The sequence below is a fragment of the Haliotis cracherodii genome, unplaced genomic scaffold (assembly GCF_022045235.1).
Source record: "Haliotis cracherodii isolate W230 unplaced genomic scaffold, xgHalCrac1.p SCAF_11, whole genome shotgun sequence".
Classification (NCBI taxonomy): domain Eukaryota; kingdom Metazoa; phylum Mollusca; class Gastropoda; order Lepetellida; family Haliotidae; genus Haliotis; species Haliotis cracherodii.
In genome coordinates this window covers 40,510,415-40,654,593 of record NW_027266266.1, presented here as the reverse complement: position 1 = coordinate 40,654,593, position 144,179 = coordinate 40,510,415, and the positions used below count along the sequence as shown (strand labels likewise).

Sequence of the window (144,179 nt, the reverse complement as noted above, 5' to 3'; positions counted from 1 at the left end):
AAGACCACGTAGCAGTATATCTTTTGCACTTTTATTTTTCAATATAATCTCCATTCATCTCAATGCACTGATTCCATTTGTCCTTCAAGCTTTTAATACCACTTTTATAGAAATCCGCGGATTGGCCCTCTAACCACACCTCTGTGGCAGCCTTTATGTCCTCGTCATCCTGGAAGCGTCTTCAACGTAGGGCAGATGTCATTTGCCGGAACAGGAAATAGTCACTGGGGACTACATCAGGGCTGTAGGGTGGGTGATTTACTGTACAGCCCAGACTTAGCCCCCATACATATCATGAACTCTTTCTGTTGACACAATGAAATGTTTTTCCAAAGTGGGAGTAAACTATTCCGTAAGCCTTTGATATACACGTTTTTTATTAAACTTGGCAAAACAAACATATATATATATATATACGAAACGAATTTAGGAACAGTTGAACGCTATAGTATCCCAGACAAAGAACAGCTCAGGCAATAACTCTCCCAATGTCAGAAGACAGATCGGGATGTACCAAACCTGAGGCACCAAGAACAATAGTGAGTCGGACAACTTTGTATTTGGGATGCAAGCGTGACATTTCGAAAGCGAGGTCCGCAAATTTGCCATGTTTTTCCTGAATCCTGTCGATCACATTGGTGTCCAAAGGGGACAGAAAATCCAATGATATGAATGATTTCATTGGATTTATCAAAAAGGACAAGATCAGGTTTGTTGTCCTAGTTTGAGCAGTATACGGGTCTATTCCATAGAATTTTGTATTTATCATTTTCCATGACGCCCTTACATATTCTGGATCGTAACATGGATGGACCTGTGTGTCAAAACCACAAGCAGGGCGCAGACGTTAATAAAAGGATCGAGCCACTCCATCATGTCGCTTTAGATACTGTGTTTGTGCTGGGCATCCACTGACGATGTGTTGGACAGTCTCATTAAATTCTTTGCATAATCTACATTATATACGTTTTGATGCAAAATCACACATTGGCGGTTTCAAGTGGAAAGTGACTGGTCCTGAGCAGAAAACAAAATACCTTCTGTTTCACTTTTCAGAATTGCCGACCTCATATAAGCGAAGGACTGCATAACTTCTCAACACACTGCACATAAACTCGATGCAGTGGGCCGATTTGAGGTGGCACTTCGCTTGGCTGACACTCATCGCTGTACCGTCCAGCAGTACAGAACCATCAACAAAATCAACATTGACATTGAGATTATGTCCTACATAACTGGCTCGTTTACGAAAACTGTGGTATGCCTTGTTTTCATTATGAGTCTTGACATGATTCACAAGAGGATCATAAGACAAATAAATGTGTACAAAAGAGAACAACACAATTCCATCTTGAAGAGCCCCAACGTTAATCAAACCACGTCTTCCCACATTACTGGTAAAAATAAAAATGGGTGGTGGGATCTATTGTCTGACATGATTCTTCGTGTGAGTGTGTCATTACCCTGAATTTCTTGTTTCATCCAATCAACAACACTAAAAGAATACGAAAGGACGGATACAGGATAAGTATTTGTGGCTTTGACTTTATTGCGAGCGTTCAGCTCGGAACTCTAGATTTTCTTAAGTCTACATTTGTATTCTACCTTTTTGTTTCCTTGATATGGTTTTTCCTTGATTCGGGAGTTCGTTCCGAACCTACATCCCCAATACGTACAGGCCCGGGCTTCTACGAGATGGTCAATAACTCCTCCCCCAAGTAAACTGACTCATTCTCCCTCTTCTTCCTTGCCACGTTTCGGATGAAAAAGGTTGCATTCGTCGAGTCCAAAGGACAAGCCAATATCATTTCTATTTACAGATTGAAATAAAAATTCAGCAAAGAGGATTTGAGTGATCCTGGCACAGTCTGGTTAGGCTCATCATCAGCTCAGGGCCCTTGCCTCCTCTCCAAGGAAGCGCAGCCTAGTCAAACCCACTTTTCGGAGAATGTGAAGACTCCCTAACACTGCAGCCTTCTGCATTACATAGATTGTCAGAAGGGCTGTATTCCTGGCAACAAACTCCGGTACTCTCCCAGTTTCAGTCAACAGATTTGGAGGTACCAACCCTGAGGCACCGACAACAATGGGGACAACTTGGTACTTGGGATGCAAGCGTGACATTTCGAAAGCGAGGTACGCATATTATGATTATGATATTATATAAAAATCACACACAGTAATATCGGCGCTCTTATTGACCAACAGAGAAATCATTTCTTCCCATTCATTAGATAAATAGGGATAATTACATTTCTGTGTAGTTCTGTGACACTAACTTCGTAAGAGCACCTCGTAATTATCAAGGCCTATAAAATGTATGGCCTCTGGCGTTCAAGATTATTCACTCATATAGCGACGTGCATGTGTATGTGGCTGATTGTACTAAGCCGTACTTTATAGTACAAGCCCACTGAGATACCATATCGCAGTTTGACATGAATACCCCGAAGTGCCGTCCTTGTTCTATCCCCTAAATGCGCCAGGCAGGAAGACAAGTACCATCTTCTAACAGTCAGGCAGTGTAACAGCAAAAATCATCTTTTAACGTCTTTTGGTACGACAAGGCCGGGGAATCGAACCAGCGAGCTTCCGCTCTCCGGGCAGACATTCTATCCACTAGGCCACGAAGGCAGTGCCTATTTACTTGCTATAGAAAAGCAACATTGTCTTGTATAAAGCGACCTGTGCAGAGACCTTTACCGAGAGGACCCATGTCCTGAAACACTGAAGTTACGTGTATACCTCCATAGGCGAAAGAGTGAGTGAGTGAGTTGGGTTTAACGCCGCTTTTAACAGTATTCCAGTTGTACCGCGGCGTGTCAGCTTAATGTGGGAGGAAATCCCGAAATCCCGAAATCCCGAAATCCCGAGGTGATGCAAGTCCCAGACGTTTACCACTTCGGTGACACCCACGAGCACGTTTGTGGTGCTGACAAACCTAGAAATATAATCGGGGCGAACCGGGATTCGAACGCACAAGCATAGGTTTCCGGCCCAAGAGACGCAACTCTGCACAGCGAATCGCGACGACCGGGCAGCCCGTGCCCCCCAAAGACGAAAGAAAATATATTGACGTCAAGTCTAACATGGACTGTCGTAACTTAAAACAAACGGACTAATAAAGAAACTAATGAGGTCATGTCCTCCTTTCACTGCACTCCATCCTACTGGCAGCTGAAGCTGTAAATTGTAATAACATCTGACTTAAATTGTAATTGTAATGAAGTTGAGTGTTATAACTGCTGACGTTTGAATTCCAGTGTTTGCTGTGTGATCCTGTCAAAGTACCATGGTGTGTGTGTGTTTGTGTGTGTGTGTGTGTGTGGTGGTGTATATGTTAATGATATCATGAAAATGCACCATGGGGGAGGTGGTGTATATGTTAATGATATCATGATAATGTACCATGGGGAGGTGGTGTATATGTTAATGATGTCATAACAACTTACCATGGGGGAGGTGGTGTATATGTTAATGATATCATGATAATGTACCATGGGGATGTGGTGTATATGTTAATGATATCATGACAATGCACCATGGGGATGTAGTGTATATGTCCATGATATCATGACAATGTACCATGGGGAAGGTGGTGTATATGTTCGTGATATCATGACAATGCACCATGGGGGAGGTGGTGTATATGTTAATGATATCATGACAATGCACCGTGGGGAAGGTGGTGTATATGTTAATGATATCATGACAATGCACCATGGGAGAGGTGGTGTATATGTTAATGATATCATGATAATGTACCATGGGGAGGTGGTGTATATGTTAATGATATCATGACAATGCACCATGGGGATGTAGTGTATATGTCCATGATATCATGACAATGTACCATGGGGAAGGTGGTGTATATGTTCGTGATATCATGACAATGCACCATGGGGGAGGTGGTGTATATGTTAATGATATCATGACAATGCACCATGGGGAAGGTGGTGGATATGTTAATGATATCATGACAATGCACCATGGGAGAGGTGGTGTATATGTTAATGATATCATGATAATGTACCATGGGGAGGTGGTGTATATGTTAATGATATCATGATAATGTACCGTGGGGAGGTGGTGTATATGTTAATGATGTCATAACAACGTACCATGGGGGAGGTGGTGTATATGTTAATGATATCATGAAAATGTACCATTGGGGAGGTGGTGTATATGTTAATGATATCATGATAATGTACCGTGGGGAGGTGGTGTATATGTTAATGATATCATGACAATGAAGCATGGGGGAGGTGGTGTATATGTTAATGATATCATGACAATGTACCATTGGAGAGGTGGTGTATATGTTAATGATATCATGAAAATGTACCATGGGGGAGAAGGTGTATATGTTAATGATATCATGATAATGTACCATGGGGAGGTGGTGTATATGTTAATGATGTCATAACAACTTACCATGGGGGAGGTGGTGTATATGTTAATGATATCATGGCAATGTACCATTGGGGAGGTGGTGTATATGTTCGTGATATCATGACAATGTACCATGGGAGAAGTTCTGTATATGTTAAAGGTATCATGACAATGTTCCATGGGGGAGGTGGTGTATATGTTCATTATATTATGACAATGTACCATTGGTGTATATGTTCGTGATATCATGACAATGCACACTAAGGGAGGTGGTGTATATGCTAATGATATCCTGACAATGTACCATGTGGGATGTGGTGTATATATGCTTGATATTATGTCAACGTAACAAGGTGTGTGTTGTGTACATGCTCGTGATATGATATCACTATACCGTGGGAAGTTAGTGTACAAGGTCCTGATATCTTGTCAATCTACCACTGTATGTGTTGTGTACAAGCTCGTGATATGATATCACTATACCGTGGGAAGTTAGTGTACAAGGTCCTGATATCTTGTCAATCTACCACTGTATGTGTTGTGTACAAGCTCGTGATATGATATCACTATACCGTGGGAAGTTAGTGTACAAGGTCCTGATATCTTGTCAATCTACCACTGTATGTGTTGTGTACAAGCTCGTGATATGATATCACTATACCGTGGGAAGTTAGTGTTCAAGGTCCTGATATCTTGTCAATCTACCACTGTATGTGTTGTGTACAAGCTCGTGATATGATATCACTATACCGTGGGAAGTTAGTGTACAAGGTCCTGATATCTTGTCAATCTACCACTGTATGTGTTGTGTACAAGCTCGTGATATGATATCACTATACCGTGGGAAGTTAGTGTACAAGGTCCTGATATCTTGTCAATCTACCACTGTATGTGTTGTGTACAAGCTCGTGATGTGATATCACTGTACCGTGGGAAGTTAGTGTACAAGGTCCTGATATCTTGTCAATCTACCACTGTATGTGTTGTGTACAAGCTCGTGATATGATATCACTGTACCGTGGGAAGTTAGTGTACAAGGTCCTGATATCTTGTCAATCTACCACTGTATGTGTTGTGTACAAGCTCGTGATATGATATCACTATACCGTGGGAAGTTAGTGTACAAGGTCCTGATATCTTGTCAATCTACCACTGTATGTGTTGTGTACAAGCTCGTGGTATCATGTCAATGTACAATGAGGAGGTGGTGTAAATGCTCACGATATCCTGTCCATGCAGCATGCGGTACATGTTTGTGTGATCAGTTAAGTACAGATAGGGGCATCGCTCTTGAAAGTCGAGACCAAACTTCCAGAGACCAGTCGAGACCAAACATCTAAAGATTCAACGACCGTTGTAGTATAGATGATTCGGTTATCCACTGTACAACCACAATTACTTTAGCAAATATAATAACAAAAAATCAACGCCAGAGAGTAACCAGTCTCGTTTATCCACCGAAGTAGATTCTAGAGGGCGTGACAGGCAAAATAACGGTGAACATGATATAGATGGATCACTGAAAAGCAGGGTAAGAGACCTTTGACGTTCCATGGCCGATTTTCTGTTAACTTACCATCATAATTTTATAGATATAGAAAATAATCTATACAAATCCGTGGTCTAAATATGCATAACTATTGTCAAGATGGCACATAAAAAAGGGTTAGGTTGTTTGGACATAACTTTCTAGGAATCACCGGACCATGTGTGACCATGTCTGACCATGTGTGCATTGAACGGGGAACAAAACACCGTCTCAAAAGCGGTGCCAGATTGAACAGCGATAGTGAGGCGTTTGGATGTGACAACCAGTTAATGTAGGTGTAAAGAGGGAATGGACATTTTTGTTGTTGTATTTGGTGTTAACTGTGACTATATGCTACCCGTTTGTGTTGAACAATAACCAGTCGTCTAAGGCGCTGCGATTCGCTGTGCAGAGTTGCGTCCCTTGGGCACGCCAGAAACCTATGAATGTGGGTTCGAATCCCGGTTCGCCCCAATTATGTTTCAAGGTTTGTCAGCACCATACCCGTGCTCGTGGGTTTCACCGAAGTGGTAAACGTCTTAGACCTGCATCGTCTTTCCTCCCACATTAAGCTGACACGCCGTGATATAACTGTAATAATGTTAAAAGCGGCGTTAAACCCAACTCACTCACTCACTAGAACAATAAGTGCAACTGTCCTGGAATAAGACGCAAAACAGGTGTCCAAATATGTCATATCTACCAATTTGAGATAGTCTTTGAAAGTGGATTTGGTCTTCTCACTACACCTGTGTTATGTTCACACGTTGTTTCGGTGATATATGCTTCTATCAACGTGTTACGTCCATCTAAATATGACACATGTGGATTTCATCTCATTGACATTTTTTGGATAATACAGTTTCATATTCCATACATTGAGGAAAAGGAATAATTTATCCTAAAAAATACAAGCGACAAAACAATTTCCATTGTCATAAGAAGTCTCTGAAGAAGCAGAATCCATTGTACTATTCCGATGAATCACTACCAAACAGTAGCCATTCCAGGTGTCCGCGAATAGGTAAGACACGATATAATGTATGTGAACTTTCATATATATTTGATATAATTCCTCTTCTTTAATACTATTTCAACGTATATTAATACCTTAGCTAGGTTAGTTATGAAACGAGATTATTTGAAGCGTAGCATACTTGAGTCATCTTCCAGTTCCGAATTAGAATTCTTTTTCTGTCTTCCAACCGGTAGATCATATTATTTGTGAATGCAATAGTTATATATGAGCCAGTCTGTTAATAGCCTCTTCTATATGGTGTGACGTCTACGACCTCCGGGAAGGGAATCATTGAAGTCAGTACTTATGTTACCTTTTTAAATGAAGAAGACTGATGTTGTCGCGAATGTTATTTGTGTCGCATTAAATATCGATTCTCCTACTTGTGGAATGGCGGTAGAGTAGTTCTAATGCATAACGTTTAGGCAATTGGTATCGAATGAAAGGACTGATGTACAGTTTCTTTCATGAATGCTTGTGAATGAATATGAATGAAATAGTCACTGGGGGCTAAGTCTGGGCTGTACAGTTAAATCACCAACCCTACAGCCCAGACTTCGCCCCGGGTGACTATTTCCTGTTGCGGCAAATGAAATCTGCCCTACGTGTAAGACGCTTCCAGGATGACGAGGACATAAAGGCTGCCACAGAGGCGTGTTTAGAGGGCCAATCTGCGGATTCTATAAAAGTGGTATTAAAAGCTTGAAGGACAAATGGAATAAGTGTATTGAGGTGAATGGAGATTATATTGAAAAATAATGGTACAAAAGATATTCTGCGACTTGGTCTTACATTGAAGTTGCAAAACTTATTGAATGCCCCTCGTATATTTCGCGTCCCATTTAGTAGCAACTTTGCTTAATCAGAGTCACTGCAAATACACATTTCTGAAACCGGGAAACCGGTGAAGCAATCACTCAGATCAGCCATTGCAACCACCTGATCAGTTTAAGCTGAGGTCAGTCGAGATGAGGAGAGGTGAAGTTGGTTTAAGGTCGCGTTAAAGATTATTGAACCTATATAGCAACACGTGTGTTTGTCTGTGTGTATGTCTCTGTGTGTGTATGTGTGTGTGCGTGTGTGTATGTGCGTGTGTGTATGTGTGTATGTCTGTATGTGTATGTGTCCGTGTGTGTATATGTGCGTGTGTGTATGCGAATGTATGTGTCCGTGTGTGTATATGTGCGTGTATGTATGTGTGTGTGTGTGTGTGTGTCCGTGTGTGTATATGTGCGTGTATGTATGTGTGTGTGTGTGTGTGTGTGTGTGTGAGTGCGAGTGCGTGTGCGTGTGCGTGTGCGTGTGCGTCTGTGTGTGGATGCTTCTACTTAGCTCAGTTTCAGACTTAACTGCTATTCATATACTTGGCGGTCGGGTAGCCTATTGGTTAAAGCGTTCGCTCGCCACGCCGAAGACCCGGGTTCGATTCCAGACATGGGTACAATCTGTGAAGCCCATTTCTGGTGTCCCCCGCCGTGATATTGCTGGTATATTGCTAAAAGCGGCGTAAAACCATACTCACTCACTATTCATATACTTGTAGCTAGTAAACCAAGATTTAAACAACGCAAGCGAAACTTCGGTTTCATTGTACAATTACACACGTAATCGTTTCCTTTATTCATATATATTTTTGTTCATGAATAAAACACTCCAAGGATACGGATAACATAATAATCTAAACCTGAAGGTGTTCTTATTAACATGTGTGTAATGGTACTACGTACACATCTTCTTTGTCAACTGTTTCCCCGTGAAGGACTAGGTTAGAGTTGGTCCTCAGGAACCCATTCGTGTCGTCAGAGTTGGGTGGTCAGGCTCGCTGGCTTGGCTGGAATGTGACTGAGAGAGACGCTAACCAACCAACCAACAAACAAACAAACAAAAAATAAAACAAAACTGTCAATTTGAAACCTAGCGACATTGCTAAATTGTACAAGGAAAAAACTTCCCCAAAACTTTTCGTCCCCCAAATTGTACGTAACAGACCCACGCGCATAAAGAGGCGTTTCGGCTTTTGTAGGTAGATATGTTAGTTTGTTTTATATGACTATTGCAATGGGACCTGGAGAGGTAAGGGCTTGATATGTTTTATATTATTTATATGCAGTTCTCTCATTGCCGTGGTATATGACACAATGACAAGATGAAGTTTGATGGCGTAAGGCAACAAACAAATACGGATTTTGCAACGAAACTGTTTAGTGGCGGATGCGACTGCTTGAGCAGGACATGCTTACACTTTGCGCGAACACCTGGTGTCGACACTCATCTATTCATATACAGTAAACTACGGTTATAACGAACTCAAAGGGACTACTAATTTTAGCTCGTTATTACCGTAGTTCGTTATAAGCATATATACAGCATAACTACAGCAAAAGGTCGGGACCAAAAAGTAAGTTCGTTATATCCGTCAGTTCGTTATAAGCGTGTTCGTTTTAACCGTAGTCTACTGTAATTATCAACACTATTTCACCTTTTACGCCCAATAGAATCTGTGGTCGATGAGCGAGGCTGATTATACCCTGGCGTTAAGGTTTTATATTGTGCGAGCAGAGTACATGGCCTGATCATGACTAATATATTGTATCTTTAATATGATATATCACCCAGCAGCTAGAGCTGACCGATTCTTTTACTGTGCTACTTAGCTCTAACGCGTCATGTTGTCCACTGGTTGTCCATGCGATTTCGACCATCCTGCCCGGAGAATGGAAGGTCAGGGTATCTCAAATATCCCCACCATATCCTCATACGGCTAGCCTAACCATCTGACCTCTACCACAAGTTTGTGTGGCTAGAGCCATTGCGAAGGAAATGCGATCTAAATCGAGTATGTTCGAAGGTAAGTTGACGTTACAGACTCACGGCGCCCGTTTGGTTCCAAATTCAATTTAGCGCTATTACATCCATTAATAACCTCGCTCCACATAAAAAGACTATATATTTTTATCCTCTAATGATCAAGCCTCGTGTAAAGGTTTTTAGTAAGAGTTGTTGTTACAGTGAGTTGTTGCTGTTAAAAGCCGTATCAGCAACTGTGCAGCTAATTCAAGCAACCTCACAATCTTATATTTCGGTTGCCAAGAGGCCACAGGCACATATTTTATAATATAGTTACTAATATATTTACTAAAGCGTAAATTGTGTCCCATGTATCATTGCATAATAAATATACATGGACAGATTCTGAGTATATCATGATTTATACTGTTTTCCAAAGATGAAAATGTACTTGCACACTTTGAAAACGCAAGTGAGGTAAATATGCAATCATTCTCAGAAGACTTGTAATGTTGCCATTCAGGCTTAGTACAGATGGTCTCAAATGGGTGCACCCCTGACAACACAGTCAGTATATTCTGTAGGCTCCATCAGCCCCAGCACAAGCATGGATGCGTTGGGGCATAGAGTCACAGAGACGAGGGATGAACGCCATAGGAATGTTCTTCCACTCTTGTTGAAAGGCCAAGGTCAGATCTGCAACGTTGCCTGGCGATGGTTGCCGTGTGTAAATTCTCTCCAGTTGAACACATGCATGTTCAATGGGGTTCAAATCTGGTGAATAGGCCGACCATTTCATTACATTGATTCCAGCTTGTTTGAAAGCCGTGGTCGTGCACTATCATGCTGGAAGATCAACTGACGTTGGTGTCGTTGGTGACGTTACAGCAATGGAACGACTTCAGGTGTTAGATTTTCATCCACACAGCGTTGTGAAGGTAACTCCTGAAACGTGTGTTTATTGCTCCCCAAACCACGACATTGCCACCGCCAAATCGATCTCGCTGTCTGACACATGCATTGGCGTAACGTTCACGACGTCATCGATACACACGTTCTCTACCATCCGCAAATGAAATGCATCATTGCCATTGGTTGCATTTAATTGACTGTAAAACAGATTTCCTTTAGATTTGAACAGCTTATTTTGTTGAAATGAAATTAGTTTTTCTTATCCCACTTTCTCTTTCTTTCAGTCCAAACCCTTAACTTTACCTTCAGAGAATCAAGAATTTGATTGAGAATTTTCTCTCTTGATGCCTTTAATTAGTTTTTAATTTTTTTTCCAAATTATCTTTTGTCTTTTTGTCCTGCCCTGGGAAACGTAATGTCAAGCAAAGTTCTATCCAGGATATTGCTTTCCTTGTTTCATTTCGTTTTATTTGGAACCGTTTTTTCTTTGGATGATTTTGTTTTTTACCCTTTTGTGGTTAATTGTCTTTGGAAACTGTATGGAGTTCCTCCAGTGTTCGAGCAGCATCATATACGCAACAGTTAATGTCATGTGAAGAACTGTCAGCATTAGAGTGACAGAAATGATGTCATTTTATTTATCGAGTTGATTATGTTGAAATGATTTGTTAAATTGTTTAATTGACCTCCGTTTCTCAATCGGTAAATCACACATTTGATTATAAAATAACATAAACACAATATGCAAGGGATCATCAGAAAGATCATTGACAGTTTCGGGGTCGGAATCGGAAGAAAACCCAAAATCTTCGAGACCACCATCAGGAATTTTATTTTGTGAGCCCATGAGTGGGTCATCAGTGAAAACTGCATCCCGTAATTTAGGGAGATTAATGCAAACGTTCATCTGCAATTTGGGGTCTGCTACTAATGGAACTGAGGGTTTATGCAAAGTCACCTGACGAGTGTTAGCAGGTAGCTCACCAGGTTCAACGCGCATATATAATTTTAGTCGCTGGAGCTGGTCACGGATGTTTGGTTCTGTCAGGCATGCATACATTGGCATGGTTTTGTCCCAGTGCTGCTTCAACAATTTGCCATTTACTCGTGGTATTTCTGGCCATCCTGTTGCTTTCGCACACTCAAGAAGTGAAGACACTTTAGTTTTGGCGTCCAAGATATTCTTGGACGGGCTCTGTGCCTCCCCCTGGGGCAAGTCCCATCTTCAAATTGGTTGGCGGACAGCATAAGTATTTGTGGCTTTAACTTCTTTAGGGAGGGGGGGGGGGTGGGGGGTGGGGTGGGGGTTAATTGGTATGAAGCAGCTGAGAACCAGACATCCACAGTAGCATGCCACGTTTATCTGCAGAACAGAGAGGAAGGGGGGTCATTGTCATGAAGCAGCTTGGACCCAGACATGCCAACAATCGCCAGGATCCTGTGATAACAGACCCAAGACAAGCAGACCACGCACACTAATAAAGATACTTATTTGAGTATTTCTCAATGAACGACTACTTGACTGTGACGTTGTCAGCCCTAGCCACACTAGACTGCGCCAACACGGTTGTTGACGTTTCAAGTGAGTGAGTGAGTGAGTTAGGTTTAACGCCGCATCTAACAGTATTTCAGTTATATCACCGCCTGTCAGCTTAAAGTGGGAGGAACGCCCGAAGTGATGCGGGTCTAAGATGTTTACTACTTCGTTGAAACCCACGAGCACGGGTATGGTGCTGACAAACCTAGAAACATAATCGGGGCGAACCGGATCGGGATTCAAACCCCCAATCATAGGTTTCTGGCGTGACCAAGGGACGCATTCGACGTTTTACGACTCTGGAAGCCTGTACTACAGCGATGGTTGGGCATGAACTATTACTAGAATAGTATGACAGCAGGATAGTCGGCTCTACTCAGAAAAGAATACTTTGATCAGATCAGATATACAGATTGTCTTTTTCTCCTAAAAAGTTGCAAATACAGATATAATATGCAAATATCAATAATACAAGCGTTATTTGTGAATAAATTCAATGTTACTGACTCTGAGTGTATCAATAATTTATTGTAAATAGAAACTTTTTTCCCCACTGAAACAGAGCTCCTTAATGTATTTTAACGAGGGCAACATGATCAGATGTCAAATTCGGCCATTGTAGACGATGTTGCAAAATATATGTTTTCCCTTGGATTTGGACGTTAGGCTCCTGGATAAAATGTATAGATTTAGTTTGAATCAAAATGACAGAAAAGAAGCAGACTCTTTTGTTCAGGAAAACTTATACCATGAAATCTTTCCGTCAGTCAGTTAGTCAGACAGGTAGTCAGACAGTCAGAGCAGTATTTCGTCAATACCACGGCCTGTTAACTTGATGTGGGTGGAAAACCCGAAGTAGCGCAGGTCGTTTACCACCTGCACGTAGCACGCCTATGGGACACAACGCTGATCAGCCAATTGTGGCGCCTGAGACGACTGGGCCACCCTTACACTAAAAGCGCTCAAAGTCTAAAAAACTCATTGGCAAATATCTTTTGTAGGCATTGTTGAAAAAATGAGATTTAGTACTACATTTAGGACACTAAATGGATCAAGTGCTCATAATCGGCTACTTGCATTGAGCTGATCATATCCCGACTATGCTCATAATATCAATCATTGGTTTCCCTGATTCGAACATATTTATGTTCAGGCCACCACGTTATAGCTGGGGAAGACGTTAGACAAGAAACACCTGTATATCCGATACAAATATGTTTCCTTTTTTAACTGGATGTATGACCCTGAGAGTGGGTGAAGTTATTTTTTTTCCACTAAATCTTCGCCTTTCACACTGTTTTGGAATTTACTTTGGGATTTTAATTACGAAGCTCTAATGATCATTAAGGCATCAAAGTTTCCCTGCTGAATTGCCTTCAGTCCAGGAACGTTCATGTGTAATATTAATAAACGTCACCAGAATGAAGAGTTGACATATGAATTTAGTCTTATGAGGTTTCTGATATTTCAATCTCGGATTCCAACCTGACTATCAATGGCAGTCAAATTGTGGAAAAAGTAATTTTGTTCAAATTTTGGATATTTGTAATGTTCTTAATTTCCGGGATTTTAGTATTGTAACATAATATGGCATTCGGTGCAATAATACTAAATTAAAACTTTGCCTTTGATCGTGAGCAGGTCTTAATATAATCCTGTAATACTTCTAGATTGTATTTCTGAAAACGTATACGTCAAGAAGACCCAAGCGAAGAAATCGATTTTTGTGCAACCCAACCCAACCTATTCAATAAATATTGCTGCGTGTGGTGTTACACAATGAACACATGAAATACATTGTCTCTAATATCCTTTATTTATCAATGGGAGGAAAGTTCAAATATGAAACACGTTTTGCGGACACGGTATATTCCGACACGAATACCATAGATAACTAGGAGTGAACAATTTTAGTTTTCGGGGTAACAAAATGCAGTCACGAACACAAGTAGTTTCTACAGGTAGGAATTCGTTTACCTTAGGGATGGGCAGGTTTCTTATTGAAACCTTTTCACTGAAACATTTCGCTTTGAACGCATCCACATAGAGAGAGAAAAGACTTAAGAAAAGTATTGTCATAAACACTGTGCACATGTGGATGCACATTCGTCAGCACTCGTCCCTTTCAGTAACCTGCAAGAAGACTCGTCCCCCTATCGATGAATGGTATGTGCGAAAATACGACAAAACAATCAGAATGCGCGTATGATTTCAAATCCTTCGTCAAAGAATCCCTCAGAAATAATTTTGATTTTACATATGCCTTCATCTAAAAATATACCCAAGACACTGTTAAACGCGTTCAATCATACTATATAATTTCTCATGTTCCGATGTGCTTTAAATTGCATCTGAATTATATATAATACATGGGGAAATGTGAACCATTAAACAACGAGTTGACAATTGCTTTAGGTATGCCCGTTCGCGCTAAGACGGAACCCGGTCGCAAATCGTTATTCGGCTTGTCCCGGAATAACACGAGTTGGTCACGAATGGTGGGCGCAATAAATGCTCGAGTTTCTTTCGCGAGCTACTGAAAGGCTGTGAAAGTTGTGACTTTCTGGAACAGTAGCATTATGCAACAAGGGGATTATTTAATCAAAACTGGTCTTGAAGAACGTTACGAAACATTGAGGCTTTCTGGTGCCAGTGACGGACATTATCAAAATGTATCGATCCTGACTCAGGATCAGACTTTGTGTACGGTTGAGATAATTCCTTTCGATGGGGGTTGTTCAAGCGATAGTTGTCTTATACATGCTGATCATCCGCAATCAAGATATAAGGCGCAGTAATGACTGCATTACCGATCAGAAGGAGGAACACAGGCGATATTCCATTACGATTTGGGTAAAATCATCATGATTAATACGATTAAATGAAATATAACATGCATTTTATCAAAAGGCATCGCAAGTAATTTACACTATTCAGTTTTCTATAACCATTGTCACAAATACGACAATCAAAAAGTTGTTTAAGCTTGTAATTGGACTGTTTAAATTTTTTGAGGATGATATGATATGGTTTAGATGACAAAACGTGACGCAAAAGATTTATGTCAACCAAATCCATACACAAAATCGTACTTTTGAATTACCTCTTTTAGATTCCATTTCTCCAAAAAATATTGCATCAATTTGTGATTGGTAATACTGCTAAAGAATATCATTACACTTACGATCATCAAAACATTGCATGACTAAGAGTCCCAACGCAGAAGAGCAGGTAAGGAAGGTCAGAAAATGCCAACATTCCCCTACCTCTAAGGGGTTGGTTCCTTATGAAGACTAAGATTTAGAATGTTACTACAAGTGCTACATATGCATCAGTGTGAGGCAGGAATAAAGCCAGTCAGAAGTCAAACTGCCGAACGCGGTCACACATCAAACTACTCTCCGAAACTGACCTTGTGCCACCACAAGCGCATTTACCATGGAAGTACTCGACAGAGACGTCAATGCCGAAGAAACAGGCAGACTCGCACCTCAGAAAGCGTCGACATGATTGAAACAAACAGATGCTCTCATACATTACATGTTTGAAGACGCATCTTGTTTGAAGACGTTACATGTTTGAAGGCGTTACTTGTTTGAAGGCGTTACTTGTTTGAAGGCGTTACATGTTTTAAGATGTTACTTGTCTGAGGGCGTTACTTGTTTGAAGACGTTACGTGTTTGAAGGCGTTACTTGTTTGAAGATGTTACTTGTTTGAAGGCGTTACTTGTTTGAAGACGTTACGTGTTTGAAGACGTTACTTGTTTGAAGGCGTTACTTGTTTGAAGGCGTTACTTGTTTGAAGGCCTTACTTGTTTGAAGATGTTACTTGTTTGAAGACGTTACTTGTTTGAATATGTTACTTGTTTGAAGGCGTTACTTGTTTGAAGATGTTACTTGTTTGAAGGCGTTACTTGTTTGAAGACGTTACGTGTTTGAAGACGTTACTTGTTTGAAGGCGTTACTTGTTTGAAGGCGTTACTTGTCTGAGGGCGTTACTTGTTTGAAGACGTTACGTGTTTGAAGACGTTACTTGTTTCAAGACGTCACAGGTTTGAAGACGTTACTTGTTTGAGGACGTCACAGGTTTGAAGATGTTACTTGTTTGAAGACGTTACTTGTTTGAAGGCGTTACTTGTTTGAAGGCGTTACTTGTCTGAGGGCGTTACTTGTTTGAAGGCGTTACGTGTTTGAAGGCGTTACTTGTTTGAAGGCGTTACTTGTTTGAAGGCGTTACTTGTTTGAAGGCGTTACTTGTCTGAGGGCGTTACTTGTTTGAAGACGTTACGTGTTTGAAGACGTTACTTGTTTCAAGACGTCACAGGTTTGAAGACGTTACTTCTTTGAGGACGTCACAGGTTTGAAGATGTTACGTGTTTGAAGACGTCACATGTTTGAAGGCGTTACTTGTTTGAAGACGTTACATGTTTGAAGACGTCACATGTTTGAAGGCGTTACTTGTTTGAAGGCGTTACATGTTTTAAGATGTTACTTGTCTGAGGGCGTTACTTGTTTGAAGGCGTTACATGTTTTAAGATGTTACTTGTTTGAAGACGTCACAGGTTTGAAGACGTTACTTGTTTTAGGACGTCACAGGTTTGAAGATGTTACTTGTTTGAAGACGTCACAGGTTTGAAGATGTTACTTATTTGAAGACGTCACAGGTTTGAAGACGTTACGTGTTTGAAGACGTCACAGGTTTGAAGGCGTTACATTTTTGAAGACGTCACAGGTTTGAAGGCGTTACTTGTTTGAAGATGTTACTTGTTTGAAGACGTTACATGTTTGAAGACGTTACTTGTTTGAAGACGTCACAGGTTTGAAGGCGTTACATGTTTGAAGACGTCACAGGTTTGAAGATGTCACTTGTTTGAAGACGTCACATGTTTGAAGATGTTACTTGTTTGAAGACGTCACATGTTTGAAGACGTTACTTGTTTGAAGACGTCACAGGTTTGAAGACGTTACTTGTATGAAGACGTCACATGTTTGAAGACGTTACTTGTTTGAAGACGTCACAGGTTTGAATATGTTACTTGTTTGAAGACGTCACAGGTTTGAAGATGTTACTTGTTTGAAGACGTCACATGTTTGAAGACGTTACGTGTTTGAAGACGTCACAGGTTTGAAGATGTCACTTGTTTGAAGACGTCACATGTTTGAAGACGTTACATGTTTGAAGACGTTACCTGTTTGAAAACGTTACTTGTTTGAAGACGTACAGGTTTGAAGACGTTACTTGTTTGAAGTCGTCACATGTTTGAAGACGTTACTTGTTTGAAGACGTCACATGTTTGAATATGTTACTTGTTTGAAGACGTCACAGGTTTGAAGATGTTACTTGTTTGAAGACGTCACATGTTTGAAGACGTTACTTGTTTGAAGACGTCACATGTTTGAAGATGTTACTTGTTTGAAGACGTCACAGGTTTGAAGATGTTACTTGTTTGAAGACGTCACAAGTTTGAAGATGTTACTTGTTTGAAGACGTCACATGTTTGAAGACGTTACGTGTTTGAAGACGTTACATGTTTGAAGACGTTACCTGTTTGAAGACGTTACTTGTTTGAAGACGTACAGGTTTGAAGACGTTACTTGTTTGAAGTCGTCACATGTTTGAAGACGTTACTTGTTTGAAGACGTCACATGTTTGAATATGTTACTTGTTTGAAGACGTCACATGTTTGAAGACGTTACTTGTTTGAAGACGTCACATGTTTGAAGATGTTACTTGTTTGAAGACGTCACATGTTTGAAGATGTTACTTGTTTGAAGACGTTACGTGTAAACTTTGACTGTATGTTACAGAGACACCATCATTGTTGGCATTTAAAAAATGTCTTGGAAATGGGACGCACGTTCATCTATACCCATAAGTAAAGTAACCCGTTACCTATGCTGGTGGTAAGAGGCGACTGAAACGGTTCCCAAGGTCAGATTTGGGTCATGGGTGTTATTGTTTCTCGAAGGCATGGGACATTGCACACACTATTATTGCTGACAGCGGTCACATACTCAAGGGCAAAAGGGTCACAAAGGCCTTATTAAGATATAAGAATTTGTAAAATTCAAATTTTTCCTGGCATTAGTGTGCGTTATTCACACAAGTAAACATAAGATGTCCGGTTACACTCATTCTAATTTTTCATGTACATTTGTAGGGATTTGAGCTTTCTTAGGTCCAGATCCAGAATCCAGATTGGTAGGTAGTCCATGCACACACACACACACACGCGCGCACACACACACACACACACACACACACACACACACACGCACACGCACACGCACACGCGTACACACAACTGACACACAAATATAGGCACACACAAACGAACATGCGCGCGCACACACACACACGCACGCACACATACACCACTCACACACGCACGCACACACACACACACATAAACACGCACACACACAAACACCACTCATTCAAACACGCACGCACACACCGCTCACACATCTCACTCACACGCACGCACACACACACGCACACAATCACCATACACACGCACGGACACACACACCACTAACGCACAACGCTTACACACACGACACTCATTCACATTACCACACGTGCGAGCACACCACTCACACACAATCACACACACGTGAAGTCACCTACAACAGACCTCGATGTGTTTACGCCGCATTGAGCACTATTTCTGAAATATCACAGGGAACAGAATTACGTTGAGTTTTGCCAGGATCCTATCCAATAAGCGTTAGTTCGGTTTCATGCCCATGCAAAATAGACAAAGAGAGGACAGATTCATTTCAGCAAATAAACCGAGTGAGCAGATATAGGTTTCCAGCGTTTTCAGCGATATTACAGCAATATCACATTGGGGATATACTGAAACTAATCTTCACAAATTGTACCTAGTTGGAAATTGAACCAATTCGCCGTAAGCGAACCGAACCATCTATGTAAAGGAAGTGATTTTGAGTATTTTTATTAATTTGCAATGCGTGTGGCTGTATTTAACATCTTCCCGAGGCAAGAGTGTCTTCTAGTCTATTTCCACCCTAGTTTCCACCCTTGCCATTTCAAGCCTAACTTTTATGTGTAGATTTAAGTGGATTACACAATCGAGCCAAGAAAGTATTCTTGAAATGGCAAAGGTAAAGACTTGGCGTTGATGTAGGCTGATGGACATTCTTGCCTCCGTGAGATATTTAATCGCTCATTCAAATTTGCAATAGCATCAACTGTTACACAAATACAACGAGCAATCATGAATGTGTACATGTGTATCCAGTTTCACAGACAGGTTTCTTATAATTGTGTAATTTATAGATAAGTAACAAAACAAGTAATGTACTGACGGCCATAGGAAAAACTTGACCACTTTAAAAGTGAAATTGCAAAAGTTTATAAACACATGTCAAAAACACAATGCAGAAAGTCATACACCTCCACGTCACGTGCCGCTTGGGGAGCCGATAATACAAGTGCAAGAAGGGTATATAAATGATACGGACGGCGTGTCAGACACTCACACTTGATAAAGAAACGCCAAAGATATGCCACGACACCTAGGAATGATACAGATGGAGCCACCCATGCCCACAGTGCTAGACATTTTGGTTGCCTCCGTGTTGCTGTTACTAACTGTAGAGTGATTACAAACTTTGGTAAAGCTTCGTTAGGCTGTCAGTTTATATAACATATCGTCGTGTCTCAACACGTCCGGGGGGCACGGGGGGCCCAGTCGTCTAAGGCGCTTCGATTCGCTGTGCAGAGTTGCGTCCCTTGTGCACGCCAGAAACCTATGGTTGTGGGTTCGAATCCCGGTTCGCCCCGATTATGTTTCTAGGTTTGTCCGCACCATACCCGTGCTCGTGGGTTTCACCGAAGTGGTAAACGTCTTAGACCTGCATCACTTCGGGTTTTCCTCCCACAATAAGCTGACACGCCGTGGTATGACTGGAATACTGTTAAAAGCGGCGTTAAACCCAACTCACTCACTCACTCAACACGTCCGAAAAGACTTGTCGGAAAGTAGTTGAACGTAAGGCCAGGATGAACTTCCTGATCCATATTTTAATTTATACAAATTTCCCTGTATGGTCAGTTCGACATATGCATCAATTGTCGTCAGAGTGAAATAGAATTCGACCTTGTCAAGAAATGATTATTAAATGACATCGAAATAGAATCATTGAAACTGGGCTGTCATCTCCTCAACCATCGCTAAATCTTTTTTAAATGATGCTTCAAGTTGTATTTCATTCCGGCCACAAACCATTAGTGCAAAAACACATCCGGGTATTACAGCATTCGATGCTTCCCACTAATATTCATGATATTATTCAGCTTGCGTTTCGTGAAATGAATCATGCCGATTCTATCATAATATTTTATTTTCGTAATATTTGCTGATAAATTAATTTTATTTGCTTTGAAAACTATTTTCCCCTAAACACAAGAAAAGATTCATTAAAGGGGTCATAATGTTAAAGTCAACTATGAAATGAGTTGAAGCATTTATTTTTATTGTGTCCGTTCTTACCAGGAAAGATACATGCGTATCAAACAACATGCAACAAGGAAAGATCGTTTAAAGCTTCTTTACTTTGATAACAACAAAAAACTATTCAGATGTAATGTAATCTGTGGGTTGAGAGCAACGTTGTCTTACACAATATCTGAGATGTATCATGTTTTTTCAGGTTTTTTTCCATAATCATGTCTACCATTAAAGGTTTGAACGTTTAACTGATCAAACAACTTTGGAGCGAGTGAGTTGGGTTAAACGCCACTTTTAACAGTATTCCAGTTATATCGCGGCGTGTCAGCTTAATGTGGGAGGAAAGCCCGAAGTGATGCAGGTCTCAGACGTTTACCACTTCGGTGAAACCCACGAGCACGGGTATCGTGCTGACAAACCTAGTAACATAATCGGGGCGAACCGGGATTCAAACCCACAATCATAGGTTTCTGGCGTGCCTAAGGGACGCAACTCTGCACTTTTGAGCAAGAGCCGCATGACACTCTTTGAATGAACATGCCACATCGTAACTGAAAAGTTGTGAAATCTAGACAACTATTAGACAAAATTATGTATTACATAGCCGTTTATGGAATATTTGATCTAAAAATATACCGTTTTGCTTTATGGTGCAGAATATATTGTTTTGGATAACATTTATGCATGTAAAAGATTTCTTGAGGAAAAACATGTACACCATACTCATTATACAAGGGTACTAAAATACTGATGGAAATGCCATGTGATAGAGTACCAAGGAAATGTTATGAGTGATCTTATAAGAACCAGGTGAGGTGACGTGAAATTGGGTTTAACGTCGCGTCCAAGATTATTGCACTTATATAGCGACGTGCATGCACGTGTGTGTGTGGCTGCTTGTACTAGTCCGGACTGATACCGATTTATAGTGCTAGCCCACTGAGATACCCTGTCGCAGTTTAACATGATATACCCCACTCAGACACAGTATACTTATTCCGAGCCGACCAGTTCCTGTTTTAGCCCTTTAATGCCGAGCGCCAGACAGGGTAACAACAAGTACCATCTTTCAACGTCTTTTGGTTTGACGCGGTCGGGTATCGAACCCAGGACCTTCCGCTCTCCGGGCAGACGCTCTATCACTGGACCACGGAGGCGGTCTCTTATAAGAACCACAAGGAAAATGCAAATCGGCACATCGTATAAAACTCTAATTCTAAACTTGACTCCCGTTTGGAATGATTAGTGCGTATCAAATCAAATTTTGTTTTGTTTGTGTGTTAGTTTAACGCCGCACTCAGCAGTATTCAAGCAAAATGACGGCGGTTTGTAAATAATCGAGTCTGGACCAGACAATCCAGTGATTGATATCATGAGCATCGATCCACACAACTGAGCATCAACCAAGTCAGCGATCCCGTTAGTCGCCTCTCACATCAAGCATAGTCGCCTTTTACGGCAAGCATGGCTTGCTGAAGACCTGTTCTACCCCGGATCTTCAAATGTCTCAATTTTTGTATGTATCAGCAAGAGTGGAAACATTAACAGACGCGGACAGCAGCATCTTGGATGCTTTCAAGGAAATGCCGCTCTTACTACGAGTATATCAACTGAACACAACCTTACAGAAAGAGGTTTGCATGAATTTCGCGTCGCATAAGTCCCGTTTAGATGTAGTTTCCATTAACTACTTTACTAGGTAGCTACAGTAAATAGGTGATGAAGTCATGTGATTCACGGTGGGAGTAACATGCAGTTATATACTAGGGAGCAGAAGTAACCGCATATTGGTGATGAAGTCATGTGATACACGTTGGGAGTAGCACGCAGTTATATACTAGGGAGCAGTAGTAACCGCATATAGGTGAGGAAGTCATGTGGTACACGGTGGGAGTAGCACGCAGTTATATACTAGGGAGCAGTAGTAACCGCATATAGGTGAGGAAGTCATGTGATACACGTTGGGAGTAGCACGCAGTTATATACTAGGGAGCAGTAGTAACCGCATATTGGTGATGAAGTCATGTGATACACGTTGGGAGTAGCACGCAGTTATATACTAGGGAGCAGTAGTAACCGCATATAGGTGATGAAGTCATGTGATACACCGTGGGAGTAACACGCAGTTATATACTAGGGAGCAGTAGTAACCGCATATAGGTGATGAAGTCATGTGGTACACGGTGGGAGTAGCACGCAGTTATATACTAGGGAGCAGTAGTAACCGCATATAGGTGAGGAAGTCATGTGATACACGTTGGGAGTAGCACGCAGTTATATACTAGGGAGCAGTAGTAACCGCATATAGGTGAGGAAGTCATGTGATACACGGTGGGAGTAACACGCAGTTATATACTAGGGAGCAGTAGTAACCGCATATAGGTGAGGAAGTCATGTGATACACGTTGGGAGTAGCACGCAGTTATATACTAGGGAGCAGTAGTAACCGCATATAGGTGAGGAAGTCATGTGATACACGGTGGGAGTAACACGCAGTTATATACTAGGGAGCAGTAGTAACCGCATATAGGTGAGGAAGTCATGTGATACACGTTGGGAGTAGCACGCAGTTATATACTAGGGAGCAGTAGTAACCGCATATAGGTGAGGAAGTCATGTGATACACGTTGGGAGTAGCACGCAGTTATATACTAGGGAGCAGTAGTAACCGCATATACTTGGAAGGAAGGTGAGGAAGTCACATGACAGCAGATGAGGAACATTGTTTTGTTCTCTCATGACAGATGTATCGGAGACCGAGCTGGCACGGTGACACAGATATCTGCTGTCATGCGTTGACCTCGTTTACACAACACGCACATAGGGACCGACAATTTGGTGCGCCTAGGAAACAGTTAAGTAATGTCTTTATTTGCAGCGCCCCTTTCCCTTGAAATATCAAAATGGTCGGTCTCTTTAACACACAGAGAGCCAATTGCGATCGTGATGAAACGTGATGGTATAGAACTAAATGAGATTATGTTATTATGAAACACTTCTTTGTGGTCAGAATTTTAACATTAACATATTATGTGTAAACTGACCAGTGCTGACACCTAAACCGTTTGTGCAAATTTTGGTATAGGTTGTTGTATTGTTTAATGTTGCCGTTTGGATTCACATCAGCTCCAAGCGGCCTCGAGTTATTCTTTTCTTTAGGAGACGTGTTCTATGATGTATTAAGCGTGATGCGCCAAGGAAACCAAGAGTTTTGTAGGTAATTGAGTGCATTAAATGGTGTAACTACACAAACGTAGAACCCGTGAAGATCCGAGTCAGAATTGGTGTTCAGCAACCCATGCTTTCCATAAGAGGCGAATATGCTTGTTGTAAGAGGCAACTAACGGGATCGGGTGGCCAGACTCGTTAACTTGTTTGTTGCATGTCATCGTATCCCAACTGCGTAGGTTGATGCTCATGTTGTCAATCAGTGGATTGTCGGGTCCAGATTATTTACAGACCGCCGTCATATAGCTTGAATATTGCTGAGTGCGGCATTAAACAACAAACAACAACAAAACAAACGTACAAGAACGGTTTACACCGATTCACCTTTCCCAATAATCTCCATGATTAGTTTTACATCAATGGGGCCATTGCCTCCCGTGTGCGACCATAAAATTTGCCAGGTCGTCGTTGGAGGCTCAAAGGAGGCAGAATGGTTGCCTAGGTCGTTCCAAGGTGGTACACAGGAGGTTCAGACACCGCCATGGACGCCGTGAATTTTGAACATGTTCAAGACAGTCGCACAAAGTCGCCGAGTAGGTTAGTTGCTCAAAAGTGGCTCAAAGGAGGCAGAAGGGAGGCAGAAGCATTGCGGTGTTGCAGAATGAAGGCACACTGGTCGCCAGGTAATAGATGCGTTCTGCTGAAATAATTTCCCGTCAATCTAGGCGATGCTTGTGCCTCCCTTGTGCCCCACGGCGTGCATTGAACGATGACTGTGGCGACCGCCGTGCCTACATTCGGCGACCACGGCAACCCTTGAGACACAATGGCAATGCTTCTGCCTCCTTTATCTACCTGTAGTGCCTCCTCAGCCTGCCTATAAATATAGGGCTTGTACCTGCAGTGTTTCATTGTGGTTGTAGAAGCTGAGCAACTCGAGCAGTTACTGCTGAACAACTGCTGGAGCAGTTACATAGAAACATGATGTTCTGGGTTTAGGCGACCATTGAACGTCCTGGCCATTTTTTCATCGCCCAAGGGTGGCCCAAAGGTCGCCGCCCTGTGTAAAGGGGTCTTAAAGAAGATAGAGGTGTCCGAAGAACCAGGGTCCCACTGTATGTGCTGCAATAACAACAAAACACTGTTGGCAGGAACATACTTTTTTATTCATAAACTTCCTGATAAAAGAGACTGATCTTGTTTAATACAGTTCATATACATATTGATAACATACAAATTGTTTCTAGTTACCACGTACTCAAGCAAACTGAGAAAAAGCTTTGCCTATACTACGGTGATTCGGCATGGGAATTTCGCACAGTTACGCTTATCAACAACAGTACGGTACAAGAAAGTTTATGTATTGTATTTAACTTGTTTCGGTTAAATGTGTCGAACATACTTGGAAGAAGCGCCTATTATGACAAATATTTAGACCCATTCGTCACCAAAACTTCGCTTCGGAAGTGACGTCACAACCCCATCTCTCTTATCACCTAGCACAGGTGTTTTCTCGCAAATGAGAGTAATCTAATTGGACGGCTTAAATTTGCGACGTGTCTTTCGACAATGGTTCCAAACGAAGCTAAGGATTGCAAACGGATCTTCACGGGGTACCAGACTATCCAGGGATTGACATCATGAGCATCGATCCTTGCAATTGGGATACGATGACTTGCATCAACCAAGACCTGATGACTCGATCCCGTTAGTCGCATCTCACGACAAGCATTTGTTGCTGAGGTCCAATTCTAACCCGGATCATCAAGGGTTACCAGACGACTGACAAGATACGATTACCAATATTAAATTTCAGGATTCCTTAGGATAACACCGTAGAGTGCATCAGATGTCTTTCCAGATCAAGCACAGCACCACGAGAAGCAGTTATACACACAATACATATCTACCTGGAGAAACAAGGACCACATGTCACATACTCAAAAGAAGTTAAACAAGAGTTTGCCACTGACGTGGCTATATCCCCCGCCCCTGTTGCAGAATTTATGACATAATTAAATCTAAACAAACCCTAACCTTTTTAACCGAGGTGGAACTTGTCATGGAAATTGTAAAAAAAGAAGAGTTTGGAACCTAAGTCCATCTTGTTGCAATGGAAACGTAAAAAAATAAAATTTTCTAAAATTTCTTAATAGCAAAAGGCACCAGTTAAGCATGTACCTGACAGACCTGCAACGTTTGATGAAAAACTACGGTTTCTGAGTTATGCTCCGGAAACAAAACGTGACGGACGGACGGACGGACGGACGGACGGACGGAGCCCGTTTCTTTATCCCCTGCCAACTTTGTTCGGCGGGGGATAATAACACCCGAATCTTTCATATTACCATAGTTAATCTGTCATACCATCTATAACTTCTTTTGAGCAGTAATCCACTGACTGCAAAACCAATGTGCATTCAGTGTCGCACAACAATATTTTCACATATATTCGGAGGCCAATCTTCATCAGTTTTGGTGCACAGACGTTATTTATTTTTATACACTGAATGACAGAGGGTGGTAGCAGAATGGTGGCATACTCGTGATCCAAGCATCGTCGGTGGCATGATCTTCCACTACAAAAGAATACTGTATTTAGGAGAAGGTTACTTGGTTGAAGACAAACTTCACACAATTACATAAACCAGCCAGTTCACACAAACTAAACAACGTATTTGCTTATCAATTGAATAAACAAATAACAGGTTGGAATAAAATGGATTCTTGAGGTCCTACAGAAGTTAATCCTTGGTCAATGATGTTAAATAGGGTTTCGACTGTAGCTCAGGAAAAACGGATGTAAATCTAGTCTATCTATAACATAAAAAAGTGTAACGATTTGAACGTATTTGTCCCAAAGTTCATTCTTGGATGATATGCGAAAGAGATTATCATGACTCTGTTTCAATTGTTGAAATACTGTTGAGCGGATAGGCGTTTGGATTCTGCTCCTGTATAACATTCTTTAACAGCCCATGTAGGGAATCGAACCGGGTCTTCGGCGTGACAAGCAAACGCCTTACCCACTAGGCTACCCAATGACGCCCATAGTGGAAGGTTCTCAACATACAATTTACATATATATATATACACGTCATGCCTACATCATGTACTCCTCACTGGGTAGGTAAAGGATCTTATACAAATAAGATATGCATCATATAATTCATGATAGGGTTTATAATATCGTTTGTTTATTATACATGTATTTGTCAGGGTTAGTATAGGAGTGAGAATGTTAGGATTTACGCAGCTTTTAGCAATATGCCAGCAAGATCACGGCGGGGGACACAGAAGTGGGTTTTACACATTGCACCATTGTGGGAATCGAACCCGGCCTTCGGCGTGACGAGCGAACGCTTAAACCATTAGGCTCTCCACAACCCCGATTAGTATCCGAAATCGTTACTCAATCAATTATACAAATCGACCATTCGTGACCACTCGTGACATTCCATACGATACCAAGGATGGTGGAGAGCTAGAACCGCCTCCTTCCACAAAGGGATCCAACTTCCACGAGCGATGTATTTTAGGTACTTATAACAGTAGTTCGTATTGTGGAAAGAGATCCACTTTAATGTTAATCAAATTCAATCAAGAAACGAGTTTCCCAGTTTGTTCCGCATTGTGAACATCAAGAAATAGTTCCAATGACTAATTAGGTTTATGTGCACAGATAACATACAGCACTTCAACGAATTATCCTTCCACAGCTAAGATTCCTCAAAAAGAGCTTTTGATGATTCTTTAATTTCATTGAATTGTCTCTGCGTGTGTTTCTGGATTGTCTCGATGGAGCCGGGAAGCTTTCGGAGCTTGTTGATGTTGGCCACGCACATCTTCATGGCTTCTGGTTCATCAGTGCTGCTGATTTTGGACTTGGAGATCTCTCTCCTCAAGCTCTGTTCATCGTCCAGCACTACCTGGATGGTGTTCTTTACCTTGGGCGCCTTTTCCAGAATACTTCTGGTGAGTTTGTTTGCTTTGTTGAAGAGGTCTAGAGCTTCCAGTGTGTCCTCGGCCGGTCCTTTACACATCCGGGACACCTCCTGGCGATCATACTCTATCGTGATGCTAAACCGGGTGCGAGACGCGGACAGGGCAGCGCTACCTGGAGGTAGATATATATCTATGTATTATTGTTTCTTTTCGTTGTTTAACGCCCCACTCAGCAATATACCAGCTGTATGACGGCGGTCTGTAAATAATCGAGTCTGGAGCAGACAATCCAGGGATTGACGTCATGAACATCGATCCAAGCAATTGGGATACGATGACATGCGTCCACCAAGTCGCCTCTTACGACAAGCACATTCGTCTTTTACGGCAAGCATGGGTTGCTGAACACCTATTCTACCCCGGATCTTTACGGGTCATCCATGTATTAACACTTCAGCACAACTGAACAAAAAGCCATATATTTCTTCCAAAATATACGTCTATTGTCACATGTAACAAAGAAACGTCCCTGCATACCACGCCCATATGCACATGCCTGCAATGTATTGGGTGTAAAATACAATGGCGTATCAACCATTATTGATATTGACAGCAAGATAGCAAACATCCATGTGAAGTTCCCCATTTGTCGGGGCAGAATCTGAAGTAAATATTTTCTCCCGAAGAACAGTTATAAGGTCTAAAACTGTACACAGTATCTCCTGTTTGCACCGTTCTTTTTCAATTTAAATGTTAACTTCCTGTGTGTGTGTGTGTGTGTGTGGTGCTTTTTGAGTGTGTGTGTGCTCTTGTGTGTGCTCTTGTGTGTGCTCTTGTGTGTGCTCTTGTGTGTGTGTGTGTGTGTGTGTGTGTGTGTGTGTGTGTGTGTGTGTGTGTATGTGCTCGTGTGTGTATGTGCTCGTGTGTGTGTGTGTGTGTGCGTGCGTGCGTGCGCGGTTGGTAACAAGAAGTATTTCTGTATGACGCTCGTGGGGAACCATAGAACTTCCGCTCTCCGGACAGTGTACAATACATGGACTATAGCTATTATCATCATCATCATCATCATCATCATCATCATCATCATCATCACCACTACTACTACTACTACTACTACAACAACTATTATTATTATTATTATCCACATGAACTAAACTTCCAGGTTATCATAATATCTTTCCTGACCAGACATCCGTCAACAACTTACCGCAGCGTTTCCTCAGCAGCTTCATACATTCAGCCAAGACAGGGATGCCTCTTGTCTCATACTCAAATACAGCTTTGAAGTCGTGCATAGTGTCCTTGAGTGAGTTAAAGCTCTCGAGCAGGTCGTTGTACAGCTTGCTGTGGTCCTGGAATGTCAGAGAAGAGTAGTGACTGACGTCGTCGTGTGCATGATGCCACAAAAGAAATTTAAGTAGTGTACTTGAGAACAGTTTCTAATACACCTGTGGGCTAGAAACCTATTTGAGATACTGGTATCAAGCATATGTGTGAGATCAAATTCCAGGTCAGTGATTGGCTACTCAAAGGTGATGACCTGAGGTCAGATTATGACGGACTAATCTGATTTCACTTCATTGATAAGTTGCACGTGCACATGCTTCAGTCGAATTCACCTACGTCTGTGTCGAAATTTATGTCTTTCGAGTGTTAAGAAACGTTCTTGATCTTATATGGTTTGCATTATCATAATCGTCTGGATAATCCATAGCAATTATTGAAATCTATTTGTGGAGGGTCCTACTAGATATGAGTAGTAAGCCGGATGAAGGTTTTAATGACCGTTGTGTTATGTATTAATGCGCCACTGTGATCCTGATTGTTTGTTTGTTGTTTAACGCCGCACTCAGCAGTATTGCAGCTATATGGTCTGTAAATAATCGAATCTGGACCAGACAATCCAGTGATTGACATCATGAACATCCACGCAATTGGGATCGATGACATGCATCAACCAAGTTAGCGAGCCTGACCACCCGATCCCGTTAGTCGCCTCTTACGACAAGCATAGTCGCCTTTTACAGCAAGCATGGGTTGCTGAAGACCTAGTCTACCCCGGATCTTCACCGCCCGATCCTGAGAATAGACCAAATATACATAGATCCGGTTTGGGTTGACGTAAGAAACAGATTACGTCACTCGCGTGAGTCAAATACTATTTGTCTTACGACTCAATTTCGTTCTTTAGATACGTTTTGACACAGTAGTATCTGACAAGACATTCGTTTAGTGATCTCGATACAGGATATATATATATACAGGATATATATTCGCAACGATCCACGCCATCAATCTTGTCACCGAGTGAACAAATGGTAAGATGGTCAGACAACACACTTCGTGGTGATATGTTAAACCCATTCCTATTCCCAATCCAAACTTTGAGACATGTTATTGTAAGCGAATTATTGTAAACATGATTGTCAAGAAACAGACATTCTAAGTTTGCAATCCTTATCAAGTCATGCGAATAAAATATGTTTAAACAAAACAGACACATATCTTTCCTCGATAAAATGTAAATATTTTGTCATGTTATAAAAAACGGAAATACGTTAAAATATGGTACCTGTTGTTTCCCTGCTTGGCGCTCGGTATTTGGGGGCTAAAACAAGGACTGGTCGGCTCGGAGTCTAAATATTGTGTCTTGAGTGGGATATTCATGTTAAACTGCGGTATGGTATCGCAGTGGGCTAGCAGTATAAAATTGACTTGTACAAGCGATACGGACTAGTACAAGCACACGGCCCTTCAAACCCCCCCCCCCCCCCCCACCCCCCCCCCCCACACACACAAACACACACACAAACACACACACACACACACACACACGTATAAGTGCAACAATCTTGAACGCGACGTTAAAACCCATTTCACCTGACCTCGTACTGGCCTTGGCATAGGTCCAAGGTTTTTGCTAATACTGTATTGCTTCAGATGAATTCATTCTGGCATCCTTGACTTCTAGTTATCAAACGTGTCAAGTTTATATCCCATTTAAACTAGAAAAGTGTCTGGAAAGTTTTAAAATAATATCTATATTTTGTTCTTGCAAGGAGTGTGTCCTTGTAAAAAAAATGGATTTATTTTCCCGGATTAAAACGTCAGTTCTTACGGAGTCATTGCTTCAGTCCAGGAAGTCCCGTTATCCTTCTGTCAGCATTTTTGTGACGTCACTCTATGGAAGTTGACATGCACTTAGGGGCATTTCAAAAGTTTCGCTCTGGAAAAAACTTATTTTCAAAGATTTGTGACATTCGCTCCAAAACGTAATTATGGAAATGCTGACATCTTCAAGGTTTCAAGTGGAAAAACAAGCAACCCTCGTACCAAGGCAGGGATTTTATAGAAATTAGTTGCTGAACAGCACGGAACGCCCAAAAAACATAGTAGTTTTTGAACCGACGCAATCATTGTGGTATTTCAAACTGCATTTTTCTTCCATTTGTGTTGAGATGAGGTGAAACAGGGTTCCACGTCGCGTTCAAGATTGTCACGCTTAAGACTGTCGCGCTTATATAGCTTGCATGCACGTGTGTGTGTGGTTGCCTGTACTTATACCGGTCTTATTGTGCCAGGATACCGTGCGCAGTTCAACATGGATACCCAATTCAGACACAGTTCACAGACTCAGAAGTAATCAGTCATTTTACCCCTTCAATGTCGAACGCCAGGCAGGGTAACAACAAGTACCATATTTTAACGTCTTTTGGTATGAATCGACCGGGAATCGAACCACCGACCTTCCGCTCTTCAGGCAGATGCTCTATCCACTAGACCTCGGAGACGGTCCCATTTGTGTTTAAGGTATTTAGAAAAGGAAAGGCCATAAATAATAAATGTTTGCAGAGTAAATCGTCATTACCGTCATTCTTGTGGATGCAAACAGATATAACAGATGTTTATGACTGCGAAAACGTATACCTACCACCTCTCACAATCTGTTTTATTAATTCTACTTAACATACGCTGTATTGTACTTTATAGTGTAAAATTAGTAATGTCGCTCCATATAGTTGTATCAATGTATTATTTTGTTGGTTCGGTAATTGTAACTGCATTTGTGCTGCATATTTTGTGAAAAGGGAAGTGTCGTGTATTGTTTGTTTGTTTGTTGTTTAACGCCGCGCTGTAAGCCGAAGGTCGGTAAATAATCGAGTCATGACCAGACAATCCAGTGATTCTCATCATGAACATCGAACCACACAACTGGGATACGATGACATGCATCAACCAAGTCAGCGAGTCTGACCACCCGAGTCGCCTCTTGCTTGGGTTGGTGAGAAACTATTCAACCCCGGAACTTCACGGGTCGGAAGAGTCGAGTAAAGAGGCTAAAAAAATAACACAGGGGGCGGTTGTGGTTTGATGGTAGTAGGGATTTTGTTTGAGACAAATCTCAGTGCCTCAAGACATACACAAGTCCTTTGAAAGGGAGCGACGAACAATCTTCTTGGACTCAAGAATCCCAAATGGTCGGGCCTCAGTGAGTTCATTTTTACCCAAATGGGAACACCATTTTTAATAGTCTCCTCATCCAGCCCCATGAGTCACCATGTGGTATTCTTAATTAGTGGTTCCCATGAAGTGCCACAGCCGTCAGATATACACAATGTCGGTCTGTTGTGGTAGTCTCTTTGCTGTCAGTTTAAAAGACGGTCGAGTGAACAACACTGAAGTTCAATGTCATGTCATGCGTCACTAACGACAAATCATTGTTATTTGTGAAGTGGTGTTTCCAAATTATGCTTTTTTGCTCCCAGGTCTCTTCTATGTATTCTGTGATTTTCAACATATAGGTTAGATACACGTAATGCGTTGTTTTCTCAAAAGGCATGAAATACGTTTGTGATTATTATTTTTATCTCTTTGACCCAACAAGTAACATGTTTAAATGTATATTTATTGAAACTGGTGGCCAGAGACCTATATTTTCATAGGGTAAAAGAACATTTTCCTTTCATGTTGGTTTGCTTGTATAAAGCTGCACTGATGTTCAAGATTGTCGCACATATATGTGCATTCACGTATGTGTGTGTGTGTGTGTGTGTGTGTGTGTGTGTGTGTGTGTGTGAGAGAGAGAGAGAGAGAGAGAGAGAGAGAGAGAGAGAGAGAGAGAGAGAGAGAGAGAGAGAGAGAGAGAGAGAGAGAGAGAGAGAGAGAGAGAGAGAGAGAGAGAGAGAGAGAGAGAGACTGCTTGTACTAGTCCAGACTGATGCCGTTTTATAGTGCTAGCCCACTGAGATACCATGCCGCAGCTAAACATGATTACCCCACACAGACACAGTAAACTGACTCCGAGCCGGTCAGTCCTTCTCTCAGACCGTTAATGCCGAGCGCCCAGCAGGGTAACAACAAGAACCATCTTTAAATGTCTTTTAGTAAGACGCGTCCGGGGATCGAACCCCGAACCTTCCACAGACGCTCTACCACTAAACCATGGAGGCGGTCTTGTTAAACAGCATGGTAAAGGTACATACCAATGTTTTCGTGTATTTTATCGTTTCTTGTAGACATTAGTATACAAGCAGGTGCCAGGGTGGGTAGTATGTTAATTTCCAGGGAATGTCATTATTTATCAGTTAATATAATTGTTACTTTTGCATTAAGCATTGATTTAATCTATTTCGCTCTTTAGAGTATTAACTGTACAAATATTTCGTCTTGATACATTTACTTTCATAAACCGTAAACAAATATTATCGGCAGTGGTTATGGGCAACGGACATATATATACCTGTTCCTTACATTCACTTGGATTCCCCAACATGGGTACAATGCGTGGACGCTTTGGGGTAGTCTTGTGGCTAAAGCTTTCGCTCGTCACGCCTAAGTCCGGGTTCGATTCCCCCACATGGATACAATGTGTGAAGCCCCTTTCTGGTGTCCCCCGCAGTGATATTGCTGGAATATTGCTAATGGCGGCGTAAAACCCTATTCACTCATTTACAATGTGTGAAGCCCATGTTTGGTGTCCCCAGCCGAGATATTTCACTCATTACGTTTACTGGAGGTAATGTTCGCATGATTATAAGAAGTGATCAAATAGAACGTATTTGTATGTACAGGATGGCTTACTGGAAACAATCCATTGCCCTCTGGTGCCCTGAGGCCTTACATCTTCTCGAGGCAAGAGAGTTAACTGACTGTAAAAGTCCGTTCGTTGCGCTATTTTGATTGGACTATGCATAGACGCGTTAGAACAGCCAAAATGTATCTCCACAATTGAAGCCTAGTTCGGCAAGGGTGGAAAATGGACTTTTACAGTCAGTTAACTCCCTTGCCACGGGAAGACACCCATACAGAGTAGACTTCTTGTGTTTCATCTCTCTGTTCCATCCAGACGAAAACCTGGGCCTGAACTGAGTGAGTGAGTGAGTTGGGTTTAACGCCGCTTTTAACAGTATTCCAATTATATCGCGGCGTGTCAGCTAAATGTGGGAGGAAACCCCGAAGTGATGCAGGTCTCAGACGTTTACCACTTCGGTGAAACCCACGCGCACGTGTATGGTGCTGACAAATCTAGAAACACAATCGGGGCGAACCGGGATTCGAAGCCACAATCATAGGTTTCTGGCGTGCCCAAGGGACGCAACTCTGCACAGCGAATCGCGGCGTCTTAGACGACTGGGCCACCCGTGCCCCCTACCTGGGCCTGAACTGAACAGTGTAATGATAGGGTACATTGACGGTTTGCTATGGTGATCATGCGAGAGTTATATTGAATTTCTCTTTATCAGATAATGTCATTCTTAAAATAATCGAATTTTCTGGCACTGAAATAACGTCTGCGTATGAATACAGATAGAGAGTTAGTCGGTGGTGAGGTGAAATGAGGCTCAACGTCGCGTTCAAGATTCGACAGTCGGGTGAATGCAATCTTTGTCAATGGCGTTTTAAATACTACATCTGCATGTACGTTCCTTTCAGTCAGCGCTGGTTATGTTCGTACTCTGCACATGCTGCTAATTATGGTCGCTCGCAGACACATCACTGCCGATCCTCAGTCGGACTGTAACCACGTGATCAGAACTCAACGATGATGTTTATCACAATACACTATAGTCACCAATACACTATAGTCAGTATACACTATAGTCACCAATACACTAGAGTCACCAATACACTATAGTCACCAATACACTATAGTCACCAATACTTTATAGTCACCAATACACTATAGTCACAAATACACTATAGTCACCAAAACACTATTGTCACCAATACACTATTGTCACCAAAACACTATTGTCACCAATACACTATAGTCACCAATACACTATAGTCACCAATACACTATAGTCACCAATACACTATTGTCACAATACACTATAGTCACCAATACACTACAGTCACCAATACACTAGTCACCAATACACTATAGTCACCAATACACTATTGTCACCAATACACTATAGTCACCAATACACTATAGTCACCAATACACTATAGTCACCAAAACACAATTCTCACAATACACTACAGTCACCAATACACTATTGTCACCAGTACACTATAGTCACCAAAACACTATTGTCACCAATACACTATAGTCACCAATACACTATGGTCATCAATACACCATTGTCCCAATACACTATTGTAACCCATACACTATTGTCACCAATACACTATAGTCACCAATACACTATAGTCACCAATACACTATTGTCACCCATACACTATTGTCACCAATACACTATTGTCACCAATACACTCTAGTCACCAATACACTACAGTCACCAATACACTAGTCACCAATACACTATAGTCACCAAAACACTATTGTCACCAATACACTATAGTCACCAATACACTAGAGTCACCAATACACTATTGTCACAATACACTACAGTCACCAATACACTATTGTCACCAGTACACTATAGTCACCAAAACACTATTGTCACCAATACACTATAGTCACCAATACACTATAGTCACCAATACACAATTCTCACAATACACTACAGTCACCAATACACTATTGTCACAATACACTACAGTCACCAATACACTATTGTCACCAATACACTATTGTCACCAATACACTAGAGTCACCAATACACTATTGTCACAATACACTACAGTCACCAATACACTATTATCCCCAATACACTATTGTCACCAATACACTATAGTCACCAATACACTATAGTCACCAATACACAATTCTCACAATACACTACAGTCACCAATACACTATGTCACCAGTACTCTATAGTCACCAATACACTATTGTCACCAGTACACTATAGTCACCAAAACACTATTGTCACCAATACACTATAGTCACCAATACACTATAGTCACAATACACCATTGTCCCAATACACTATTGTAACCCATACACTATTGTCACCAATACACTATAGTCACCAATACACTATAGTCACCAATACACTATTGTCACCCATACACTATTGTCACCAATACACTATGTCACCAATACACTATAGTCACCAATACACTACAGTCACCAATACATTAGTCACCAATACACTATAGTCACCAAAACACTATAGTCACCAATACACTAGAGTCACCAATACACTATTGTCACAATACACTACAGTCACCAATACACTATTGTCACCAGTACACTATAGTCACCAAAACACTATTGTCACCAATACACTATAGTCACCAATACACTATAGTCACCAATACACAATTCTCACAATACACTACCGTCACCAATACACTATTGTCACAATACACTACAGTCACCAATACACTATTGTCACCAATACACTATTGTCACCAATACACTATTGTCACCAATACACTAGAGTCACCAATACACTATTGTCACAATACACTACAGTCACCAATACACTATTGTCCCCAATACACTATTGTCACCAATACACTATAGTCACCAATACACTATAGTCACCAATACATAAATCTCACAATACACTATAGTCAACGATACAGTATAGTTACCAACACACGATAGTCAAAATACACTATTGTCACCCAAACACTATAGTCACCAATACACTATAGTCACCAATACACCATGTCTCCAATTCATTAGGACCATCGTCTCGAGGCAAGAGCATTAACTGACTTTAAAAGTCCAGTTTCCACCCTTGCAGATCTAGGCTGGAACAAAGGAGTTTTATTTTGGCTGGACAAACGAGTCCATGCATAATCCAGTGAAAAACGCGTAAGGAACTGGACATCCTTTTTGCAAACTGCCGTGCAGATTTCGGTCGATTGCAGGATTTGCAAAGCATGTGTACCGCCAGTTCGGCGTCAACAGTAGTTTCCCAAATCTTTTCATGTTCTTAATCAAGGAACACAAATGATTTGATGCACGGCGCTAGGTAAGACCCATTATATTATATTTGTTTGCAGCAAATGCAAGTGATATGAGAGGTGGAATCTGATTGGTAAAAAGGCGGGACATAAAAGTGGCATAACTCGTAATAGCCAGTGATGGCGCTACAATCGAGCCTAGAAATTCCAGCCCAGTTCGACAAGGGTGGAAACTGGACTTTTAAAGTCAGTTAACTCCCTTGCCTGGGGAAGATGTCCGCGACCAGCCTTGCCCAACTGCATGACCACTCCAAGCCACACACGTTGTCTCAGGCAATTAAATAAAGCTATAAGTTACCAAGTATCGTTTACGCTCTTTAACGAAAATAGGTTTTGTTTATCTGCCCAGAGTCGATATAAACGACAATCAGTGTTGAAAGTTCAAAATGCAAGCGACAAATACGTCAAGTTTAAGAGATATTTGATCTGTCGATTCCATTTAATTGTGATTAATGAAAGGCAAAAGATGTGGAACATAGAAACATAGAGTTGAAGGCTAGGCACGGTCAATTCGCGAGAACACAATTACTCAGTTTTGCGAGGTGTCAACTTAAATAGGTATCTGATACACACGAAAACCTTTGCCCTACTATAGACACTGAGAGAACCACATCGATTATCAAGGGTATGACATCTCCATTGCCGTGTGATATATAACTTAACCCACTCGCCACCACAGCTTCCCGACTCGTATTGCACGGCACTTAAAATAACCGTCCAATCAAATTACTGTCCGGAGCGAGAGAAATTCTTTTGGGGTGGGGTGGGGGTGGGGGTGGGGGAATGATGGGGTGGGGGGATGATGGGGTGGGGTGGGGCAGTGGGGGGGTGGTGGTGAAGACGACCCTTCCACCAAGCTGTGGTGGCGGATGGTTAATGTATATATTACAATAAAATAGAGACACCATACACTTATATGATGTTAACTTCAGTTCAAGTAATTGCTTGACCAAGAATCATATGTGCCCAACATATGGTACAGAAATTTTCGTTACATCAGCAGTGTGTGAGTGAGTGAGTTTTTAGCAATATTCCAGCAATATCACTGCTGGGGTCGCCAGAAATGGGCTTGACACATCGTACCCATGTCGGGAATCAAACCCGGATCTCCAGCGTCACGAGAACACTTTAACCACTAGGCTACCCGACCGCCCCGTTACATCAGTAGAGTTGGCCAGAATTATCTAAATATTAACAAACGAAAATGTTCAATGTTCAACGCCACACTCAGCAATATCCCAGCTAAATGTCTGCGTTCTGTAAATAATCGAGTCTGGACCAGTAAATCCAGTTGTTGACATCATGAATATCGATCTACGCAATTGGTATCAATTGCAATTACGCAATTTCATCAACCAAGTCGGCGAGACAAACAAACAACAAATCTTACCATAATCACACACGCTGGGTAGTACTCTTCAACGGAGTCCCAAAGGGTGATTTTTTTGTTTTGTTTAGGCAATATGTTTTGATCTTACCTGAAACGTCTTGTCTAATGCAGGTAAGGGCAGCTTGGAACAATGAACGTTAGCGAGCTCTTCAACTGACGTCACTGGGTAAGAAAAGAAGTGTGATCACATAACATTGTTTACGTAATAGTGTTGTTGTTGGTTTGTTGTTTAACGCCGCACTCAGCAATATTCCAGCTATATGACGGAGGTCTGTAAATAATCGAGTCTGGACCAGACAATCCAGTGATTGATATCATGAGCATCGATCCACGCGATTGGGATTGATGACATGCATCAACCAAGTCAGCGAGCCTGACCACCAATCCCGTTAGTCGCCTCTTACGACAAGCATAGTTGCCTTTTACGGCAAGCATGGGTTGCTGGAGACCTATTCTACCCCGGATCTTCACGGGTCGTAATAGTGAGTGAAGTGAATGTTGTTTTACGCAGCAGTCAGCAGTTATACATGATGGCATTAAAATGAAGTGAAGGAAAACCAGTGGTTGATAGCGAGAGAGACGACTCATACCGCCGTGTAAGATGACACACAATCAGCCAGACCACACATTGTACCATGCGATCCACATTAGTCGAATCAGTCGATCATATTTACATTGTCTTGAGTGGTCTGAACAGGTTGTATTTGTTTGTTGTATACGCCACGCTCTAAAATATTCCAGCTATTATGACGGTGGTCAGTAAATAATAGGGTCTGGACCAGACAATCCAGTAATGTCCATACATCCACGCAACTGAGATACAATGACATGCATCAACCAAGTCAGCGAGCCTGACCACCCGATCCCATTAGTCGCTGCTTGGTTGATGCATATCATCGATCATCTTCCCGAGGCAAGAGAGTTAACTGACTGTATATAGTCAGTTAACTCAGTTGCCTCGGGAAGATGGTTATTGATCCCAATTGCGTAGATCGATGCTCATGATATCAATCACTGCATTATCTGGTCCAGACTCGATTATTTACAGACCGCCGTCATATAGCAGGAATATTGCTGAGTGCGGCGTTAAACAACAAACCAACCCACCACCGATCTGCAATTCTGGTCGGAAGCATCTTTCAATGAATTACGGGGCGATATAACCTTCTGATTACTCGACCGGAAATGAAACGGAATATCAGTTATAAGCACTGACAGTTTGAAATTAAACAAACATAAAAAAAATACACTTTCTGAAAGATTCAAATGAAGCTTAGAAGAGGATATTTAAACGAACTCAAAGCCATTGGAAAGGAGCGCAATTGTACGAAGGTGTCTGTGACCGGTTGAATGTCATCCAATCGGAAATATAAATTCGGCTCCGTCCCTACACTACTCAAATATTTGAAACCTATTTCCGGATCTCCTGAGACTGACACATACTTGCTCGTTAACTGCTAATGGGGACTTGAAATTGTCAAAGGCATCTCTTTTCGCTAAAAGTTTGACACACAGATTATTTCAGGCCATCGATATCATGGATCTCTCCTGTTAATAATCCACAATCCTCCGTCACTTGACTAAATACTGATCTGAACAACCGGTACTCACAGAATTCTTTTCTCCGTGGCCGGTTCTGTCTGGCCGACAGGCCGTTGTTGCTGCTGTCGTTGTTGGGTGGCGACGTTGTACCCGACAACAATGGCGTCTTTGATGATGCATCAGGATTCTGTGTCAAAAAGTGAGATATGAAGGTTGGTTGGTTGGTTCGTATTTTGTTTAACGCCGCACCCAGCAATATTCTAGCTATATGACGGCGGTCTGTAAATAATCGAGTCGGGACCAGACAATCCAGTGATTGATATCATGAGCACCGATCCACGCACTTGGGATACGATGACATGCATCAACCAAGTCAGCAAGCCTGACCACCCGATCCCGTTGGTCGCCTTTTATGACAAGCATTGGTTGCTGAAGACATCCGAGGGGTGTACCTCCGTGTAATCTGGATTGTAGTCACTATCGACACTATCTAACGATCCATTCGAAATGAACCAGGGCAAGATAACGATATCTCTTTCGCTTAATGATCAGTTTGACATTTTACATAATACAAAGGGACTTTAATATCATATGAATAGCGTTGGTTCGTCATACCAAAGACCAACCCCTACCGCACAATGGCCATGAATAATAGATGCGCATTTAACATAAAGAAATATCGTACTCTGGCCTTGTTTTCACGACGGTCGGCAAAAGCAGGCCAAACTGGGACTTCGTCATATTTTACGCCCGCTTCATTGGCTTGCTCTGTGCCAAGTCGTCGGTGAGCAGTCATTCTCCCGAACAACATCGCCGGTTTCCGTAACAAAATGCAACCAATAAACTCACTCACATTTTCGACTTTCATTCAAGAAACATCTATGTTTACAAATAAAATTTCAACACTACAATGAATCGATAATATTACTTTTAGGTAATTTTAGGTGTTCATTCGTAGCATGTGATGGTTATTTATTATTTCATATTTTAACGCGAGCCGACCTATCATTATAACGAAAACACGTGTGTGGGCGTGGTATGCTTTCGTCTCAAACCATCTACCACTAAAATACTGAAGTGCGTACGGATTACGATTTTCAAGTTAGACAATAAATATCATGATGAACCGTCTAGAGTTTGAATTAATGATCTACTGCATAGATGGTAAATTGGGGTTTACTTATAAGAATAATAACATGCGATTATTTTATAGTATGAGTAATTGCTTTTCTGATACAAAGGTGGTTTCGCCTCTAAATCTTGATATTGAGTGAGTGAGTTGGGTTTAACGCTGCTTTTAACAGTATTCCAGTCATATCACGGCGTGTCAGATTATTGTAGGAGGAAAGTCTGAAGTGATGCAGGTCTCAGACGGTTACCATTGCGGCGAAACCCATGAGCACGGGTATGTAAACATTATCCCCCCCCCCCCCACCCCCCCCACCCATTGACTTTTGATATTGACTATATCAAATGAAGTAAACTTGAACATATAACAAGATAACTTTAATCCAAATGATCAACAGGGCGAGAAGAAATTGTGTAGCATACCAACCTACTGATGCAATTACCAATACTGTCAGAAGGTGAATCAAATTGTAATTCGCACGCGGTATCTTCAGAATCAGGAATGAGAACCTGGCACATTTGAGTTTAAATACATATGTAATATAAAAATCGAAAAGAAACATATCATGAAAACAAAATAATGTGTTTTCAAAACAATGACGTCCTGAATAATTAGTTTTGTTTTCAAGGAACAAGCGGTATTCAGTTGGGTCAGTCATAGAGGTGTACACAATAAAAGTTTGAAATTTTAACTGAAGGGAATGGCATAAAAACTCGTTTGTTGGCGCAACACATGTCAGCAACATATGTTGCATTGTCCAGAACTGAACGAACAATTATGGCAGTGACATAATGGCTGGGCAGAATGGCATAACAATTGTTTTATATGTCTGTAGTGAAACATTTATTGATATTTTTTCATAATTAATATTTTCAAATTAATAGTTGGATTGTTGTAATAATATTTTGCAACGGAAAAAAAGACACGCATATATTGTTAAAAGTGAAACCCTTAGAAAAAAAATAAAAAATTCGTATAGAAATAATATGACACCCTTCAAAACATATAGACTATATGTATAGAGGGATGCGATCTTTTTTCTATACAAATATATTATGCAATACCCGCTGTCATCGAGTTCCTGTGTGCTTAGCGTACAGTATGTGTACTCCTGTATCATGACACCTCAATTATTCACGCTGTACAAAAGTGCTCATACCTCCCTCGCACTGAAAGGCTCATTCGGCCGTATTGCTCTGATTTTAGAAAGCGCGTTTGTTTACAAAATTAATAAGATAAAAGTCCGATCAGTGATATACGAGAAAGAAGTTCGGTCACGTGATATGCATGTTTGCTGTAATGGTGTAATGCTTAGTCACTGCGCCGGTCGCGTCGGCCCTAACAACCACGAGTACTTGAAATCCATTCTAGACAGGTGAGGTGAGGTGAGGTGAGCCGAGGTGAGGTGAGGTGAGGTGAGGTGAGGTGAAATTGGGTATAACGTCGCGTCCAGGATTATTGCACTTATATAGCTATTGCGACGAGCACACGTGTGTGTATGGCTGCTTGTCCTGGTCCGGACTAATGCCGATTTATTAGTGCCAACTCACTGAGATACCATGCCGCAGTTTAACATGAATACCCAACTCAGAGACAGTTTACTGACTCCGAGCCGACCAGTCCTTGTTTTAGTCCCTTTATGCCGAGCGCCAGACATGGTAACAACAAGTACCATCTTTTAACGTATTTTGGTATGACGCGGTCGGGGATCGAACCCCGGACCTTCCGCTCTCCGGGCGGACGCTCTACCACTAGACCACGGAGGCGGTCTCATTCTAGACAGGATTCCCTGCGATTACAATGTTGTCGATAAATATTTGTCCTGTTTTAATTGAAGTTTTGCTATTGTAGACAACATTAATCTACCTTAAAAGAAACAATTTACCAAAGCAATACCAGATGCGTATAACAGTAACGCCCTGTCATATCTGCTTCTATATCTATTCATATTCTTATATTATCATGAACATTGTTTATCAAGTGGTTTAAACGTGAAATTATTCAGCTATAAGTGAGTGAGTGAGTGAGTGAGTGAGTTGGGTTTAACGCCGCTTTCAACATTATTCCAGTTATATCACAGCGTGTCATCTTGGGAGGAAAGTGATGCGTGTCTCAGACGTTTACCACTTCGGTGAAACCAGCGAGCACGTGTATGGTGCTGACAAACCTAGAAACATAAAATGGGCGAACCGGGATTCAGACCCACAATCATAGGTTTCTGGCCTGCCCAAGGGACGCAACTCTGCACAGCGAATCGTGGCGCCTTAGACGACTGGGCCCCCCATTCAGCTATAAAGTATAAAGAATACGATTTGAAATATTACGTGAATATTATTACATTTCATGATCCCCGTGTGTAAGAGATTGTCAACTACATCAAGGATGGGTTAAAAACTGGACAGTTCCACTGAAAGAATTTCATACGGCCAGACCACTCTGATTTCAGAATATGCGGGTTTGTTTACAAACAACATAACAGTCCGATCGCGTGATATGCAAATCAGCTTGTGGCAGTGGCGTAATGCCGAGTCATCACTGCAGCGGAGTGTCATGTCGGCCCTTGCAGCCACAGCACTTGACATCCATTATACATAAACTGAATTCTTGTTGTCGATAAACATGCGTCTTGTTCTAATTTAATTGTGTGGTATTCCAAACAATATTAATTTAGCCGCGAACGTGAAAATCAAGGGTAAATTATTGGAAGACAGAGTAAGGTAGGATTTGGGTAAGACACAATCTCAGTTAGTGAGTGAGTTGGGTTTAACGCCGCTTTTAACATTATTCCATCTATATCGCGGCGTGTCAGCTTAATGTGGGAGGAAAGCCCGAAGTGATGCAGGTCTCCACATCGGTGAAACCCACGAGCACGGGTATGGTGCTGACAAACCTAGAAACATAATCGGGGCGCACCGGGATTCAAACCCACAATCATAGGTTTTTGGCGTGCCCAAGGGACGCAACTCTGCACAGCAAATCGCGGCGCCTTAGACGACTGGGCCACGCACTTAATGTCGAGCGCCAGACAGGATAACAACAAGTACCATGTTTTAACGTTTTTTGGCACGACGCGGCCGGGGATCGAGCCCCAAAACTTTCGCTCTCCGGGCAGACGCTTTTTCCACCAGACCACGGAGGCGGTCGGGAGTAAAAGAGTAAATACTGGAGAAAAGCATGACAAATACCGTATTCGACGTTAATTAGAAATAGGGGGCTCTTATTAGAATATATTTTTTGTGAGTTGAAAGATAACTTTCGTGGTTTACGCTGACAGCCTGAAATATTTATATACGACAAATATATTTTTTCAGAATTTAATTGCCCATAATTCAGTGTGCATATAACACACGAGTGCGTATTATACACAAATAAATAAGTCTTGTGTACATTTATCAATCGGAAGGGGTACTAATTGGGATTGTTCACTAGCCAATATATTAGCAAATATCGCTATCCCACCTACTCCACTGTCTTACAATGGGTGTCTCACTAATGGGATGTCTTACTAATGGGTTTCTCACTAATGGGATGTCTTACTAATGGGTGTCTCACTAATGGGATGTCTTACTAATGGGTGTCTCACTAATGGGATGTCTTACTAATGGGTGTCTCACTAATGGGATGTCTTATAATGGGTGTCTCACTAATGGGATGTCTTACTAATGGGTGTCTCACTAATGGGATGTCTTACTCATGGGTGTCTTACTAATGGGTGTCTCACTAATGGGATGTCTTACTAATGGGATGTAACTGCCGTGGGCGCTTCATAGAGCGGGGCGCTTATTACGTCGAATACGGTTGTAGTAATTTAACTTTGTAGACACAGGTAAACTGCACGTTAACTGATTATTAAAACTGACCTTTTACAGTTAATATAAATCCTCAACTTTGTGCACACAGACGCATATATAGTACTCAACAGAAGTTAGAGAGAAAATGTAATTGAGACGGATTTTATGTTACTTTTAATATTACTCCCGGCATTATTCGGGGATACAAATAATTATTGTTCATTTGTTGCTAAACGCCACACTCAGCAATAGTCCAGCTATATGACGGTGGACTGTAAATAAGCGATTCCCGATCAGACAATCCTGTGATTGATATTATGACCAACGATCCATTCCGTACGGGTACGATGACCAGAAATCTCTCTGGGACAACAAAAGAACGGATTATCTTCTTGGCTACAGAGTTACAGATAAGCTGCGTATTTGCGTCAAATAGCTCTCCCCCCCCCCCCCCCCCCCCCCCTTCCCGACTATACCAGTGTCCATGTGCTTACGGTGAGGACCCGTGAACGTCCGGGTAAGAACAGGTCTTTAGCAACCCATGCGTGTCGCAAAGAGGCGACTAACGGGATCGGGTGGTCAGGCTCTCTGACTTGGTTCATGCAGTCATCGTTTCCTAAATTCATAGATCGATGCTCATGATGTCAATCACTGAATTGTCTGGTCCAGACCCGATTAATTACAGACCGACGCCATATAGCTGGAATATTGCTTAGTGCGGCGTTAAACAAACAAACAAACTAACAAACAAACAAACAAACTAACAAACAAAACAAACGTTTTTGGTCAAGGGATGTACCGGACGCAAAATCATGCGTCTTGTATTCGCATACAACTTGAAAATGGACGCAAAACAAATACATGGGACGCATGCATGTTTAGGATTGAATGCTGTATTTTCATAATTTGTGCTAGTTAAAAATTAATTTCCGTACGTAATAATTCAAAATGTCAAAACTCAGTTGAGGGTTTCGCGATCCTCCAGTGCCAGCACTTATTTCTGTTGATGAATTTCATAGTTTAGTAACGCTCTGAGAGCATGGGCAATGTTATATCACTTGTGGTTGAGTCCCGTCTCTCTAATGATTGTGGTGTAGAGTGTGCTTCAAAGCATGGCAAAAGAACAAAGTTCGTGTGTACGTCTTCAAGTGCAACCAAACATGAGTAAGTATTATAATATTATATGATACTACATATTAAATAGGATAAAAACAAGCAAAGAATTAAACTACTATATTTGAATTTACTTTATGTTCAGTATTTGCCATTTCTCTGAAACCCCCATTTGTTATTATCCTGTTATTATCCTGCTGCCTGCGGCGTCAAACAAGACTCGCTCATTCGATCGAGATCCGGGTTGCTTGTTCGAACAATCAATACCATACCAAGTGGTGGGTACAGGGAATGATAGGGCAACGCGGAGGCAGTAGGCATCTAGACAGGTCATGGCGGCGTCATATATGTGTTTTAAACGAACAAGTATCGGATATTATTGTCCGGGTGTCGGAGTGAGTGAGTATGGTTTTACGCCGCTATTAGGAAAATTCCAGCAATATCACGACGGAGGACACCAGAAATGGGCTTCTCACATATTACCCATGTCGAGAATCGAGCCACGGTCTTCGGCGTGACGAGCGAATGCTTAAACCACTAGGCTACCCGACCGCTCCCTGGTTGTAGGAAGTGTTATACTTTCAACACAGTAACCTGAACATTACGGACAGGCCAATCGATAGCATGGATAGACTATTTAATTCAATTAAACTTCAAAAGTTACACGTATTTTCAGGACTTTAGATTGAGAGAAATATCTTTTAAATTTTAAATATGAAGGCACAAGCAATAAGCAAGCACTCGGTTGAACATGTTATAGATGATCCGGCCTTGACCCCGATGTGGCTTCCTTTATAGGTTTACAATTATATAACAGCATTGAATCGGAGCAACCACTGACCAGTGTATAGACAGAGACGTACCTTCTAAAACACATTGATAAATTATTAAAGCTGATTTCAACTTTGTATTAAAACATACTTAACAAAATGCTACCCCTTGAACAAAAATCGATTTGTTCAATACTTACCTGTAAATACAAAACACAAAACAGGTGTAAACAATAACGAGAGTTAGCTCCCTTGGTCAGTCAATCTCGCTTACCTGTTTGATGTAATCGTGATTGTTTACACTATTCCGAGCTTAGCAAGCAACATAAATAGTACGAAACACGGCTATGTTCTTTGCATGTCCTATAACGGTAGTGGGCGTGTAAAACAAACAGTACTTACTGAAACCGGCAGTAAACAAGAGCACAAACACCCCATCGTGTCGCTGTGAAGTCTCTCGTCACATGCTCCTCGTGACCCCGGCTTGGTGACCCCGGCTTGGTGACCTGTGCTTATGACCCGGACCCCCCCGAAACGCAATACAGCATCCGATAAGGCCGGTGTTGTTATTGGTAGTTGTCACCCTGCTGGGAAATGTCACTGCATGTGACACTGTCCTGTTTCAGTGGATTCGTCGTATACGTAGGACCAGGAACTAAATACCGTCCTGTTTACGTTTGAGCAGCATAGACTGCACGTGACAGTCAGCATTACTTGTAGTTCAGACTACCGTATGTAGATAACAGTCGTGTCGACACCTGGCGCGTGTCGGACACTGTATATTAGTTGGGTTTTTTCACTGGAGCATTTGTAAAAAGCTTTATTAATTTTTCATGCACTGTAATGGCATAACTTATATAGGCTGTAATAACTCGTTCGCTTTCTATGAAACGCTTAGTCAGCAATTTTTCAGTTATATATGATATTCACAGCGACCTGTTATGGAGTCGGGCAGAACTAGAGTAATGTTATGTCTCTCTGAATGAAAATATGTTTAAAGATTGTGTTGGTTAATTTCTTTTTGATATATAATGTAAAGGAGCACAGATATTTTTTAAAAGAGATCTAGACAAAGTATTGTAGACTTACTTGTGAGTTTGAATGCGAGACTGGGCGAGAACGGACTGGGTGAACACACCTTTTTCTCCAAATTCGGAGAGTCTATGTGTCTATTATAGACAGAACAAAACCAGTCAGGGATCATGAATAGTTTTGAGGGATATTTTTTGTGGTGAGTGAGTGAGTTTCCAGTTTTTTCGCGTAGTGTCAGCTTATTGTGGGAGGAAAGCCAGAAGTGATGCTAAACTGCGGCATGTTAAACTGCGGCATGGTATCTCAGTGGACTAGCACTCTAAACTCGGCATTAGTCTGGACTAGTTCAAGCAGCCACACACACACACACCCACACACACACACACAGACAGAGACGCTCTATACACAAGATCCTGGAGGCGGTCTGTTGTCATTTTGTGTGTGTGTGTGTGTGTGTGTGTGTGTGTGTGTGTGTGTGTGTGTGTGTGTGTGTGTGTGTGCTTGAACTAGTACGGACTAATGCCGGGTTTAGAGTGCTAGTCCACTGAGATACCATGCTGCAGTTTAACATGAATACCCAAACTCAAGACACAGTATACTGACTCCGAGCCGACGAGTCCTTGTGTGTGTGTGTGTGTGTGTGTGTGTGTGTGTGTGATGTGTGTGTGTTATAATGATTGAATAAACAGTCTTTGAAGTTATTACCGTTGAATTATGTATTTAGAATCTTCATTATATTTTGCCGCATATGTAGATATTTACGCATTTTGAAAACCGGTTTTATATTTATACGCCAATAACGGCGAATACTATTGAAGTCAGTTCTTAAATACGATTTTCGTGCCATGTTGTTGCCTGGCAACAAGGTTGTTTGGTACGCATAAAGTCAGAGCGGAAAAGAATATACAGGTCTGCCTTTGCACACGTAAGAAGACCCATTTAGACGCCGAGGAAATATGTCAAGGACAATACCATGTGCTGCAAACTAAACTCGGTCAATCCCATTCACACAAAGGAACCAAAATTCCTTCCTTGGCATTACTACATCCTCATGTCTGTGCACAGAATTAACAAGCTCTCAACTGTTCACCGTTTCACAAAGTGATCGTAGCGCAACGACAGTCGGTACAGTTTTTGAGTGACGATCACCTCAGCGCTACGATCGCTTTGTGGAACCAGAGACCATATAATCTATTATATGGTCTCTGGTGGAACGGACCCCTGAACTGTGTGTGGGGGTATGGTTTTACGCCGCTTTTAGCTATAATCCAGCAATATCACGGCGGGGAACACCGGAAATGGGCTTCACACATTGTACACATGTCGGGAATCGAACCCGGGTCTTCGTCGTGACGAGCGAACGCTTTAACAGCAAGGCTACCCGACCGCCCCGAACTGGACGGGTAGTAAAACTCGACGTGACTATTTGTTTCTTTGTTGTTTTACACGACACTCAGCAATATTCCAGCTGTATGACGGCGGTCTGTGAATAATCTAGTCCACGCAATTGGGATACGATAACACGCATCAACCAAGTCATCGAGCCTGACCACCCGATCCCGTTAGTCGCCTCTTACGGCAAGCATGGGTTGCTGAAGACTATGCATGGGCGGATACAGCTTTTTTGAAAGGAGGGGGGGGGGGGGGGGGGGAAAGGTTGTGCACAATTAAGATCTATTTATTGTCTTTGGTGGTAATTTATTAAAGATTTTTTTCGAAATAAAAAGGGGGTGGGGATTCGTGAATTCGTGGCTTTATGACGAATCGGCTTCGAATCTGTCACGAATAGACGCCGTAGCTATCTTGAGGGAAAACCCCCAAAATTGTCAAGAATAGTCACGAATTCATTTTTATTCGTACATGATTCGTACTTGCATTCGGCGTATTCTTAACTGATTCGTAACTGATTCCTAACTTTCGTGCAATATTTGTAATAGCTTCTTGTAAATCGTAGTGAATTCTTGACAATATTCATGCGAATCCAGCCGAATCCCACGAATATTCGTAACTCTATCGTACCTGTATCATAACTAGATCGTAGAGCGTCACGAATTGAACCAGAATATTTGCTAAATTCCACGAATCCTCACGAATCCTAAAATTTACAAATCGTGGCGATTCGTGGGATTCGTGGTCTGTGTGGAATAGTAGTATAACATTCGGAAAAATCAGCCGATTTTGTCTAGTCGGATTAAAATCGTGACTATGTCGTGACATATTCTGGAGAATCGGGACGCTGTCGGGACAGATTCGGTTGTTTTTTACCATACGGAAGATACAAATCGAATCAGATTCGGATTGAGAACGGGGAGAATCGGGACGACTTCTGTTGGAAACGACTGAATCGGGAAGCTTCCTGAACAATATCTGATTGTTGTCGTGATCAAATGAAAGTTTTTACATATTTGTGAATTTCCCGCCACAAATCGCATGATCTTGATAAGACTTTTGACAAGTTTTAATCGGGCATGGTCCTATCAAGGACGGCAGTAAAAATCCTGAATGTGTGACTGAGCCCTTACAAGTTTTTGAGTTTCGATCACCTAAGCGCTACGATCGTTTTGTGGAACGGACCCCTGAACTGGATTGGTTGTAAAACTCGACGTGACTGTTTGTCTGTTCTTTACACGGCACTCAGCAATATTCCAGCTGTATGACGGTGGTCTGTGAATAATCGAGTCTGGATCAGACAATCCAATGATTGATGTCATGAGCATCGATCCACGCAATTGGGATACGATGACATGCATCAACCAAGCCAGCGAGTCTGACCACCCGATCCCGTTAGTCGCCTTTTACGACAAGCATTACCGCCTTTTACGGCAAGCATGGGTTGCTGAAGACCTATTCTGACCCTGATCTTCACGGGCCAACATGACTGTAACTTTGCTTCGGGGCAGTATTTGTGAAAGATAGATCTCAAATATTCATGTTGTCGTAAGAGCCGAATAAAGAGGATTTGGTGGTAACAATGTTTGACTTTGACGATAGCATGTCACCACATGTGCATTTATCTTTGCTCATGGTGTCAACCATATGTTAGCCTGGTCGGGGGCGTGTCAAATCGGCCTCCGTGATAGAGCTGGTATATCGCTGCCGGACTTGAGACTTCAATTGCCTAGACCAACATCTTGTCTCTGTAATGAACATTTTACAGAGAATTTTTTTAATATCTTAATTAAATTTAATAAAAAGGAGCCCATCTGTTTAATAAATCTCTTTATTAAACTGCAGCAATGTGAACTTGCCCACTATTATAGACGTGCATAACTGGATACATTTGTTTCAGGGTCTGTACTTCGCTCGCCACGCCGAAGGCCCGGGTTCGACTCCCGACATGGGTACAATGTGTGAAGCCCATTTCTGGTGTCCCCCACCGTGATATTGCTAGAATATTGCTAAAAGCAGCGTAAAACCATATTCACTCACTCACTAAGGGTCTGTATGACATAAACTATCAATTGTCCTGCCCTGATCAGTGGGTGTATTTCTGTTGTATTTCATTCCTAACAGTAGTTCAGGAGAACGTCTGACTGAATTTGTTCAATTCGCTGTGCAGGGTTGCATTCCTTGGATGTGCCAGGATTTGCAGATCAAATATTCAAATAAAAAATTAGCCCTGATTATGATCCTTGGGTTGTCCCAAACATATACTCATGTGGGTTCTGTGACATGAGGGGAATGAGGTGAAATGTGTTTTAACTTCACATTCAAAATTATGGCAGTTGCACAGGAACTGCATACAATTGCCTACTGTGTATGCTTGAACAAGTCCAGACTAATGCCAGTTTAATAGTCCTATATGCAACTGAGATGCCATATCACAGTTTAACATGGATACCACACTCAGAGTTAGTATACTGACTCCGAGGTGACCGGTCTTTGTTTTATCCACTTAATGCCAAGCGCTAGACTGGGTAACAACAAGTACCATCCTTTAATGTCTTTTGGTATGACGTGGATGGGATTGAACCATCAACCTTCCACTCTCAGGGTAACATGCTCTACTTTCGGTTAATATGCTCTACTCTCTGGGTAACATGCTCTACATTCTGGGTAACATGCTCTACTCTCTGGGTAACATGCTCTATTCACATAGGCTATGTTGGTGATCATCTCCCATGTTGAGGTTACACAATGAAATGAATGAAATATCAAACCCAACCTTCTGAAGGGGGGCTTCAGAACATCAATTTTATTTCAGGTCATCACTCCAAACAGATGCTGAAAGATGCAAACAGGTGAGGTGAGGTGAAATTCGGTTTAACGTCGCATCCAAGATGATTGCACTTATCGGTATATGGCGATGTTCATGGACGTGTGTGAGTGTGTGTGTGTGTGTGTGTGTGTGTGTGTGTGTGTGTGTGTGTGTGTGTGTGTGTGGATGCTTGAACTAGTCCGGACCGATGCCGATTTAATAATACTAGCTCACTGAGATACCACGCCACAGTTTAACATGAACACCCCAATCAGACACAGTATATTGACTGCCAGCCTACCAGTCCTTGTTTCAGCTCCTTAATGCCAAGTGCCAGACAGGGTAACAACAAGTACCACCTTTTAACATCTTTTGGTATGGCGCGGACGGGGATTGAACTCTGGACCTTCCGCTCTTCAGGCAGACGTTCATGGCCATGGAGGCAGTTGACAGATAACAACACATCCAGTGTCATAAATAAGATGATTGGTTTATTGGGTAAGTCATGCTGGGAACAAGGAACACACGTCCCCATGGACAGTGTTGGAGTATGTACAAATCAACAAATATTTTGGCAGGCATAAGAATAAAAGCAGTAAATACCATGTCATAATCACACAATGATGTTTCCTTAAGAAAAACTGCAGTGAATACCATGTCATAATCACATGAATTTTGTTTCTTTAAGAAAAACTGCAGTGAATACTATGTCATAATCACATGAATTTTGTTTCTTTAAGAAAAACTGCAGTAAATACCACGTCATAATCATAATCAGATGAATTTTGTTTCTTTAAAAACAAATGCAGTAAATACCACATCATAATCACATGAAAAACATTACAGTATCTGGTATGAGATACATCCCCCTCATTATGAAACATACACCCTAATTTGCATGAATTGAGTTGAAATATACTACTTAAAAAAAGATAAGGACCAACAGATTCTTTCCTATTACTACAGTTAATGCCATGACTAGACTGTAGTAACATGAAAGAATCTTGTGGTCCTCCACTTATTTTAAGGAGTATATGTTTATGATAGAAGGAATATATCCAGACCTGCTCCAAGGCCGATAGTTGGCTCAAAGTCTGCAGAAAATGTCAATAATCATTCCAAAGTTGGAATTAATATTTTCATTATTCATGTTAATCATGTAGATATAGTTATAACTCATATTATGGTTTTATATAGGTGACTTATATCTCATTGATAACAGGACTAATAAAATGGGAAAGGCATTATTGCATCGGATGCAATGTCATAATACCTCCGAATTTAAGAAAATATGGAATTTCCTTTTGGGCACAAAGTCCTTTTTTCCCAATTTTCTGAACTTAGTCTGAATCTTAGATACATGTCCTGATAGGTATACAACTAGTTTGCCACACAGACCCTGAAACAAATATATCTAATTACAGCCCATGCAAGTCTATAATATTTGGCACGTCTAGATTACAGCAATATCATGAAGAAAGTATCTGGGCTCCTTTTTATTATATTTCACTACTAATTTAGCAACTGTTTTTTCTGTAAATGGTTCATGTAAGACACTAGATGTGAGCCTAGCATCCATCCTTCAAGGCAGGTTTGACAGCATGGGCTCAGGTTGTTACCACAGATGGTGTGTTTTCAATGGGCAGATAATAACCATTTAAAGGTGCAAGATCAGATTTCAAAATCTCATAACTCAGTGGGCCCCCACTGATATTGGCTCAAATTGAAAATTAATTCTGCATTTTACAAAGATACTGTGTTCAGCAAAATACTCCCATTAAACTTGCAGAAACTATGTGAAAATTAAGCTTTGCAATAGGTGTGGAAGCTTGTGTTGTCTGCCGACACCTTACTAACCTGCTGACAGTTTTATTACAAAACAAGATCCTTCATGACAAGGACATTTTCTGCAAATTGCACTGGAGTAAAAAAGGGAAACCCAACATGCTGTGATCCAAAAATAGATTTATGGATTGGATGATTTCATTTCATTGCAAATCAAAAGGTTCAACTACAGCCAGAAAACCAGGGGATTTGTTTCATTATGTGACTCATCTGTCCTCTGTCTGATCAAGTCTGATCTTGCACCTTTTGCACCCTGCTGCTCCTGTTGTCCCAAAAGCATTTCCTTGTAGGCTTAAATCTAGTTGTATGGTCCTTCTAGTGAGTGAGTGAGTTGGGTTTAACGCCGCTTTTAACAGTATTCCAGTTATATCACGGAGAGTCAGCGAAATGTGGGAGGAAAGCCCGAAGTGATGCAGGTCTCAGACGTTTACCACTTCGGTGAAACCCACCAGCACGGGTATGGTGCTGACAAACCTAAAAACATAATCCGGGATTCGAAGCCACAATCATAGGTTTCTGGCGTGCCCAAGGGACAGAACTCTGCACAGCGAATCGTGGCGCCTTAGACAACTGGGCCACCCGTGCCCCCTGTATGGTCCTACTAATGTGTTACTTTGTCCTCTTTCATTATAATTCCCCAGTTCTCGCATAATACATTCAAGTGCTACTATATAATCATCATAATTCTCGTTAACAGATGACGATGGAGATAAAAAAGTCTTTGATTAATCATAAGGTTGCTAAATAACCCAATGTTTAAGAACAAGTTTTAATAAGTCTGTATAGCTTCCTTAAGAGTACAAACACTTTAACATAAATGACATTTGTGATAATTAACAAGTACTTATGAACAAAAATACTGTCTGTAAAAATAAGATATTTAAAAATAAAGAAAATTGATAAAACTTGTGGAGGAATAAGGACAAATCATGTGCCCTAGCAAACCTAACAGAAGTCTGCAATCTGTTTACACTGACATACAATGTGTCCTTGTGAACTTGCAAATCAATACAACATCAATCTCATTCAAATCAGATCTTAGTTCCTGCTGCCGCTAAACAAAGACCTGAGGACATCCCATAATGGGTCATGTCAAACTGACCTTTCGCTAACTCTGACCAACCAATGGAATTACTGACAAGAAGTTGACATTAGCCAATCAGAAGGCAGCTTTCTCATGCTTTAAGGCACTATATTTTAAATTGGCGATTACGCTTGGAAACATATTTTGACAAATTCTCGCTAAAAAGATTGAAACCTGATCAAAGGAACATTCTTGAATGGCTAATAAATGTCTAGATTGTATAGATTCAGTCGTTAAGCCCGTAACTATCATTCGGAATACCCCGTTTTAAAGTTTTCGAGGTTGCATGATTAGAAATCACATTCCGACCATCACTTTCATGATCTTTGTTTAGCAGTAGCGAGAACTAAGATTTGATTTTAATGAGATTGATACAACATACATGCTACACTGAAATTACAGTTCATGTGTACTCCTTTGGTATTCTATTTGATGAAACTATGATACAAATGTATAGAATATGTGGACAAAAGTCATAACATGTATCACATAGCGCTCTATTATGCTGACAATAAAACACTGAACTCCCCTCCAGTACAGCACTGGGTCATGATGCAGCTCTAGTACACATGATACGGGCTGGTCACTGGGTCGTGATGCAGTTCTAGTACACATGATATGGGCTGGTCACTGGGTCGTGATGCAGTTCTAGTACACATGATATGGGCTGGTCACTGGGTCGTGATGCAGCTCTAGTACACATGATATGGGCTGGTCACTGGGTCGTGATGCAGCTCTAGTACACATGATATGGGCTGGTCACTGGGTCGTGATGCAGTTCTAGTACACGATATGGGCTGGTCACTGGGTCGTGATGCAGCTCTAGTACACATGATACGGGCTGGTCACAGGGTCGTGATGCAGTTCTAGTACACATGATATGGGCTTGTCACTGGGTCGTGATGCAGTTCTAGTACACATGATATGGGCTGGTCACTGGGTCGTGATGCAGTTCTAGTACACATGATATGGGCTGGTCACTGGGTCGTGATGCGGTTCTAGTACACATGATACGGGCTGGTCACTGGGTCGTGATGCGGTTCTAGTACATATGATACGGGCTGGTCACTGGGTCATGATGCGGTTCTAGTACATATGATACGGGCTGGTCACTGGGTCGTGATGCAGCTCTAGTACACATGATACGGGCTGGTCACTGGGTCGTGATGCAGCTGTAGTACACACGATATGGGCTTGTCACTGGGTCATGATGCAGTTCTAGTACACGATATGGGCTGGTCACTGGGTCGTGATGCAGCTCTAGTACACATGATATGGGCTTGTCACTGGGTCATGATGCAGTTCTAGTACACGATATGGGCTGGTCACTGGGTCATGATGCAGCTCTAGTACATATGATACGGGCTGGTCACTGGGTCGTGATGCAGTTCTAGTACACGATATGGGCTGGTCACTGGGTCGTGATGCAGTTCTAGTACACATGATATGGGCTGGTCACTGGGTCGTGATGCAGCTCTAGTACATATGATACGGGCTGGTCACTGGGTCGTGATGCAGCTCTAGTACACATGATACGGGCTGGTCACTGGGTCGTGATGCAGTTCTAGTACACGATATGGGCTGGTCACTGGGTCGTGATGCAGCTCTAGTACATATGATACGGGCTGGTCACTGGGTCGTGATGCAGTTCTAGTACACGATATGGGCTGGTCACTGGGTCGTGATGCAGCTCTAGTACACATGATACAGGCTGGTCACTGGGTCGTGATGCAGTTCTAGTACACATGATACGGGCTGGTCACTGGGTCGTGATGCAGTTCTAGTACACATGATACGGTCTGGTCACTGGGTCGTGATGCAGTTCTAGTACACATGATACGGGCTGGTCACTGGGTCGTGATGCAGTTCTAGTACACATGATACGGGCTGGTCACTGGGTCGTGATGCAGTTCTAGTACACATGATACGGGCTGGTCACTGGGTCGTGATGCAGCTCTAGTACATATGATACGGGCTGGTCACTGGGTCGTGATGCAGTTCTAGTACACATGATACGGGCTGGTCACTGGGTCGTGATGCAGTTCTAGTACATATGATACGGGCTGGTCACTGGGAAGGGGCTGACAATTTTATATACTGGGGGGACGACTGGATTTATTTAAAATGTTACAACAGTTCGTGAAAACCTTGGCATAACATACTTTGTCTTCAGATTGGTCACTGAACATGCTGAATGTTCTTAAAAACATTGTCTGATGGTTCTCTTCAGTGTAAAATTGTGTATCTCTTACAAAACTGCCAGTCCCTTCCCTCCACCAATGGTTGGCCCCAAAGAATTCAGGACATGATACTATAGTCTTGAAGGTAGGAATCAGAAATATTACTAATTGCTGTGAAGATCTTCCAACCGACGTATATAAAGGTGCCAAACCTTAACTTTATTTCTAAAATTGAATCCAAACATTAAATGTTTGATTTTAATGATAACATCATCTTCTGTCATGTTGTATCGATTCAATTTCACAACCAAACATATAATTACTTTACATGTTCTGTAGAGTATGACACAAAATCGGCTTGAATAAGGAACAGGTAACTTGTAAACTCTTTTTCTTAAGACTGCCAACAAATTTATAGCATTTTTCACAAAATAAAAAAAAGTAATACCTTTTCTTCACAAAACTGGACACAAACGATACCTTATCTTGCTTCATAAAACAGCATCCAAGAGCATCTGTAACCTTCATCTCACAAGGTACTTGTAATGATAATAATAATGTCATTTATATTGCTCTAACTTTCCACAGCACACAGGGACATGCTTAAAGCACTACAATCTGCTACAATCTGCTACAATCTGCACCTGAGTCTGAAAGCCCGAAGTGATGCAGGTCTCAGACGTTTACCACTTCGGTGAAACCACAAGCACTGGTATGGTGCTGACAAATCTAGCAACATAATCAGGGTGAACCGGGATTCGAAGCCACAATCTTAGGTTTCTGGCGTGCCCAAGGGACGCAATCTTCACACAGAATCGTGGCGCCTAAGACGACTGGGCCACCCTACTCCCTAGTAAGTAAGAGTCTATTTCATAGACCAAACACTATCAGGGCGTGGTCTGATGAGGGGTACGGACATTAACGTCACCTATGCATTTGGTTGCCCACAATGTCCTAATGTCACGGGGACCACAAATGTCATGCAATACAATCTGACATTACTATTAGATAGTTCCAATTTGATAGACAGCTAAATCATCCATCTGATTCCAGATCATTTCATAATCTCCTCAAAAAACATGTAAAAGACTTCATCAGTTGAAAGTATTGATAAAATGGAATTCTCAATCCTAAAACACTCCCTCATGCTAACAGTTTCAACAACATAGCATATTGTTATTTTCAGCATGAATTCAAAACTTATCTGAGAATAAAAATGAAAAAGTGGTCATGTTGAAATCATTTTGTCATTGGCTTCTATAGGGTGAATTATGTTCACGTTCAAGGTGATTTTACATTATACTCGAAGTCACATAAGGACTTAAACAATCACTAAATATTTCTAGTATCGTTAAATCAATCAGTGCTTAATCTATGATTAAAATAGATACATTGTACTTGTATCATAAAAAGAGCAATGGAATTCATATCTGAACAATAGATAATATTCACAGATCTATTTCCAAAGTCTAAATAAAAAAGAGAGATTTATAATGAATTAAACTTGATAAACGTTAAAAATGTTAAAAGTTAAAAATATTCCATAATAAGGAATGTTTTAATGAATTTGATAATTCACAATGAATATGATGTGCAACTCACTTGATTATCAGGTCACACGTGTTAGAAATTAAAAATCAATAACATCTAAACTGCCATTATTTTATCATACACAATTGGACATGTTGATTGCATCAAATCCCCTGAAATAAACATGATATGGACAAGTCAATGATGACACACAATCACACCACACTGGATATAGGAAGCTGTATACAGACTAACTAGACAAACAGGTGATCTAGACAAGTCAATGACGACACACAATCACTCCACACTCAAAGTATATAGTAAACTGTGTACAGATTCTAACTCGACATAATGTGATATGGACAAGTCAAAAACAAACACCCCACACTGAGCTGTATAGCAAAGCCATATATACAACATAGCTAGATGTGGACATACAGGTGATATGGACAAGTCAATGACGACACCCCCCATGCAGCTGTATACTAAAGCCATATATACAACATAGCTAGATGTGGACATACAGGTGATATGGACAAGTCAATGACGACACCCCCTACGTAGCTGTATACTAAAGCCATATATACAAGCCATACAAGCATGTTACGAATCACTGGGTGATAAACACAAAGATCCATTCCAAACAATGCGACAAATTGCACATTTCAACGGACATACCACTTTAGGTTACCGATTAATGAACAGAAAACTGGAGTGAGTGAGTGAGTTGGGTTTAACACCGCTTTTAACAGAATTCCAGTTATATCGTGGCGTGTCAGCTAAATGTGGGAGGAAAGCCCGAAGAGATGCAGGTCTCAGACGTTTACCACTTCGGTGAAACCCACGAGCATGGGTATGCTGACAAACCTAGAAACATAATCGGGGCGAACCGGGATTCGAACCCACAATCATAGGTTTCTGGCTTGCCCAAGGGATGCAACTCTGCACAGCGAATCGCGGCGCCTTAAACAACTGGGCCACCTGTGCTCCTTAATCCCCATGAGGGAACCTAATTTCTAATTTGAGGCATGTCCGGGTAACTTTCTCAATGAAATGGACTGCAGCTTTGACACCTAAACAATTACCCTTCTAATCATTGTGAATCTAACATCATGATTCAAACTTAGTCACAGACCGAGTTTCCATGACAACTGAAGAAAACAAAGCAGGAACACAATGACACAGACATTATGTATAGACAAACTATGCATGTTAAATAGGTGATCATGGAATATATACATAGGTGTTAATATCAATCAGCGTCATCTTTGTAACAGATGAATCATAATATCAGTTATTGAGGTTTGTCAGTTTCATTACATAATCAATGTCATTGGTCATATGCACAGTATTATATTTAACACAAGAGATATTTGTCAAACAGATGTTTCCAATCTCTACATGCTCTAGATTCTATGACACTTTTTTTATGGATATCAACTTCTTCTATTCTTTGTCACGATGTTTCAGATCTAATTCTTGTCCCTTCATCAGGTGAATACTAAATTAGTGAATGAAGTTTATCTAGAAATAAATGATGAGCGGGAGTTGTTTATTGTACAATTAAACACTGTAAATACAATAAACAGTGTTTAATTGTACGATAAACAACGACCACGAGTCATATATTTCTTGAGATATCAACATAACGTAAGCCTCTTTAAGGATAATGATAAAACATACCAGTTTTAAAAATATCTACCCGTGTTTTAATAATGATGATTCCCTGAATAGAATCCGACCTTGGTAGCGTCGGACAAGTCCATTTCATGAACAGGTGGGTCAAGTTTGTAATTTCCCGCATATTCTCAAAATCCTCACATCGAATATCTGTATCTTTGCTCCAGATATCTATTGTCAGATCTCTCCCACTTCTAGATGCAATCATTCGGTCACTGCGGTTATCTGCATTGCCCAGCTAAATCTATGGGGAGCAACTCACCAGAAACATCCCTCTAAAACATAACGTCATCCAATAAAGGACGTCATTAAGATGCGAGCGCATGTTCTAATCTTCAGAATGTACAATTGGCTTTGTCAGTATATTGTTATCTTTGATCATTAATCCCACCTTTTGTAAACATCATGTATATATATGCAGTCGATCCTCGTTTTGAACTCGTAGGGACCAAGAAAAAAGTTCAAGTTATCAGGGCTTCGAGACATCAGGGGAATTTTATGCTTAATTTGGACACTTGGGTCTCTCAAATGAGTTCAAGATAACTGGGAATTCGACACGTCCAAGCTCGACATGATGTATGACTGTATATATATTTACTTAATGAGCTGAAGCAGTATTTACCTGAAGTAGGTGCAAGAAGTAGGTCTTAAACATCATGACAAAGAATAAAAGAAGTTGTTATCCATAAAAAGTGTCTTGTATTCATGTCCTTCCAACTTCTAAATAACTATCAAAGACTTCTCTACATTCTAATTGCTACAGATGAGATTACATGCTGCATCTACACACTTCACACATTCTATGGCTATCAGAAACTGTGGTCACATCATGGCTGAGCACCCAATACAGGAAACTGACTTCAAATATTTGACTATAAAAGTAGTTGAATTAACTGATCGGTTGTTTAATCCGACAAAATCTGTGAGCCCTGATAATTGTTCTTACTAAATTGTTGGTTGCACTGCTTATAAGGCCTCATATTTTTAAAGTTGGTTTACAAGATCCACCAACCAAAGAAACCTGAAATTTGAAGAAAAATTACTTTTGACAATTTTGTCTTTGTCCGACTGTTGTACAATTAGGTGAAATGAAAAGAAACCCATGAGTTTTTATCACTGCTGTTCATGGAAATGGTAAATAATATGTATTAAAAAAATTACTAACAATTCTTTTTCCGACCACCTACATTGAATTTTAAGTGAACTTTTTTTAAAACAAACTAATAAAAAACAAAAGTCATAATATGTGTTAACTGTCTATTAGGGCTGGGACGGGTAACTCGAGTACTCGGGTAGGTACTGAGTAGGATCCAAGGACCAACAGGACTACCCGGACCCGTGGTTAGTCACATGATATATTGTTTAATGACAAAAATTATCTAAAACTCTATGGTTACACAACAAGTCATGGTTACACTGCACCCATTCCTTCTGACTTTGAAATGTTTGAATAAAGATAAAACTTCATGAGGTAAACTTCATTGTATGCATGACCAAATTGTTTTACATGTGTATCTGAATACATTTTGCCAGGGCTACGATCAAACTTTTCCCAATCGGACAGTTTGTACCTATCTCTTAATTTCTACAGCGGGTAGGGTCAGGTAATAGTGAGTGAGCGAGTATGGTTTTACGCCGCTTTTAGCAATATTCCAGCAATATCACGACAGGGGACACCAGAAATGCGCTTCACACATTGTACCAATGTCGTGAATCGAACCCAGGTCTTCTGCGTGACGAGCGAACGCTTTAACCACTAGGCTACCCGACCCAGCCCTACTGTCTATGTCACAAACTTTGATTGATTTTCGACCAATGGTGCATAGAACAGCAGTTTCGTTGGATCATGGTGTATCAGCTTTATGTGGGAGAAAAGACCGAAGTGATGCAGGTGTTAGATGTTCACCACTTTGGTGAAACCCACAAGCATGGGTATGGTGTTGACAAACCTGGAAACATAATCATGGAGAACAGTGATTTGAAAATAATCTCTGTTGGTCATGTAAGATTCCCACTGAAGAAGCCTAGGTCAGATCAACCAGCCGTCAGGAATGTGAGCAATAATCCAAACTTGTTACATGATCTGTCATTATCAACTGTGAACTTTTTGAGCATAAATCTGGCATTATAGGTTTTTGTGGGATTTTAGCCAATGATAACAGGTTTAAAGTGATGTAACTCCGCTAAGCAAATTGTGGCAGCTGAGACGACTTGTGTCCCTGAGAGGAAAGACATGTTTGTAATAGACTATGAAAAAATAATTCTGAAAAAATCAACTCGTGGGAAATATGTGGTTTGGAACAATTGCCATAATTTAACACAGAGACTGGAGATTATATCTGAATACAGGTAAGATGATTTACTTTCAATTAGCAAAACCTTTTAAGCTATCAACAAAGCATTGTAAGAGATGTCTTTTGACATTTTTTCTCAAAATATAACTTCTGGCTTGAATATAAGAGCATTAACCAGTTTGAAAAATAACTGGATGAGACAGGTGAAGAAATTCATCATGTGATTGTATTGTCTGTGTTACTGAGGACTAACTGTTGTCTTTGAGATCAGAAGTAAACAAGGACGCAATCTCATTAAAATCAGACCTCAGTTCTCTCTACCACTAAACAAAGATCTAAGGACATTCCATTATGGGTCACGTCAGACCGACCTTGCGCGAACTTTGACCGACCAATGGAATGACCAATCAGAAGGCAGCTTTCTCGTGCTTTACAGCACTAATTTCAAATTGGCGACTATGCTTTGAAACACATGTTGACAAATTCTCGAATAAAAATTTGAAACCTGAACAAAAGAACATTCTGGAATGGCTAATAGATGGTCTAGTTTGTATGGATTCAGTCGTTAAACCCATAACTATCGTTCGGAGTTAAAGTTTTCGAGGTTGCATCACATTCCGACTGTCACTTTCATAATCTGGTAAGCGATGCTCTGATTGGTCGGATGAAAGGTCGTTCTGACGTGACCCCTCATGGGATGTCCTCAGATCTTTGCTTAGCAGTGGTGAGAACTAAGATCTGATTTTAATGAGATTGACAAGGACGTCACAAACGAAGGTCAGAATGGAACCCAGATCGCATCAATGGCAAGTCACCACACTATCCCCTGCCCTACTGAACCCACACATGATATACTGGTTATTACCCTTGTAATGTACCCATTTAACCACGTAATTAAATAACTCCATAATTAATATCGTGTTGATTTCTAATCTTCTTGTCTGAAGATTTTCAGTCATTCACAAATGTCAACTTATCATCTTGCGACTGTTCATTTTCATCGAAAAGCTTAAAAACAAAAACTTGTACTCGTCACATTCAGAGACTAGGAACTGACTAAACATAATTATTTTACATGTAATTGAGTGAGTGAGTGTGTATGGTTTTACGCCGCTTTTAGCAGTATTCCAGCAATATTATGGCGGGGACACCAGAAATGAGCTTCACAAATTGTACACTTTAGGGGAATCGAACTCAGGTCTTTGGCATGATGAGCGAACGCCTTAACCACTAGGCTACCGCACCGTCCCTACATGTGAATGATGAGTCAACTGACAACACAATGTCTCACATTTCAATCCGAGCAGGATATGTACAATGCTGCCTAGGTATTTCAATTATCCTTGGGTATTTTACCTCCATGAACAAACAAACTACACATGCCTGAGCTCATCCAATGAAGAATCAACAAAACATAACACCTGACAACCCACCATTACAAACAACGCTCCATTCTGACAAAAAAGATGTTGAACTGTGCCATTCAATGCAGTTGGTTACATCACGGAGCCAAGTGCTGACTTACTGGTCTGACCATTCCAAGAATATAATTTGGGCAAGTCTGGAATTCAAACACATAAGGATCCTTGCAAATCTAATGGAGGCAACTCTGCACAGCAAATTGTGTCCCCATTGCCATAGATGACCGAGTGAGTGAGTGAGTTGGGTTTAACGCCGCTTTTAACAGTATTCCAGTTATATCACGGCGTGTCAGCTTAATGTGGGAGGAAAGCCTGAAGTGATGCAGGTCTCAGACGTTTACCACTTCGGTGAAACCCACGAGCACGGGTATGGTGCAGACAAACCTAGAAACATAATCACGGTGAACCGGGATTCAAACCCACAATCATAGGTTTCTGGCATGCCCAAGGGACGCAACTCTGCACAGCGAATCGCGGCGCCTTAGACGACTGGGCCCCCCGTGCCCCCCATAGATGACCGAGGTACCCATGCCCCCAAACATATCAGAAGACAGGTAGGTACCTAATATCTCTGCCTGCAATGCACGTTTTTGGTACCAAGGATGAAGGGGTATGAAATAATCTACAGGGGGTGTCGCACTAGGCTGAAAAAAAATAATAGTCTTGGTTCTCAGGCACTGCCTGCATCATCATGAAGTCTGGTGCACGTTTTGTTTTATTTCAATTTTTAAAAATTTAAAAAAAAATTATAATCAAATTTCTAATTCTCAAAAACAAGGTGATCCAATGGGGAATGCAGTTACTTCCCTTTACATGCGCACTGCTTTACTGCGCATCTTGTGTGATGGTCATGGCAGCAATAGGAGTTTGTATGCTTGTTTATGTTGGGAGGCCCTTTCCCAGGTTGATGGTACAATTGTTTATTTGGTTACATGCTAGTTTGAACAAGCCAAAAAACACTGCCCATCCGCACTATATTTTCAAAAGTCATAGCCTGTGAACCAATTCTTTTATTTTCTTAAGCCTTGTAGGCAGGGGTAGTATTACCATCGATGCTATACGGTATCAAAGATTTCTCCTCATAACAAGACACTCAAGCTGTGTCAGTTCAAACGTGTTCCTTCTTTTATACAATGACATAACATCCAAGCTTGTTATATTTGAGGTAAAAAACGTTACAATTACGGACAATACGAGGAATAAAAGAAACATTATCATTAGTCATTAATTGAAATTAAACTGAAGGAAAGAGATAAAGTTACATATATCAGTTTGGCAGAGTTTACTGTTGTAAATAAACACAGCACAATATCAACATGACACACAATGGAATGTGTGTATCAGGGCCAACTTGCACAAAGCGATCTTAGCACTAAGATGATTGTAACTCCCATACTTTAACATAGGCTTACGATAGTCTTAGCGCTAAGATCGCTTTGTGCAAGTCGGCCCTGGTGTGTCACAGAGCTGCCAAAAATTCTTTGGTCATCTTTGGTCTAACACGGAAATCATGTCCAACAAATGGTTCCCTTTCTTGTTTCCATCAGTATATATAATTGTTCAACGTGTCAGTGCTCTTACGTTATGATACCTGTCTGCGGAAAGATCTGTTTACACCAAGCATCAGTTGAACCCTTAACTTGGACCGTCCAACCAAATGAAGGATGCGTGGGTTCTTGAGTCAGATGTCAGCTTTACAAAACAATTTGTCTACCACCTCAATTTGGAAATGTCAGCTGTTACAAATGAAAAGAGACCACATATATTCCTTTGATTGTTCTGCCTTTTGGATGTGGATGCCATGGTGCCAGTGTATAACATTTGTTTCTTTCTTGGCAACCGGAAGCCCTTGATATGTGAGTGAGTGAGAGAGTGAGTATGATTTTATGCCGCATTTAGCAATATTCCGCCAATATCATGGCTGGTAACACCCAAAATGGGCTTCACACACTGTACCCATGTAGAGAATCGAACCTGGGACTTCAGGTGATGAGGGAACCCTTTAATTACTAGGCGACCCCAGAATATGTGTAAGTTTAGAAACCGGTAGTGAAAATTGATACGCTTGTCTAAATGCTTCACTCACTTGTACCAAGAATTTATAAGCCTTGATGCTGATGGGTTGATAAGAAAGTTCACCTTCAATGGGGGCGTCATCAGATCTTCATGCAGAGAGGTATCATATCAGAACAAAGGATCTCAATTTTATGTGATTATTTACGATAGTCATTAACAAGTCTTTTAAACCAATCAGCTTCAACCATTATACATGTCATGAACACACTAACTAACCAAGAAGCAGATAATGCCAGATGCTGTAGATAACAACCGTAACAGTAAGTCATTGAGGCAGATTAATCTGGTGATACAAGGTCAACTTTATATACATTTTGGTTGAATGGTAATGCCAGGTGACTCTGGAAGAGGATAAAAATATACATGTAGATTTGTATTTGAATGACAATGGAATCATAATACAGAGAATTCCCTCAACATGCACGAGTTGGTATGACTCCGACTCCGACTCCGACTCCGACCCATGTGGGCTCCCTGTTGAAGTCACCGTCTTACTCGATGAAGATTACGGATGAGATTTATCGATCAGTGTTAAAGCTTCCTGGTCAGACTGAGTGTCTTCTGCAGTGTTCCGTAGTTGGTCGGGTTCACTGTTGTCTGTCCTCCCAGAAATCACATCCAGATCACATATTAGCAGTACACAGGAGGACCATGTGCCAGGTGAAGTTCAGAATGTCGGCAGCAGAGTGACCACCTTGACCACTGATCTCCAGCAAGGTCAGTTTCTCTTGGTGTTTCGTCCACGCTGCCCCAAGATCACATCCAGGTGGGAGACGTCACAAATGAGCAGTATACAGAGGCACCATGTGCCAGGTGAAGTTCAGAATGTGGGTGACCACCTTGACTAGTGATCTACAGCATGGTCAGTTTCTCTGGGTGTCCAGGCAGAAATAGAATTGCTGACATACACATGATGAGTCTCCATCCTTGCCATGGAATCTCCAGCAGAAATGAAACAACTGCATTCACATGAAAACTGTAACATGCAGCAAACATGATATGACTTGACAATGCTGTCTTTCTGTAAATACAGTAATTTACATCTGTGTGCTTCCTTCCCAGGTGAATTGTTTTCACACACAGATAACAGATGAATAATACTTAGAAGTCCCGGGTTGAATTTAACACAGCCACACACTCACTCACTCACACACATCTGGACTAAACTGACTGTCTCACACAAACACCGGCGTCGCTCCTTCTGGGAGATTCCATTGGACATTCTGGCCATCAAACTGGAAGAGAAAATTATTTCAACATAGTTGACATGACAGTCAAGCTGTTCAGACACTCCACATATACAAGGTAACTCCACCCAAATACACAACCCACTCCACCCACATATACTAGCTAGCCCCTTCCACATATCTATCCCACTCCTCCCACATATCCAAGCTAACTCCTCTCACATAGCCAACAAACTCCTCTCACATACCCAACAAACTCTTCCCACATACCCCAGCTTGCTCCACCCACATGCCCTTCTAGCTCCACCCACATATCCCAGCTAACTCCTCTAACTACCTCTAAGGTAGCTCCTACATATCCTCAGATACTTCATCCAACATGTCCCAGAAAGCTACTCCCACATATTCCAACCAGCTCCTACACATCTAAGGTAGCTCCTCCTACATATCCATGCCCACACCACCCACACATTTCATCCAGCTTAACCAGCATATACCAGCTAGCTCCTCCCACATATCCAAGCTCGCTCCTCCCACATATCCTAAGCCACTTTGCCCACCTTGATCCTCCCACAAACCAACTCCTCCCACATACCCCAGCTTGCTCCACCCACATGCCCTTCCAACTCCTCCCACATACCCCAGCTTGCTCAACCCACATGTCCAACCAACTCCTCCCACATACCCCAGCTTGCTCAACCCACATGTCCAACCAACTCCTCCCACATATCCCAGCTTGCTCCACCCACATGCCCAACCAACTTCTCCCACATACCCCAGCTTGCTCCACCCACATGCCCTTCCAACTCCTCCCACATATCCCAGCTTGCTCCACCCTCATGCCCAACCAACTCCTCCCACATACCCCAGCTTGCTCCACCCACATGCCCTTCCAACTCCTCCCACATATCCCAGCTTGCTCCACCCAATTCCTCCTACATACACAGCCAACTCCTCCCACATATCCTAGCTTGCTCCGCCCAACTCCTCCCACATAGACAGCCAACTCCTCCCACATATCCTAGCTTGCTCCACCCAACTCCTCCCACATACACAGCCAACTCCTCCCACATATCCCAGCTTGCTTCACCCACATGCCCAACCAACTCCTCCCACATACCCCAGCTTGCTCCACCCACATGCCCTTCCAACTCCTCCCACATATCCCAGCTTGCTCCATCCAACTCCTCCCACATACACAGCCAAGTCCTCCCACATATCCCAGCTTGCTCCACCCAACTCCTCCCATATATCCCAGCTTGCTCAAACCAAACTCCTCCCACATACACAGCCAACTCCTCCCACACATCCCAGCTTGCTCCACCAAACTCCTCCCACATATCCCAGCATGCTCCACCCAACTCCTCCCACATACACAGCCAACTCCTCCCACATATCCCAGCTTGCTCCACCCAACTCCTCCCACATACACAGCCAGCTCCTCCCACATATCCCAGCTTGTTTCTCCCACATATCCCAGCTAACTCTTTCAACATATCCAACAAACTCCTCCCCAACTTACCCCTGTAAATTCCTCCTCCATCTCCTTCTCAGCTAAGTGGGGTGCCCAGCTCATCCCTGTCATAGGGAAAAACTCTGGCGGGACTACATCCATAGGGGAGAGCTGCAACAGGCAATGCTTGTACCAAACCAATGTAACATAGAAACACACATTGTACTAAGTGCCCTACTCCAATGAGCGCCTCCTGACCAACTGCTAGACTATTCTGTAACAGCGCCAAATATAGAACCGAAAATTGATGTTTCAGTCAATATATTGCAGATTATCTTTTACAGAAGGAGTATATAATTGCCATTATACCATTGTTCGATCTCTGAAAACAGATTTAACTCATGTTGGGCCCCAGTTTGTCAATTTTTTATCATACCATTTGCATACAGGGCACTTATCATGGCAAATACGGTATCCTATTTCTGTTAAGGGAGGTAGTCTGTAATGTATCAGAATGAAAACTTTAATACCATAAAACAATACGAAAGACTTGCGACATATATGAAATATTCACATATCATAGATTTGGTTGTGGCGTGGAGATATTTCCCTCTTTCTTAGACTACTGATGCATATCATAACACATGGCCAACATTACAAAGCCAGCAGATTTATCCACCACTTGGACAGGGTGGTTTGGGAAAGTTTCTTGCAGATGTGTGACATGGAATGTGACTCAAACGCAATAGGGTTGGTGTGCCAAAACAAATAGTCACAAAGATCAATCGTTTGTGGGTAGACCCCTGCTGATCATTATTCCAGTCACATTGTTGCCATCTTCCTGAGGAAAGGGAGTTAACTGACTGTAAAAGTCCAGTTTCCACCCTTGCCAAACTAGGCTGGAATTTCGTGCCTGAATCGTAGCACCACCAGTGGTTATTTCAAGTCCATTCTGTGTTCCTTCTATGTTTCTCTTATTGACCAATCAGATTCCACCTCTTCTATCACTTGCAATTGTTTCAAACAAAATGGCAGCACCTAGTCAAGACAATCTGATCGATAATCAAGGTTTTTTTGTAATAAAATCTGGTCTTACCTCGCGAGGACATCAAATCACTTGAGCATGTATTAAAAAACATGAAAATATTTGGAAAACTTCTGTTTACGCCCAGTTAAAGGAACACATGCTCTGCAAATCTTGCAATCGACCGAAATTTTCACGAATGTACTGAATGTCGATTTCGTTGCGACATTTTCGTTAGTCCAGCCAAAATATAACTCCATATTTCCAGCCAGGGTGGAAACTGGACTTTTACAGTTAACTCCCTTGCCTCGGGAAGATGCATTGTGGCTGGGTAGACCCAAAATGGGCTTGACACATTGCATCCAGGAATCGAACCTAGGTCTTTGACATGACAAGCAAACACTTTAACCACAAGGCTACCCCTCCCCATTGTCACATGTCAACCTTTAACTAATTAACAAAGTGTTAATCAATAAACCATGCCTACTTCTGAAACCCATGAAATAACATTTCCATCACAAGCACTGTCACAATCCAACACATTCACTTACTTTCTTCTCAATAAGATCTGTAAAGTTGATATTTTTAAAGAAGTCCATCTCCTGTAAAGTTGACAGATCTACTATTCTCCGCTGCGGTGCCTTTGTCAACAGCTGCAACAATCACCATTATTATATCATGCAAAGATTTCTACCATGTCCATTGGCCGACAAGCGGTCACATGTCATTCGACAGAAACCAATATTGACTCTCTGAGTATGGTTCTACGCCGCTTTTAGCAATATTCCAGCAATATCACGGCGGGGGACACCAGAAATGGGCTAATATTGACTCAGGTCTGATAAGTTACAGTATTGACATGAGTTACTAAAAAATAGAATGGGAAAACCCGGAAGTGGTTCCTCCAAACCTAATCAGATGTCTCCTTTTGTTGCATGGTTTGTTGGTTGTTGTTTAACGCCGCACTCAGCAATATTCCAGCTATATGACGGCGGTCTGTTCAATAATCGAGTCTGGACCAGACAATCCAGTGATTAATATCATGGGCATCGATCCACACAATTGGGATCGATGACATGCATCAACCTCCCAACATTATTGTAGCTAACATAGATTGACATGTTCAGTTTGCCTTGTCTCTATATTATTACATAAAACCATTATAGATTATGATGCCAACACCTGTTTTAATGGATCAGAGCCACATATTCCACAATGGCCTCTTGAAACCAACAACACACCAGGGTATGGGTACCAAACCAAGAAACAATGAACCAGGATTCAAACCCAAGATCATTGGTTACTGGTATGTCTAAGGGGCGCAACTCTGCACAGCAAATAGCAGAGCCTTTTAAGACTGGGCCACCTGCATCCCTGCTACAAGGTAAACCTACTCTATGTACGATGTCCTGAGCATCATTCCCGATACTCTCCGGCATGAGGAAGTCACACTCGTAGACCTTCTCCGCCATCCTCCTGTGGTCCCTGGCCGCCTCCACTGGATACTGGCAACAGTGCAGTCATTCATGAAGATGGACAACAATGGTGAGGCTACGTTGTTTGTTTTGTTTATTTGTTGTTTAACACCACACTCAGCAATATTCCAGCTATATGATGGCGGCCTGTAAAAAAGCGAATCTTGACCAGACAATCCAGTGATTGACATCATGAGCATCGATCCACGCAATTGGGATACGATGACATGCAACAACCAAGTCAGCGAGCCTGACCTCCCGATCCCGTTAGTTGCCTTTTACGGCAAGCATGGGTAGCTGAAGACCTGTTCTACCCCGGATCATCACGGGTCGGTGAGGTTAGGTGAAATGGGGTTTGAGTCAAGATGATTGCACTTATATTGCGACGTGCATGCACATGTGCATATGTCTGCTTGTACTAGTCCAGACTTTTGTAGGCTTTATAGTGCTAGCCCAGTGAGATTCTAGCAACAGTTATACATGGATACCCCACTCAGATCCATTATATTGCTGTTGACCAACCCTTGTTTTAGCCCCTTAATGCCGAATGCAAGTAACAACAAGTACCTTCTTTGGGTCTTTTGATATGACAAGGCCAGGGGATAGAGCCACTTACCTAAACAACAGGATATCCATCATGTCAGTGTGAACACTGGGGTGAATCTGCCCAAGCCATCTCCAGCTACTTTTGTGTTTCACTCTAAATATCTACATCCAATGAGAGAGCCAAGAGCTACAGAGTTACCTACCTTGCCTGTCATCATGACGTACATGAGGATCCCCAGGCAACCTTCTAGCTGAGAAACCTCTCATAAAATAACAACCATGTCATCCAATGTGTTGTTGGGAAAGTAGCATCGAGTCAGGAGCTACAGAGTTACCTGCCTTGCCTGTCATCATGACGCACATGAGGATCCCCAGGCAACCTTCTCGCTGAGAAACCTCTCATAAAATAACAATGGACGCCATGTTATCCAATGTGTTGTTGGGCAAGTAGCATCAAGTCAAGAGCTACAGAGTTACCTACCTTGCCTGTCATCATGACGTACATGAGGATCCCCATGGACCACCAGTCAGCCTGGTGCCCGTATGGGTAGGCACTCAACACTTCAGGTGCTGGGGAAACAATAAGAACAGAAAGTCAGTATGTATCTTATACATTTATATTTAATTATTAATGTGTTCCATAGTGTTATGAGACTTCAACACTGGACACTGTAAACCAGCATTAAAAAATTGGCACTAGTCCTATAGTACTTGCCAAACTACCCAATAGTTACGGCACCATAAGGACTAGTAGGAGTCTGACATTTTTAAGGGTTATCATTACAAGGACTAGTGGACTAAAACTGTTTCTATCGCTGCAAACATGTTTAGGTCATTTGACTTCAACACTGTAAACATGTTTAGTGTCATGAGACTTCAACACTGTAAACATGTTTAGTGTCATTTGACTTCAACACTGTAAACATGTTTAGTGTCATGAGACTTCAACACTGTAAACATGTTTAGTGTCATGAGACTTCAACACTGTAAACACGTTTAGTGTCATGAGACTTCAACACTGTAAACATGTTTAGTGTCAAGAGACTTTAACACTGTAAACATGTTTAGTGTCATGAGACTTCAACACTGTAAACATGTTGAGACTTCAACACTGTAAACATGTTTAGGTCATTTAACTTCAACACTGTAAACATGTTTAGTGTCATGAGACTTCAACACTGTAAACATGTTTAGTGTCATGAGACTTCAACACTATAAACATGTTTAGTGTCATGAGACTTCAACACTGTAAACATGTTTAGGTCATTTGACTTCAACACTGTAAACATGTTTAGTGTCATGAGACTTCAACACTGTAAACATGGCACCTAAGATGACTGGACCAACTGAGCCCCCGTTTGGACCCTGGAAGACAATGATGTTCTGCACAGACTTAGACTGTACAAGAGTGACTCCTATTCAGCTATACAGAATACAGATTCTCACCCATATATTGCAGAGTCCCACATATCGTTCTCGTTCTGTCACCTTTCTGAAGCCATTTGGATAGCCCAAAGTCTATGAGCTGTATGTGGCCTGAAACAGAGCATACAGATTGCACTGACAATGTTTCTGAAGTTAAAGGTATACAGGGGCTAGTACCAGTAGAATTCAAACCATTCAAGTAATGTCATTCTGTGTAATAACAATTCAGGAGAGTAAAATGATTTTATTTAAACAGAATCCCTCAACAGATGAGTTATTTGTCCACTGCCACTGCTCGCTCCTGGGTTTGTAATACGTGTGGTAGCATAGAGGAAGGCTAATTTTGCAGATTGTTAAGATACAGAAATGGAAACTAGAACTCGATCAGGAAATCGTTTCTTATTTCTTAATTTCTTTTTTACCATGAAAATGATAAAGATAAGGACCCAAATAGTGACAAAACACACAGGTCACTCAAGTTTGCATCTCTTCGTGGCCAACTATGTCCTATGACATGCAAGAGACATGGTCAGGGCCCCGTTCCACATAGCGACCTTAGTGCTACGACTATCGTAAGTCCATATAGAAGTATGGGAGTTAGGATCGTCTTAGCTCTACAATTGCTTTGTGGAACAGGGCCCCGTTCCACATAGCGACCTTAGTGCTACGACTATTGTAAGTCCATATAGAAGTACAGTCAAGTCTCGTTAATCCGACACTCGTTAATCCGACACTCGGCTTTATCCGACACAAATGATGGGAACCAATTGATTCAGTGCTATTTAGTCCCGTTAATCCGACATTCTCGCACTCCGACTCTGACACACCTAATTTGCAACGAATTGCCGACATCACTCATTAATCAATCTCGTTAATCCGACACAGTGATCAGCGTACTCCGTGGTCATATGACCGCAAGTACACAACCCCGTGTTTTGACACGCACTGGCTGCAGAGATTAACTTAACAATTAACAGGAAAAGCTATTCAAACCTGTATGTACAAAGCTATACAAATGTAGTTTACAAATTGAAGCCAGATAAATGTGCATGAAGCCAGTTTAAAATACGAACAGGTATATAAAACATGGTCGACTCACCATGGTCGACTGGTATGTAAACAAGAAAGCATGGATGACTTCATTAATATTCAAAGCCTTGCTACTGATCTTGGATCGGCAAATGCGATTGGAGCAACGCCACGTGGTATTGCTGTTGGACAACGCCCCATCCCATGCTACTGTCGACATAACTAATGTGAAATGTCATTTTTTGCCACCAAACACCACATCGCACATTCAGCCACTAGATGCCGGGATCATAAAGAATTTAAAGCTTTATTATAAAAAACAGCAAATGAAATTACACCTGTGCCTTCAAAATGTTAGAAACAGAAAACACTGACAGACTATTTTAAGTAGATGAAGCAAGTTGTTAAGACAGTAGCACTTGCATTTACACGAGGAAACATGTGTCGTTGATCATGTGATAAATTCAGTGAGTAATGTCTCTATTGTTATGTACTGTTATTATCTATCGTGAAGACGTCCGATTTTCGATCACAAATCACTTAATTTCGTTAATCCGACATACTCGTTAATCCCACACAATCATGTGCAACCAACGATGTCGGATTAACGAGACTTGACTGTATGGGAGTTAGGATCGTCTTAGCTTTACAATTGCTTTGTGGAACAGGGCCCTGAACCAGATGCAATAAATCTTCAATGACTAATTCCTACCTTTGGGATCAAAAAGGATATTTTCCATCTGTAAATAACACAAATACAAATTGTAAATGGTATTGGATATAAAAAAATGCACTGAAGAGATACCATCAACACATGGTCATAAACATAGATAAGATAACTTGTTGGATGAATAATGGTTATTTCACAAAAATCTTTTGTAAATATTTTTACAGTATTTCTTAGGCAAAATGTCTGACCATAAAATCATTAACATAAATATTTTCAAGAACTATTTACATACTGTAATAAAACAGATAGGATCTCACCTTTAAATCCCTAAAAATAACACCTGAATTATGAAGGTAGTCTGAAAAAAGAAGATTGTTTAGTGTTATGAAGAGGATGGTCAAGTGGTCATATTGTTTTAGGTGGTAATATCACATTGAACAGTGTTTTAGTCATATCAGGACAATAAGTTTTCATACAATCTCATAAAAATCTATTTCTCCGGTCTGGCTAGGGGCATGGATGGATCAGTCGTCTAATGCGCTGCAATTTGCTGTGTGGAGTTGCCAGAAACCTATGATTGTGGGTTCGAATCCAGGTTTGCCCCAATTATGTTTTGAGGTTTGTCAGCACCATACCCGTGCTGATGGGTTTCAAAGTGGTAAACGTCTAAGACCTGCATCATTTCAGGCTTTCCTCCCACATCAAGTGACATGCCGTGATATAACTGGAATATTGTTCAAAGTGGCGTTAACCCAACTCTGTCACTCATTCATCAGGGGATCAGGGGATAAAAAATGGAGGTCCCTGGCTACACCATTTGGGTCAATGAAATGTAAAGAAAAATTGTACACAGTATTCTAACACAAGTGATGTAAGGTTGCACATGCTCATAGAACATGTTAGAATGACAGGCTTGAGGACAGAACAGACAAGAACATGTTGGAAAGACAAGCTTGAGAACAGCACAGACAAGAACAATTTAGAACGACAAGCTTGAGAACAGCACAGACAAGAACATGTTAGAATGACAGGCTTGAGAACAATGCCAATAAGACCAACTGTTTTTACTTTCAACATATCTATCTCTTATAAAATCAACAAGCCATATTTTCAGAAAGGATTCCAAAGCTGTACTCACCCAGTACCATGGACATCTCGGCAATGTACACTCGGACCAGCCTCTCTGGAAACATGGTGTGGAACGTCCACAGGGAGAACAGGTCACCATGGGGGACATAATCTAGCACTGGAAGGGAAACAATATATTAGTCTTGCATTGGTAACAGACATTACATGACAAAATTGGTGAAAAAGTCCTGCTGTTGACATGGTTGAAACAGAGCTTGTTGGTCAATGGGTTTGGTTATCTTATAAATGGTGAGATAATGTACTGGACTAATTTCTCTTTCTGCAGTTTACAAGAACACTTGGTCAAAATGATTTGAGAATAAGACCCCTTCTGCTTCAATATTGTGTGTTTGTTGTTTAATGCCACACGCATCAATATGACGGCAACCTGTAAATAATCAAGTCTGGACCTGACAATCCAGTGATCGATATTGTGAGCATCTATCCATGCCATCAAGGTACAAGCTAAAGCTTGTTATAAGAAGTGACAAACGGGATCGGGTGGTCAGGGTCTCTGACTTGGTTGATGAATGTCATCGTATCCCAATTGCATAGACTGACACTTATGATTACTTTCAGACTACTGTCCTACAGCTGGAATATTGTGTGTGGCGTTAAACAACATACAAACAAAAGTTGAGTGAGTGAGTTGTTGAAGTCTAATCAGCAATATTCCAGCTATATAACGACAGTCTGTGGCTTGTCATTGGCTTGTAAAATATTGAGACAATACAAAAAAAACAACAAATTGCTTGGGTCGGCAAGGGTGGAAACTGGACTTTTTTAGTCAGTTAACACCTTTGCCTAGGGAAGACCTACCCAGAGTGCTCAATCTCATTAAAATCAGATCTAAGTTCTCGCTGCCGCTAAACAAAGATCTGAGGACATCCCATTACGGGTCACGTCAGAACGACCATTCGCGAACTTTGACCGACCACTGAAATGTGAGTGAGTGAGTGAGTGAGTATGGTTTTACGCCACTTTTAGCAATATTCCAGCCAAATCACGGAGGGGGACACCAGAAATGGGCTTCATACATTGTACCCGAATCAGTCATACGGGCCGTAACTGTCGTTCCCACTAGCCAGTTTTAACGTTATCGAGGTTACATGATTAACAAACACATGCCTACTGTCACTTTCATGATCTGGTAAGCGACTCTTTGATTGGTTGGATGAAAGGTCGTTCTGACGTGACCCGTAATGGGATGTCCTCAGATCTTTGTTTAGCGATAGCGCGAACTAAGATCTGATTTTAATGAGATTGAGCCATCTGGGTAGGTCTTCCCTAGGCAAGGGTGTTAACTGACTAAAAAAGACGACCTTGGCTGGAATTTTGAAGTAATGCAGGATGAACGAGTCTGTGCATAGTCCAATCAAAGTCACATAACGAAATCGACATCTGGTACATAAAAAACATGGATTTCAAAGTGCAGATTTCGGTCGACCGAAGGATTTAAAAAAGGATGTCTACCGTCAACTCGGTGTCGATAGATGTTTTACAAATCTTTTCATGTTTTAATCAAGGTGCTCAAGTGACTTGAAACACTTCACACTTTATTACAATACAGATCTTGATCATCGATCAGATTGTCTTGACTGGGTGCCGCCAATTAGTTTGAAACACATGAAGTGATATGAGAGGTGGAATCTGATTGGCCAATAGGAGGGGTACAGGAGGGACATATATCGTAATAGTCACTGACTGCGCTACAAACGGGCCCAGAAATTCAAGCCTATTTCAGCAAGGTCGAAAACTGGACTTTAGAGTCAGTTAACTCCCTTGCCTAGGGAAGATGTCTGGTTACAAACCATGTAAGTCACAGACCACCTGTAAGATCACCTACACCCTAGGTGAGTTGGCTCTCAGTGTAATCACAGGTTACTTAGGCCCGATTCTGAAAATCCCGAATCCACAATGGCATTAAGTATTCTGAAAACAGAAGTAGGCAGGGCCCCTCTTCCTAGTATGGAACAGCTCAGCGTCTAGAATCTTGTTCTTGGCCATAAAAACATGCATCTTAAAGAATCTTCAATGTTCATGCAATATTCAAAATTCATGCTAGTCTCAGTGTTCCCATTTACCGGTAATTACCAGTTTTTTACCGGTAAAATTAAGCTTGGACCGGTAATTCATGTTACTGCCAGTCCCTGTGGACCGGCAAAGTAGCATCTTATAAATCTTTGTTGTTGAACAAAACACTGACGATACTCAAATAAGTATACATTTCGAACAAAGTCAAGTTGTCAGTTGACTTCTTGGTTCCCCTTGTCTGTTTTAAGTGCTATTAAATAGCATTTCGCTTTGCTTCAAGGTTAAACATATATTTGCAGTGATTTAGTCTTGAAATATTATACAAAAAGAGAGTGGAAAGAATTAAAACCAAGTGATTTTCATGCGTTTTTTCATTTGTTGAAAGTTGGAACTGACAAAAATTAGGGGGGACTGGTAATTTTTAGAGTTGCCAGTCCTGGTGGACTGGCAGTTTCAAACGCCAGCGGAAACACTGAGTCTGCTGGCTTCCGACAACTAAACTGTGCAGAGGACAAAAAACCCATCCAATGACGGTAGTCCTCATAGATTTGTAGCAATTGAGGGCTATAATTCTGAACTTGTTCTCAATGCTTCACTTTATCAACAACTCGGAACTACCTAAAACTGACAGAAAATATAAATGTATCAAATGTTTTGTCTTGTTCGTGCAGGACTAGCTACAAACACTTAGGGTTATTAAAATGAGATTTCCTCTGGACTAGTGTTTAAAAAATGAAATTCGAAGGCTGAATGTTGTCTTACCTATATACAAGTATTTCTTGGATTGCCAGTATTCATTAAGTTTAACGATGAATGGATGATCACCGAGCATGGACTGAAACAAGAATGTCACACATGGTTATCTCAAGAATAACAGCACTTGTCCCTTCTACTGCTATTTATACTACTCAAAACAAGTCAAAGAACACCCACATTTGGAATGCAGCAATACCCATCAACAGAGTCATTATAGTCATGTGAAAAATAGGATTATCTTTAATTCCTAAGTGCATATCTGGCAACATCCAAACAGTGTTGCAGCAGATATCTACTTTCAAAGGACCCTGGTCACAGAAAAGAAAGGTTGGTTGGTTGGTTTGTTGTTTTACGCCACACTCAGCAATATTCCAGCTATATGATGGCGGTCTGTAAATATTCGAGTCTGGACCAGACAATCCAGTGATTAATGAGCACCGATCCACACAATATTTTGGCTTTAAGTTACTTATGATTCTTACTCACCATAAGGTTTTTTTGGTTTTATTTTTCTTGTCAACAGCAGTCTGTAAATAACCAAGTCTGGACCAGACGACCCCGTGATTGACATCTTGAGCATCGATCTACACAATTGGGATATGATGCCATGCATCAATCAAGTCAGCGAGTCTGACCACCCGATCCCATAAGTCGCCTCTTACGACAATCATAGTCACCTTTTACGGCAAGCATGGGTTGCTGAAGACCTATTCTATACTGGATCTTCACAGGTCACAAACACATTGACCACGGCAGAAACTGATAACATTTCTGTAACTATACAAACTTAAATGTCAGTATCATATCAAAAACTTTAATGGATTTCTTTTTTACAAAAACATAGCAATCTCTTTTTAATTGGGTACAAACAATATTTTTTTAAACCCTGGCTGCCACCAACGGCTGTAAATCGCCCACCTGTATTGCTGCCTCGTCTTTACACTGCTGTATTGCACTCTCCCCGATGATCTGCTTCTTCTCTAGCACCTGGAGCACCAAGTTCCATCATGAGCTACACATCACATCATGAGCTACACATCACTACATCATGAGCTACACATAACTACATCATGAGCTACATATCACTACATCATTAGCTACACGTCACATCATGATCTACACGTCACTGCATCATGAGCTACACATCGCATCATGAGCTACATGTCACTGCATTATGAGCTATACGTCACGACATCATTAGCTACACGTCACTACATCATGAGCGACATGTTACTGCATCATGAGCTACATGTTACTGCATTAAGAGCTACACATCACATCATGAGCTACACATCACTGCATCATGAGCTACATGTTACTGCATTATGAGCTACACGTCACTACATCATGAGCTACACATCACATCAAGAGCTACACATCACATCAAGAGCTACACATCATGAGCTACACAGCACCATCAACTGGAGTCAGTTGGCCATCTGAAGCTGCTTACTTGCTTACATTTCATCCTATTAAAGAGGCCTGCATGGCCATCACATTAGTCTTGTGTACCTGAACATGCCAACATTTATAAAATATACACAAAAAGCACAAAGCAAGAAGAATTATTAAGCATCAGTTGTTTCATATATTTTGAGAAAGATTTAATCAGACACATGCCATCTTTGTCAACCTTAGGTCTACGTACCTTGACTGCATAAAATTTCTTCTCATCTTCTCGCTGTGCCTTGAGGACATTGCCATAGGCTCCCCTCGCAATGATGTCTATCACCTAGACACAAGCACAAGCTTTAAAAATAGTAACAAGGCACTGTAGCTTACCTGGACATGAAGTCAACAGTTTCAAATGTCAACAAACACATTAATATTCAAATATTTTCTGCAACAATACATTAAATAATACCAAGGAGTGAGTGAGTTGGGTTTAACGCCGCTTTTAACAGTATTCCAGTTATATCACAGCGTGTCGGCTTAATGTGGGAGGAAAGCCCGAAGTGATGCAGGTCTTAGATGTTACCACTTCGGTGAAACTACGAGCATGGGTATGGTGCAGACAAACCTAAAAACATAATCGGGGCGAACCAGGATTCGAAACAACAATCATAGGTTTCTGGCGTGCCCAAGGAACGCAACTCTGCACAGCAAATCGCGGCGCCTTAGACGACTGGGCCACCCGTGCCCCCAAATAACACTAAATTCTCTACATCTGAACGAAACATGTCACAAAAAGGAGAAATATACATATATATGCCAAAGTTCAGTTTCCTCAATCTTGCAGCTTCAGGGGAGGCTTGAAAATAGGTAAGATAGCGCAAAAAGGAAATGTGTTAATCCCAAAACTAATGAAAGAAAAAACAAATTTCACACCATTTTGAAAACATTTTGCCATGTACTGCTCATAAATATTATTTTCAACATGGTTGCCGATTGCATAGATGATGTCAATCACTGGATTGTCTGGTCCACACTTGATTATTTACAGGCCGTCATCACATAGCTGGAATATTACCGATTGGGTCATTAAACACCAAACTAACAACAGTCACTCAGAACAAGGAATTAATGGTTTCTCTTTTAATAATTTTACCTCAAATTCTTGTTCTTCCAGGTCTCTTCTGATTGGGAAGTCTGGCAAGAAAAGGGCTTCAGTCAGGGGCACCCCCCACAGGTGAGGGGGCTCTTCTCGGCGTGGTGCATGAACCCGCCGTATGTCTCGAGATGAACCAATGCGAAACAGGCGGTTGGAACTACGGGACTTCTCTCTCACAAATGATGCATTGGCTGATAGGCTCTGTAGAATAAAAGAAAATGAGGACCAAAGTGGACAACAAAATCTTATGGATACTGTTGACTTACCCTCTAATACAAGGAGTATATGTCTATATCTTACGACAGATGTCAGCATATCTCTTCACCCCACATTCTATAGACTATGGATCAGGGAAGGTCTTGAAAAAAATCTTTGACCTAACTTGTCCTGTAAGTACATTTTATTTGTGCAGATATCATTTTGTACTCATCCCGCATTACTTTCACTTGCCCTTTTAAATTTTAGAAAGTTTTATGTTCCCAGCTATTATTGCCATTTTCTGTAAATAAATTTTGTGAAATAATTTTTTTTACAAATATATCATTTTCTGACTTATATATTGAATAACTTTGACATTAGAGCAACAGTAATGAGTTGCTTACATTTCTCACAACAAAAATAATAAACATTATTCCCTTCCTTTAAAACTCTTGTTTCGAGATGTGCTGCACAAGCACACTTTCTGTTATTTTACAGACAGTTGCAACGTATGCTTTATAATCATGATGATGTGAGTGACTTGTATATTGTTTGTAGCACCTTTAGAATACAGTACCACAACTTCTCGTGAGGATGATCTCTGCCGTAGGTCACATGTCTCAAGACAAGCAACCAGTTTTAGTGAGAATCCGTCAGACGCGAACCCGCGACCTTCGGATTGTTAGCCTGACAGCTAACTGACTGAGCTACGTCCACACTGTTAAACTTAGTGCAAATTTACCTAGTCATGCCTATGACGTTACGGAACTGAACGAAAAGGGTCGAATAGGTGACGGACACTTACGAAGGTTACGGGTAGGCATGGTGTATTGTGACTTTAGTCTACGGACACTTTGGAATGATCCCGATGGCATTTAGCACACTCGTCCCATTCCGTAATCTACAAGATACCGGGTGGTGAGGAATGAGCCGATATGCCGCGAACTGAAAACGGCTCAAGGCGTCAGACGTGAGACGTCGAACTCGCGAGTGCGCATGAATGATATGGTATTTAATAATTCGTCGGGTGATTTTTGTGACAGAAAAGTGTGGTAGGGAACACTGTAAGGATGATGTGGATAATAATAAGGAACGATGGAGGAATAAGCATGACTAGTGACGACACAACGGTGAGTTCGCTTTTGAATCAGTAATGAAAAATGTAGCCGGTGAAAGTGGCTTGTGTGAATGTTCCAGGACAGTTTCCAGTAGCCAAAATATTTGACACAAAACCATTTCATCCTTTTTACTCAACGTTTTTGAGGGAAGAATATAAGGAGCCGCTATATAATCTACAATAGCCACTAAACGAGTACCTAGCTCCTAACCCTAATGATCGTAAAGGGGTGATTGATCGTAAAGGGGATCCAAGGGTTAAGCATAGACTTAGGGTAATCTAATAACCACTAAACGGGTTCCTAACCCTAATGATCGTAAAGGGGTGATTTATCGTAAAGGGGATCCAAGGGTTAAGGATAGAGTTCGGGGTAACCTACCCTAACACTGGCGACATTTGGATGTGTTCAGCACCACTAAATATCCCTCACAAACTACATTCTTGTGCATAATAATGAAAATTAATGCACCGAAAAAATAATATATGTATATTAGTTCCCATTTATAACCCTTTTAACCACTTGAATTACGAGAAAAACGAAATAAAAAATATATATAAAATAACAGTGGTTTCGTAAACTAGCGCTTGCTATAAAATGCGCCACCGCAGGCTATATTCAGTAAACAAATATTCAAAACTCTCCACAGCGCTTGACGTATTCAATGACATTTCGTGTAGAGATGATAGATAACTGAGAGGAGCTTATGCACACTCGATGACCCCTGACGTCACAGGGCATTGTTTTGCCGGTGTGACTGGCAACAAAATACTACAAATTACGTCATAGGGTATGATCACGTGTTTGAAAAGTTTGTGGTACTGTATTCTAAAGGTAGGCCGAAAAATCGTATATATAAGGTTTGCAATTATCCTGCATAACTTATTCAATATGATTAGAGATGGATTTATACAACTAAAATATTTATTCGCACAAGACGAGCATTTGCTAATTTCTTTCTCGATTGGCATGCTGGCACTCATCAATACGAAGGGACAAGTGAAATTTTCAAGCCCTGTATGGATTGTTGAAGACAAATTCTAACCTGAATCTCACATTGTCTAAGATACAACAGTACAATGGGGTTTAACATAGTGTTCAAGACTGTTGCACTTATACACCAAAGTTCAGGGATGTGTAAGTGTCTGGCCACTTGTGCTTGTAATTATGGCGATTTTATAGTGCTAGCCCACTGAGATACCATGCCGCAGTTTAACATGAATACCCCACTGAGACACAGTATACTGACTCCGAACCGACCTGTCCATTGCATGGCCAACAGCAGTTTTTGCTAAATTTTCATCTTGATGCCAGAACAAAGATTTCATGCAGGATTCACCAGTTTATTTTCATATACTGGTATACAGTATGATACATGTATGTAGGAAAACCTAACTCTACAAAGTGTATATTCCAATGTAAAGCTCGAAGGTGTGGTTGAGACCACGGGTGGTAGGTGTAGACCCGTGGTTGAGACAAGTGAATTTATACAAACTATTTCTACCCTGAATTAGACAATGTGCAAAACGTTACTTTTCCAGGTTAAAGTGTGATAATCTCTTGAAACATTAAACAGAACAAAACCACATATTCTGTTAAAACATAACAGGATACACATTGTGACAATCCCCCAAATATCAACTGGTGACAGAAAATGTTGACATTTACCTGGGTGTCCGGTACGGATACAGCTTTCCTTAGCGGCGCTTTATCGTGACTGTTTCCCATATCCAATGTGGCATTTTTCACAAAATGCCTTTGTAAACATCTACACGAGATTTAGATGACAATATCCATTTTGTTGACATGAAAGGTCTTTCTGATCAAATTTCATGTCATCCATTGATATTGCCGCTTTTCCTGTTCCGGCAGGTCATACTACTCGATAAACGAAAATACATCAACTTGAGATATTTATCCAGAACGGATTTAGATGATTAGTTTCATATAGACATACATCTTATCAGAATGACCGAGAAGTGCCTAATTTAGGTGTATATATCTTTTTTTAAAGAAAATAATATTTCAACATATTGTGGTTATCGGTGTGAATGTACAGTAGCTTTGTAAGTCGGACATGCCTGTGGGATCAAGTTTGTCTCGAAAGTTATCGCAAGTTCCCGTTTAAGTATATTTCCGTAAACGCCCGATAAGGTCTGAATGTTTCACTCGGAAACATATTGTTGGGTGTTTGCAAAAGATGGATGAGATATTTTCCGGCTATGTATGTTAACACAAAATGCAAGCCCTACAGAGGCCAAAATGCTTAAAAATGGTTCATTTAATGGAAAAAGGCCCAGCAACAATGTACTATGAAACAAGGCTGCGTGTGTGACAAACTATTCGTTACACGGTGCTACATTTTACATGACGACTTAAAAGAATTAAGTGATTTTTACAACGCTTCAATTAATATTCCAGCTCCTGAATATGAAAACTCAGATGTAAATACCAAGTTTGGATACTGTTTTATGTCGGTTACCACAACATTCCAGTCACATCACAGCTGGAGACACCACAAATGAGCTTTATGCGTAAGGAATCGAACTCGGGTCCTCGGCGATTCGAGCATCTTCCCGAGGCAAGGGAGTTAACTGACTGTAAAATATTCCCTTGCCACGGGAAAATGCGAGGCGAACGAGGTAGTGAGTTGGGTGTAACGCCGTTTTTAACAGTTGTCCATCTTAACGCGGCGTGTCAGCTTTATGTGGAAGGAAAGCCCGAAGTGATGCAGGTCTCAGACCTTACCACCGGTGAAACCCACGAGCACTGGTTTAGTGCTGACAAACCTAGAAACATAATCGGGGCGAACCGGGATTCGAACCCACAATCATAGGTTTTTGGCGTGGGGACATTTTTGTAAATTACTGGAATGTAACACAGTAGTTTAGATTAACATACAGTCCCAAAAATTATTTATTGATCAGGTTTTACAATATAATTCTATTGTGACTCATTGTTTGTTGTTTTACGACTCACTTAGACTTACATCTAGTCTCTGAAATGAACATATTTTACAGAAGAAAACAGTTGTTAAATTATAGTTTTAAAATATGATAAAAAGGAGCCCAGAGACTTTCTTCACTGCAGTAATCTAGCTAGACTTGCCAAACATTATAGACGTGCCTGGGCTGTATAGGATATGTGTGTTTCAGGGTCTGTATGGCAGACCACGACTCACTCGACAATATTCCATCTATACATGCCGGTGGTCTGCAAGTAATTGAGACTGGACCAGAAAATGAAGTAACAAGTGACGTCAAACAAATCGATCCACCCATTTGGGATATGATGACATGCACAATGATAAAGTCAGCGAGCCGGACCACCCGATCCTTTTTGTCGCCTGTATATTTCTTACGCGCGGATCAAAATAAAAACACTCCGAGTCAAAAGATACACTATGATCTCAGACCCATAGTTGGAAAAGGGTTAAAGCTAAAACGGCAATCAGCAAAACGGCACCGATTGGCGAAAACGTCACCTCGCCTAAAGCGAAAACGGTTACTATTGCCTGACGAAATAAAAGAAATAAACCTCACATCGTCACTTGCAAACACCCGTTGGAAAAGAGATGAGGATGTTATGTTACTGCCGTGGTGGGAATGAGGATGGGATTGCATGGTGTGATGGTTTCAAAACATTGATGATCTAGGGCCTGGACACGGAGACTAGAAACAAAGTGTTGTCCACTTCAAATTCGGTAACATGCGTGTTAGACTTTTCAAAACCGTTTTCTCTCCATTTCATAGCACTATAATATCAATCACTTACATTCAGATTGTGATCAGGTTGTAATGATCATGCTGGTGATGTTCTACAACATATGCACGCATGACGTGCCCAGTTCATCCTTTGAAGAATCACAGACATTTATTTTTTAATTTCTTCTCTAATGAAACAAACTGAACATTTGGAGAGAAGGACTCTTTTAATTCAACATCTGATCAATCACCATGGTGACTGACACCTCTTTACAGAACTAGATGAATATCAACAGTCTTCATCTCCTCTAGAATCCGATGCAACCAGATTCTTATTATTATTATGTAAATGTAGATGTAAAGTTACAGAAAATATACCAACCCACTGCTTGGGTCACGTTTACAAACAGGATATTTAAAAGAAAGTAGGAGGAACAACGTAATTCCGGATTCATGTGTATACATAGCTATTCCAACTTATACATACACCAAAGCAGTCAAAATGGCGTCGAGACTCGGGAGTGTGATTGCAAGGAGACTTTCATCTGTCCAGGGATCCTCTGCTGTAGCAGGGGAACATTCTGGTAAATTGAGTACACATGCAATTGTCAAAAACCCTTTTTTAAATCTGGAGTTTCGGTTACTTTTTTTTGTCGAAGTTTGTTGATAAATAACGTACGTGCAATGGTGTGGTGTGTGAATGGTTGCTCTGCTGAGCATGCTTTGAAAGTTCGAAGAAGAGTTAGTGCAAAGAAACTAGACAGTATTTAACATCCGTCTGTGAAACAACAGGTTAATTAATAATTTCCCCATTAGAGTTTGGATACTTGTAGTCTTTTGATAGGTTTACTAGGTGTATTCCAATGAACTTCATATGACCTTCACAAATCATTCAGCAGAATGCATCGGGTGGTTGATAGTTCTTTGATTTCAATACGAATCAATAGGCTAAATTTCGGTGGATAACAAAAGTTATAAAAATAATATTTGGGTAACAATGCAGATACCGACCGCAATTTTTTAGGCTAGAGCGCTAATTGGCCGAGGTTGCCGAACTGTGCTCTCACTTTACAGATCTTGCATGCCCCTTCACAAAAACTCTGTTGACATATAAGTGATTACTGTCAAACGACAACAACTAGTTTTTTTACTTGTCAAAGTATGGCATTTATTATATATTTATCCATTCTCTTTCAACTTAAGTTCATATCAAGGTGACAATAATGGTTATCTGACCGTGGTTGCTGTAAATCATAGTAAGTTGTGCGATCCACCGATCACTTCACACACGATTTTGCCAAAATTGATGTAAATGATATTGAATGAAACTTTGAATAATATTGTTAAAATATGCTACAAACAAGGCTAGATTACACAATGAACACTTTTTGTAACCAGACAGTGTAATTACATGGTTACTTTATGTTTGTTGACTGGTATTGCTGGTGTTACGTGCTCACCATCATTTCTTTGCCTGGGGGTAAAAATACATTAAAACTCATAATGGCTGGTATAATGGGCACCCCCTTTACATGGCTGTGTTTTTTAAAAAGTGTGCACTATATTCAAGTAAATACACTGCTGGAAATCAGAAAATTGATTTTGGGAAATACGTCTGTAAATGAATGTTAGACCGGACACGTATGCTGTGACGTATATCTGATTTTTCCAAAATTATCCCCCACCGTATCGTGCATATTTTCATCCGTACATATGCTGATACAGCCTTTATCTGGAGGATGCACGTCACTATATAAGTGTAATTATCTTGGATGTGCTGTTAAACCCCATTTCACCTCATTTACAATGTACAACTTCCGATCAATAGATCGAGGGTCCCCATGAGCGTGATGCACCCGACCACTTTACCAACTTTCGTTTTGATTTAACATAGATAAGCGGGGTGAAATGAAGTCAGTTTGAACTATGTGGACAGATATCTAGACTTATTTGGGATGATCCGGTTGTGCCATCAGTGTCCCCTTCGAGGCGTATTTTGTGGCACTATTTCGGGAGTTATTTGTTCATGACTGCAGGACCAGATCACCCACAGTGAATATTTCCGATACAAATCTTTTCGAAAACTCAGTAGAAGTGTGCCTGACTTCTGATTATGTGCCCCGGAATATCCCAAATATGAACAATAACATTCCCTATCTCTAGCATAAAACGCTGCGAATAGATCACAGTTGTCGATTCTTATTCCTGTGGTGAGCTTGTCCTTCTTTCGAAGTTGTCACTGACATGCAAGCAGACTTGAAATTGTTGATTGTCATGTCTTCAGAATAAGATGGTACAGTTATCATGAAAGTCTTTTTCGAACACTCTGATTTCCCACTTCTTAAATGGTACGGACATGATATTAATTCAGCTGTTAGTCCACTATTCAAAGCATGGCGCTAATGTGAGTTTTCATATTTTCTTCTGGTGTCCTGCGTACTAATAACATGAATTGAATTATCATAAGTTAGAGAAGTTCTTCCAAGGACCTTGAGAGTTGTTGCTGTTATGTTTGCAAACACAACTGCAGGTGCATGTTGTTAATGCGTATGCAGAGAAATGTCAACAATGCCCATATTTGGGCATATATCAGAATTCATGCGCAACCAGATTTTGCAACCGGTTTCAGTTTAGTCTGTCAATGAAAGAAAGTTGTAATGTATTTTCACTTTTATGTATATTTAACGTGGGTAATCAATGAAATACCACACACATTCTCGTTAGATACCATTTTTACGAAACTCGTGAACTTTCTATGGTATCTGACCTCACTTTAGAAAGTCTGCTCGTTTCATAAAAATGGTATCTAATGAGAATGAGTGGAGTATTCTCTATTTATGTCCCTTGTCCTTGATAAGCGGACTTTGCCGAAATTATCTCCCTTTGTCTGCTGAGAAAAATAAAAAATCAGCTGTCCAGGAGACAGTGGTGCTCAAAAATGCGAGTTCATTTATTTTAATTTTTCTTTTTTTCAATTTTCTAAAAAACATTCATTGATCTAGTTTTAAAAAAGAAGCTGATGTCAGCTTTTTTATTCCCTCCTCAAACCTGTCAAACTTCTGACTTTGACAAATGAAATCTGTGATCCATAGAATAAATAATAATGTCCTAAATGACAAAAAATACAGCATCATGACTAGTGACATAATGATAAGGAGCTTATTTTCCAAACACCAAAGTAAATATTTCTCAGCATGGTCACCGTCAGTCGCTACCTTTTTGTAGTCAAGGACGGGAGATACCGATGTGAGAGAAGAATCATTTCAGCCATTTTGTCAACCAATTTCAAAGGGAAACATTTATCCTTGTGTTTCTGTTTTGATTTTAGGTTAAACGATACAAGTAATAAGGAAACTTGTTATAAACTTTGTACCCAGTATACCAGAACACAGAAAGAATATTGCAATATTGATGGAAAAGTTTGTTGTGTATACCGGTGTACCGATACTGTGCAGTCGTCCCTGATACGTTTTATTTTGTTATAAATGATTCAGTTTAGCCACTTAGCATGTAAACACTGAGTTCATGGTAATCTTACCATGACAGATTAACCATACTAAGGTGAAATAATTGTGTTGTCCAGACTCCTTACTTTCTTTTGAGTAGCATACAATTGTGCAATTATGCTATTGATTTTTATTTGACTCTTTCAGGGGGTGCAAAAAAGTGGAAGATCCTGTCTTTCCTTGTGGCAGTACCCGGTGTTCTTGTCTGTTACGCCAATGCGTTCCTCTTGCAAGATCACCACATGAAGCCAGATGAATTTGTTCCTTATGAACATCTCCGTCTCCGATCAAAGGTAATTTGGTTAACATACAGATGTAAAAACTTTGGGTGTCATTGACAACGTGTCAATCAAAAATGAAATTAATTATTCTGTTCATCATGTTTATGGATAAAAGGTTGTATTATGTATTTACCTAATATCTATTACCTAATAGACCTGCAATAAATAGGTTCAGTGCTAAATATGAACTAGGCTGATCAATTAATTACAATGTTTAAAATGATAGTTTTTGCCTTTTCATTGTCAATGTTGATCATGGTAATCTTAATCAGTTTAAAATTATGTGGCAGTTAATTATTAATTTAGTATTGATATTCATAAATTTGTATCGATGCAGTGATGATATTACAATGTAATCGGTACGTGGGTATACTGATATACAATGACATCCCCAGCAAATCTATCCCTAAGATATACCCTGGCTTGATGTGGCAATAACCCTAAATTTGAAAATTCTTCACTGAAGCTACTGTCTTGTGTATTGGGTACAGTAGACAATATCTGAGATAGTTGTTAATATAGCATCACTTATTACATGAAACGCGATCCTTAAAGATCCAGGTTAGAGTAAGTGCTTGTCGTAAGAGGCAGCTATGCTTGTCGTAAGAGACGTCTAACAGAATCGGGTGGTCAGGCTCACTGACTTGGTTGATGCATGTCATCGTATCCCAATTATATGGATCGATGCTCATGATATCAGTCACTGGATTATCTGGTCAAGACATGATTTACAGACCCCAAGCATAGCAACGTTTTGGTCAGGTTGTCATTAATAATAATTGATGTCGAGGACAATGCTGATAATTTTCATGATGGTCATGTCCTTTTGTTTTTACTTTTGCTTTATGTGATGTAATCCTGGTAATCAGTTAGTGATGGTATTCTTCAGAATAGGTAGAAAGGTATTCGGCAACCAATGCTTGTTGTAAAAGGCGACTATGCTTGTCGTAAGAGGCGACTAACGGGATCGGGTGGTCAGGCTCGGTTACTTGGTTGAAGCATGTCATCTATTCCAATTGCGTAGATCGATGCGTACATCGATGATGTAATGCTGGTAATCAGTTGGTGATGGTATTTTTAAATTTATCACAAGGAGTAGTTTAAAGCATATTGTATCCGACCCATGAAGATCCGGGAAGAGAATAGGTCTTCAGCAACCAATGCTTGCCGTAAAAGGCAACCATGCTTGTCATAAGGGTCGACTAAAGGGATCGGGTGGTCAGGCTTACAGACTTGGTTGATGCATGTCATCGGTCCCAATTGCGTGGATCGATGCTCATGATGTCAATCGCTGGATTGTCTTGTCCAGACTCGATTATTTACAGACCACCGTCATATAGCTGGAATATTGCTGAGTGGCGTAAAACAACAAAACAACCAACCAGCCAACCAACCCTTGCTCCGAGAAGATGCTGTTGGTCCTGGTATAATAATGTTAGAACTAATAAATATGAAAGAAGACATTACACTATAAAGTATAATTACCGTGGAGGGTTGTTTTGGTGGCTTTTTCTGCTTTGGCATGTTTGAGCTTGCACCAGATTTCCACTTTCAATTAAAGAAATAATCTTCACCTCAAAATGACACTAGACCATTAGACTCTCATTTAATTCATTCCACAAGTCTTTGAGAAAATTCACTGGATTCTGCCCAATAGACAAGCCTCTATCTCAGACACTGAATGTCTTATTTTCAGGAAAGTTCTCTGGATTCATGATATACTACTCCACTTTTGATAGGGATAATCAGATATGTCAGATCTATGTAATTATACACTTGGCATTATGAGAATCTGTTTTGTGTATCATCAGATCATGGCAAGATAAAAATACCCCAATCAGAAGCGGAGTAGAATATATGTCCTTGACCCTTCATGCTTATCCCCCTTTGCCTGGACCTCACTTGATTATGTTCCAGCTAGACCACCGTGATAAGGATGCAATTTGCCACCTGCTGTGTCAAACAACATTCAGTCACTCACTTTATGCTTCCATAGGATAATTATTGACTTGATGTAAGATTCTGATTGATTTTTGTTTCAGCGTTTCCCTTGGGGTGACGGTAACCACACCCTGTTCCACAACAAGCACCTGAACCCCCTGCCGGAAGGATATGAAGAATAATTAGTTGAATTATGAAATCTGTTGAGGCTTATGACTTTACATCAGGATAGCTGCGTGTTGGAACAGAATATTGGAGTTGATTGTCATTACTGTATTTCATTTCAACAAGAAACATATTTATCTTCTGTCAACTGAAAACTGTGTGAATGAAGATTAAAAGCTGTGTTAGAAAACATTTCTTTGTTTGATTTTTGTAGAGCAGAATTTCTTAAGCATGGTTGACTTTCTGACACCACTGTGTGGGTTTTCAAGTAGAATTGGTCCCAAGTACCCTTTGCTTGTCATAAATGCTGATTGGATGGCTGCAGTGAGGGACCTTGCTGATTGTGGCTTCATACATCGAGCTCATGCTTTCAGTCATTGGTTTACCTGGCCCATTGCCATGCTGCTGTGATTTAGCTGGTATATTGCAGACTTAATCCTGTCTTTGTTGAACATATTGCAGAACTCCACGGATTAACCATCCACTTTGGTGGACTTTGTTAAGCAAGCTTTTCACAACATGTCATCATTGTCATGGTATGTATCCTGTGTTTGGATGTGTCAACACTGTGTTGTTGGTCATATGGAGTAGTTCCCTGTTTATGGATGCAAGATTGGAATGTATTGTAGGTTTGATGTGTGCTGTAAGTCATACTGCTTACTCCCAGTTGTGTCACACAGTGCCTTCAGCTACATGTTGCCTGTGGGGAATCTGGGTTTGTGTAGGTCCCCAGTGACCTATGCTAGTCGTTAGAGGCAATTTACTGAATTGGGTGGTCAGACTCGATGACTTGGTTGATATCATGCCATCGTTACCCCAATGTCATGGATCGTTGCTAATGTCAATCACTGGATTGTCTGTCCAGACACAATTATTTACAGGCCGCCGTCGTGTTACTGGAAGATTGTGGAGTGCGGCGTTGAACAACAAAGATACAAAGACTTTTCCACATTGTAATAACCTGTTGGGATCCTTGCACAACAAGAAGATCCTATTACCTCTTGCTTCTCATAGTAGGGGTACAACAGGGTTTGAAGTTAACATTAGTCCAAGACAAGTACAAATCAGGAAGGACTGGTGACATTTTGTTATGAACATCCACTATAGGTAGGTAGCAAATTTGAAGCAGATCATGTTTGAAGGATTGTGAAAATAACTATGTTTCTAATCCTACAGGTGACTAAAATGTGTGTGGAATGGTCACAATGGCACATTCATGACTATAGAAAGTATTGATGATGACAACCAGTGCAGATACTTTGACATGTTACTGTTCAGAGATGCCAGTTTGTCTTATGTTAACATTCTACTGAACAATAGTAGAAATTAAGGCTTCATTTGCATACCTGCTGACTGCATGCAGGGTTTAGAATTACCTCTGTCAGAGTGAGATGGGCATGATTTGAATAAAATGGTAATGGCATGATTAAAAAAAAGTTCAAAGTGCCCAAGAGCACACTTTGAAATCATGTTTAAGACCAAAGCACTTTGTGGCACTGTTTATCATATGCAACCTTTGATAAATGTACTTTCAGACAGAAAAACTGGACAAATGCCATGAATACCTGAAAAGTGAACATGAGAAAAGTTTGAAGGGAGGAGGGACCTGGCAACTAAGGACCCTTAAACTGCTCTACAGGGTAGTGTTGCATAGAGGTGCCAGATGTCCATGGTTGTGAGTTTGAATCCCAGATTTGGCCTTGTTAAGGTTTGTCAGAAGCATGACTACTTGTTCCACCAAGCCACTTTGGGCTTTAGAAAGAACAAAGCTATGGTCTTGTTGTATCTCTAGTGGTCCTGGTATAATACTGTTAATGCTAAACAGCATTGAAAGAAAATATTACACCATTTTTACCGTGGAGGGTTGATTTGGTTGCTTATTGTGCTTTGGCATGTTTGAGCTTGCACCAGATTTCCACTTAAAATTGAAGAAATTATCTTCTCAAAATAATGCTAGACCATCAGATCCTCATTTAATTCATTTCATTTTCTTTGAAAAAGGTTATTGGAGTAAGACAAGCCTCTATCTCAGACACTGAATGTCTTATTTTCAGGAAAGTTCTCTGGATTCATGATATAATACTCCATTTTTGATAGGGATAATCAGATATGTCAGATCTCTTTAAATATACACTTGACATATTAAGAATCAGTTTTGTGTATCATGGTGTGATTAAATTATCCCTATCAAAAGTGGAGTAGTATATATGTCCTTGACCTTTCATGCTTATGCACTTAAGATCATTGCTCTTGCTTCTACTCACTGATTTTCCTGGACCTCACACGATTATGTTCCAGACCACCGTGATCCGGATGGAATTTGCCACCTGCTGTGTCAAACAACATTCAGTCACTCACTTTGTTTCCATCAAACAATCACTGACTTAATATAAGATTCTGATTGATTTTTGTTTCAGCGTTTCCCTTGGGGTGACGGTAACCACACCCTGTTCCACAACAAGCACATGAACCCATTGCCAGATGGATTTGAAGAGTAATGAGTTCCATTATGAGGTCTGTTGAGGCTTATGACTTGACAGCAAGATGGCTGCGTGTGGACGGAATAGCTTTGTGTTGAAGAGTGTATTGGAGATCGTCATTACTGTATTTCAATTCAACAAGAAACATATTTATCTTCTGTTGACTAAAAACTGTATGAATAGAGATTAAAAGTTGTGTTAAGAAACATTTCTTTGTTATAATGTCGAGCAGAATGTCTTCAGTATGTTTACTTTCTGACACCACTGTGTGGGTTTTCTGAGCAGAATTGGGTTCCCAACATGGCCAATACCCCTTGCTCATTAATGATGTCTGCAGTGGGGGGGACCTTGCAGATTGTGTTGCTTCATACATCGAGTTCATGCTTTCAGTCACTGGTTTGCTTGGCCCTTTACCATGCCACTCTGATACAGCTGGTACATTGCAGGCTGTGACGTAAAATAACATCCACTCTCGTCAGTCATGTACCACATGAATTGAAGCTAGTTTGGTACATGGTAATGGTCATTGTGTTGGCGAAGAAGGCCCAAGTTAATTTAGCAATTCATTGTTGGTGTAGGTAGCCAGGAACCAATGCTGGTCTATGAGGCGACTTTATGGTTTGTTTGTAGGTTTGTTTAATGCCTCAACCAAGTCAGTGAGTCTGACCACCCGACAAGCATAGTTGCCCTTTATGGCAAGCATGGGTTGCTGAAGACCTATTCTACCCCGGATCTGGATCTGTGTAATCAGTCTCGGTGACTTGGCTGATGTGCTGCTCGTGTATGGATCGCTGCTCATGTCAGTCACTGTATTATCTGGTTCAGACTCTATTTTTTTTTTTTACTGGCTGTCATCATATAGCTGGAAGATTGTCGCCTCTTACGACAAGCATATTCACCTATCAGGGCAAACATTGGTTGCTTAAGTCCTATTCTAAACTGGATCTTCATGGTGGTGATTGGTAAGAAAATAGGAGATTAACATTGGTGACTATTTCACAAAATATAACAACACAGCAGGTGAACGGTATTCACAGACACTGTCCTGAGTGAAAACTTTTAAAAGATATATAAATGAGTGAGTGAACATATTTAACATTAGTATGATTTGGCCTATGAAAGAAACCAGTATTCCACAGTGGCAAGTGCGTAGTTTGATTTAGAGTTTATTCTCAATTCTAAGAGGGGTTGGCATTTGGTTTTTGCCAGATGCTAGTTTATGATTAACACCTGACGTCAAACTGCATTCCATTCTTTGGAAATGTTCTCAAGAGGATGTCAAACCACCAATAACATAAAAAATGTCACTAAGCACAATAATATGTCTGAGCAGTGTGTCAACGCCAACAAATCTCGAGAGGTGGCATCCATATCTGTCCATATTCATTGTCATTGCGATCTGGTGGTCAGTCTTGCGTACTTAGTTGATGCCTGTCATCGTATCCCTATTGCGTGGATCGATGCTCATGATGTCAATCACTGGACTGTCTGGTCCAGACTCAGTTCTTTACAGACTGCCGTCATATAGCTGGAATATTGCTGTGTACGGCGTTAAACGACAAACAAACAAACAAGTAGTCTGATGCCACCGATGAAGAAGGGGCTTGATTCCTGGCTACGTCATACCAAAAAACGTTAAAGATAGTATTTGTTGTTTCCCTGTCTGGTGCTCGGCATGAAGATGCTAAAACAAGGACTGGTCGGCTCGGAGTAAACTGTGTCTGAGTGGGGTATTCGTGTTAAACTGCGGCATGGTACGAGTCTCAGTATACTATAAATACTATAAAATCGGTATTTGTCCCGACTTGTTTACACATGTCCGTCGCTATATAAGACGCTTTGTGCTATAATCTTGAACGCGATTTAAACCCCATTTCATCTTACCTTGGAAATGTTAATAGTGAGTTCTATTGTTCCACCTTTTTAAGTGTAAGAAATACACACGCGCTAGCACCAAAAACACAGGCATCAAAGTGATGAGATGTTCTCTGTTGATGTAAACGGATAAAATATGTTTCCGCTCTGTCATCTCCAACAGCCATCCATGCGGACATGGTGTCATCTTTCGGGGATGATGCTCCTTCCCTTGCCACTCTTAAAGAGGTGGGCGCCGGATTTTAAAAGGGGAAGAGAGAGCCCAGAAGATCAGGCAAGCCTTCAACTGTCAGCACAAAGGGAAATGTTTATCAAATACACGATGATATCTGGATGATCGACGGCTCATCACGTAGACGTTGAGAACACTGAAGAATGACCTGGGCCCTGTTCCACAAAGGAATCATAGCGCTACCACAGTCGTAAGTCAATGTTAAAGTATTGGAGTTACGATCGTCTAAGCGCTACAATCGCTTTGTGGAACGGGGCCCTGGGCATGACAAAGATGTCCTGACGCCGAGTCCAAAGGCTTCTGACTCAACGGTCAAGGCAGTGGAAACATCCAACACCTCTTCCTCTGGAGAAGGCCAAGTCTGTTCCATCAGCTGGCAAAGTGATGGCTTCGGTTTCCTGAGATTGCAAAGGGATTCCTACCTCCCACAAGGTCATGCCATTACTAGCCAATATTGTGCTAACCTGCGCAAATAACTGCGTGAGAATATGTATACCTGTGCAAAAGCGTGTTGAAGTCATTTTTGCAATGCATGTGGATATGAATTCATTGAACAGCCTCCGTGTTCACCAGATTTGGCACCGTCAGATTTCTCATCATACTTGAAGAAAGAACTATGTGGCAAGCAGTATGGAAAATGATGATGACGTCATGTCCTTTGTAGAGGACGTTTTCAACCACCAGGAGGAAGTGGACGCCAGTAGGGTCTAGGCACTCCATCATCGTCGGCAGAAGTGTGTGGACCTCGGAGAGGATTTTGTTGAAAAATTATTAGCAGCCAACTCAATCTTAATTACGAATAGGCTCAGAACTTTTAAGCCACTCGTCGTTGCTATTACTGTGGGAAGAGGGGGCACGGGTGGCCCAGTCGTCTAAGGCGCCGCGATTCGCTGTGCAGAGTTGAGTCCCTTTGGCACGCCAGAAACCTATGATTGTGGGTTCGAATCCCGGTTCACCCCGATTATGTTTCTAGGTTTGTCAGCACCATACCCGTGCTCGTAGGTTTCACCGAAGTGGTAAACGTCTGACACCTGCATCACTTCGGGCTTAAGCTGACACGCCGTGATATTACTGGAATAATGTTAAAAGCGGAGGTAAACCCAACTCACTCACTCACTCACTTCTGTGGGAAGAGGTACCTAACGGATATTCAAACGGAAACATGACGCGATGATGTCACAACCAAAGGGGGATAAGCAATCAGAGAAAAAATGAACACCATGAGATGCATATCTGAACGTTGATAAGTTTTTTTCCCTCTTTGTGAATATTTTATAAATACTCAAAACAAGTAACGCCCGTGTTTTCAAACTGATCGTACTTGTCTATTGCCCTCGCCTGTAAAAGGCGAATACAACGGGCTACATATGTGCCAGAGTTGAAAGTATTTAATGAAAAATTGACAAAGTGCAAATGACATGATTCAGCTCAAGAACTGTCTGAGTTGCAAATATATTAGTGCATGTTGTTTTACACCGCAGTCAGCAATATCCAAGCAATATTACCACTCTGTTCTCTTCAGTCGCTTCATAAAACTAGCAGTGATTGCTGCATGGGGGCCTATTGTTGGCCAGTTCCAATCGGGTTGCAAGATTTGTTTGTTTGTTGTTTAACGCCTCTCAGCAATATTTCAGCCATATGACGGCAGTTTGTAAATAATCAAGTCTGGACCAGATCACAAGCATCGATCTACGCAATTGGGATACGATGATATTCACCGAACAAGTCAGCGAGCCTGACCACCCGATCCCGTTAGTCGCCTCTTACAAGCATAGTCGCCTGTTACAGCAAGTATGGGTTGCTGGAGACCTGTTCTAACCCGGATCTTCACGGGTCAGTTTGCAAGAAAATGATAGCATATATAGTGATATATTACAATGAATATACCAGACACACACCACAATAGAGAGACACGACAAGATGTACTGTAAATTGACAATCTTTTAGCATACTTGTATAGTTTTTATATTTGACGCGCTGTTGAAACAGATATTTTAGCAATGGTAGAACATGTTAAATAATCTTCAAACTTGAAGGATCTGTGATAAATATGATAGCTAGCGGCCTCTGGCATGAATTCTTGTGATGGAGAAATATGCCTTTATTATAGCTTTCCCTGGACAGTTTTCTGAGAAAAGCAATGTTACTTAAGGGTCAACACGGCTTGAACAACTACAGTGTTCAAATAACATTGCCAGCCTGTTCAAGAAAGTACTGTCTCTCCTTAGTTTACCCCAGGGAGTGACCACACTTAAACATGTCCTAATCTTAAAATACTTCCTCGGCTGGTTCCACCTTTTATTGCCTGATAGTGCAGTTCGCCTACAATGTCGTTAGTTTCAGAGGCATTTCTTTGAAGCTGACGGATGACAAAGTATAGTGTATAATAAAGAAATTGTGTTCCACATTTTTGTCCACTATGTAGTTAGTTTCTAGTGCACTTTGCCTACGATGTAGTTAGTTTCTAGTGCAATTTACATAATAAGAAGCAGAAGAAGAAAAAGAATATGAATAGTTATAATAGTAATACATTAGTATAGCGACTAGCCCCCATCTACATTAGCAGCTTGGTGGTGCTTACAGAAAGTCATGGAAAGTACAGATGAAAAGTCAGTTCGTTTGACATGTGAAAAGTAAGGTAATTTAAGTTTTCGTCTGAAGGAATTAAGAGAGTGCAGATTGCCTACAGTGTAGTTTTCTAGTGCAGTCCGCCTACAAAGGTGCATCTAGAAATAAGCAGTTCTGATATACTCTACAAAAATAATCCCTCAAAAGTAGTAGATATCTTAGTGTTGCCGACATCCATATAAAATTAATACCAAAAATGAATTCGTCATTTCAACAAGCGAACGCCATTTTCCAACAAGACAACGCCCGACCTCACACGGCAAGACTCACAACAGTCTTTTCTCAGGAATCACAACATCCAGGTACTGCCATGGCCGTCCAGGTCTCCAGACTTGAACCCAGTCGAACATTTATGGGCTGCACTGGATCAACGACTGCAATTACGTCAGCAACCACCACAGAACCTCCGACATTTGGCACAAGCATTGCAGGCAGAGTGGGTAAACATTCCCCAGGCCACAATTCGGGATCTGATTGCTTCCAAGGGACGACGATGCCAGTCAGTTTTGGACTCTAATTGAGGCCATACCAGATATTGAGAACAGATGACCTTCACTTTGAAAACTGTTCCATGTGTGCCATATGGAACCTGGGTCAATGACAATGATGTGTGCCTATTTTGAACAATCCATTACCATCACTTGATTATTTATATGTTATATAAACTATAATCTAATATCACTTTGGTGTTTTGATTTTTGCAGAGTATATATCTTATGAAGACATACCTGGTTCGTTTGACGTTTTATGGATTGATTTGACCGGTATATGGAGGTGTCCTTAGTGTCCACAGAGAGTATCGGAGTAAAAGATCTGATTTACTATATTCACCCATAGTGATCGGTAATAACTGTGCTATTTCATATCAAAGCAGTGGGGTGATAACTATAAACAAGCTTTATTTCCACATGCTGTTTTTAAGAATGTTTGCTTTAACGACGGAATAGTGAGTGAGTATGGTTTTACACCTCTTTTAGCAATATTCAAGCAATATCACGGCGGGGGACACCAGAAATGGGCTTAACACATTGTACCTATATGGGGAATCGAACCCGGGTCTTCAGCGTGATGAGCGAACCCTTTAACCACTAGGCTACCCCACCGCCCCCAATGAGAGATTAAAATACATACTGTTGTAATCATACTAATGTAAGAATGGTGTCACTGAATTTAATGAAGGTGATCTAATTAAGTCCAATGTATTATTGAAGGCTAAAGTTTATTACTGCCTGATCGGGGGCAGTCGTTGAGCATAGTAATTAAAGCGTTCGCTCGTCACGTCGAAGACCCCGGTTAGATTCCGGACATAGGTACAATGTGTGAAGCCCATTTCTGGTGTCCCCCGCTGACCATACAGATATGCTCCAAATTTCTTGATGGACCAAACAAGTGCTAAACACTCACGTTCTATGACTGCATAGTTTCTCTCGCGCATCAACAACTTTCTGCTATCAGTTGCAATTGGAAACAGCTGTTCTCCATGTTCCTGGAGAAGCATGGAACCAATCCCTACATCCGAGGCATCAGTTCGTACATAGAAAATCTTTGAAAAGTCTGGAAGCTTCAGAATCGGGTCACTGGAGAGTTTTCTCTTTAAGGTGTCGAATGCATTTTGCTGTGGTGTTTCCCATCGCAAATGAGTGGGACAATTTTTCTTTGTGAGATCAGTCAAAGGTACAGCAACTGCAGCAAAATCAGGAATAAATCTTCTGTAGTAACTGGCTAGACCAATGAAAGAACGAAGTTCCTTCTTTGTCCTTGGTTCTTGTGCCTCCCTAATTTTCTGGATCTTAGCTGGAACTGGTTTTACGGATCCATTCCCAATGATGTGACCAAGAAACTCTATTTCTTCTAGTCCAACCTTACACTTTGTAGGTCTCAGTGTCAGCTTGGCGTCTCGTATTCGTGTGAGGACTTGTCTCAAGACATTCAGATGCTTTTTTCCATGTTTCAGTGTATATCAAAATATCATCTATCAAATTGACCAAACTTGAAATTCCTGCTAACAGTGTCTTCATCATTCTAGTTAATGTTGCTGCCGCATTCACCATACCGAAAGGCATAACTTTGAACTGATAATGTCCTTCAGTGGTAACAAAAGCATTTTTCTCGCATGTCTCTTCCTCCAGTGGTATTTGCCAATATCCCTTCGCCAAATCCAACTTAGTTAAATATTTCCCTTTATTCAATTTAGTAAAGAGATCTTGAGGAATAGGCTGAGGTTCTGCATCAAAAACAGTGATAGCGTTCAATTTACGGAAGTCAATACAGAATCAAAGAGATCCATCGGATTTACGAACCAGAACAATTGGTGAGGCATAGGGTGATGTCGAAGGTTCTATGACTCCAAGTTTGAGCATTTTCTGAATCTCCACATCAATATGTTCTTTGCTGACATGAGGTACTGAATATGGTTTAGATCTTACTGGGGTATCTGAAGTAAGCTTGACTTTATGGTATGAAGTTGGTCTTCCCCGGAATATCCAATAAGGTCAACTTGAATTCTTCCCAACAGGTTTTCAGTTCCATCTTCTGCTCCTCATTCAATGAAGTGCTCACATGTACATCAGTGTACGTCTCTGAAGGTTGCAACGCAGGGAGTTCAATGTTAGTAACTTCTGCATCTTCCTCCTCAATATCAACCACAGCAGCGGCAACATAGTGGAGTGATGTCATACCAGAGATAGTGTTCGAACTGTTTACAGGTGAATCTACACATGCAGTAGTCTCTGGTTCCTCGACATGCTTCACATATCCTTTGAGCAGATTGGCATGCAGAGTTCGCTCCCTATCTTCCATCTTAATCCGATAGTCAGCTGGACCTTGGACAGCAGATACCTTGTATGGACCTCTCCATTGAAGCAAAAGCTTATTCCGATCTGTAGGCAAGAGAACCAGTACCTCGTCTCCAGTCTTGAATCGCCTGTCCTTTGTCCGCGCATCATAGAACTTCTTGTACCTTTTTGCAGATTTCCCCAATTCAGCCTTGGCTAACTTACAGGTGTCCTCAAGTCTCTCTCTCAACTCTAAGACATACTGGTAAGTATTCTTGACATCCGGTTCCATCTCCTCATTTGTCCAAAGTTCATAGAGAATGCGCGGGGATATAGCTATCCCATTCTTTGGGCTTCTCTGTACACATCTGTCTACGCATAGTTTTCAATGTACCATTGAATCTCTCCACTGCACCATTACACATAGGATGGCAAGGTATTGTAGTTATCTGTTTGATCGACAGCATCCTGCTAACCTCTTTCATAATATTAGATGTAAACTGACTCCCCATGTCCGATAATACCAACCCTTGTAAAGATTTCTAACATGGTTTCAATACTAGGCAATGGGACAGCTTCGGGATATCTTGTGGCAAAGTCTATCATGGTAAGTATGTACCTATTGCCTTTACTTGTCTCTGGAAAGATAGGTCCTACTATATGTACAGGCACTCTGCAGAATGGTGTTTCAATCAGTGGAACAACTCCAAGTGGGACTTTAGAAATCCTTCCCTTTTGGACAGTTCGCTGACACACATCACACGATGATACATATCGCTGAACATCTCCTTGCATCCCTGGCCAAAAGAATTTAGATCGAATTCTGTCCAAGCTCTTCTTCATTCCTAAGTGACCAGATAGGCCCGAGTCATGTGCTAGTTTAAGCACCTTATCTCGATACATCTTTGGAACAATCAACTGAGTGAACAACCCTTTTCCACTTGAGGAGAACTATAATGCCTATACAAGGGACCAGCTTGTTTCACAAATTCAATAGTTTTTCCGCTCCTATCAATGTAACTTCCTTGACCACGTTTCTTCCAAATGTATGAGAGAGTAGGGTCCAGATCCTGCAGCTCAGAGATACTTGCCGGAGTAATGCCATCTAGACCTATATCAACAACCTTCAATGGTGAACAGGTCTTCTTCTTAGCCTTTTGAGAGCGAGTCTCTATTGCTGCTAACTCTACCAGAATGTTAACTTCAGGTAAAACCCATGACTCTTTGGGATCATCTGGTTGTCTGACACCATTGCCCAATATTGCCCAACACCAAGTCGTACAATGGAGTTTCCATGACCAAAGCCTCAACTGAACCTACATAATATGGTGTGTCTACTTCAATTCTTGCAGTAGGAACATCACGCACAGTACCATCCAACAATATGCACTTTTTACTGACCTGCATAAATGATGACGGATCAACCAGCAACTTCTCCAAGACTACCGTACTGCATCCAGAGTCTCTTAAAAACTGACACAATACATCTACCAACTAAACCAGTCTTTACCGACATATTTCCAGCTGCACAAACTGAACTCACAATTGGTAGACTCTCCTTCTCAGCCGTCTCACCTTCCAACACTACCTCCTCTACAGGTGACTTATCCCTTGCTTGGATAAACTCAACATCAGATGCAACTATCAGATGCCCTGATCTACACTTGGTCTGCATATCCACGCAGGCTCCAACTGAACTTGATTCAGTTACTTCCTTGATTGCTCCTACTTTCTGTTTCCCCACAGTGGGTTCCTTTTTATACTGTTTCCTGGCAGGACAATCACGAAATAAGTGATCAGATTTGTTACATATGTAGCAACTACGCCGGATAGACGCCCCTGAATACACACTCGAGTTTTTACCACTAGTGACTTTATCTTTAGACTCACTTGATCCCAGACCTCGATGTGCATCTGCGTACTGATCAGCCATATTAGTCATTTCCACTGCATTCTCTAACTTCCTCTCCTTTAGAAAAACGCACAGTGGCATGGTCTGCTACATGTCATAAAGAACTGTTCCCTCAGCAACAAGTCGCATAGACCTACATATGTTCTGACAGTATCACTCAATTCAACCCACCTGTTCAAGTAGTTTTGTAATCTGGTTACATACTGTAAACATGATTCATTAACTTCAATCTTTGAATTTCTAAACTTCACCCTAAAACCTTCATCATTAAGACGAAATCTTTTCAAAAGTGCCTGCTTCAATGCCTGATAATCATATGCTGCCTCAAACTCCAATCTAGAATAAACTTCTAACGCTTTTCCTGTCAACAAAGCACTGAGGATATTAGCCCACTCTTCCTCGAGCCACTGATTACAGGTAGCATATCTTTCAAATCTATTCAGATAAGAATCCATATTGTCCCTTCTTTCATCAAATTGGGGTAGTTTTGGTTTCGACATACTTTGACTGGGTAAAGGAATGTGGCTATGTCTGTCCTGATTAGTTTCTAACTCTTTCATTTCTCTCTCGTGAGCTCTACACTTAGCTATCTTCTCTCTTTCCAAATTGTCTCTTTCAAGCATCAATTTCTTTTTTTCTAATTCTATTGCTAACTCTCGTTCATGTTCATGTTGAAACCTCTCCTTTTCCGCTAATATAATCTGACGCTCCCTTTCCACAAATAAGGACAAGTCAGTCCCTGTAAATCCCATCTTCTCACCCATTTTGACAAGGGATTCTAATTCCTTCGTAGACATATTTGTGACTAAAGAATTTCTCGTTCCAAATGCAATAACATGGCTGTAATACCTTCTTTATCAAAAACTTTTGATTTTCTTTTTTATGATTCCGGACGAGCCCCCAAATGTCACAAATCAGAAGTAGAACTAAGGATATACAGCACACATTATTACAAACGAAAAAGAAAAATACTTTAGGTTGATTACATTTATTACAGACAGCAATATTTCACATCAGTCTAAGTCAGCAATATTCACATCAGGTTAAGTCAGCAATATTCACATCAGGTTAAGTCAGCAATATTCACATCAGTCTAAGTCAGCAATATTCACATCAGGTTAAGTCAGCAATATTCACATCAGGTTAAGTCAGCAATATTCACATCAGGTTAAGTCAGCAATATTCACATCAGTCTAAGTCAGCAATATTCACATCAGGTTAAGTCAGCAATATTCACATCAGGTTAAGTCAGCAATATTCACATCAGGTTAAGTCAGCAATATTCACATCAGTCTAAGTCAGCAATATTCACATCAGGTTAAGTCAGCAATATTCACATCAGGTTAAGTCAGTAAAAGTTCACAACATGGTGTCCCATTCAAGGGTCGGTGATGGATGTACAAATTAGGGACCGCAAGTAGGAGCAAAAGCCTTTCTCCTGGCCGGGTCTCACGACAGTGAAAGATCAACTGTCTCTTAACACTGCTAAGACATGGCTTTATATAATCAAGTCTGAGACAAAACGCATGCTTTTCACATGTCAAAATGGTCTGTTCCAGTATTAAGGATGACATCTACCCCTACCAAAATACATCCCAAAAGTAATGATAAAAGAGCACACGATGTGACACCCGCCGTGATATTGCTGGAATATGCTAAAAGCGGCGTTAAACCATACTCACTACTGCCTGATCCTCACCATGTTGAAAGTACCAGATCTTTTGCTTAATTGCACATTTGGTCATTGTCATATCACGTGTGCATGTGTGTTACGTGGTCTCACTCAAAGTCTTTATTGGTGAGCCCTCTACCCTTTCTCCTAACTTTTTGAAGTTTTCTTGATAGGTCCGCACGACCATTCTTGACAAGGGCACGCTCCAGGTCCTTGATAAGATCAGCACTCTTCTTGGTTGCTTTCATGCTCTGGTACCACCTCAACAAGAGGAGGAACACGGCACTAACGTCCTTATCTCTGGCATCCTGCTTGATCTTGGATATTGTGTCAAAGTTCATACCGAGAGTGATGAGGACATTCTGGCAGTCTCGTAAAGTGACGTGCCTTCCCAACACGTGGAAACTCTTTTCGGTCAGAATTTGATGTTCTAGAACAGAAAACCCCAACACATTATCTTATTAAAGGATGAATGATAAGAAGCTGCTTTTGGCATGATTGTATACTTTGCTATTGGTGTACATGTTAGGTGTATGAAACTAGAATGTTTATTAGGTCAACTTATGATCAAACCAGACGCTGTTTGGATGACATTATAACATATTCAGAGCAGCAAATAGAAGAGATTATCATACCTCCATGTCAGAATGATGGGATCTGATCGGTTCACATGAACTTGATAAAATATTATGTATCCCGCCCTTAAGCCTTAAGCAGAATTATCTCTTATACCCCGCCACGAGCAAGTGAGGCTGTACTTTGATTTCTGAGAGAGAGAAATGTTTTTTCGCCGCTTTTAGCAATATTCCAGCAATTTTATGGCGGTGGGTTTCACACATTGTACACATGTGGGGTATCGAACCCGGGGCTTCGGCGTGACGAGCGAACGCTTTAACCACTAGACTACCAAACCGCTCCTACTTGAGAAAGAAGTATTCATGTTTACCGTGTTCAGGGGTAGACGATGCAGCAGTGTCTGACTCGGGCAAGGACACACTCCTTGATAGTATTGATGCAGTGGAACCAGATACTCCCTCATTTGCTTCTGGCACAGTTAATGATTCACTCCTTCTCATTCGTGGTGGTGCATCTCTGTGTCTCTCAGATCCTTCAGTATTATAACCAGTATCGCTTGACCCACCGGATGAAGACGTCGTCTCGCTGTCAGTAATCCTAGGTGGTTCTTGAGCAGGTGTCCTTGAAGGGGAGCTCTTGGTTTGTTCTGTGGTCAGGACTGACTCAATTCTATATTGGCATAAGTTTTTGATTTCCTTTATGTTATATCCAGGTTCAGGATAGTTGAAGTGGACTTCGTGAACCCGTTGTGCACCAATGGACACTTCCACAACACTGTACGTAGTTCCAGCTGATGCCTTCTGTGTCCTGAACTGTATGCAGTTATTCCTCAACAGAGATTTGTATGCAAATGTGTACTTAGTTTTCTTTACTTGTTCTGCACTCCTCATATTTCCTGACAGATGCACTCGTATCCTGTCCTTTAGATGTACCGGAAAGTTCCCTGACCTACTTCCAATGATCTCAAAATAGTTCCTTTGTTGCCTGGCTTCAGCTACCTGGTTTGCAGAAGGGGATTCTACAAGCTCAACAGTGAGCCATCTGTCACGGTTCTCTTTTGAGATGTACATTAGAACAGTACACATGTCCATCTTTCTGGCCTGGAACATAGCTGCCTCTCTCAGGGCTGATGAAGCTACGCCTTGCCTAACACAGGCCACTTGGCAGCTGAAATACAAAATTAAGTCCTGGAAAAGTGCATCAACTAATTTAACCTGAAGCTATATGGGTGCAATAAAAGCTCATAATTAATGTCGTTCTATGTGGCTGGGGAAGTGTATGTGTATGTTATTTCAGCGTTAAGTATTCATGGCTGTCTGATACTCAATGTGACGAATGAAACATTCAACACGGACGTAACATCAATTATGTGTTGTTTCATGTTCGTATACCTCACCTTGTGTCATTGTTCACGGTGTGAGTCATCACCGCAAATCCTTTGAAGGAACTCTCTTTCTCAATGTCTCTGATGACGTAATTATTATTTTCAATACTTATGCCTTTTAATTCATAATCCTCTTCTGACAAATCTGCAATTGGTAGCTGGACAGATGTGTCTATTCTGAATACATTTTCCATTTTGTGTCGTACACTCAGAATATCGGACAGAGCATAGATCCCTTCAAATGCTGTTGGGTCATAAGCTCTGTACCATTTCAGTCTGTCTGTGTCCACGGGCTGTACCTGAAAGCGGGTGAAGATCAACATGGTATATCTGATGTCCACATCAGGGATGTGAGTTGGAGCATATATATCTATGGGATTGCAAGGATATATAGGGAAACAACATTGTATTCCCGTTGATATACAAAGGATGTACGCTTTTCGGTATAAATACTACCCAATCAGCGGTTCTTACACGAATGTAACTGAATGCTAAGAATAGCATTTAACTCAATACGAATATTTAGAATAGCAGTTATTACATCAATGTTTGTGATATGATTGAGCTCAATCTGAGGTGAACGTCAATTGTATTTTCATTTAAGCCACCATTATAATTTATTGTCACCTATCTGCATCTACCTTAACTGAGATAGTCATCTCGGTGTCCACAGCACCTTCTGGGATGTGCACTTTGATGCATTTGTCCTTGTCAGAGACGAATGTAAACGCATTCCTAGAAATTCTCTTAAACTCTGGTATTGGGCGCGCATAGGCAACGAAATACTTTCCACTCTGTACTGGGAATTTCAGAAGATAATCCTGAAAAAAGGATGACAATAAAAACTGGACATCTGAGGTTTCTAATATCTCACCGAATGTCAATGGTAAACACGTTTATCGTACAATGGACTTTCCCTAGCTGAATATTTTGACTTCTTGCATAATAACTGCTGCACCAAATTTGATGCAGAGATGTACAACATAACATTGCCCTTTAAGTTCTTTGTCCCCTCCCTCAACACCGTTTTGGTTGTCTTGATATCCGAAACACAGGCTCGAGGTTGCAATTTCAATTTGATTTTGTATTAAGATTTTGAATTATGATTGTTGAAGTATGATTTTGTATTAAGGTGAGTAGAAATACGTTTTTAACGTCTAAGATATTACACTTATGTTGCGACGTGTGTGTGTCCGTGCATGTGTTCGTGCGTGCGTGTGTGCGTGCGTGCGTGCGTGCGTGCGTATGTGTGTATGCTTGTGTTGCTGCCTGTACTAGTGCGGACGAATGCCGGTTTGATAGTGATAACCCAAAAAGATACCATGCCGCAGTTTAACATGGAAACCAAACTCAGACACGGTTTATTGACTCGTAAGAGGCGACAAACGGGATCGGGTAGTCAGGCTCGCTGACTTGGTTGATGCATGTCATCGTATCCCATTTGGGTGGATCTATGCTCATGATGGCAATCACTTGATTGTCTGGTCTCGATGATTTACAGACCGCCGTCAGATAGCTGGAATATTGCTGAGTGTGGCGTTAAACAGCACACACACACACACACACACACACACACACACACACACACACACACACACACACACACACACACACACACACACACACACACACACGCACACACAAAGCTGACTCGGAACCGGCCAGTCCTTTAAAGGCTAAATGCCGAGCGCAAGACAGGGTAACAACAAGTACCATCTGACGTCTTTTCGTATGACGCGCCCGGGAATCGAACCATCGACCTTTAGTTCTACGGACAGACGCTCCCCAAGGGATGTCATCAGTATTAGGCTTATACAAAAATTGTAAGAAAAATCATAGTTTTGTACCTCGTACTGTGCCGGCACTGGCGCCCAACCATCATCCCCACATACCATGACGTGGAACCTGAAGAGGACATTAACATCGAGTCTTGTGGTTGGCAGTACGAGCGGGATATGTAGGAACTTTGGATTGCAGTCAAGAGATTTTATTTCCTGGCCTTCCAGTCTGTAAACATCGCTGACCATGGTCTCGTCATGATAGTGTGGAAACAGTGTCAGCATCTCCGTGCGTGTTTCAGCTGATAGTGGGACGGCTTGGCACTTGAATTCTGATACGACTTCGGGAACAAGAAGCTTGACACCATTTTGGAGGTCTATAGTTTTCCACTCACTGAAAAATGATATATAACTGTTAAAATATCAGAGACGACCAGAAACAAGGATCCAGTTCTGTGAATGTTAAAACATGCAACGTTGGGCGCGTGTAGGCAACGAAATAATTTCTACTCTGTACTTGGAATTTCAGGAAATAATCCTGATAAAAGGATGTCAGTAAAAACTGGACATCTGGGGTTTTCTAATTTCTCAACAAAGATCAATGGTTTCATGAGTGTATTTTGTGATAAACCTGTCGCAAATAACAGCTGACATGTAGTCTTGTCTACAAATATAAAACGTGAATGGATAATCAGTCACGATTATCTGCCCTAACGGTTACCATTGAGCCTAATAGGTAAAATAGCGGAGAAAATTATATGAATGGATCACTGAAATTCTGTGATGACACCGGGTGTTCGCGGAAAGGGTAGACCTGTCCTGCTCTACCGATAGCACCCGCAACTGACACAATTTGTATGAGGATGTTTTTGTTGTTGTTTAATAACACACGATAGTACTCCTGCCATGCGACGGCGCATGGGAACGTGACATATGCATCTGACGCTTATCTTGTAAAGAGTAAGTTCGATAAAAGTCCCTAATATTACCTGTACTATATGTTTCCTTTGTGTTTTTTTAGGCAAACAATTTGACTTGCCTTCGCGTGTGTTTGTGACGGGTGCCACCCGGGGGGCTTGATATGCCGACCTAACCGCTGACGCCTGGCATTATCACTATTTGTTAGTTGTTCATAAATACATGCTCATGATATAGTCGGAATCATACAGTGAACTGCTTTTAGCAAAGAATTCTTACGATTATAGAAAGGTATTTTATCGCTTTTTCTTTAAGGACAGAATATGTCAGTTATAAGGTAACTGAAAATCATATATATTTTTAAAAACGACAAACATACACTGGTTGGACCTCTTCTCTCTCCAAACACTCTTCCTCTTTTCCCCCCTCTTCTTCTTCTTCTTCTTCGCTGGTATATTCCTCAAAACTGTCGTCGTATTCATACTCACTATCATCATCATCAACCTCCCTGTGAAAATGTTAATACGTCCTCTTCAACAGATGATTGAAACACGTAATCACTGTTATTAAACCACATGTTTGCTAAAAACAATAGTTTTAGAGCATGAACAAAAAGTGGAAAAGGTGAAATAGGGATTAACGCCGCTTTAAAGATTATTTCACTCATATAGCGAACATGCGCGCGCATGCACGTGTGTGGCTGCTTGTACTCGTCAGACGGAATGTACCGCGAAGCCGTTCAGACCTTGTTTCTCCTCAGCACCGAACGCCAGGCGGGAAACAACAAGTACCATGAAAGTCTTTTGGTATGTAGTGGACAGGGGATCGAACCACCGACCTGAACAACAGGAACTGTCTCAAGAATTGATAATTACTCTTCATATTTAACAGCGACTCCTCCAATGTCATCTCTCCAACTGGACCCCAAACTGAAACAAAATGTGAACCGAAATAAATTCTACTACATCAGGTGAGGTGAGGTGAGGTAGGATGAGGTGAGTTGAGGTGTCGCGTTTAAGATTATTGCGCTCATATTGCGACGTGCATGCACGCGTGTGTGTGTGACTGCTTGTAATAGTCCTTACTCATGCTGGTTTCATAGCGTGAGCCATCTTAGATACCATGCCGCAGTTTAACACTGATACCCCGCCTTATTTATGAACTACGAGGGCAAACATATCGAGATTCATAAATCATATGTGCCCTAGGGTCATATCACGTCACGAGACAACAGTGTATTTTTTCCGTCATCCGGGCGTCATTGTTGACGTCATTCGAATCCTACTGTGACGTGAGATCGGAATGACGTCACACTAGAAACGACGTCATAGCTGAAGATTGTTGACTTCATTCGACAAATTGTGGTTTCGCTGTTGTTGCGACTTGCAGTCATTATAGATAAACACTAAAATTCGTCTCTGTATGTAGACATCATTGGTACTAAATAGAACATTATATTCGTGTTTATGTAATACAATTTGTACGACACGAGAGGCCTTACTATAGTATGACATGAACACTCATATAATATCCTCTATTTACGTCTATTAAGGTATGTAGATTATGTATGTAGAGCACCTGCTTTCTCCGGGTATGGTGCTCAACTCACTAGGGGGACGGTTTCGCACTTCTCTCCTGATGTTGTGCATCTCACTTCAGTGCCTTAAAAATGAAGAACTATATTACTCAGTCTTTGTTAGGAATAACAGGCAAACACACAAGGACAGAAGTAGACCTGGATCCATAACAAAAGACAAAACTACAGTAAGTATTAATGTCGACGGAAATAGAGTTGTTACTTGTGTTTTGTCAACAACACCTTTGTGTTCATCACCACACAAAATGTACTCCAGAGTACCTTTCGAAAATGAATATATTGAACTAATATGTCAACACTGGGTATTCAGGGACCAATGTACACTCTTAAAAAAAAGAAACGCACAGGTGAGTTGAGGTGAAATGGGATTTAATGTCGCGTTTAAGATTATTGCACTTATATAGCGACGTACATGCGCATATGTTTGTGTGCGTGCGTGTATGTATGTGTGACTGCTTGTATTAGTCCTTACTCGTGCTGGTTTCATAGCGTGAGCCATCTGAGATACCATGCCGCAGTTTAACACTGATACCCCGCCTTATTTATGAACTACGAGGGCAAACATATCGAGATTCATAAATCATATGTGACCTAGGGTCATAACACGTCACGAGACAACAGTGTATTTTTTCCGTCATCCGGGCGTCATTGTTGACGTCATTCGAATCCTACTGTGACGTGAGATCGGAATGACGTCACACTAGAAACGACGTCATAGCTGAAGATTGTTGACTTCATTCGACAAATTGTGGTTTCGCTGTTGTTGCGACTTGCAGTCATTATAGATAAACACTAAAATTCGTCTCTGTATGTAGACATCATTGGTACTAAATAGAACATTATATTCGTGTTTATGTAATACTATTTGTACGACACGAGAGGCCTTACTATAGTATGACATGAACACTCATATAATATCCTCTATTTACGTCTATTAAGGTATATAGATTATGTATGTAGAGCACCTGCTTTCTCCGGGTATGGTGCTCAACTCACTAGGGGGACGGTTTCGCACTTCTCTCCTGATGTTGTGCATCTCACTTCAGTGCCTTAAAAATGAAGAACTATATTACTCAGTCTTTGTTAGGAATAACAGGCAAACACACAAGGACAGAAGTAGACCTGGGTCCATAACAAAAGACAAAACTACAGTAAGTATTAATGTCGACGGAAATAGAGTTGTTACTTGTGTTTTGTCAACAACACCTTTGTGTTCATCACCACACAAAATGTACCCCAGAGTACCTTTCGAAAATGAATATATTGAACTAATATGTCAACACTGGGTATTCAGGGACCAATGTACACTCTTAAAAAAAAGAAACGCACAGGTGAGTTGAGGTGAAATGGGATTTAATGTCGCGTTTAAGATTATTGCACTTATATAGCGACGTACATGCGCATATGTTTGTGTGCGTGCGTGTATGTATGTGTGACTGCTTGTATTAGTCCTTACTCATGCTGGTTTCATAGCGTGAGCCATCTTAGATACCATGCCGCAGTTTAACACTGATACCCCGCCTTATTTATGAACTACGAGGGCAATCATATCGGGGTTCATAAAAATCATATGTGACCTAGGGTCATAACACGTCACGAGACAACAGTGTATTGTTTCCGCCATCCGGGCGTCATTGTTGACGTCATTCGACTCTTAGTGTGACGTGAGATCGGAATGACGTCACACTAGAAACGACGTCATAGCTGAAGATTGTTGACTTCATTGGACAAATTGTGGTTTCGCTGTTTTTGCGACTTGCTGTCCTTATAGGTAAACACTAAAATTCGTCTCTGTATGTAGACATCATTGGTACTAAATAGAACATAATATCTGTGTTCATGTAATACTATTTGTACGACACGAGTGGCCTTAATATAATATACCCCTCTTTTTTTCAATCCCGTCGGACACGTGTGAAATAATGTTTTCTGTACATGTAAGAATGTCGAATTAGGACTTTCGTAAAGACTCGGATTCGTGCAATTTCTGAACCCCATGCCTTGTGTCCCCCGCCGTGATAATGCTGGAATTTTGCTAAAAGCGGCGTAAAACCATACTCACTCACTAACTCACTCCAGTCGGATTTATAGGGACTTTCGGCCATCAAATATTCAATAACAACACGGACATTTGAAAACACACAATATTTTCCGACTGTTTGCCCTACTGTCCTCAATCTGACACCACTAAACTGTGTGTTACTAAGTGTGTTACTCTATGGCTCAGTCACGATAAGGCTGAAATATTGCCGATGTGACGACATGTTGTAATTCACGCACTGCTATATGACTCACCACTTTTGCGTCCAACAAATGTACATTTCAATGTCTGATCTAGAAAATAACAGAAATAATGTCAACGTTGGCTTGTTTACTCAACCTTCGAGTCAATAAATAAAAAAGAACATCGTGACCTAACACTCCACAGACATTATGATAAATACGCGCCAAGTACAATCAGTATTAAAGTTGCACATTCTTGTACCCACTCAACTGGCATATCCTTTGAGGGGGGCACATTTTCAAATCAGAATAGAATATAACCTCTGAGGGAGTTTTTCCCACCACTCTGAGTTGACAACTCCCGCAACGTGAACACGTTTTATTACTATCTCATAAATCAAGCACACCAGCGAATCGATCTTGAATTATCATTGCCACTGAACCCTTGTATATTCGGCAAAGTTCAGGCACGGGCTGGTGATTTATTAGAGCAAAGCGAGTGTGACAGACATTCAATGAGGACGTATTCTATAGTGTTATTAATATGTAGTTCTACTGCTTTTACAATATGAACTGATATCTAGTACATCAATTTGCTCAAATTTTGTACATATTTCAATAATCGGGACACAAAAGATCATATCTCTAGGTGGCATAACTCTCATATTTCACCCTGCTACAGAGCTCCAGATAAGCTGTGTGACTGCGTTAAATACGCAGTAAAATAAAAACCAAGCGTATCAAATACGCAACGAACATTACTGATACGCTACAAAAATAAAACTTGTGCATATTATCAAAATATTGTGAAGTAACCCTGCGTATTCGATTAGCAAATCAGCAACTTATTTTGAAATTATAAACGGGCATTCCGTCAACCTTGCCAAACTCCACGATGACAGTTACATCATGATCATTTGCCATCACACTTTCTTTTGTAAGTATCGTGGTATTTTTTAGTCCTATAAAGCTCTCGAACCCACACGACACCAGTTTGCAGGGACTAGACGAATAGTGTTTTTAAATATTTAACTTAAATACCCACATGTGTAAAAACTAGTGGGTAACAGAAATTTGAATACCCAGATAGAATTACTGATACCAAATGATTTTAAAATGCATGGGTAAAATACCCACAACACCAAAAGCTTATCTGGAGCTCTGACTGCTACGATCACCTGGTTAGTATAAAAAGTCAATGAGGTTACGTGTGTGTGAGCTTAAACGATATCCCTGAAGATACCGCTTTGCTGATCATCTGTTGTTCCAGTGACTGAAGCGTTTAACTCAGTCATTCTGTTAAATGCATGTTAACTCTACTTTAACGTTCTGATTATAGTTACTTCGAGACGAGATAATGCTAAGTGACGTTCCGTATCAGTGCTAGCATGGTAACCTTTAAAGGTGTAATGACGTCCCACTCTTACTCAGACTGTCGACATTCTCGATTAGCCTCAAGATCAATATAAATATTTTTCAAAACAAAAAAAGACATTGCGTCCACCATTGCTGTTTGAATTGAACACTCATAATGACAATATTTAGGCAGTGCTTTCATAGAGATGTCCCAATGATACAGGCAATAGTTTTAGTGAAAATGTTCCATTCGATTTTGTCCACTTTGATATATTTATGCAACTGACGTAGCTAAAGACATTCCAAATGGTCTTAAAATCAACGTCATCTTCAAATAAATACATTGTTATTTTAATAAGGAATTCAGAATCACATTAAACAAATATACCCTCCCCGCATGTCTCTCAACACTCGCCGATAAAAGTAGCACACCTTGGCTAGCCACCGGGATGACTTCTGTGATCGAGTGTTGCCAAATTTGATAACAAAATACTTAAAACGTACAACTTCTTGATAACAACTTCTGATTTATTGCATATAGCGACGTTTTGAGTAAATTCACCCACCCTTATCAAGCTAGAAAACAACGAAGTGATGAGAGGTATATATGCAGGATACGTTGTGATAAGCAGCAGATTAACATTGGCAACATCAGGTAATAGATAGATAACAAATAGCATACAGATAATTGGAGGAAGCCAAATGTTCAGTAAGATTAACAAAAAGCACAAAGGTAATGTCACTCCCGAAAAGTCGCATATTTGCAATAAACCAGAAGTGGTTATCCATAAAGCTGTACGTTTTCTTACTTTACTCCCAACTTCTAGATTGCCAATCCAGTCAAACAGTTAACCAAATACTTAAAAATATGATTATGTGTATGTTAAAAAATGAATTGCTCTTGACGTTATCTGGTTAGTTTTTCTTCACGCCGAGTTAAGTTGTTTTTGTTATGACGTTGCTTGGCACCTTATGTGTCGATAGACAGGACTTTGTTATCACGCTAGGCCTACGAGCCAAGTTTATGACCCAACATATCCGCTGTCAGTTGGCTGACCCTATTGTCCTTGGCAACGTCGTGAGTTCAACACACAACGCACAATGTCAAGTTACAAGTTCTGATGGTTCCAAATGATCTTATGAGACAAGGATACTTTTCTAGAAATAACCGATTAAGAATTCAAGGGATAATAGTGTAACACATACGTCTATAGGACGTGTGTGCACATTCGTGACTTAGAACGGAGACACTCAATCAGAGAGGTAACCCAACACGTCCATCAGACCGAACACACAAGTCACTGTTACTTGGAAATATGGACTATTTACTCAGATGAGGTATCAAAACGTAAAAAATATATTATTGTAACTTGTTTGAATATACACCAAGGTAAGAACATATTTACATCTTACCTAGAGACAGGCTTGTCTATATCGACGATATCTTGTGTATCGACGAGATCACCGTAGACGTCAAGATCAGAATGCTTCATGGTTGACAGTGTCACGTGACAGACACCCGAACTGGTAGAAGAATAACAGAGCTATCTGGGTTATTTGAACTTATGAAGGAGGTCAAGAACGTTGAGATGAATGTTGTGTAGTTGTTCAAAGGCGTTTTTGTTACGGGGATGAGCCACTGCACAGCAGGAATATTACTGAATGCGATGCCACATGGCGAGGTAAAGCAATGAACGAGAAAATGATATAGATCATGCATGAAGACGGGTATACGTGTGTTTCAGAGTGAATATGAACTTAAAGACAGATTGTGGGCCACGACCTGATGGTCATTTCCAACCCTAGACACCGAAGACACTGTAATTAATGCCATGTGAATCGGAGACAATGCCTCTGTGAAGTAGACTCAGCCCATTTGTCTGATACCCCATTTGTCAGATACCTTTGTCACATATGCCAGGGGGCGGTCGGGTAGCCTAGGGGTTAAAGGGTTCGCTCGTCACGCCGAAGACCCGGGTTCGATTCCCGACATGGGTACAATGTGTGAAGCCCATTTCTGGTGTCCCCCGCCGTGATATGGCTGGAATATTGCTAAAAGCGGCGTAAAACCATACTCACTAACTCACTCACATATGCCACGGTTGAGTTCTCCAACTATCCAATGCTTGTTACCAAATGGATTAGTCCCTATCATATTCCATTCGTCAGACACCTCATGAGAATATAGTGAGTGAGTGAGTGAGTTGGGTTTAACGCCGCTTTTAACATTATTCCAGTTATATCACGGCGTGTCAGCTTAATGTGGGAGGAATACCCGAAGTGATGCAGGTCTCGGACGTTTACAACTTCGGTGAAACCTACGAGCACGGGTATGGTTTTGACAAACCTAGAAACATAATCGGGGCGAACCGGGATTCGAACCCACAATCATAGGTTTGTGACGTGCCCAAGGGACGCAACTCTGCACAGCGAATCGCGGCGCCTTAGACGACTGGGCCAGCCGTGCCCCCTCATGAGAATATAAGACTTATAAAACGTAATATATAGTGCGTCTTAATCCCCAGTGAACACATAATCTCATAATCGGGTTATTTAGCAGAAAATGGTAAAATATTGTAAGTAACTAACAAACATGCTATTCTCTTGTTTTTTTTATTAAATAAATTTTCTCTTCTGTGTTTCAACACTACCAGTGAGGTATATTAAATAATAAAAAGACATTCTTATCCCCCGTAACGAAGTGAAAGGGGCGTATAGGAATGGGTGTTATCCGTGAGGCCGTCCCTAGCGTTTCGTTTCCGGAGCCGTTTGATATTTCATTATGAAATTTTGCAATCGTCGAAAAAACTACCTGTATACAACTGTAAACGCCTACACAGCCAACAAACAGTTTTAATGACTGTACAAGTGTTTACACAAAGGCATGCTCAAGGACTGAGACAGGTTTACTAAATCTCATGTAAAGTGACGACAACAATTGTTGAAACCTCTACTAAAAGTAGAGTGCTTATAAATCACTATAGTGACGACACCAGGTGGTTTATGGGCTGTACAACCAGTTAGTGGTCTAACACATCATGTAGGGGTATTAACCATGAGGGTAGAATGGGATACAGGGTAGAGTTACAGTTTAACGTTCGGTTCGTGATATTTTAGCCAATAACGACAGGGTAGAAAGAACGGTAACAATTGTCTTCCAAGATCATACAAAACCCGAACATTCTTGATAAAACTGATTGGACATAATCTATTTGCTCTATATATGGATTTTTCTTCTTGTCACTACCATTAAAGTAGGACTGGAACACCTAGAATGTGTACTACAATATTATTGATATTTACACATGATAAACAGTATTCAAGCAAATGATCTACTTTTATACTCCTGAATTATAATTTTGAGAAATGTATCCAGTTCGAAGTCATCTTTACAGCTCTGTTTAAAATACTAAGGAAGACATTTACATCTACAACATTCTGTTTAATTAAGCCAAATCCATACTCGTACAACTGTGATTTTATTTTTAATACCTCACGATGAATATCTTTCTCGGTTGATTGATATTGAGAAGCATAAAATGTTTGGTAACTTATTTTCAGATCAAAGAAGTCCATACTTAATAATTTTACTATACAAATGTACCTTAAGAGAATAACGACCCAGCCCACCTTGTGCTGCAATCCAAGGGGAGCTTCTGCTTAGGTGTAATAATATATACTCTATCAATACCTCTTATGTACAAGAAGGTGAACGAGATAGTATGAAATCCCAGATCTCTGTTCCATATATCAAAATTGGAAGTAGACATCACTAATTAGTGATAGATTGGCTTGTCGGTGATCAGATATCAGCTCGCTGAATCCATTAGTTCGCTGTAGAGAGTTTGTTATATACGTAAATTTTATATGATATTATGTAGGAGACAAATCGGGGATTTTAAACAGTTCGTTGTATTCGTTTGTTCGCTCTATCCGTGTTCGTTATAGCCGTGTTCTACTGTAGTTTAACATACAGAATATGCATTAAAACTTACATTAGAAAGGCTATTAACTGTGGATCTCAAAAAATTTATAAGCTTATCCGCCTGTTTTGTCTGAATTTCTGGACAATATGCCACTGTAGTGATGTAAATAACTCTGTGCCCAAATACTTGTTAGTGGGAACAAACTAAATATAATTTCTCATATATTTTAACAGCCCACCCTTTCGAAGTGGGGTGATGTTACATGTGGTTTAACGTAGGGTTAAAGATTATTGCACTTAAGGGATGTGCATGTTCGTGTGTGTGTCTCTGTGTCTGTGCGTGGCTGCTTGTACCTGCTCTGACTAATGCCGGTTTTTTAGCGCTAGCCCTCTGAGATACCATGCCGCGGTTTAACATAGATACCCCTCTCAGACACAGTATACTAACTTCGAGCCGAACATTCACTTAAAGTCACTACTCCTTACTCTTGTCAACATTATTCTTTAATTGGCATTTATTACAATATCTCACGAACATATTTAACATGCTTGTAATGCTATTACTGTGCTCCCGAAGAGAAGAATATCATCATGAAAAATATAATATATATTTCTAACAGATTGATAACAGTACTTCTGATTATCCATACTGAAATATTCTACAATATTTTTTATGAAGAATGAGGGCAAAATGGCGAGATCTTACATTCCCGATTGACTCCATGCCCATATAAACAATAAAGGTACGGTTGTTCTCTCCTGTACCCTAACACAAGCTTTAACATTTTCATAAATATTAATAACAAAGCAAAATTTTATTTTTTTTCTCTAACATTTCCTACCCTTTTCTTATGCATTTTTTTAGTAAAAAAATGCTGATTTACAGTCAATAATCTAGAAATTCCACAGTATAATCTACCCTTATGGAGACCTATATATTTATTTATAATTTTGTTAAGAATGAAAATATCCCAAGATTGAAGTCCATGCGTACAGACTGCTTGTTCTTTTACCAATTTTCATCTTTAACAACAGCCCATAAAGAAAGTCTGTTACATACTACTTTTTAAGACTTCTTTCTCGGCACTTCTAATGAGGTTACAGGTCTGAAATGTAATGCATCATTTACAGTTCCCTTCTTGTAGATCTGAACTATCACTCAGGTATATGATTATACAAAGAATACAACATGTCAATAAAAAAATGTGAAGCGTGGTTAAAAAAACTACAGAAACACTGCTTTAACCTGGAGCCTGTTGACAGCATGTGACATTCCCGTCAACTCCTAATTTCTTTTGTCTGGTAAATATTGGTTATTTTATTGCTCAAGTTATGAAAAGAATTCAATAAACGTTCTAAATGTTGCTTAACAATCATCACAATCTTGCGACTGTCATGTTCCCTTAAGGTAAATACTAAAATGCTCTGTCCACTCAATAGAAGAAATCGTATTCTTCACATATACAAAATCTGAAGCTTACAAGTTTTCAAAAGGATTTACTATCATCTTTATTGAGGACAGAATCTAAATTTCTACAGATACCATTTGTACTTGAGACAATTCAAAAACACACAATGCTTTGTAATACTTCCATGCTGAAGTATAAACTTTCTGTCAGCATCTTTTTTCGAAGCATGGAACTTCTGACTTCAGTGCATGCATGGATACATTGAGGATCAAACCAATTACCTTCCTTGTGACCTATTGTACGTGACACATGTTTCGTAAATGAGCTGAAATTATGAACAGCACAATTTACATAAAAAGGCTAATATTTCTAAATACAGCCTGGCTACAACCAATATCCATTGCTTTCAAATGATTAGAATACATATTTTTCTTCTAATCGTCCCATGTGTACATGTGTGTTGGTCTATGAAGGGTGCAATCCCCATACGAGTGCTTACACACTGCCTGACCTGGCTAGGTTCAATTTGTAAACATCTGGCATGAGGGGTCGACTCGACCTCACTCTTTATTTCAAAATGATTAAACAAACACAATGTAGTTTCTACACAGTACAAAGTCCACATCGCTTTGTCCATTACCAGTATTACCTACACACAGTTTTTTTTCCAATATTTTTTTATCAGCGAATAACCGGCCATAACAAACCCTTAAGCCATTTGGCTTACATACATGTAGAATCATGTTTCCATGTGAATTAACAATATTGTCATGTGATGTTCGCAGTGTTTCACCATCTTCTGTGTTGTTTAGGTCTTCCTCCAGGAGTAGGTATGTAGGATCATCGTTTGCTTTGTAATTTTTCAAATGTGCCGCGAGTCCATTCGGATCACCTTGAATAACAATATGACATTCTAGATATTTCGACCTTAATCGCAAAATATCTTCCTGGTTGTCTTCGGGAGGAACGAATTCCGCAGAGTTTGTCACATTCATATACATCTTGATCACTGTTCGAATGATTCTCCGACCGCTTCATCCACATTGTAAAATAACAAGTTGTTGCGTCAGTTTTTACTTTCTAAATCAACAAATTTAGACTCGAATCTCTCAATAGCTTTCTGCGTCTGTGTATTTTCTTTTGCTGACCTAATCACATCTTTTTCTCATATTATCAATCTTGCTTGTCAGTCGCTCAATTTTTTGTTCACTTCAGCTCTCATCTCTTTAACTTCGTTAAATATTTTCGTTAACCTCTGTTCCCTATCGAGTGTTGTATGTTAAGTTTTTGGAGGGCCGGAATTTGTCTCCACTGATATCATTGCTGATACAGAGAATAAACGTCGAGATAAAGTTACAGCCGTAGCGCCGGTTGCACCTTTCCTTGTAGAGTTGTATTTTCTGGGAAGCTTTCCGTTACCCTTCCTGACAGATGGATTTGATAAACGCGGCTTGAAAACTTCCACTACGACATCTGTATGCACTAATACTGCAGCCCATAGTGTCTATGTTTCATTCGCATTGTTCTGCTACCACAATGGTCTGTCGTCTTTAGCAATAACTTGCCTTAATTTCGTTTATCCCAAGGATCAATTTCCAAGAGGACCAGCCACTGTCACCGGAAGGTGGTACCCCTCTTCTGGTCTCAGTACAGGGAAGGGTCGGGTAGCCTGGTGGTTAAAGCGTTTGCTCGTCACGCCGAAGACCCGGGTTCGATTCCCGACATGGGTACAATGTGTGAAGCCTATTTCTGGTGTCCCCTGCCGTGATATTGCTGGAATATTGCTAACGGTGGCGTAAAACCATACTCACTCACTCTCAGTCCATAAGTTGAAAGTACACATTCTTTGCTTAACTGTATGTTGTATTTTGTCGTCATGGCATATTTAAGGTCATCTTTTGCTTCGTAATGTTTCAAATGTAAGTGGACACGAGGTAAGTGGTGTCAGGCAAAGTCTTCGTTAGTAAATCCTCTTTCCTCATCCCTAACATTTTTAATTCTTGTAGATAGGTCTGTTCGACCAGCCGATTTAAAGGCAGCCTCCAGGTCCTCGATAAGATCAACACTATCCTTAGTTGTATTCATGCGCTGGTACCACCTCAAAAGGATGAGGAACACCTCGTTGACATCTTCATCCTTTGCATCCTGCTTGATCTTGTTTATTGTGTCAAGGTTCATGCCGAGAGTGATAAGGGCTTCCTGGCAGACACTCAAAGGGACGTTCCTTGCCAGCACGAGGAGACTCCTTTGTGTAAGAACTGGATGTTCTAGAACAGACAAATAGAGCTCTTATCTAATATTACACATAACCAGTTGACAGCTAGACTGTGTATACATGTAACAAATTTAACCATACTTCTAAACGTTTTTTGGATTTAGGTATGTGACTGAACAATTCACCAATTAAAAAACAATTTGCTACATAATCCTGGTGTACACAATCAACTCTAACTCGTATTCATTTACCTATTGGTATCCTGTGTATCGTTTTTAAGTGGTTTCTATAAACATTTATGTGGACCTTTTCCTTTGTATAGTAGTTTCCTTTCTCTTCAAGCATCCAATAAGAGTGAGTGAGTGAGTTAGGTTTTACGCCGCTTTCATCAATATTCCAGCTATGTAGCGGCGGGGGACTCTAGCCATTGACTTCACACATTGTGCACGTCCCATAAGAAATAGTCATGTGTGGTAGTTAAACTTATCTGCAATTAATTGCTGTTAATCTAAAATAATTTGAAATGACGTTTGTGTTTGTCTTTTCTATCCCTGGTCTGAAATATATTTGGAAATATAACTGATGATATATATTTATATAAGGAGAAAATCATATACTTCTAGTTAAAATGAATCAGCTTATGTGCATTTGGAAAAAAGACAAACGTAAAGTATGTACGGGAGAAGAAGGTTGGTTGGTTGGTTTGTTGTTTAACACCGCACTCAGCAATATCCCAGCTACATGACGGCAGCCTATACAAAATCGAATCTGGACGAGACAATTCAGTGATTGATATTATGAGCATCGATCCGTACAATAGGGATACGATGACATGCATCCACTAAGCCAGCGAGCCTGACCACCAATCCCGTTACTCGCCTCTTACCACAAGCATATCCTGCCGAAGGCCTATTTTGACCCGGACCCTCAAGGGAACAGTAAATCTGAACACCTCTCATGGAACGTCGCGCCTTTCAGATCATAGCAATGCCAAGACAAACCATGGAGGCTTGAGAAAACGCTCTCACGACCTGCTTGAATGATCATGTCAATTCAGATTCAAGTGTATTATGACTGGCTAAATATTTCAAGTTCTAATGCGACCAGGTCAGTAGGACTTCTATTCACATAATTTGCATGGACGGAGAAGAAAAGGTTAGGTGTTGTTTGGAAACACTTCATTTAACACACCCTAGTTGCTTGTGATCACCGTGACGTCTTTACTCTTGGAATGTAAACGTCTCAATAGAAAATCAAAGTTGCTTTCCTCTATTGGCACCAAATCAAGGTATAGTCGGCCGGATTCTTCAGGGAAAGTGCGTTTGAGACCTGCATATTTGTATGCGTTATTCACGTAATATTGTCAGTCGCCAAATACATAATTACATGCCACGCCGATAACAACCCTCACACTTCAGTTCTCTCTACATAGACAACACAGCCATATACGATTTTACTTTTGTGAATGGGATTAATTTTACAGATTAAAAGATTTTTTCTATTGTTTTCATTGCTGGTTGTTATTTTCTTAGTATCTTCTCAATACAATTTTTTAGTAAGTATCTGCAGTTGGTATGTCATTGACACGGGGAAACTGTTACCTGTTGTTCCAACATATGATATGAATATAATGGAGAAGTTAAGCAAGCAGTCCAGACATACCAATCATCACATTATCTGTTTGTCCCAGTCAGGCATTCATACGTCAGACAGAGGATCTTGAACCAGTGCAAGGTCTTGAGGGCTGGTGTAATATGCTCAAATCTAATACAGTAAACTACGTTTATAACGAACATGCTTATAACGAACTTACCGATATAACGAACTTATTTTTTAGTCTCGACAATTTGTTATATATATGCTGTATATATGCTTATAACGAACTACGGTTATTACGAACTAAAATTAGTGGTCCCTTTGAGTTATAACCGTAGTTTACTGTAGTGTTATGTAAGGAGCAAAATTGTCAGTCAATACACGAACTCTTGTCACGTAAGGAAGAACAAATCCCTGAACGGCAAATTCAGTAGCCTTAGATGCCTATCACATCTGAATACTGGGTGAGCGGTCAGCTAAAATCTGCACCTGTAATCAAACGCTATAAAGATGCTTATCAATGAGGGGACCCTGCCCCCACCGATACCCTGGAGCTGAAAACCCAGTCTTGTCATACATGACTCCGACCCCGACAATCAGCAAAACCAAAGCGCGAAGAAATGCTCCCGCCCAAAACACGGTATGCAAGCCTACAAGTCTTTAGCCGGTACCTTGACTAATGCCATACACTCACCCACATCCGGTAGACAGGGGGCAGATAAGGACACATCCACAGTAACACTCTCTGACCAAACATCAGTTAGCAGCATCCAAGCTAAGAAATGCAGGGGAGTACTAAATTCTCCCCTGGCGCACTTTTTAAAATTACATTTCGCAACGCTTGGAGGATCAACTCGCCTAAGTCGAGTTCGCCCATCCTCTCACAACTTACCCCAAAGATCGTGAAGGGATACCTAACCAAGGATCGCAAATGGGAGTTTCATTGGCAAAGGGATGACAAAAACCAAAGGATCGTAAAGGGGAGTATAATCGGAAATGGGTACCTAACCCCTATGATCGTAAAGGGCATCATCCAATGGGCATTAAGTCTGCTCCTGTTCTTGCTGATCTGTTTCTTTATGCATGAATCAGAATTTCTACTCAAATAAGCAAAATAAAACAAAGTGAATTTGGCAAAGAAGTTACTTTAGCTTCAGGTAGATGAATGATCTGATATCGTTCTATAACAGTAAAATAGCCAACCCACTTTGACTGATTTATCCACCTGCACTAGAAATATAGGCCATCAGTCTCGTCTCTTTCACATTTAGATCTGTGCATAAGATTTCAAAAATGTAATCTATAACTGGTATCTCAAGTTCCCCAGTGGCTTGCAGTTGGACGTCATCTGTCATTTGCAAACAAATCGACATAGCCAGCATATATAAGAATGCTACGAGAGAGAGAGAGAGAGAGAGAGAGAGAGAGAGAGAGAGAGAGAGAGAGAGAGAGAGAGAGAGAGAGAGAACGAGCGAGAGAGAGAGAGAGACCAGGAATTGGCTTCACACATTGTATCAATGTGGGCCATCGAACCCGGGCCTTCGGCGTGGCTAGCGAACGCTTTAACACCCCCTTCCACACCCCTTGTCTACCCCACCTCCCCTACTTGAGAGAGAGGTATTCAATTTTACCGTATTCAGGGGCGGAAGATACAACAGTCTCTTCAGCCCACGCGCTGGTAGGTCGATTGCGAGACACACTTCTTGATAGTCTTGATGTAGTGGAACCAGATTCCCCCTCATTTGTTGCTGGACATGCGCCCAAGTCATCACTTGATGCAGTTAATGATTCACTCCTTCTCATTCGTGATGGTGCATCTCTGTGTCTCTCAGATCCTTCAGTATTATAACCAGTGTCGTTTGTGCTACCTGATGAAGACGCTGTCTCGCTGTCAGGAATCGGAGGTGGTTCTTGAGCAGGTGGTGTCCTTGTAGGGGTGTATTGGGTTTGTTCTGTTGTTGTTCCTTGTCGCCATAAAATATTCATTTCCTTCAGTTTGTATCCTTTATCGGGATAGTTGAAGTGGACTTCAAGAACCCGTTGTGCTCCAATGGAAACCTCCACAACACTGTACGTAGTTCCAGTTGATACCTTCTGAGTCCTGAACTGTATGCAGTTATTCCTCAACTGATTTTTGTACTCAAATGTGTACTTAGTTTTCTTTACTTGTTCTGCACTCCTCATATTTCCTGACAGATGCACTCGTATCCTGTCCATCAGATGTACCGGAAAGTTCCCTGACCTACTTCCAATGATCTCAAAATAGTTCCTTTGTTGCCTGGCTTCAGCTGCCTGGTTTGCAGAAGGGGATTCTACAAGCTCAACAGTGAGCCATCTGTCTTGGTTCTCTTTTGAGATGTACATCAGAACAGTACACATGTCCATCTTTCTCGCCTGGAACAGAGCTGCCTCTCTCAGGGCTGATGAAGCTACGCCTTGCCGAACACAGGCCACTTGGCAACTGAAATACAATATTAAGTCCTGCAAATGAACATCAAGTAATTTAACCTGAAGCTATATGGGTGCAATAAAAGCTCATAATTAATGTCGTTCTATGTGGCTGGTGAAGTGTATGCCATTTCAGCGTTAAGTATTCATGGCTGTCTGATACTCAATGTGACGAATGAAACATTCAACACGGACGTAACAATCAATTATGTGTTGTTTAATGTTCGTATACCTCACCTTGTGTCATTGTTCACGGTGTGAGGCATCACCGCAACTCCTTTGAAGGAACTCTCTTTCTCAATGTCTCTGATGACGTAATTATTATTTTCAATACTTATGCCTTTTAATTCATAATCCTCTTCTGAAAAATCTGCAATTGGTAGCTGGACAGATGTGTCTATTCTGAATACATTTTCCATTTTGTGTCGTACACTCAGAATATCAGACAGAGCATAGATCCCTTCAAATGCTGTTGGGTCATAAGCTCTGTACCATTTCAGTCTGTCTGTGTCCACGGGCTGTACCTGAAAGATGGTAATGTTCCTATATAATATGTGCATATATGTTGTCTTCTTGATAAGGATGTGAGTTGTGGCATATGTATCTATGGGATTGCAGTGATATGTTGGGAAATAATGACTCCTGGAATTTTATCGAAAAAGATAAATTGTCCCTGAAAATGCTTAAAACATATCTTCGCTTCAGACTGTTGAAAAAAGAACATGTCTGACACAAAAATACATGTTTAAAAAACATTATTTAGACTCAGAAAATGTCTGGTTTTGCACCTGCAGCTGAAAAAGTATGTAGCGGCCATACCAAATGTCAGCCTCCCACAACCCCCTACCCGCCACAATGGAATATCAACTGGTTGGTCCCTTACCAGAAAGAGTAAATATTTAGAACATCAATTACATGGTTATGCTTGCATAACTGATTCTCGATAAATAAGTTCCGGAAATTATTGAGCTCAATCTCATGAGAAGGTCAATTGCTTTTTCATTTAAAATCACAACGATAATTTATTGTCATCATATCAACATCTACCTTAACCGCAATGGTCATCTCGGTGTCCACAGCACCTTTGGGAATGTGCACTTTGATGCATTTGTCCTTGTTAGAGACGAAGGTAAAGGCATTCCCAGAAATTCTCTTGAACTCTGGTATTGGGCGCGCATAAGCAACGAAATACTCTCCACACTTTACTCGGAATTTCAAAAGATAATCCTGAAAAGAAAGGAAATGTAAAAGAGGTATCTGTGTCCATTAAAGTACACTAATATCAAATCATTCGTGCATTATCGTACAGTTTCTGTGTTTGACTACTTGCATAGAAACTGCTGCCCCAAATCTTATGCAGCGATGCAAAACATAGCATTTTGCTAAAAGCTTTTTGTTTGCTCAGTTTTGGTTGTGTTGATTACAGGTAATCCTCTCGATCAACCATCTTTGAACGTCGTTTGGTATGACGTGGTCGGGGATCGAACCATCACCATATGGGAGACGGTGTATTAGAAAATTAAGCTGTAAGGAAATATAGTTTTGTACCTCGTATTGTGCCGAAACTGATGTCCAAACATCATCCCCATATACCATGACGTGGAACCGGAAGAGGACATTAATATCGAGTCTTGTGGTTGGCAGTACGAGCGGGATCTGTAGGAATTTTGGATTGCAGTTCAAAGATTTTATTTCCTGGCCTTCCAATCTGTAAACATCGCTGACCATAGTCTCGTCATGATAGTGTGGAAACTGTATCAGAATCTCCGTGCGTCTCTCAGCTGATAGTGGGATGGCTTGGCACTTGAATTCTGATACGACTTCAGGTACAAGAAGCTTGACACCGTTTTTGAGGTCTATAGCTGTCCACTCACTGAAAAATACATGTTACTGTTACAAATAACAGAGACTTCAACAAACCAGTTTTGTGAATGTGAAACATACAAACATTTTATATATGTTTTTTTTACTATAATGTTACCCTAACATAACGTAATGATAAACTATCAACAAACAAGGATATACTTTGGTTGATGTTAAAACAAACAACCGTTTTACATGTGTATTTTATAAATAGTTTTACGCTAACATTTAGGGCTAAACCTGTCTCGAATAACATGTGGTCTTGTCTACAAATACATAACGTCAACGCCAGAGGATAATCATTCACGATTTTCTGCCCAACCAGATTCCATTGGGCGTAATAGGAAAAATAGTTGTGAAGATAATATGAATGGATCACTGAAAATCAGTGACACCAGGTGTTCGCGAAGAGGATAACCATGTCCTGCCCTACCGGTGGCACCCACCCCTAACATAATTTGCAAACAGTAAGTGTTTGGAGCTTAACGTCCCACAGTACTCCTGCCATGCGACGGCGTATGGACATATGACATATGATTTTGACGCATCAGTGACAAGAATGATGTCTGGCGCAAGTCCATATTATGACTTGTTCCCGTGTTGTCTTTCAAGTGAACAATTGACTTGCCATCGCGTGTGTTTGTGCCGGATGCAACCAGTGGGGCAAAGTGGGGCAGGATACGCCCGCCTTTTCGCGAACACCTGGTATCATCACTATTTGATTGTGTAGTCTGAATCGTAGAATGGACTCTGCTTTCTTCTGAGGGATTTGTCGCTTTTATGTATAGACGGAAAATTTCAGTTAAGTGAAAACGATCCACCCCGTGTGAGACAGATTGAAAGAAAACCAAAAACATACACTGGTTGCCTCGCTGTATCCCAGCACTCTTCTTCATCCTTTTCTTCTTCCTCGCTGATATATTCCTCAAAACTGTCTTCGTATTCATACTCATCCTCAACCTCCCTGTAAAAATGTTAAATCGCCACATCAACATGATTGTTCAATATCTGATCACGATTTGCCCTTACATGTTAGACAATTAAAATTGCAAGAATGTATGAATAAAACTAGAATTGGATTGATACACGTAATCAATGTTTATAAATCACATGTTTACCGACAACACAATTTATAGCGCCCAAACAAATATTGGGGAGGTGATATGGGGTTTAACGTCACGTCAAAGATTTTTCACTCATATAGCGGACGTGCCTTGCATACGGGTGTGTATGGCTGCTTGTACTAGTCGGGAGTTATAACCTCTCAAACACATTATACTGACGTGCCGGTTAGTCATGGTTTCCCCTTAATACCGAGCACACGGAACACACAGGAACCATCCTTTAATGTCCTTTGCTATGAATTGGCCAGGGGATCGACCCACCGACCTAAACATTAAGTTTTACTTGGATTTATAATTACTCTTCATATTCCACATCTTCTCCCCCCGTCTCCTCTCTCCAACTTGACACCCAACTGAAACAAAATGCGAACCAAAAATAATTCCTGCTAATGTGCATTGAGGTGAGGTGAAATGGGGCTTAACGTTGTGTTCAAGGATATTGCACATGCGACGCACATGCGACGTACATGCTTGTAGTAGAGCGGACTATGTCTGTTTATAAAGGTAAACACAGGGATATACCATGCCGCAGTTTCACATGAATACCCCACTCAGAGTAAACTGACTCCGAGCCGACCAGTCCTTGTTTTAGCCGTTTCATGCCGAGCACAAGACAGGTTGACAACAAGTGCCATCTTTTTACGTCTTTTGGCTGGGGAACGAACCACCGACCTTCCGCTCTCCAGACAGATGCTCAATGTCCAATGACAAGGTGTACTTATTATCACATCGGGATTATTTCTGAAACGTCTCATTATCACTATGTTTAAGGCTCATCCTAAACATGCCAATTTATTTATGTCTATTAAGGTATGTAGATTATGTATGTAGAGTACCTGCTTTCTCCGGGTATGGTGCTCAACTCACTAGGGGGACGGTTTCGCACTTCTCTCCTGATGCTGTGCATTGCACTTCAGTGCCTGAAAATGAAGAACTATATAACTCAGTCTTTGTTAGGAATAACAGGCAAACACACAGCAAGGAATGAATGAAACAACAGATGGACAGTAAGTACCTATATCGACGGAGAAATAGTTGCTTGAGTTATGTCAACAGCATTTTTATAATAGTTACCAAACACAGTGTACTCCAGAATAACTTTCGAAATATACTAACGGAAAAATACTGCGCTTCATGTAAAGTGATGTAAATTTAGAAAATGACAAAATTAAATTTGGTCATTCGTGTGATCAATGTTTCATCTTAACAAATTCCTTGACAAAACTATACCTAGTGACAAAAGACAGAGCGACACGCCCTAAAAGAGGAGTGGTGTATTCTATTCTATTAACAATTTCAATATCTGGTATGACTACCATTTCCGTTGACATAGGCGAGGCAGCGGCGGTACTTGAATGCACCAAACGATTGAAAACAGCTTTAGAGATGTTGTTCCAAATGTCAACCAAAGATTGGCCCAACTGAGCTGGCGTTACCGGCTGGTTCAGGTCCTGTCGTAGGCGTCGACTTATCTCATCCCAGACATGTTCTATTGGGGAAACATGGCAGCAATGTGATGTGTATTTTACAACACATGCAACGGCCGGACGAACGTGATCTTGAACGTCCCGGTAGCGTACGCCATTCAAATTGCCTTATGTTTGCCAAATTGTTTTATGTGCTTCTAAAAGCAAACATTGTGTGCTGTTCACATTTAAAATACACATGTGTGAGTATCATGCTCCCAACAATATGTATGGAATGATGGTTGAATGTATTTGAATTTCATCATAAATAAATTTTTATTGAACAAATTTCCATTTTTGCGTGAGATTATGTAACGATTGAAATATATGTCAACCCTGAATATTCATGGACCACTATATGTTTCGGGAAACTTCCAGTATTTCCAAGCACTACACTGTAACATACCCATTGGAGGGTCAATATGCATACATTCCCAAACACATTCCACAAAATCAGGTCGGGCTGATAACGAGTTGTTAAACTAAATTTTAAACCCGGAAATAATAGTATTTAAAAAGAACGAGAGAAATGAGATATTTATCGTAATCTGATATGTAACGTGAATGTTGTATTTAATATACAGTCATCACCGGTTCTAGCCATCTTCAACTTATTAACTTTAACAGTCAACCATGTGTAAGCTTAACAACATCAGAATTAGACGGGATACTTTCATTGTGTACTGACGGTTTCTGTTGAAACAGGTGAGGTCATGCATTGTCCAAGCGGACGTATCTGATCTCTCATAGTCCACAGAAAGTTACCGAAGACGTTTGTACTAATGTTGTCTGAACATTTAACCATGTCGAAGTAGAAACCACAAGAAAAAGCAGCCGGAAACCTCCGGCTTGTACAACAGGGTTCACATGAATGTCCAGCCGTCAAATATTCATGCGCATTTGAAAATATATAGATGTTGGTGTTGGCCCAACTGTTTTAATCTTCGCTACAAATAAATGAAATAGAACATGGTGACCTGTCGGACTGCACGTACATTAAAACGACCAAAGATTACAATTAGTGTTTACGAAGTACTTCCTTATACTCACTCTACTGACATAGGCTTTGAGTCGGGGGGACACATTATAACACGTCAAAGACCTTTTTTCACCACCCTGAGTTAATAACTCCCGCAATCTGTACACGTTTTATTACTTTCTCATACATCAAATAGACCAGCGAGTCTATCTTGAGCTAGGATCTATTGCCGTTGGTCCCTTTGTATGTTCAGCAATGTAGTTCAGGCTCGCCCTGGTGACTTATTAGAGCATAGCGACTGTGACAGACAGCCACTGAGGACGTATCTTATAAGTGTAATGTCAGTTCTACTGCTTTTATATAATGAATCCATGTCTACTTCAGCACATTGCTCACATTTCGTAATATACTATTCAAAGTTGGGTAAGGATAATCTTTTTTATAAAAAAATAGTTCACCAAATAAAGGTTGAAATATCCCGTGACACAATAATTCTATAACCCCTATAGGACCTCAATTTCACGATGAATGGACAGAGGCATGCAGTCATTGGCACGATGTGAACGAGGTGCTTGGAAACCTGTTTTTGGATTTATCGTGCCAGAATAGTTGCACATCATTGTCAGAGGCCACAACAATAGTCATGTTTTTTTTCAGAATGAACAATTTGACATCCATAAATTATCTTACTTATGTGTATCACTTCTAAATGCCATTCAAAGACTTATAAAATATGGATAAGACACATATTATTTTTTTTCGAAATTGTCCTTAACGACATTATGAGAAGTGATATTTTGATGTAGAGCTCCTTAAACATCAACTTATTGTTATTATTTAGGCATTGTGTTTGTCGCTGACAGTGTACAAATACGCTTGTATCAAAAGCCAGTTAATATCCGTTTGTTATTAACCAATTACAGCATAAACACCCAATCATTCCTGTAAATATGTTATTTAAGTTGTTTGATTGTAAAATAAAAGCAGCTTTGTTACATGTGACAGAGGTGTGGGGCAAGAAAACGTTGTGTTCCTCATAATAAAGAAGTTGACATCCATACATTCTCTTCCGTATGTGTATCACTTCTAAATGCCTTTAAAAGACCTGAGGAACAAGTTGTTATTGATGTATTTCATAATATTATTGTAAAAATGTATTGAGTATTGTTAAACATGTATCAAGTAGTACAGCTATAGGTGACTGCGGTAGACATGGAATGTATACAGAATACTACCAAAAATGTGTAAAGTACGGGTGTAAATTGCTATCCCACGAAATGTTACCTACTTTCCACACACTGAGTTACGTTGTTTTCGTTATGACGTTGCTTTGCACCTTGTTTGTGGACAGACATGATTCTGTTGTCATTTTAGGCTTACAGTGTTATCCAACATACCTGGGGTCGGCTGGCCGACATTATTGTGACTGGCAACGTCGTGAGGAAACAACGCACAATGTCAAACTTACAAGAAAACACACGGATACATTTTTTCCAAAACCATATCACGGTAAGCAGTGTATCCTAAAAGTTAAACTGATGTCTGTACTCTATAGGACGTGTGCGCACAGTCAAGGAACATTGAACAGAGACAAAACCAGACAGCTTACTCAACAGGTTGCATGCACAAGCCTGTTGTAACCCCTGTCTGTAAAGGCATGTAAAGTCAACATATGTATGTTTAATATCTGTAGATCACTTCAATTTCACAATTTAGTTGGAAATTTGGATTGTACAGTTGGTTACTTGAGGCACGAAAACGTACGAAAAATTATGTTTAGTTTGTCCTCGTTTGAACATAGACTATAGCAAGAACATACTCACATCTAACCGACTGACGAGCTCGGAATAAGGCTTGTGTATGTCCACGTGACCAATGTATTCAACTGGGTCACAACGCTTCCTGTTTGACAGTGTCACGTGACAAACAAACCGATCTCGCAAAGGTATTATTGAGTTTTCTGTGGTATATGGAGAGGAGAATGATTGAGTGAGTGAGTGAGTGAGTGAGTTGGGTTTAACGCCGCTTTTATCATTATTCCAGTTATATCACGGCGTGTCAGCTTAATGTGGGAGGAAAGACCGAAGTTATGCAGGGCTTAGACGTTTACCACTTCGGTGAATACACGAGCACAGGTATGGTGCTGACATATCTAGAAACATAATCGGGGTGAACCGGGATTCGAAACCACAATCATAGGTTTCATAGGTCCAGGGGACGCAACTCTGCACAGCGAATCGCGGCGCCTTAGACGACTGGGCCACCCGTGACCCCTATGGAGAGGAGAATGGTGGTGGTTTGTATATGTTTGTGTGATGGTGGGGTTGGTGGGATGGGGGGTATGGCAAGCCGCCATACAGCCGTCAACAAGGAACAAACGTTACACTGTCACTCAAACACACTTCTCTCGGCAGATGATATTCAGAATCAAACCCAGAGTTCCAACATGCTTAATAATATGTCAGCCGCCCACAAAACTGTCAACGCTCACATACGCCAACTTACAGTTTATATGATTGGACACGTATTTACACAAATGCATACTCAACTATATCTCAAGCTATAACGGTAGAGTAGAGCGAATAAGTAAATTGTCGATATTAACACATGTACATTTCAGCGATTAACAATGCTGACGGAACGGTTAAAACAATATCACACTGCTCCATTGTGGAAAAATATACAACGTGATCTGTTGATTATAATGTTTCCAATCGGTACCAATCAGTCATACAAACGATAGGCTATTAATTTCAATAACTGTTTTCACTGTGGGGTTGACATTCATACATATGTATGTCTTTCTCTATTCAAAGGACATGTATATAGATAATACAACTTACCCAAACACGCGGGAATTACGTTTAAGCTGGATGACGTCGTAGATGATTTCTTTAGGCTCACATAATTCCTTCAATCGGGATAATCGGGATAATAAGCTAGTTGGTTATTTTTTAATTTTTACACACGTTAAGCCAATACATTAGTAAAAGTCAGAGTACACAAGCGAAGGCGGGATCTCACAATACATCAATAAATCAAACAGTTTAGAGATTATAATCTTATTAAATGTAAATGTTTTAGTGAGTGAAAAGGTTTGAACGCTATGTCAGTTATATCACGGCGTGTCACATTGTAGCCCCCTGTGACCCAGGTATAAGTTTGGGGAAACCCCCGAATACGTGCTGTCAACCTGGACACAATTATCAGGGCCAAAATGGGATTCGAACCCGCGAATGTTTCTTGCACGCCTAAGGGACGAATCTCAGCACAGCCTTTATACGACTTGCACCAGTGAGCCAAAATGCCACAGTGCTTATACATGATTGCCTATGTGACACATAATAAATAACGGAGGCACGGGTGGCCCAGTCGTCTAAGGCCCCGCGATTCGCTGTGCAGAGTTGGTGTCCCTTGGGCGCGCCAGAAACCTTTGATTGTGGGTTCGAATCCCGGTTCGCCCGAATTATGTTTCTAGGTTGGTCAGCACCATACCCGTGCTCGTGGGTTTCACCGAAGTGGTAAACGCCGTGATATAACTAGAATAATGTTAAAATCGGCGTTAAACCCAACTCACTCACTCACTCGTAATAAATAACGATATTAACCTCACTGTTGACAACCAACCCAATAGAGTACACGAAGCATGGTGGTCAGTGTATGGTTAATAACACATAAGTGAAGAACTAAATACCGAACGCTCCTTCAAAACAGGGAAGTTATTTGACTCTTGGGATCTAGGCTGAACTGCCATACAATACACGTTCCACCAAGATCTTCGTCACGCCTCTGTACAAGTTGCATATAATGACATGAGGTTTTGAATGAAAGGATTGAAGAATACATTGGCGTCTATTCAGTGCACATGCATTGACCCAGGATAGTTCGTCAAATATAATTAGGAACTCATGAAAGTGCTATGTTCTGTTGATGTCAGCTGTAAGAATTGCTATCTGGGTTAAGGATTATAAAAGCATTGACACATGGCTAAATCAAAACTGGGTAAGGGGTCTGTCAGAAGTAGATTCAGAGGAAGGTCATAACAACTCTTGGAAGGTTCAGGAAGAGGGCACAGTATATTAGTTTGATTCCATGTAAAAGTAAATTGTGTATTCATAGCTTTCGGCTATGGGAGCCGTGCCAATCTACACTTGTGAGAGGGGTACTCAAAGTACGTGATCTAGACTACCAGTTGTCGGAAGCCTCTGTGGCTGAGTGGGTTAGATCGCTGACTTTGAGTGCTGGCGATTCGGGGCCTCACTCTGGCAAGTGTGGGTTCGAATCCCGGACGGGACTCAACCCAAAAAAGTACTAGAAACTGTACTTTACTAAGAAAGTGTTATCCCAAATATAACATTTGTTATATTTGACCACTTTCTAAATGGCATTGTGTATTCATAAATTGTACGAACCATTGTGAAAAACTGGACAGTTAGCATTTATTGGACACAGAGCGTGGAAGTCAGTGTCTTCCATTTTTTCTGTTGTTTTTGTGTGCAATATATTTGTCAATTTGACAAATATCACTCAATATTTTGATGTTAACATCAAGTGACAGTTTTTGTTGTTTAATACTTGATAAATAAATGACTCTTTGTGCTGAGAGCAGAATGTGGTCAGCGATGTATATAGTTGTATGTACAACATCCAAACATGACATTATATTTTGTGAATTCCAGTTCAGTATTTAGATTACTATTACAATGTTTCAATCTGTGACCTAATGGCCTTGACGTGTTCTCAATCATTATATATATATATATATATATATGATATGTCGTCTCTAGTTTCTGTGCCTAGTGTGAGAACGGCGACTTTTGGAGTTTCGCCAAAGTTGCCCCTGAGCTATGGAATAGGCTGCCATTGGATATAAGGAACATTGACAGTCCTACTTTGTTCCGATCAAGACTGAAAACCTATCTTTTCACCAAATCTTTCATAGAGTATTGAGGCTTTGTGTTTTCCTAGCTGTGTAATGTCTCTCTTTTTTGTGTAGACTCAAATGAAGCGCTTTTGATACCAGCGCTTTATAAATCTGTAGTTATTATTATGATTATTTACAGAATCTACAATTATGGCCATCAACTAAGTTTATCACAAGTAATTCTTTCTTTGTGTAGATCATTCAAAAAAAATTATTTCCAATTAACAATTAACAGTAAAAAACAAGTATTCAAAAACGGTATTTGAAAATGACAAGATCAAAAACCATGTACTTAAAGTTCTGCTGACACGTTTATCATGATGGGTGCACTGTCCAGTATTCGATCACACCCGCAGAATCGACGTCGATCTATTTTAAAGTCCCATGGCTCAGTATCGGATGTGACCCCCTCCAGCAACGATACAGGCCCTAACATGACGTCGAACTGACTACACGAGTCTCCTGACATCCTGATTAGGGATCCTACGCCATTCTTCCTGCAGGGCCATTGCCAAGGCATCCTTCGTCCATGGCGGCTGTTGACGTTTCCGAATCCTGCGTCCAAAGTTGCTCTAATGGCGACAGGTCCGGTGATCTGGCTGGCCACTGTATATTACGGTCGCGTTGTTGGCGTTCAGAAAGTCGCTAGTGACTCGAGCTGTGTGAGGCGTGGCGTTGTCCTGCTGAAGCAGCGTCCGTGGGTGTCGTTGCAGGAAAGACAGTACCACAGGCCGCAAAACCTCATCCATGTGACGACGTGCAGTGAGATTTCCGCCGATGATGACCAGATCTCTCTTCTGCCACCTCAGACCATGACACTGTCACCTCCATAAGGATCCACTTCTACGACGCAACAACGTGCCGTCCGTTCACCACGTCGTCGGTAGATTCGAACCCGCCCTTCAGACTTGAAGAGCTGGCACCTACTCTAGTCGCTGAAGAGCACTCTTCGCCAATTTCTCTGCTGCCACGGCTGCACATCTCAGTCTGTGACGTCGGGGTAGAAACGTTAACGTCATGCCCTTGAAAGGTCGATAGGCACGGATACCATACAGACGGAGTCGTCTTGCAACGGTCCTTCTTCTGCCTGGATGTCCAAGGTTGTTTGCGGATGATGACGTCACAGTTAGGAATCCTGACCTTAGGTGAGGCACCCGTAAATACCGGTCTTCCTGTGGGGTCGTGACCTTGGCTCTTCCACTCCTCGGCCTGTCTGCATTACCGCCAGTTTGCCTGTGACGTGTAACGATGGTGCACTTGAAGCAAGCCATGATCCTGGCAACATGCTCCTGCATCGCTCCCATTTGCAACATGCCGATGGCTCTCTCCCTCTGCTCTGCGGTTAGTCTGAGGTTAGTTGAGGCATGTTCGTTTTAAACGGTTTCATGTGATGCGAGACAACAATCCTGCTCATGTTTTATACCAGAATTTCATACGGGTAACTTTGTGCACATTTTGCATTTTTTAGTGATTAAATTCTCTTTTCTCGCAAATCACTCGGAGCACGTGCACATGTTCACAGGGAATAGGTAAATTGCATTCCAGCAATGTGTTCCCAGTTGTTTTCGTGCTGTTTGGCAAATCTGTTGAAAACTGACGACCAATAAATATTTGGTGGCGTTTCTTTTGCCCGCTAGTTTTCTTTAACACTTTCTCTTGTTTTTGTCATAAAAGATCCTGGAACACTTTTCATCTGAGAGAATATCATAAAAAACCCATCGTTGACTCTTAGCTGACTTAAATTCAGTGATTTACTTGTAATTACATTTTTTCCAAATATTAGGAATATTGCTCTGCAGCTTTTGATAGTGCAACATTAAACTTAAAACATAAATTGTCATCACACATATCTCTAATAAAATGAACACCATCATGAAAACATAGCAACAAAACCCGTTCCATATTCATAAGAAATCCCAACAAAAAGCAGGGGAGGGGGATGTATGAATGGCGTGAGGTGGCAGTGGGTGGATGAGTGTTAAGGAGGGGGTCAGTGGACGGTGGGGATCGGTATGTGGGTGGATAGGTGTAGTGGATTGGGGCAGTGGCTGGGTGGGCGATGGGGACAGGTAGGGATGCTTTTTTATGGGGAGGGGGCAGTGGGTTGATGGGATGTGGGGTGAGGCAGGGGATCGATGGGTTGTGGGGTGAGGCAGGGGATCGATGGGTTGTGGGGGGGGGGGGGGGCAGGGGATCGATGGGTTGTGGGGAGGGGCAGGGGATCGATGGGTTGTGGGTAGGGGCAGGGGATCTATGGGTTGTGGGGAGGGGCAGGGGATCTATGGGTTGTGGGGAGGGACAAGGGATCTATGGGTTGTGGGGAGGGGCAGGGGATCTATGGGTTATGGGGAGGGGCAGGGGATCTATGGGTTATGGGGAGGGGCAGGGGATCTATGGGTTATGGGGAGGGGCAGGGGATCTATGGGTTATGGGGAGGGGCAGGGGATCTATGGGTTGTGGGGAGGGGCAGGGGATCTATGGGTTATGGGGAGGGGCAGGGGATCTATGGGTTATGGGGAGGGGCAGGGGATCGATGGGTTATGGGGAGGGGGCAGTGTTTGGGTTGGTGGTAGTGATGGGTCGGTGAGTGGATGGGTGCTGTGGAAAGATGGGTGAGGGGGATTGGGTAATGGGTGGATATTTTTATGAGCAGGGGGCAGTTGGTGGTGGGGAGGGCACAGTGAATGGGTGGTGAATCGGGAACAGTAGTTGGGTGGGCGAAGGGGAGGAACGCATAGTGTCACATACATGTATATCCTCGTGAGCACACGACTAATACACTCACAATGCTTCAGACATTGATACAGAAGATAAACGTAATACCACACGCTGACCGCCGAACATTTAGCCTATTAAGTCAATGGGACAATCATTTCGGTTGAAAGGGAACAGTGGTTTCAATTGAATTTCTTCGGTCAATAAACGCAGTAAGAGGATTATAGTGAATAGGGTCGATCACCTGAAGTTGATGTGAGATGAAGTCAGTAAAAAGCCGACATGTTCATTATGCTACTCTGTAAGTCGAAGCACGTAGATCGCTATTGCTGAAACACATGCTGACGTTTCTGTCCCTTATGGCTAGATCCTGTATTCACAGAACATTTACTGATGGTTGGAGTGAGTGAGTTGGGTTTAACGCCGCTTTTAACAGTATTCCAGTTATATCACGGCGTGTCAGCTTAATGTGGGAGGAAAGCCCGAAGTTATGCAGGTCTCAGACGTTTACCACTTCGGTGAAACCCACGAGCACGGGTATGGTGCTGACAAACCTAAAAACATAATCGGTGCGAACCGGGATTCGAACCCACAATCACAGGTTTCTGGCGTGACCAAGGGACGCAACTCTGCACAGCAAATCGCGGCGCTTTAGACGACTGGGCCACCCGTGTCCCCACTGATGGTTGGAAATATCATAACAACATATGGTATTGTTTAAAACAAGGATGCACTTTAGTAGTAATTTAAACAAAGCGTAATATTCAACCGAAGTGTATTTATGTAACGAATTGTAAATCATATTACTTTCATTGACACACATGAATACATTGGCCTGTGGAGATCCAGGTTAGATTTGGCCTTCATGAATCCAGACTTGTAAGAGACGACCGCGTGGTCAGGCTCGCTGACTAGGTTAATGCATGTCAGCGTACCCCAGTTGCGTAGATCAATGCTCATGATGTCAATCACTGGATTGTCTGGTATAAACTCGATTATTTACAGGCCGCCGTCATATAGCTGGCATATTGCTGAGAGCGGCGTTAACCAACAAACAAAACTATCAACAATCTGAAGTCGAATACGAATATTGAGTGACTGAGTGAGTGAGTTTGGTTTAACGCCGCTTTTAGCAATATCCCAGCAATATCACGGCGGGGGACACCAGAAATGGGCTTCATACATTGTACCCGTGTCGGGAATCGAACCCGGGTCTTCGACGTGACGAGCCAACGCTTTAACCAGTAGGCTACCCGACCGCCCGAATACCAATATTGGTAATTAATCTGCCCAGCATGCGCCCCATAGCGAACTCGATCCATTATTAATAACGTTTAATAATTAGAATGTATCTTAAGGTTGATTCAATCACCTCGCTTACCACTCAACGCGCATGCCACTGTTGTCATGGTTACTATATGGATGTATTTAAAACCAAATATATATGTATATGTATATATACAACAAAGAAATTAAACAACAAAGTTATATTGTGGATAACTTTATCAACGCAAGTGATTCAACAAACAAACTGAACTAAACTGCTTGTCACAACAAAGTATACTCCCATGTTTGACGGTGGCTGAAAGTGGAACAAACACGAAATGGTTATTTGATGGTGATGTATTTGATACGGGAATTATAGGCAATATTACATGCATAATATCAATGAGTATTTTACAACAGATGACGTGCATATGACGTCTCAAGGAACACGGAAACACAAGTTCACAGTACACAGAGTCAAGAGTGAATTCTCAAGTGTATGATGACCGCCTCCGTGGTCTAGTGGTAGAGCGTCCGCCCGGAGAGCGGAAGGTCCGGGGTTCAATACCCGGTCGCGTCATACCAAAAGACGTTAAAATATGGTACTTGTTGTTACCCTGTCTGGTGCTCGGCATAAAGGGGCTAAAACAAGGACAGATCGGAGTCAGTATACTGTTGTCTGAGTGGGGTATTCATGTTAAACAGCGGCATGGTATCTCAGTGAGCTGGCACTATAAATTGCCATTAGTCCGGACCAGTACAAACAGCCTCACACACACGTGCACGTCGCTATATAAGTGCAATAATCCTGGACGCGACGTTAAACCCCATTTCACCTCACCGCAAGTCTATGTTTGTCTTTTAGCCCGAAAGTTTATATTTACTCAAATACTGAAAAGTTGCAGAAAAGAATACGGTACAACAGAACAGTGCCAGAACACAACTAATATTTAAAACACTAAAACAAGACCTGCGTGAATAAAAAAGTTTGTAGAGTTATTTACCTTGTTTAATTCTTTTAGAAAAATAAAGTTACAATTAGTGATAACGACCTATTGATATAAGCTGTACATGTATGCACTTATGTTTTCCCTTTCTACGAGTGCTACATTGTTTTGAAGAGGACCATATTTTTTTAAAAAACATTTATTCAAACTATAATACTATTACAGATACTGAAGATATAATTACTATCATCAGTACTAGTCTACTGCCTAAGAATCCCATATCTTTTTGAAAAAATAAAAATTTGATTTTTATATTTTAGAGTGTTGATAGGTAAAGCTTGGCTATTTTTGTATCAATGTGCCTTAAGGAACATAAAATGGGATGTATAATGTCAATTTTGTCAGGATTAAAATAAATCCCATTTATATTTTTTTTCTACTTATAATTAGATCAAACTCAACAGACATAGATGGGAACTTACACAACACACGTAAGACAGCTGCATTGCGCTTCTTGAACACCAAGATGTGATTATCTTCAGCGCACCAGTGCTTCTCATCCCATCTTTTTTAGTAAATAGCGCAAATATATAAAATAATAGAATAGATGAAACATGTTACAGTGCATCTGACGGAATAACCCTTATAATTGTGTCTGTTACATCGTCTTTTTTAAATTATTTTATGATCTAAAGCAAGTATGGCTGATCGCACCCATTAATGTCAGCTGACATCAGTGGTACTTTCTTTTTAATTTAATACGTTTCTGCTTAAGTATTCGTTGGCATTTACAAAGTGTGTTTTTGTTAGATTTAGGCTGAAAAGAAATATCAGCATTTAATTCTGACCAAAAACATGAAATTATACATGTAATTCTAGCTTCTATCTTGTCGTTGTACACAATGTTCTAAAATGACCAATCTTTACGCATCAACCCTCTAAAATTTAGAAATCAAATTTTCAAATGATTAGGAAAGTTGGGCAGTTGTGAAATTATATCATGATTTTAATTTAACACACGTCAGCCACTAACAGGTGCGGTGTGCTTCTTGCACCGAGATCTAATTATCTCCAGCGCTCCATTGCTTGTCCGAAATGGCATTCCTAAATATAATCCCAAACGGGTTGTCCCTGAAGACGTAGTGCCAGAAACAGCACAAATATTTGGAGCAGGAAAGGGAATATTTACAGGCTTACTCTGCCCTTGAGTGAATGATTCATTACATTTTGTGCGATATTACACCACAGCGATAAAGTATTGATGTCAAACTGAAGATGAAAAGTGATGCGCCCTGGTAAATTAGCAATATCACATTTTAATAGCTGTTCTCAAGGGACGATCCTCTACACTCTGGTCGAGTCTGGTCTGTATAATTAGTCTCTATAGTGCATATGGAATATTTGCTTGTCAATTCAATACACTGCCTTTGCTCAAGAGCCTCGTCCTTTTAGTTTGTTATAAATTACTTTCAGAATTGCTTTACGTGCAACTAGTCGCTGAGAACTCCTTTCTCCAACTTTATTCTTTGGTCAAAGA

The 144,179-nt window shown here is 41.0% G+C and overlaps 6 protein-coding genes across 7 annotated transcripts in view; 2 read left to right on the top strand and 4 right to left on the bottom strand.

The window, feature by feature from the left end:
- Positions 1 to 24,975: 24,975 nt before the first annotated feature.
- Positions 24,976 to 47,486, bottom strand: LOC139456497 (uncharacterized). Its single transcript, XM_071238242.1, has 5 exons — positions 47,235 to 47,486; positions 40,099 to 40,216; positions 38,576 to 38,649; positions 28,975 to 29,119; positions 24,976 to 27,939 (listed from the first exon to the last, which is right to left on the bottom strand). Exons 1-5 carry the CDS (start codon positions 47,268 to 47,270, stop codon positions 27,542 to 27,544), a joined length of 771 nt encoding a protein of 256 aa, XP_071094343.1. The 5' UTR covers positions 47,271 to 47,486; the 3' UTR covers positions 24,976 to 27,541.
- An 18,069-nt stretch (positions 47,487 to 65,555) lies between these two features.
- LOC139455798 (ribosomal protein S6 kinase-related protein-like) lies at positions 65,556 to 84,607 on the bottom strand. The gene is made up of 14 exons (XM_071237347.1): positions 84,432 to 84,607; positions 81,448 to 81,651; positions 80,548 to 80,631; positions 79,818 to 79,886; positions 78,906 to 78,978; positions 76,120 to 76,227; positions 75,299 to 75,339; positions 75,024 to 75,051; positions 73,304 to 73,393; positions 72,339 to 72,427; positions 71,231 to 71,341; positions 70,388 to 70,489; positions 68,882 to 68,983; positions 65,556 to 67,407 (listed from the first exon to the last, which is right to left on the bottom strand). Exons 1-14 carry the CDS (start codon positions 84,489 to 84,491, stop codon positions 67,348 to 67,350), a joined length of 1,221 nt encoding a protein of 406 aa, XP_071093448.1. The 5' UTR covers positions 84,492 to 84,607; the 3' UTR covers positions 65,556 to 67,347.
- Positions 84,608 to 86,955: 2,348 nt separating this feature from the next.
- LOC139456496 (cytochrome c oxidase subunit 6A, mitochondrial-like) lies at positions 86,956 to 95,046 on the top strand. Of its 2 annotated transcripts, none has more exons than XM_071238241.1 (3): positions 86,956 to 87,051; positions 90,121 to 90,266; positions 94,778 to 95,046. In XM_071238241.1, exons 1-3 carry the CDS (start codon positions 86,970 to 86,972, stop codon positions 94,856 to 94,858), a joined length of 309 nt encoding a protein of 102 aa, XP_071094342.1. In that variant the 5' UTR covers positions 86,956 to 86,969; the 3' UTR covers positions 94,859 to 95,046. The 2 variants fall into 2 exon arrangements, with proteins under 2 accessions (XP_071094342.1, XP_071094341.1); XM_071238240.1 differs by lacking the exon at positions 94,778 to 95,046 and adding an exon at positions 92,297 to 92,550.
- Positions 95,047 to 105,304: 10,258 nt separating this feature from the next.
- Positions 105,305 to 112,238, bottom strand: LOC139455797 (uncharacterized). The gene is made up of 8 exons (XM_071237346.1): positions 112,168 to 112,238; positions 111,465 to 111,518; positions 110,969 to 111,097; positions 109,741 to 110,065; positions 108,535 to 108,714; positions 107,906 to 108,192; positions 106,880 to 107,676; positions 105,305 to 106,363 (listed from the first exon to the last, which is right to left on the bottom strand). Exons 1-8 carry the CDS (start codon positions 112,236 to 112,238, stop codon positions 106,041 to 106,043), a joined length of 2,166 nt encoding a protein of 721 aa, XP_071093447.1. The 3' UTR covers positions 105,305 to 106,040.
- Positions 112,239 to 122,722: 10,484 nt separating this feature from the next.
- On the bottom strand, positions 122,723 to 134,659 carry LOC139456495 (uncharacterized). Its single transcript, XM_071238239.1, has 9 exons — positions 134,614 to 134,659; positions 131,182 to 131,265; positions 130,645 to 130,698; positions 130,081 to 130,185; positions 128,907 to 129,231; positions 128,406 to 128,585; positions 127,596 to 127,882; positions 126,542 to 127,371; positions 122,723 to 123,366 (listed from the first exon to the last, which is right to left on the bottom strand). The coding sequence occupies exons 2-9, from the start codon at positions 131,250 to 131,252 to the stop codon at positions 123,044 to 123,046; spliced, it is 2,175 nt and encodes a 724-aa protein (XP_071094340.1). The 5' UTR covers positions 131,253 to 131,265; positions 134,614 to 134,659; the 3' UTR covers positions 122,723 to 123,043.
- Positions 134,660 to 144,131: 9,472 nt separating this feature from the next.
- Positions 144,132 to 144,179, top strand: part of LOC139456494 (uncharacterized) — a 13,329-nt gene continuing 13,281 nt past the window's right edge. Inside the window, exon 1 of the mRNA XM_071238237.1 lies at positions 144,132 to 144,179. This exon is cut by the window's right edge and continues 67 nt beyond it. The gene's annotated coding sequence lies outside the window, so the exon portion shown is untranslated.

What these genes read in the sequence shown, in the direction of transcription:
- LOC139456497 (XM_071238242.1), bottom strand. Translation starts at nt 47,270, where the DNA reads ATGGGGTGTTTGTGCTCTTGTTTACTGCCGGTTTCA. An exon ending in GCCACGGAGAAAAGAATTCT is followed by an intron (nt 38,650 to 40,098) that starts GTGAGTACCGGT and finishes TTTCTTACCCAG; the next exon opens with TGACGTCAGTTGAAGAGCTC. An exon ending in CATTAGACAAGACGTTTCAG is followed by an intron (nt 29,120 to 38,575) that starts GTAAGATCAAAA and finishes CTGACATTCCAG; the next exon opens with GACCACAGCAAGCTGTACAA.
- LOC139455798 (XM_071237347.1), bottom strand. Translation starts at nt 84,491, where the DNA reads ATGGGAAACAGTCACGATAAAGCGCCGCTAAGGAAAGCTGTATCCGTA. An exon ending in CGAGATGTCCATGGTACTGG is followed by an intron (nt 75,340 to 76,119) that starts GTGAGTACAGCT and finishes TTCTTTTTTCAG; the next exon opens with ACTACCTTCATAATTCAGGT. An exon ending in CTCAGGACATCGTACATAGA is followed by an intron (nt 70,490 to 71,230) that starts GTAGGTTTACCT and finishes TGATTGTTGCAG; the next exon opens with CTGTTGACAAAGGCACCGCA.
- LOC139456496 (XM_071238241.1), top strand. Translation starts at nt 86,970, where the DNA reads ATGGCGTCGAGACTCGGGAGTGTGATTGCAAGGAGACTTTCATCTGTC. An exon ending in TGTAGCAGGGGAACATTCTG is followed by an intron (nt 87,052 to 90,120) that starts GTAAATTGAGTA and finishes TGACTCTTTCAG; the next exon opens with GGGGTGCAAAAAAGTGGAAG. An exon ending in ATCTCCGTCTCCGATCAAAG is followed by an intron (nt 90,267 to 94,777) that starts GTAATTTGGTTA and finishes TTTTTGTTTCAG; the next exon opens with CGTTTCCCTTGGGGTGACGG.
- LOC139455797 (XM_071237346.1), bottom strand. Translation starts at nt 112,238, where the DNA reads ATGCACAACATCAGGAGAGAAGTGCGAAACCGTCCCCCTAGTGAGTTG. An exon ending in AGAGAAGAGGTCCAACCAGT is followed by an intron (nt 110,066 to 110,968) that starts GTATGTTTGTCG and finishes ATCATTTTTCAG; the next exon opens with TGAGTGGAAAACTATAGACC. An exon ending in ACCGTGAACAATGACACAAG is followed by an intron (nt 107,677 to 107,905) that starts GTGAGGTATACG and finishes TTTGTATTTCAG; the next exon opens with CTGCCAAGTGGCCTGTGTTA.
- LOC139456495 (XM_071238239.1), bottom strand. Translation starts at nt 131,252, where the DNA reads ATGCACAGCATCAGGAGAGAAGTGCGAAACCGTCCCCCTAGTGAGTTG. An exon ending in AGATGACCATTGCGGTTAAG is followed by an intron (nt 127,883 to 128,405) that starts GTAGATGTTGAT and finishes ACCATCTTTCAG; the next exon opens with GTACAGCCCGTGGACACAGA. An exon ending in ATCTTCCGCCCCTGAATACG is followed by an intron (nt 123,367 to 126,541) that starts GTAAAATTGAAT and finishes TGTCTGTTCTAG; the next exon opens with AACATCCAGTTCTTACACAA.